The 103,123-nt window shown below is 44.8% G+C and overlaps 1 protein-coding gene and 1 pseudogene across 11 annotated transcripts; one reads left to right on the forward strand and one right to left on the reverse strand.

The window, feature by feature from the left end:
* Window positions 1-13,383: 13,383 nt before the first annotated feature.
* On the reverse strand, window positions 13,384-102,215 carry B3GALT5 (beta-1,3-galactosyltransferase 5). 11 transcript variants are annotated; one of them, XM_077995743.1, is made up of 8 exons: window positions 102,143-102,215; window positions 82,435-82,566; window positions 68,413-68,487; window positions 50,277-50,458; window positions 45,080-45,188; window positions 40,811-41,041; window positions 26,646-26,805; window positions 13,384-26,015 (listed from the first exon to the last, which is right to left on the reverse strand). In XM_077995743.1, exon 8 carries the CDS (start codon window positions 26,013-26,015, stop codon window positions 25,080-25,082), a length of 936 nt encoding a protein of 311 aa, XP_077851869.1. In that variant the 5' UTR covers window positions 26,646-26,805; window positions 40,811-41,041; window positions 45,080-45,188; window positions 50,277-50,458; window positions 68,413-68,487; window positions 82,435-82,566; window positions 102,143-102,215; the 3' UTR covers window positions 13,384-25,079. The 11 variants fall into 11 exon arrangements, with proteins under 11 accessions (XP_077851869.1, XP_077851870.1, XP_077851867.1 ...); XM_077995744.1 differs by lacking the exons at window positions 82,435-82,566; window positions 102,143-102,215 and adding exons at window positions 72,600-72,719; window positions 74,586-74,696; XM_077995741.1 differs by lacking the exons at window positions 82,435-82,566; window positions 102,143-102,215 and adding an exon at window positions 74,586-74,783.
* Window positions 75,159-90,490, forward strand: LOC144340170 (putative uncharacterized protein B3GALT5-AS1; annotated as a pseudogene).
* Window positions 102,216-103,123: the final 908 nt, after the last annotated feature.

Here is a 103,123-nt window from a genome sequence, read left to right on the forward strand (position 1 = left end):
GCCTACATCTCACCAATCTCGCTGCAACAAGCACAATGTGCTTTCTTTAGGCATAATTGCCCATGACTGGGCAAATCTCTAGCACACACTCTTATCTTTCTAGGCCAGTTATATTATTATTTTGTCCTGTCTTTATAATTCTCACAAGATACAAATATTGCTTAGCCTCTATTTATTTTCATCTTTGCCAAGCCATTTTTTTCTTTAATGGCAATAAGAATCCTTAATAAGCAAATAAGATATATTGATGTCAGACTGTAGAACAAAGAAATGTTAACTTGAATACACAGCCCTGCTCACTGCGAGAGTCTCAGATTTTGCAGTGGAAACACACACTGTTTCATAATTGGTTAACTCTTATTATGGTGTTAACATCTCTGATAGTGGCGTTAAATAGTACTTCAGTGGTTCACTGAGACCTAAGCCACTTCCAACCTGGGGCTCTACCATGTCAACAAGTGGCCTCAAAAATCACCACTAAGGGTGAAAAAAAAAGCATGGAGAATTCACACTTGCTCTTCCATATTTCAATCCGGAAGCCACGCCTGACACTCTGCTTGCAACCTATTGGTTAGAACCAGTCACATGGCCTCAGCTTAATTGCAGGCATCGCTGGGAAATGCCATCTTCTGCTGTATAAGGAAAAGGAAACTTATGGGATTTAGTGACACTGTTTCTATTTTAATTGGAAAATAAAAAGCTGCACTGGGAGTTCACAGAGTTCATAGGTTGATGTGAGAGCTGAGCAGGAAGGGCTGCTGGGGAGAAATCCCAACGTCAGTGACCATTAAACGGATACCTTAAATTTTATACCTGGTTGTATCTAGTGTTTATGGAAAATGTAATATGGATTTACACGCATCTTTTTCTTAATAAACAGAGTATTCTGAACATATCCCAGCGTTTCTCTGGTGGTTACCAAGGCAATTTGGTGCAGTGGAATCAAAAGAGCTTGGTCCCATTCATCATCTTGCCAGTTAACTGAGAAAAGTTAAAACTAGTCGTTACTTCCAGAGTCTCAATTAACTTCTTCAACTGCAAAAGGATAAAAGTATACATATCCTGCCCAACAGAAAGGTTGTTGTGAAGTTGAATGAGAATGAGTACAAGTGTTTTATAATGGTAAAGTGCTATTTTTAATGGATTTTTTCCTACCAATTAGCTTCTTTCTATATAACTCACCACCATATTACAGTTTTGCTTTGAAAACAAGAAAATAAATTAGGCAAACTAAATTTTACCTGTAGCATCATCCTATAATGGTTCCTCTTTCTGTTCAGTGCTTTAGATGCAATCTACATAGTGATGAGATTACAACATCTGCATTTTCCTCCTGGTGTCCTAAACAGGGCAAAGTTAATATCCTCATTACCGTGGACAATGTTCAACTTTTGCTCTAAGCTTAATTCGCTGTGCAGACAATTAATAAATACAGTCTATAGAAAAAAATGAAGGGTATGCTTTTCCTCAGGTAACTTTTGTTTATTGTTTTCTACATTCTGTTGTGGAAAATGTTTAACATATAATGTGGTAGGCAGAATAACTCTATCTGCCAAAGATATCTACATCCTAATTCCTGGACTTTGTGAATATGTTAGATTACATGGCAAAGAGGAATTAAGGTTGCTAATCACCTGACCTTGAGATGGGGAGATTATCCTGGATTAACCTTTGAGCCCAGTGTAACCACAGGAGGTTTTGAAAGCAGAGGATATTTCATGGCTGGTGAGAACCCAAAGAGATGGCAGCATGAGAAGGACTCAACCTGCCCTTGAGGCTTTGAAGGTGCAGGAAAGGGTCACAAGTTTAGGAATATTTAGCCTCTAAAAGCTGGAAAAGGCAGGGAAACATTCTCCCCAGAGCTTCCAGAAAGGAATGCAGCCCTGCCCACTGCTATGGCTAGACTATGTCCCCCAAAAGGCATGTGTTGGAAACTTAATCCCCAAAGCAACAGTGTTAAGAGGTAGGCCTTAAGTGTTTAGGTGATGAGGGCTCCACCCTCATGAATGGATTAATGTTGATTATAAAAGGGCTTGAGGCTTTGAGTTTGATCTCTTGCCCTCTCTTACCCTTTCTTGCTGTTCTAACTTCTGCTATGGGATAACTCAGCAAGAAGACCCTCACCAGATGCCAGCCCCTTGATCTGAGACTTTACAGTCTCTAAAACTATTAGTAACAAGTTTCTGTTCATTATACAGTACCCAGCCTCAGGTATTGTTATAGCAGCACAGAACAGACTAAGACACCAACTGACACCATGATTTTAGCCCCATGAGACTCATGTTGGACTTCTGATCTACGGAACTGTAAGATAAATTTAACCTTGTTTTAAGTCACTAAGTTTGTGATTATTTCTTACAACACCCACAGAAAACTAATACATATATAAAAGTAGAGAAAACAGTATGACAAGCCTACATGTAACTATTAGCCAACTTCAATATTATGAACTTATCTTGCTTCATTGACACACCCACCCACTTCCTTCCAATTATGTCAAATATTTGGAAGCAAATACCAGATATTTTACTGTTCATAAATATTCCAGTATGCATCTGTAAAAGACAAGAATGCTTTTAAACACAACCATAACTATCACATCTAAAATTTAACAATAATTCTGTGATATTATCAAATATCTAGAATGTGTTTAATTTCCCCACTTACAAATGTTTTATCAGAGTATTTGTGTTGTAATCAGAAGATAAGAAACAGCCATAAATTGCAATTACTCACAACGTTGCTTTCTTTCTATCTTAATCCATAAGATCTTCCCCCATCCCACCACTGCATTCTCTTTTCCTTACAATATATTTGTAGAAGAAACTGAGTTGTTTGTCCCATAGTTTCCCACCGTCCAAGACTTTGCTGATTGCCTGTGTTGCTAGTCAAGAGATTCTTCTGTCCCCTGTATTTCCTGTAGATTGGTAGCTAGATATAGAAGTCTGACCTGATTTAGGTTTGATTTTTCTTTTGTTGTTGTTGTTTTTGCAAGAATATTTCATAAGTGGTGACATTGTTTGGCTGTGTCCCTGCCCAAATCTCATCTTGAATTCCCATGTGCTGTGGGAAGGATCTGGTGGGAGGTCATTGAATCATGGGGGCATGTCTTTCTTGTGCTGTTCTCGTGATAGTGAGTAAGTCTCATGAGATTTGATGGTTCTATAAGGGGGAGTTTCCCTGCACAGGCCTCCTCTTTGCCTGCTGCCATCCATGTAAGACATGACTTGCTCCTCCTCGCCTTCCACCATGATTGTGAGGCTTCCCCAGTCATGTGGAACTGTAAGCCCAATTAAACCTCTTTCTTTTATAAATTGCCAGTTTCAGGTATGTCTTTATCAGCAGCATGAAAACGGACTAATACAGGTAGTATCATGCAATTCTATCAGAAAGCCCTTAGTATCTGGTTGTTTTTCTTCAATACTATTTGCAACCATTTATAATTATTAATTTGTTCCCCTATTTGTATTAAAAGTTGCAAGTTGGTGGTATTCTATCACTCCTTTTTTATTTATTATCTTCAATACAGCTATTAAAAGATAGTTCCCTTTATATCAAAATATCTCATGTGCCCCATAAATATATATGCCTACTATGTACCCACAAAAATTAAAAATAAAAATTATGTTTTAAAAAGGATAGCTCCCCTCATCAAATATATAGATACCCTAAGGCAGGGTTCAACCTATGTTAGGGCCCAATGGTAAATATATTTGGCTCTGTAGGCCATATAGTCTTTGTGGCAACTACTTAGCTCTACTGCCATAGGGTGAGAGAGGCCACAGACAAACCTACTGTGTTCTAATAAAACTTTATTCACAGAAACAGAGCAGCAGGCCCAATTTGACTCTCAAGCTCTGGTTCTCCAACCCCTGATATGCAGTTTATTTTTTATAGGAAAATCAGGGTACATGTTATACCCTTTCTCTTTGTTTACACTTCCAAAAAGAGTGAATTGGTCCCTTGATATTTCCTAAATATGACTGATGTGTGTGTGTTTTAGTATCATTAGACAACTAATGGGATTCCAATACAATGATGTTTGTTTGTTGGTTGGTTTATTTGTTTTTGAGACAGGGGTCTCACTCTGCTGCCCAGCATAGAGTGCAGTGGCCCGATCATGGCTTACTGCAACCTTGACCTCTCAGGCTCAAGTGAGCCTCCTGCCTCAGCCTTTCAAGTAGCTGGGAGCACAGGTGCATGCCACCATCCTGGGCTAATTTTTTTTTAATTTTTGTAGAATTGGGGGTCTCAGGACATTGCCCAGGCTAGTCTTGAACCCCAAGACTCAAGTGAACCTCCTGCCTTGGCCTCCCAAAGTGTTGGGATTACAGGCATGAGCCACTACACCTAGCCTAATTATTCTTATTACAACTAATTGTAATGAGACTACAGACTTGTTATATAGACTACAGGCTCCTGAGTCTTTTTGACATGATCCTGTGTGTTTCCTAGCTTGCCTGCTTTCTGGTAGGATAACATATTTCAAGCTTATCTTCTACAATTTCTACCTCAATTCTGAAATCAGCCACTTCTTCAAGGATCTCTAGATTGTGTGTTTTGTGTGTGTGTGTGTGTGTGTGTTTAGCACAATATGGACAGTGAGAGTCTTCATTGCTGAAGGATTATTCATTGTCTCTAGTCCTGTAGCCTAGACAAAAATAAGGAAACGTTTTTAAGACAGAAAGAAATTACATCATGAGTGTAGCTTGATATTGCCAAATCAAGTTCGGAGCAACAATGTGTTTACTTAACCTCATAGATCTTACATTCCCATCTCCTCTCAGCAACACTGAACATTCTAGTTCTCAACATAATTACTCACTTGCTTCATTTCACATTACAGATACAATAGTCTAGGAATGACCACATCAACTCTACCACCACAGACAAGATCCCTGAACAGAGTTTTAAATATTTTTTTGCCGTTCTTTTGATTTTTAGGGTTTATCCTACTAAGGGTAGGCAAGGTACCATGTGTTAAAGTCACTTGAAATACTGTGAAACCGTGTGTTACTATGCTGTAAAGTCAATACACAGCGAAATTCATTTGTTTTATTTTGCTTTTTCCAATACACTTTGAAAACTACTTTTTTATTTTGGTGTATAATCATAAAAATATTCACATTGTTACAAAGTCAAATTTACAAAACAAGATGTTCTCAGTGAGGTTTAGATCCTAACTCTTCTATCCAACTCGTTCCTTTGTACCATCTATGGGTAGTCATTTTTGACTTACACAATCACCACTATTATCTCACAGGCCATGTGCTACAAATTTAGAACAAATTCATTTCTCAAGGTACAGACAAAACATTTCTAAAGCACTGGCCTTGTGTTGCATTTTAAATACAGTCGTGTTGCATAATAATAGGGACATACTCTAAGAAATGTGTTCTTAAGCAATTTTGTTGTGAGAACATCATAGAGTGTACTTACACTTAGCCTACCCTAAACTTATAAAAATATTTTTCTTTCTTCAATAATAAATTCACCCCCTGCTTGCTATAACATTTTCACTACATAAGCTTTTTAATTTTTTAACTTTTTGAATCATCTGTAATAACACTTAGCTTAAAACATACACAGAAATGCAAAAATATATTCTTTATATATTTATTCTATAAGCCTGTTATATTTTTTAATTTTTTTTTTTCAGATGGAGTCTCACTCTGTCACCCAGGCTGGAGTGCAATGGCACAATCTCAGCTCACTGAAACCTCCGACTCCCGGGTTCAAGTGATTTTCCCACTTCAGTCTCCCGAGTAGCTGGGACTACAGGCGCCCGCCACCACACCCGGCTAATTTTTTGTATTTTTAGTAGAGACAGGGTTTCACCGTGTTACCCAGGATGGTCTTGATCTCCTGGTCTCGTGACCCACCTGCCTCAGCCTCCCATATTTTTTAAGTTTTAATTTTGCTTTTTCACTTTTTAAATTTTTTTGTTAAAAACTAAGACAGAAACATACACATTAGCCTAGGCCTACACAAGGTCAGAATCATCCATATCACTGTCTTCCACCTGCACATCTTGTCCCACTGGAAGGTCTTCAGAGTCAATAACACACGTGGAGCTGTTATCTCCGATGACAACAATGCCTTCTTCTGGACACCTCCTGAAGGACCTGCCTGAGGCTGTTTTATCGTTACCTTTCTTAATATAAGTAAAAGAGTATACTCTAAGAGATCAAAAGCATAGTGTAGAAAATATGCAAACAAGTAATATAGTTGTTTATTATCAAGTATTATATATTTTACATAATTATGTTTGCTAGACTTTTATACAACCAGCAGCCCAGTAGGTCACACCAGCATCACCACAAACTCAATGAGTTACAATGTTACAATGGCTATAGCATCACTAGGCCATGGGAATTTTTCAACTACATTATAATCTTATGGAACCACCATCATATAGGCAGTTCATCGTGATCAAAACATTGTTACGTGGTGCATGACTGTATGCTCAAATAAAGTGTAGCATCTGACCAGTACAAAATACATAATAGATTAATACATAGAAGATAAATGACAAGACAGATTAGATAGATAGATGACACATAGATGATGATGATGTAGATAGATAGATAAATAGAGAGACAATATATAGAAAGAAAAATCAGCCCAATGTAAACCTACTACAATCAGCAGCACCTCCTTCTCTCTTCCTGTCCCTCTCTCTCTCTCTCTTGCTCTTTCTCTCTCCCCTGTTTACCCCCAGGTTCTGTCTGTTTTAATTTTAATTGCCATTTAGCCAAGATTTCATTCTTGCCTGGTCCCCGCAAAAATTATAAAGTCATTTTAGGCCCCCTCAGTCCCCTATTTTACTATAATCATTTACAATAGGTGAGCCATTTTTGTAGGTGAAAAATAAATAATTTCCTGTGGTTCCAGCTAATATTTACATACAGGCTCACACAATTATTTCACACATATCATCTCAGATACTTTTCCCAGAAATGCTGAGTAGGGCCACTGTGATTGCAGACTTCTACTCATGGCCCTGAAGCAATCCTCTCCCCCTGAGTAGGGATGGGACCCAGAGATTTACTTCTAATGAATAGAATGCAACAAAAGAAACAAGATGTCATTGCATCTTACATGGTCAGGCTAAAGAAGATTGTGATGTGGGCCTTGCATGGACTCACCACCTGCCGTGTTGTGAGCTGAGTGTGGGGAGCTACCTGACAGGGAATCGAGGGTGGTCTCTGTTGACAGCCAGTAAGGAACTGAGACCCTCAGTCTCACACCCCCAAAGGAACAAACTTGTAATGATCAGGCTGGTGTGTCCTTATGGCCAGGCTACAGTCCCCATGATTTGATATGACCCTAGCCTAGGTGTTGCTGTGAAGCTATTTTGTAGATGTGGTTAACATCTACAATCAGTTGACTTTATACAAGACAGGTTATCCTGGATAATGTGGGTGGTCCTAAGCCAATCAACCAGAAGTTCTTAAAAAACAAAATTGCAGCCCCTTTGAGAAATAAGAAATTCTACCTGCAGACTGCAGCATCGAAAGGATTCCTGTCTGCCCTTCCTGATGGCCTGCCCTGTGGGTTTCAGACCTGTCAGGCCAATAACTATAATTGCACAAGTCAATTCCTTGCAATAAAGACATCGAGGTAGAGCTACAAATACAGATATGGATAGAAATACATCTCCTGCTGGTGCTGTCTCTCTCTGATAGAGTCCCAACTAATACAGAATTAAGTCCTGCCACCACCACCAAGTGTGCTGGGAAGAGGACCCATCCTCAGTCAAACCTTCAGATGAGACACCAGCCAACACTTTGTCTGCAGCCTTGTGAACAACCCTGTGCCAGAGACACCCAACTAACCATGCCTAGAGTCTCAAAGACATTCTGCAATGATAAATGTTGGTTTAAGTTGCTGGAGTGGTAATTCATTACATAGCATCAGCTAACTCATGCAGCCATCACTGAAGCTCGTGCAGGACGTCCCCTTCCCAAGGACACCCAGCTGAACAGCCAGAAGAAAAGGATGCTTTTCTTTTTTATGCACAGGTGGTCTTATGGGACAACAGTGGCCCTGGGTGGAAGGTAAGGAAAGGATAGTTATCTTTATTTTGCTGATAAAAAAAAAAATTGCAGAGGCCTAGTCTCAGAGAGATTAAGTCTCTTGGTTAAAGTTCAAGGTCCAGGGCTAAGACTAAAACCAATAGTCAGTTTGCAGCCCGGATTTCTGCCACCTGATTTTTTCGCCCTGTGTCCTTAGTATTCTCTATAGCACGCCATGGTCCCCACTTTTCCTGGTTTGCAGACGGTCACCTTCTTGGCCTTCTTGTCCTGTCCTCATATGGCAGGGAGAGAGGTCATTTCTCTTGTGTTTCTTCTTATAAGGGCACTTATTGCATTTATGAGGGCTCCACCTCCATAACTGAATTACCTCCCAAAGGCCCCATCTCATAATATCATTACACTGGGGATTAGGGCTTCAACATGTGAATCTGCAAGGGGCATATTCAGACCATAACAGGCCTCATCTCTGCGACCTACCACTTTGGACTCAGTGCTCCTGCTGTGTTGAACCTCATGCCCTTCCCCAGCCCCCTGCTTCAGCTCCTCACCCCCTTGCTTCTTTACACACGCTGGCCTCTCTCCATGGAGCCCCCTTCTCCTCCCATGTGACTAGATCTTACTTAGGTTTCAGGTTAGACTTCACTTTCTTTGGAAAGCTTTCCTGGCCTCTCAAGAATACTGTTGGAGGCCAGGTGTGGTGACTCATAACTTTAATCCCAGCACTTTGGGAGGCCAAGGCGGGTGGATCACCTGAGGTCAGTTTGAGACCAGCCTGACCAACATGGAGAAACCCCGTCTCCACTAAAAATACAAAAATTAGCCGGGCACAGTGGCACATGCCTGTAGTCCCAGCTATTCAGGAGGCTGAGGCAGGAGAATCGCTTGAACCCGGGAAGTGGAGGTTGAAGTGAGCCAAGATCGCACCACTGCACTCCAGCCTGGGGGACAGGGCAAGATTCTGTCTCAAAAAACAACAACAACAACAACAAAAACATTGTTGGTGCCTTCTCTGTGTACACCCACTTGCACCCGGCAATATCATGTGGCATTGTAAAGTCCTGTTTGCAAACAGAAAATAAGAAGTTCATGACACCAGGAACTGTAGTGCATGATAAGCATCCAACTAAAATATGCTGATGAATGCTTAGCAAGTGCCAGTCAGTACGCGACTGGAAGTCTGAGCATAGAATTACAGCATGCCTCCTTTAAGGTGTACACCTTTGGGTCTGTTTTTGAATTCTAGGCTTTAATGCAGTAAAGTTGAAGTTAAAACTCCAGGGTCAATTTCTAGCTGTATGACTTGGGCAAAAAAAGTAAACTTTCTGAGCCTCTGGATGGGATGGTTTTCTCTACTCTTATATAGTCTTAACTATAGTCTTCTCTGACATATGGCAGGATCAGCAAATAACACAAAAAGGATTTTTTGTTGTTGTTGTTTGTTTTTTTGAGACAGAGTCTCTCTCTGTTGCCCAGGCTGGAGGGCAGTGGTGCAATCTCAGCTCACTGTAACCTCCGCCTCCCAGGTTCAAGTGATTCTCCTGCCTCAGCCTCCTGAGTAGCCGGGATCACAGGCATGCACCACCATATCCAGCTAATTTTTGTATTTTTAGTAGAGATGAGGTTTCACCATGTTGGCCAGGCTGGTCTTGAACTCCTGACCTCAGGTGATCCACCCGCCTCAGCCTTCCAAGTGCTGGGATTACGGGCGTGAGCCACCGTGCCTGGCCAAGGTTTTGTTTTTCAATGTAACATCTTATGCACTATTATTTATTGTGGCATTCAATATCCAGAAACAGCTAAAATTACAGACATGAGTAGGAAGGCCTTGTTTCTGATGCCATTTCTTGTGGACAAGGCAGCTGTGAGTGCCTTTCATCCTCTGTACAATAGAAAGGTTGGGCCAGGGGATCTCCAGGGTCCCTCCCCTGTCTGACACTCTTCTTTCTTTCCTGAGATGAGCAAGCATTACCCAAAGCACCGCTGCTAAAAGCACTAATAGAAATATTCTCTTAAGTGAGGCACTGCCAGGTTCTCATCACTGAAAGGAATCTAATTGTTGCGTTCCAGTCTCCATCTGCACTGACAAAGAACAGAGCCCGAAAAAAGCCTGCAGGGCCACAGCACTGTTCAAACAACCATAGAATAAATACATTCAAACAACCAGAAAACAAACAGACACATCTGTGATCCGAGAGCTGGGAGAGGCCTGCCAGGGACAATGTTCCTGGCCACGGATGCCTGACGAAAAGAATGTTTCGTCATGGTTCAGAGGCGTAAGTCTGAACATATAAACCGCAATTACCTAGAATCCTAAAGACAGTCATAAGTGCATTGTTCTCGTGGTTTTCTGCCAAAGCAATTCCTTCCTGTATCTACCTGATGGTTCTCATAGGATAGCACAATCAAATAAGGACCTCATGACAATGAGAGAGCATTTCTTTGTTCAATCATTATGCTTGTGTGGCTAGAGAAAGTCATTAGGCCATGTAGAGGGAATGGTTGATGTCATGGTTTATTTCTCCTTTGGCTTTCTTAATAATCGAATGCCGGCCACTTGTGTCTGTTGTAAAGTGGGGATAATTCTAGTAGCTATTCAAATGGCATGAAATGAAACATGTCCCCACATTCATTCTTCCAAGACACTGTGTGACAGGAGGCAGGTACCGCTGCTGTCTTTCCTCACACCCTTCCTGGCTGGAGCCCACTCAGCAGCCCCTCCACCAGGTAGTCCTCGCCAGTGCAGTCACAGACCTACACTCCAGCTCCTAAAGTCAAACACTCTCAGACTCAAGTCCTTCAAACCACAAGCTCATCCACTTGTTCAGAAAAACGGATTGCTGGGTGGGAGGCACCGCTGTAAACGCTGTGTAGATGCCATGGAGTGTAGACAGGAAGGCAGTGTTTGCACTCATGGAGCTTACAGTCCACAGGGAGAGACAAGAGATGCGTAAGTGTCCAGTAAAACGTGGGCAGGGATGAGTGACATGAAGAAAATAGAGCACACTGAAGGAACAAACAAGGGGGGGTACAAGAAGTACTCACAGAGGAGGGGGGCTGTTAGGAGAGGAATTGCATTCCCCCAAGATCCATATGTTGAAGTCCTGACCCCAGCACCTCAGAATGTGACTGTATTTGGACACATGGCATTTAAAGTAGTAATCAAGGTAAAATGAGGTCGTCAGGTTGGGCCTTGACCCTATCAAGACGGGTAGGTGTCCTTGTAAGGAGAGGAGATGAGGACACAGACAAAGAAGGACGGCCCCATGAGGACACAGGGGGAAGATGCCATCTGCAAGCCCAGGAGAGGGGTCTCAGGAGGAACCACCCCTGTGACAGCTTGATCTGGGACTCCAGCCTCCAGGACCGGGAGAGAACTGAGGTCTGTTGTTGAAGCCGCCTCGTCTGTGGTGCCCTGTTATGGCATGAGAGGCACCCATGGGAAGGTCCTGGGGAAACACACAACAGTGACGGGGCTGGAGGGGTTGGGCTGGCTGGAGGAAAGCATAAGGGCCGCTGTGTGCTGGCCCAGGGGTGAAAGGCAGGGTATGGTGGGGAGTTACAGGGGCATTCAGGAGCCAGAGGTAATCTTGCGAGTCACGGTAAGGACCTCACGGTCACATTGAAGGTAAATAAAAACTTGTAGAATGATGAGCAGCAGTGGTCCGTGATCTGATTCATGCATTTCAGAGACCACTCCGTGCAGATCAGGCCACACACGAGTCAGAGAACGCTCAGGGAGGCTCACTGGGAGACTCCTGCGGAAGTGCAGGTGAGGGATGACGGCCACCTGGGTGGGGAGCTGGGGGCAGTGAAAATGGCCCGATTTAGGCTCTTCTCCCCCGGAGGCGGCTCGGGACCTGCTGCTGCAGGATGTGCAGGAAAGACAGGAGGCAAGGCGACCTCCTGAGCACGAGGCATTGGCAGCAGAAATACGGAGATAGCAGAGAGGCCGGTCTGAAGGGGAAAAGTGAGAGTTCAGCTTTGCCCATTTTACATCAAAGTGATGCTGCTGAACAGGAAGTGGGATATCTGGGTTTGGGGTTCAGTGAAAGGTCAGAGGTCATGGCTCATATTTGGGAGCCATCGACATAGAGATGGAATTGAAACTCATGATGTTACAGGTTGAATTGTGACCCCTGTCAAAAAAATTCATCTGCTGATGTACCAACCTCCAGTAGGGTCTCTAAAGAGATTGTAATCGAGTTAAAATGAGGTCAAGAGGATGGGCCCAGATCCAATGTGACTGGTGTCCTTATAAAATATAAAAGGAAACGGAGACAGAAACACACAAAGGAGAGGCCATGTACAGAGACAGGAGGAAGGCACCATCCACACCCCAAGGGGAGAGGCCTCAGGAGGAGCCAGCCCTGCTGACACCTTGATTTTGGACATTTGGCCTCCAGGACTACGGGAAGAGAAACTCCTGTTGTGTTTCTTTTCAGCTGGATGGCTTGTGTTCTGTTTCCCCAGCCCTTAGACAAACAAACACATGCAGAGACAGGTGCTCTGACTGGGAGGCAGTGCTATGGCAAGTGGGAGACCTGGGGTCTCAGCCGGGGGCCTCCACCATGGGAGGGCGGGACGAGGAGGTAGAGTGAGCCAAAAAGAGTGAAGGGAGCTGCTGGGAGGGGAGGAAAGGCTGCAGGTTGAGATGTCCTGGAGCCAGGAGGGTGCAGGAGGGAGCAGGGCAGGCTCCAGTGCCAGGTGCTGCCAAGGCCTGGCCAGGCAAGCACCCAGGGTGACATGGTGCTGACCCAGCCCAAGCGCTGTGGGGCCCCCAGAGCTATTTCAGGGCCATGGTGGGGGAAAGGAGAGGGGGACTGAAGTGGCAGTGGAGGGGAAGGCCACTCTTGGGAGGAGCTTTAGCCTTAAGGGAAAAAAGAGAAAGAGGCACTACTAGAAAAGAGGAAAGTCCAGCAAGTCATCTTTGAGAGAGCAGGCTTGTATGCTGAGGAAAGTTCTAGAAGGGAGGAGTGGCCATTGGGGGAAAGGAGATGATGGTGGGCATGGAGTCCCGGAGGAGGGAGCAGCCAGTGAGAAAGGACCCAGGGCCCAGGGCCAGGGGCAGCCCCCACCTTGCCACAGGTGGATGGCAAGGCCAGCTGGTGGGGAGGGAGCAGGAGGTACCCTCATCCTCTGAAGCTGCACCACCCCCCGCCCACCTTCAGGATCCACCACTTCCCCACACATAGTGCTGCACCACTCCCTCCCTGCCGCCTCCAACTCCAGATTCATTTCTGAGCAGGCCCTGGATGCAGCCTGCCAGAAGCGTCCGTGGGCAGATTTCCAGGCCTGCAGTACTACAGGAACGGTGACCCACGCATGATGAAGTCAGAAACATACATCGGTTTCAGACCTTTATTTCCATTTAAATGAAACTCTGAAAGATCGAGGAGCCAATCTGTACCGCAAAGACAAGTTATCATCAAAGACTCTAGAAGTACAATCGTATCAATTCACAAGACTTGATTTCTTCAAGTTAAATGATAGATTTAGTTAAAATATACCTGAGAGAAGAAAAACTCCAAAGGATGCCTGCCTCATAATCCGCCCTGGACTTGTCATTCCCAACAGGACACCTCAATGGACACTGCCCCACCCCATTAAGACTCTGAAGCATAGGGTCCCATTGCTTTGCTTCCGAAATCCAAGGGGAACAAGTACCCATCTCTTACAAAAATAAGCATCTCAACATTGTTCAGTGTATTTTTCTACACATATAAAATCAAAATAAATTTTTAAAAATATTTTTCCAGGTACAAAATAAATATAGAAAACATCAATGTAAAAACAAAAGGATTGTCCGATTCAAACCATACCTTGCCAAATTTTCAGTAAGAATGAATTATCACATCAATCGACAACCTAAAACTCACCCAGTTAAGTGCATTATTTTCATAATTTAATTTTTGTTAAAAATAAATGATTTTTAACCAATATTAAGTACATATACCCATTTCCAAAACATGATGACATAAGAGTCTAGCAGATCCCCCTAACATACAAGGAAATGACAGTTTCAGATATCATTCAGTGACATGTAAATTTAATTTCGTATTTTTTAGGAAAAGCAAAATTTGACCACAAAGTCTCCTCCGGTTGCATTAAGTAATTTCCAGTCACGGTAGATTTTACTGACGTCTTATTTGACCAGGTAAAACAAGTCACCTATTTCCCATCTGATACCTTCTGGAGCAGAAATCAACCTAGTATCACTATGTCTTTGGCTTACCTCTTCGGAGACCAAAGGACTGGACCCCTGAGCCAACAGACCTCACACTGGCTTCACTGGTGGGTGTGTCTGAGCCTGGCTGTGTCCATGCCACACTGGCCAACTCAACTCTGCGTTTCTTTGACCAGTGAATGGAGGTAGAAGAGATGATGTGAAACAGTGTGACACAAAACGTTGCATTTGGCTATGGAGTTCATTTTTCTGCTCGTATTTAAAAGTGATTGTGTCTGATAAGTAGGAAGATCATTTTTTAAATTAACTAAAAACTATTTTTTTGTTTGTCAGTCTTCCGATTGGCAGGTGCCACGATGCAATCCAACTTCCTCCTTTTGGCGTGGCTCTTTGCCCTGTGCGGAGGGTGGACAGGTTCCCTTCAGCTTCAAGACCAATCTGAGAGCAAGAGGTCCATTCCTAGCACTCAGATTTCAACAGCAGGAAAACAGACAGAAACTCATGCCTCTATGTCCCCAGGGGCCACACGCTGCAACTCCTTCTCTCTACATTCCCAACAGAGAATGTAAGCACCTTTCGTATCCCAGAGACATAGTTAAGAGTTTACTTCAAATACACCTCAGCCCATGATAATGTTTCCTAGTATTCACATACAGATTCTGGGGTTATGCAGAACGAAACAGAAATAAAAACAAGTCCCAACAATAATGAATAAAAGAGGCTTCAGGAATTGGTGTTCAAAGGAACCTTACAGCTCACTCCCAGGCCACCATTCTTTCTTGTGATGGGAGTTGCCTTGTGGGTACCTGAATACCACCTTTGAGAGATCCCCTTAGAACCCAATAGATAATTATCAAGTATCTACTCTCCAGCAGGCACCATGCCAGAGACCCAAACAGAGAGAGGAATCAGGCTGGAAGAACTTTAAAAATCTGCCAGGAGAGACACAGCTATGGAAATTGCTATCATGTCCGTTCTGATATAACAAATGCTGAAAATTATTTTTTAAAATGTTACGAGAAAGCAAATACTTCCTGCTATGGTTTGAAAGTGTCCCCCAAAGTGCTTGAGTAAGGAAACTTAATCCCCCATGCAACAGCGTTGAAAGGTGGAACCTTTTATGAGGTGGCTGGGTCAGGAGGGTTCTGCTGTCATGACTTATTAATGTTATCATCAGAGGAACGTCAGTTATTGCAAGAGTGATTTTATCAAAGCAAGTTTTGCTCTTTTGCCCTCCCACCCACCATGACACGGCACGAACGCCCTCACCAGAGGCCAGTGCCAAGCTCTTGGACTTCCTGGCATCTAGAACTATGAGCCAGATTAATTTCTATTGTCTATTAATTGCCCAGTCTGTGGTATTCTGCTACAGCGACACAAAGCAAACTAAGACATTTCCAAATGGAGAACATGGAGAAAATGTAAACACTGTCTCAACTGTTTTTAAAATGAGGGTGCATGGCAGCTGTTATATTAAATCAGGCTCGTTAATTATTTAATCTACCACAGAGTCACAGACTCTTGGCATGGAGGGCCCATGAGAGTCACCAAAGCCTGGCTTTTTTTTTTCTTTTGGAACTAAAAGAATTATCAAGTGTAATAATAGTGTATCAAGGATTCTAAATACTATTGCCTCCCCAGTTCTTGCTTGTAAAAAACACATAGACACTCAATGGGCTGGTTGATCTCTTTCACTTTCACTCTTTCTAAATGTTCTGCCTGAAAGTTGGTGTGACATCCTTCAGAGATGTCTGGAACTGTGGACCCCGCCTGCAGCTGGCTTCCACCTTACTGAACATGGGTGTGTGGCACATAGCTGTCATATAACAAACGTGTGACTGATTGTGCAAAGCTGAAAACGAGTGAGGCCCTCAACTCCACCCTGCTACCCCAAGAGCTGAGGAGGGCAGTGGGGGTGCCTGCTGTTTTACAGCCCAGGTAGAAATAAACTGCCCCTTGCTCTTTCACTGCCCTTCATGAACAAGGGCAGGGCAGTTAACATTGTTCAGAACCAGCTTCCACTGAGCATGGTATCTCTAATTAGAGCCATGGATCTGTCTGTCTCTCTCTCTCTCTCATAGACACACACACACACACACACACACACACACACACACACACAGTCTGAGTGTGGAGCCCCCAGGCTTGTTTTACAAGGGCATTAGATAGGGAGACAGGCAAAGTGGGCTGGACTGAAGAGTTTATTTTCTGAAGCCAGACATTTGTTTGGGCTGCCACCTGGAAACTTGAGTGACCTCAAGAGAGGGCTGGCCAGGACAGGACAGGTCAGGGGATCCAGCTAAACAGGAGGTTCTTGGGAAAGACACAGATAACTAAGCACCAAATCCCAGGAAATCAAACAGGCCCAGGAAGGGGCAGACTGAGACTCATGTCAACACTTGGAAAAAACGTGGCAGCAGACAGGAAAAGGGGCCAGATGGCACACTCCTTGGGCAGGGCTGGTCCCAAGCTTCCTGTGAAAGCAGATACATTGGAGGACTCGCCACTGTGCCAAGTGGAGAAAGGCAAGGCTGCTCGTGGGAGGCAGCATTTGGAGGCCAAGGGGCTGTGTCTCCACCATGTCTCAGCCCCCAGGAAAGTCGCTGAGTCACTCTGACCCTCAGTTTCCTCCTCTTAAATCCAGGGGCGTAATTTTAAGAATGGTGCCCTCCAGAGGCTTCTGTGGGGTTTCAGTGACACAGCAGGTATGGATGGACATGGCTTATGATGCTCACAGAGAAGGCACTGGAACGCTTCTTTATTCAGCTGTCAAGGGAGCAGGTGCCCCTGATAATCTTCTCAGCATTGTGTATTTACCCAGTGAAAGCTCTGTATGCGAAACCCACGGCCTCAAACCTCAGCTTGATCCTCATTCAGGATGTCCAGTCAAAGCACTGAGCACCCAACCAATGAATAAATAAAAGAATGAATGTCTGACATGGGATTTCTGATGCCAGCTTTTAATCCTGGATGTGCCACTCACTGAAGGACTTAGCAAAGTCACTCCATTTTTCTGAGCTTTGGTTTTCCTATCTGTAAAAGGAAGGTTTTATCTAAAAATTTAAAAAAATAAAAAAAAAACTGTACATAATTTCTAAGGCATCTTCCAGCTCCAACTTCTTGTACCTCGTTTGGATTTTCACATATTCTGATTTAAGAGAGTCAAGAACACAGTGCTCTGATTGTGAAGCATCTCATGAACAGAAGAACTTCTCCAAGAGTTCCAGGAAAGATTCAAATGAAGAAAAAGAACAAGAGCTGAAACAAAGCCCTACAGACACAATTGGAAGAGGTCTTGATTTGCACAGAGATCACCAGACACCAGCAGGTACACTGATAGAGAGTGCTGTACACACCACCACAGAATCCACCAAAATTCACAGCCCAAACATTGACTGTAATCATAGGCACCTGCACTGACTGAGCACCTACCATGGGATGTTGGGCAATTTATACTCATCCTCTCATTTAACCCACATGATCATACCACGAGGCGAGAACTACTATAGTCCCATTCTTCAGATAACAAAACTAAGGCAATTAGAAGGTAAGTAACTTGCCTCTCACGGGACTGTGCGAGGAAGGTAAAATTCAAACCCAGGCAGCCGGACTTCAGAGCGCAGGCCCTGCGCCAGCAAACAGAGCCCGGGGGTTAAGGGTATGCCCAGGGTCCCACTGGAGGGCTGAGGCTGAGCTCTAAACGCACCACAGCTGGGCGCCATGCACGCTTGTCCCTCCCGCGTGCATACCTCACTCACACTGATTCAGAGCAGGAGGGGAAAAATGTCTAACACTGAGCACGTGTCAGGATGATGTCACGGGGAGGAGGAGGCTACAACTTCCACTGAGACAACCACTTCACACCTGGGCACTCCACACCACGCCGTCTTAACAAGACCTTCTTCATATCGTTACTCTGCAAACCACATACAGACCTGTCCCCCAGATCAGGGATACGTGGAATATATATCCTGAGTTTGCAGAGGCTAGCTTAGAGCCTGGATCTGCAATGGTGGTGTTGGAATCTCAGGTCACAAAGGCTGGCTTGGTACCAAAGTTTACTAGGATAAGCCTAGACCCTGGGTCTACTTGAGCAAGTTGTAACCTGGGTCCTCTGCAGCCTGGGGCCGTGGAGGCTTCTCTGGTACCTGGGGTCAGCCCGGTGCTGGGGATAACATGGAACCTTGGTCTCTGGATCTATTTCCCCCAAATCAGGAAATAACCAAGCAAACCCGTTGCTGCTAAGCAACCACTGCAGGCCATGAGACACAACATCGCGATGGCAGCCCACACATTTCAGCTTGCACCCAGTGCTACGCACAGCCATGCCAAGAACTCAGTGTGAATTATCTTAACTTCCACACCTCTGACAACCTTCCGAGGTGAACACTATTATCATCCCATTTTACAGAGGTGCGGAGACTGAGGTGCAGAGAGAATGACCACCTGGGGTCCACAGCTAGCAAATTGCAGAGCCAGGGCTTGAACCCGGAGGTGGAGGCTTCAGTGGAGATGTAAATGGAATGGGGCCTCCCTAAGTGGGTCGCCCAGCACTGGAAGTGAGGTCTCCTCTTCCCCCATTAGTATCATCCCATGGGCCCTTTTCCCCAGCTTCCTCGCCAGGTAGGCAGTAACCTGGTGTCCCAGTTACCTCCTTACCCGGTGGGTCTCTATTTTCCATGGCTCCTGCCACCATGGAAGCTGGAGGTTCTGCAAGGCTGTATGTCAGTACGGTTTCTACAGGTGCAGAGGGCTAGCTGTAAAGACAGCGGACAGAATCCACATTCTGCACTTCCAGCTATTGTAGCTGCACAGCCTTGGGGTGTGCACACACACACAATGCTTCCTGATTCTTACCATTCCCAGGGGCCCTTCTCATATTTGTTAGCTGAAATTTAAAGCTTAGGAAGGAATTTTAATAAATTGCTTTTGAAACCAAAGTAAACATCGGGATAATTTTTTGCACAAAAATAACCACACTCAAGAGGATCAAAAACTCGCATGAAAATTAATTAATTTCGCTTTCCAAGGCCATCTGGGCCCTCCGTGCCAGTCTTTCGGGATAACCGGTGCAGCACCCGGTGCCCAGCGGGAGCTGGAAATCACCAGTCAGACCTCTCACGGACGGCATGGCCAAAGTTAACTTAGCAAATTGAGGGCACTGCGAAGCTCATTAAATAGGCAACGACAGTTGAAGCAACGAGAATTGCTGCTCTTGACCATGCTCATCCTCCTGCAGCCTGCAGGGAGGTGGCCTCGGTGCTCACTGACCCTATGCCAGGAAGCTCTACCCTCAGGACAGGGTGCCAGAGGGCAAGTCACTGGCTTCCCTGGGCCTCTGAGTTTCCTAATCAGATTTGCTGTTTTTAAAAATCACTCTAAATGTCAAGTGAAGGACAGACTGGAAAGTGGCAGGGCCAGGCCCGTGGGACTAGTTAGGAGGAGGCGGCTCAAGTCAGGCTGAATCCAGACAGGGGCCTGGCCGAGGTTAGCATGGTGGATGCGAGAGATGGGGCTCAAGGACAGAAGGCCTGGCAAGTTACTGTTGACTTGGATTTTTCTTTCCTCTCTTTTCACACAGTGTATTATGTGGTTACAATGGTGTGTTTGAAGAGGAGCACAAATTAACTACATTTAGGGTTTTGGTTTTTTTTTTAAGGCATGGAGGATGCTACCAGGCTGAAGAGTCAGGAGGTCTGGCCTTCCCACTGCCGCTAAATGCTGAGCTGTAGCACAAATTCTTGAAACAGGGTTGGGTGTGGTGGCACACACCTATAATCCCAGCACTCTGGGAGGCTGAGGCAGGTAGATCACCCGAGGTCAGGAGTTCAAGACCAGCCTGGCCAACATGGTGAAACCCCGTCTCTACTAACAATACAAAAATTAGGTGGGTTGGTGGCACATGCCTATAATCCTAGCTACTCAGGAGGCTGAGGCACAAGAACCCGGGAGGCAGAGGTTGCAGTGAGCCAAGATTGCACCGCTGCACTCCAGCCTGGGTGACAGAGTGAGACTCTGTCTCAAAAACAAACAAAACAAAACAAAAAATAAGAGTTTGCATGAGAGTATAGATGAGACAGGACCGGCCAGGTATCAGGCTGGAGGACAGGCACACAGACTGTGCCGTGTGATTCTGTCCACCCCACACTGTGTGAAGTATTCCATTTTGGAAGAAAAGGGGTGAAGAGCATGGCTGTGGAGCACTTCTTGGTTTTCAGGTCACAGAGTCGCACCCATTTCCTACTTACTGACTCACATGAAACCACAGTGTTGGCTGGCTTTGAAAAATATTTGATTTTTTTTCAGTCCTGGTTCACTCATTCCCTTCTAAAAACCACCTACCATACCGATACATTCAGTTCCACGCAACAAATGTTTATTGAGCATCTACTATGTGCTGGGACCATGCTAAGCATCCAAGGTGCGTCAGTGAAGAAAACACAGAAAGACCCGCGGCCCACACAAAGGTTACATTCAAGTTGGTTGAAACATAAACCATAAAATATAGATATGTTATAATAAATAGATATTATACGCTTTGTTAGAAATTGGTAAGTGCAAGGAAAACAATATAAGGTATGGGGCATGGGAGTGAGGTGAGTTGCATTTTCCTACAGGGAGGTCAGCGTAGGCCTCACTGAGAAGGTGACATTGACCAGATGTCAACCAGGCAAAGGAGCAAGGCATGAGAGCACCTGCGGAAAGGGCACTTCCGGCAGAAAGGACAGCCAGCACCAAGGCCGACGGGCATGGGCAGATAAGGGTAAGGGGGCCACTGTGGCTGGAACAGACTGCTGTTCAGAAACAACAGGCCAGAGTGAGCGAGCAAAGGGATGCGATTAGGGAATCACAGGCAGACAATGGTATGAAGCATGTGGCTTTTATCCTTAATATCCCTGACGATGGGAAACCACAGTTTTGAGCAGAGAAGTGAGATTTTGAAAGGATCACTCTGGATGCTGCTGGGAAGAGACTAAAGGATGCAGCGATGGAAGCCTGGGGAGGGTCTGGAGGTGGCTGCACGAATGCAGGTGAGAGGTGATGCAGGCTTGGACAAGGGTGGTCACAGTGGAGGGGCGGGAGGCAGCTGGCTCCTGGAGATAATTTGAAGGTAGTTCCCACAGTCTTTCCTGATGCACCAGATGGGAGAGGAGTCAGAATGGCTCCAGGGCTTCCCACTTGAGCTGCAGGAAGATGGAGTGGCCGTTACCTGAGACGGGAACGGCTGCAGATGGGGTGGATGTGGGGCAGTTAATCAGAAGGTCAGTGTTGGATTTGTTCACTATGGGAAATCAGGTAGGCAGTGGATTGAAGAGCAAGAAAGAGTTCTACACGGGAGATAAATGGAAACATCATCAACATATTTAAAGCCATGAGACAGGGTGGGCCCCTCAGGGGACTGGGTATAAGCAGGGAAGAAAGGGGGCCCCAGGCAGAGCCCAGGAACCTCCAGCACGGCACGGTCAGAGCAAAGAGAAGGAGCAAGCAGAGGAGATGGAAAAGGCGGGTAGCAAGGAGAAGGGAGACCAAGAGCACCCGGCGTCCTAGAAGCTGGTGATGAGGACTCCCCATGTCAAGCAGGATGAGGACGAGAACTGCCCACAGGACCCAGCCACAGGAGGTCGTAGGTGCCTGCGAAGGGCCATCTGGGTGGAGTGAGGGTGCAAAAGTCTGATGAGACAGCATTTGGGAAAGAAGAGAAGGATTAGGATGAGGCAACAGACAAGTAAAACTCTCGTGCGGGGTTCCACCAGAAACGCAACAGGATGGGGCAGTGGGAGGGGAAGAGGGTCAGGGAAGGGGTTGGGGAAGGTGATGGTCTTTTCTGGTTGGGTGGGAAATGGCAGTGTGTCTGTGCGCTTATGGGATGATCCAGCAGAGGGGACAGCAGGTGGCAGGACGAGAGTGAGCTGCATCAGGAGTTGTGGAAGAAGAGCTGGAGTCAGTCCAATAGCAGGGGTTCTGGCGCCACGGGGGCCAAGCGGCTCCTGCCACAGTCACAGGAGAAGGCAGAGTACAGGGGTCTGGGGGCTGGGGGATAGGTGTGTGTGGTTGGGGGAGTCTGAGGAGGCGCCCCAGAGAGGCAGTGGGAGCAGCCAATGCAATGAACTCCTGCAGTTCGTCAGCAGGTGGCTGGGGAGGCCACAGGGCAGCTTAGGGTCACCCCGTTTCTACCACTTTTCACCTATGTAACCTCGAATGAGTTTTTTGCCCTCTCTCTCTGCCTCAGTTTCCTAATCTGTAAACCTGAGCAACTGGGGGTCCCTGCCCTCGGAAAACTCATTGACAGCATGTAGATGAGGCAATACCTATGCAGCCCCTAGCTCAGCATCTGCCCATCAGAATCCCTCCTCTCTGGGTGCCTGCGGTGAAGCCCCGGCCCGGCCAACCTGGGCCTCTCCAGTCCCATTCTGGAGCTAGCACTGGGTGTTCCTGGGGAAGCACCGCTTGGCCTCCTCATTCACGCTTTCACGTCGTTCCTCACTCTCACATCCAGACAGACAGCACCATGAAATCCATGCTGAGCTGGAACCCGCCTTCTGCAACAAACTAGCTGGGAAGGTCCTGGCAAGTTGTTAGGTCTCTCTGGGCCTCGTTTGCATCTCACATAAAAGAGGAGGCAGGACTGAATGAGCTCTAAGGTTCCTTCAAGTTCTAGATTCATGTAATAATGTCTTCCTCAAGAAAAAGAATTAGTCATTGTGTAAAGAAATACACACCTGTAATCCCAACTACACACTGGCTGAGGCAGGAGGCTTGTTTGAGGCTCGTTGAGTTCAAGGCTGCAGCGAGATCAGGCCACTACACTCCAGCCTGGGTGACAGGGTAAGACCCTGTCAGAAAAAAAGAAAAGAAAAGAAGAGGGGAGGGGACAGGAGGGGAGGGGAAACAATGGGGAAAACAATGGGTCTCAGAGAAAATCCTTTAAGAACACACAGAAGCAGGAGACAGAGCCCACACCTGTCCTCATTTGTCCCTGGAGCTGTGAGCCGACGCTGTGAAGACCAGACCCAAAGCCAGTCACACAGAGGCAGCAGCTGGACGGGCCTCGCCGACTGAGACCAGTGGCCACACAGACACACACCTGACAAGACAGACCATGAAACACAGACCCAGGCCTACTGCCTGGTCTTCTTCGGCAGACGACTTCTCCCTCAAAGCACAGTCATCTTCACAATGAGAGGCAGCCCATCCTATGGAACCGAGGGGCGTGGCTCTTAAATTTGGGCTTCAAAAGACAAGCTCAGTCCCTGATTTTTTCCACCTGAGAAGGAGGCTTTTCTGAACATGACCCAGTGCGTTCAGAGCGGCCAGGATGAGGAAACACGTCTACAAAGCAGCAGCATAATCCAGACACAAGAAATGGTATGCAAAATAGGATATCAGACGGACTTTTGCAACTGAACATGGTCAAAACCATTTTGCAGCAAGTAACTTTTCCTGAGTTCAAGTAGGAGTTGAGTCCAACATTTATATGTGACACAGCCATGTGAGGCCTCTTCTCTGAGTACAAAGTAAAGTGTGGTAAAGTAAAAAAAAAAAAATCATTTCTATAATTAGGAGCAAGATTACTTTGCATGTCACATGACCGTGGCTGAATGGGCAAAGCCTCTTACAAAGAAGTGCCCTGGTTTCACACAACCCTGCAAAACAGGCTCGCACAAACCTCTGGGTGGGAGGTAGCGGAATAAACTGAAGGCTAAACACCAAACCACGAAGTTCAGTTGTTACTCGGCCAAATGAGAAATTCAGTGAAGATGAGCTTGGCTCAGGCTTGGGAAGTGGAGGCAGGACCACCCCTGCCTCACCAGGGTCCACTTTGGGGCTCTGTGTCCGAAAGGTCCTTGAGAGCATCTTGACTTGACTCCAGCTGAATTCCCAGAAAGCTCCCAGAATCCCGCATGAAACATATCCGAGTTCAACTGTCCTTTGGTTTGAACTGAGAGCCCTAAAGTGCTCCTGGGGCAGTGGCTGGTCCCCATTGATCGAAAACAAGGGACAGTTGGGGTGAAGAAACGAGAGAGCAGCAGATGGCTCAGAAGTGACATGCTGCTCACCAGCGAGGTCAGCAGTGTGGGCAGCCTGTACAGCAGGTCAGACTGCAGTGGTTTCTGAGCCTAATTTATACATTTATAAGAACTCTGTCCAGAGCTGGGCGTTCCTCAGCATGTGAACTGCATCCACTGCGAGGACATTTCCTGGGATGAAACTTGGGTTGTGTTGAGTACCGAGCCAGTAACATGGACTCGGTCCCAGCTACGTCCAGCCCCGTGAATGAAGGAGCTGCGGTGAATTTGGTCATCCCAGGCTTAGCTCTAAAAAGCACAAGGATTGGGAGCTGAGGTGGAGGGGACTCTGGATAGGGACGGAAGGATGCCGGCTCGGAGACCTCATCATCACTGTCCCCTCCTAAGGGAGGCAGCACACGGGAGTGATTCAAGTCAGGGGCTGCCCACCAGATTCTGAAAGTGCTCGATTTTCATTCCTGCTCCTATGTCTACTGGCTGTGAGCCTTGGGACAAGTTCCTGTACCTCTCGCAGCTGCTGTTTCCTTACCTGTAAAATTGGGATGGTAACACCCATCGTGTCATAGGATACTAACCCCTGAAATGCGAAAATCCAGGTGTACGTCAAACACTTAGTATAGAGACTGTGCGTGCCCAAGAGACAGGGTGCCTATTATTGCCTGGAGCACTAAGTGGGAACTAATCAGTGGCTTCATGAACACCGACATTCTGGCATGGATTTCAGCACTAAAGAACGGCATCCTCTGTCCCACCCCCTCTTCCAAAATCTTGTAAACACTATCCCCACAGGTTATCTGAAACTTGTCTGGATGTGCCTCTGGGCTCCTCTCAGACAGGCGGACAATCTTTCTTCTGGGAATTCTCTAGAGCCTGCCAGTAGTCCAGGAGAGCCTGGGGCTTGACGAAGTGGCAGGCCACGATCCTCCTGAAGCGGCACACAGAGAAGCGTAAGCCCTCTGGGAAAAAGGTCTGCTGGGAGTGGAGCTCCTCCAATCTGATGTTCAGCCTTTCGAGGCAGAGCCCCACAAACACGTCTTCCAGTTTAATGTATGGGACGCTGTTGGAGACATTGTACACCTGACTCGCCACGTCGCCAGAAAACGCATAGGCAGTGCCAGAGCAGAATGGTGGGTACCTGTCCCACGGATATTCAGATTTGCTGACAAACCACTTACTGAATGGTTGCCTGATGGGAAACTCATTGAGTTTCAAGAAGCCAGTGAAAAACCTGGTGGTTCTGTTTTTCTTCAGAAGCAGTTCGGTCAGATAGTCAACATTGATGAACATGTCTGAGTCTGTTTTCATCACAAATGCTGCCTGAGGACAAAAGCGATGGACCCATTCCATGCCCATCATGGTCTTCAGGGTCAAATTGTAATAGACGTCTAGGAAATCCTTCTGGATAATGTCGTTGTGTCGCTGGCTCTCCTGGTCCACCTCTTTTGTTTCTGCCGCGCTGCTGGTGGTCCCCAGGAGGAAGAACGTCTTCAGCTGCTTTCCCTTCACCATTCTCTCTTTCCCCCACGTCTGCCGGATGGCCATGCGCTCAGCCAACTGTTTGTGGGATGAGGTCACTAGCAGGACAAGGAAGGGGGGTGTCTGACTGCAGTTTGTATCTGGGAGCTTAAGGAAGTGCCTGTCCTCTTTCTTGTAAGTAAAGGACTGTTCTTTGAAAGGATTCAGATTGTACATGCTAAAATACCAACAAAGAGCCCCCAGAACCAGAAGGCAAATATACATCAATCTCATCTTCGGGCAAGCCATCTGAAAGGAACAAAATCCAATGATTAGACCTCAAAAGCATGAGGATGTGTCTAGTTTCATGCTAGAAGGCTGAGGTGGGAGAGGAGACCCGTGTTTTGGAAACTCTAGAACCTCGCTGAATACAGAAGTCGGGTGCTGCATGGTTAAACAGTAAAGCACAGAGGTCTGACATCTGCCAGCATCTGTCACTTCATGCTGTAAGATAAAAAGCTCAGAGATTCTGGGCATTGGTCCCAGCTCTGCAGCCCTTAACCTATGGGAGTCACCGATTGCCTGTCTGTAGGGATATGGGACCAGGTCCCTCACTCACTCCCCCAGCTCTGCCGTTCTCTGACTCCATGATGAAGCGCAGCAAAACAAGCTGCGGGTCTGGAAACCACGCTTGCATTCTTCTCTGATCTAATTAAGCAGCATTCCTGCTCCCCAAAAAAAGCAAGTCCAGGGTTCTGATGTGCACAAGTACCTTCAAATTCCGTCTCTGCCAGAATTATTATTATTATTTTTTTTTACATTACTTTTTACAGTCTCTGATCTGATTCTCTCCTCTTCTGCCCACCCGTCTCCGCTATCCTCGGCAAGTTCAGGATCATCCGTGGTAATGTTATAACATTAAGAAAGCGTATAACTCACTTTTTGCTGGGTAAGAGGACCCTCCGGTTTGAAAGCTAAAGCCACAGTGTAAATGCCAGGAGGAAATTTGTTTCAAAGAACTGTCAGTGTAGAATGCTTCACAATTATCAGGTTATGGGGTTGGTTTGTTTACCAAAAATGATGATTATGTCAGGAATCACTACAAAAAAAAAAAAGAGTGTCATTCAAATCAATCGTGCCTTACCAGCAGGCCTTCACAATTTGCCGTGTCTGTAGTGTCACTTTCCAACCTACTTATGTGACTCTGAGCACGCATGTAAGCCCCCATCCCAGCCTCACTTTTCTCATGGGTATGATCAAGGCAAACAACGTCCACAACAGTAACAATATGCCAATCCCCTAGAATCCTTCAAGCCTAGAAAGTTAAGATAGGACCTAGCAGCTTTTTAAAGAGACACGGTGAACTCATAAATTAGAGTCTCACTTCTCATCCTGATAACTTACCTTATTTACATAACAGAGTCTGTAGGTAATGCTGAGAGAATTTAACACAGAGAATAAATCCAATTCTTAACACAATAGCGGCACTTTAAAAATGTCATCCTGGGTGAGAGGACAGAAAGGACAGCAAGAAATGAAGATGAAAGAGTGAAAAGCGGAGTTGGTTTGGGCTTTTAAATTTTATTTCAGAGACCAGATGTCACTCTGTCTCCCAGGCTGGAGCACACTAGCACAATCATAGCTCACTACAGCCTTGAACTCCTGGGCTCAAGCAATCCTCCTGCCTCAGCCTCTCAAGTAGCTGTGATCACAGGTGCATGCCGCCACACTCTTCTAATTTTGTATTTTTTGTAGACATGGGGTCTCACTATGTTGCCCAGGCTAGTCTCAAACTCCTGGGCTCACGCAGTCCCCTGCCTCGGCCTCCCAAAGCACTGGGATTACAAGGGCACGCCACTGTGCCCAGCCAAGAGCTGGTGATTTTGATGGCCAAAAGAGCACCTCAAAATTTCACTGTTAAAATTCTGTTCTAAATATATTCACCAAAAGCAACATGAAATAACAATGGAGCTTTCTAGAACCAGCTCGCTCTCCAGAGACTTCTTTCCTGGAGGCAAACTACCGGCTCTGCTTGGCACCCCTGGGGAGTTCCTGGTCAGTTCCTGTCCCCAGAAACTTCAGAGAAATCACAGCAGAAGGCAAGGAGGAGACCAGAACTTGTCTGAACTGGTGCTCCAGGTGGCTGCAAAGTTTCTTTCTTTTCTTTCTTTCCTTCCTTCTTTCCTTCCTTTCTTTACTTTTCTTTCTCTTTCTTTCCTTCTCTTTCTCTCTCTTTCTCTCTGTCTTTCTTTCTTTCTTTCTCTCTTTCTTGCTTTCTGTCATTATTTATTTGCATGGCTAGGACGTGTAGCTGATCAAGGGGATTGGGGGCCTGCTTTCTCCCCGACAATACATTTTACAGAGAAGCATAAAAACCAAGTGCAAGGGAAAGAAGATATTTTTCTACTTTGTTTCCTTGCTTGAATAATTCTGCTCTTTTTCTATGGGTTGCTTTAACAGTAAACCTTAAATTCTCATTCTCTCTGATGTTTTTCTCAGGACCCTTCACAGGGATCTAAATTCCAGGGATGGGCGCTCACCTCATGCAGTGCATTGGCCAAACTGCTTCCCAGGAGGCAGAGCAGGTGCCAAACCCAACTGGCCAAAGCCCCTAGGGTCGCTTGTTTTCATGGGCAACTGAACATTTTTCCTGCCTAAAGTGGAGTTACCAAGAAACCACCACCAGAAGTCACAGCTCGGAATCCTCATACATGAGGCATCTGCATCTTTGGTTGAGTCTGTATTGTGCCTAAAGAGGACCGGGGGGCCAGGCTTCCACTGGAGGAGTCAGGGGTACCTGCAGCACCAGCAGACAGAGCCTGGAAAGGGCAGCCTGTGCTCCCAGATCCCAGCCACCGCAGGCCAGCTGGAAAGCAGAAGCTCTTTGCACAAACTAGCTCTGCCTTACCTGGGACAGAGCCATGAACAGGCACTATCTGTGCTACAGAAGCCCTACCTCCAAACACATCTAGACCCCCAGGCTGTGTGGCCTGACCAGCCAGTCAATAATGGAACGGCAGTTTCTCCAGCAGATTCTGCCCTCTAGCTGTATTAGTCAGGGTTCTCTAGAGAGATGGAACCAACAGGTTAGTAGATCAATCAAAGGATAGGTAGGTAGGTAAGTAGGTAGGTAGATAGATAGATAGATAGATAGATAGATAGATAGATAGATAGATAGATACATAGATAGATACATAGATAGATACATAGATAGATACATAGATAGATAGATAGATAGATAGATAGATAGATAGATAGATACGTAGATAGATACGTAGATAGATACGTAGATAGATAGATAGATAGATAGATAGATAGATAGATAGATACATAGATACATAGATACATAGATACATAGATAGATAGATAGATAGATAGATAGATAGATAGATAGATAGATAGATAGATAGATACATAGATACATAGATACATAGATAGATACATAGATAGATACATAGATAGATACATAGATAGATAGATACATAGATACATAGACAGACAGATAGATGAGAAGAAATTTCTTAGGAGAATTGGCTAGCATGATTATGGAGGTTGGGAAATACCGTGACGGCCATGCAAGCTGGAGACCCAGGGATGCCAAAAGTGTGGCTCAGTCCAAGTCCAAGAGCCTCAGAACCAGAGATGCCAATGGTGTAACTATCAGTCCAAGGCCAAAGGCCTGAGAACCCAGAAAGCTGCTTGGTATAAATCCTCGGGTCCAAAGGCCAGAGAGCCTGCAGCTCTGATGTCCAAGGGCAGGAGAAGAAGGATGTCCCAGCCCTAGCAAAGAGAGAGGAATTCACATTTCTTCTGCCTTCTTGTTCTATCTGGGCCCAGTCAATGGATGGTGCCTGCCCACATAGAGGGCAGATCCTCCCCAGTCAGCCCACTGACTCATAGCCAATCTCCTCTGGAAACACCTTCACAAACACACCCAGAAATAATGCTTTACCAGTTCTCTAGGTATTTATTAATCCAGCCAAGTTGATACCTAAAAGTAACCATCACACCAGGCTTTGCTCTGTAACTTGTGAGCAATATAGATGCCAGGAGAGAACCTTGGAACCGAAGGAGAGAAATACAGTTCAGAACGTGTAGACCTGCCGTCTCTGCCTCTACCTGCTGCAGGCTCCTCTGAGTACATCCCATCTGCTGGCTCCCGCCCCCTGCCTAGGTCACCGCCCCACTTCTGGCCATAGTGCCTGAAGGACGAAGGTTATGTCTTACACCCCTCCTGAAACCCCAGAGAGCTGTGCCTAAGCTGGTTGCTGGGTACATTTTGAATTAAAGCGGAACAAGTAAGTAACACACAAAGCTAGAGCCGTCAGGACAGGGAAAGGCTCTCTAAGGGGAAATCTGGGTAACCGCATCCTACCCGCGCAGGCACGCACAGCATCCTGGGACTCTCCCCAGGCCAGGTGAGGAGACCTTGCCTTAAGCCTGACCTGAGGCTACAGGGCACAGAGACAAAGGAATCAGGAGTCCACCTCTCTAAGGACTGGAACACTGAAGGGAGGGTCTGGAAAGTTAAGTTCAAGATGCACCTCCTGGATCTGAAAGGAGAGATCTGGAGTGAAGGGACAATGGCCGAGCCCCACTATGAGGCCAGAAAGAGTATGCGAGGACAAAGCACTCAACTCAAGGGGTCTCCAGGGGCTGCGGCCCTCGGTGGAGAGGGAGCTAGTGAGCATCCTGAACCCTGCGAAGGGCACAGCACTTGCACTGTTCCTTGAAGGGGAGGTGCGATGTAACCGGTAGAACCAAGGGATGGGTATTCCAGACCAAGGAAACCCAGGGAGGGTGTTGGCAGTCCTGAGTGCTAGGGTCCACTTTCAGGCCACTCGCTCCAGATCACGGTCTTGTATCCTTGGAGACTCTCACCACTGCACAGGCCTTGGGAGAACAGAACAGCATCACCAAGAATGCAGAAGCAATAACATCAATGTCCCTGCTGTCTGAACAACCCCACGGTTCTCAAATCCAGTGAGTGTCAGCCTGGGAGGCGTGTTTAAAACCCAGGCTGAAAGGTTCCGTCTCACAGAGATTCTGATAAAGCAGGTCTGGCGCCCAGGAATCTATATGTTAACATGTGGTCATTCCACTCTAGGCTGGCCTGGTGAATAATGCCAGTGGAAACTGCCTGTACAGAGCCGACCAGTAATAGGCACCATGTTATAAACAAGAAGACCCTAGACCACCGTGCCCACCTTAATGTGTCAGTGGATTCGCTGTAGAGACTGAAAATATCCCTTCCCCTGGGGAGGGTGCAAAAGAGCACGACAGGGGTGGACAAGAACGATGCTTCTCCATCGGAAACTGGGATAGGGTGAACTCCCGCGTCATACATGGCCTGCAGCCTCCCAGCAGCTGACCCCAGACTGACACCAGCCTGGCTGGGCCTTTGGAGGCCTGGGCTTTCTCAGAGGAAAGACATTTTAGGAGGCAAATTTTCCATGAGACTAGTGGAGCTAAGCTGCAGGATGACTTACCCCCACTGTTTTCTTTTTCTTAAAGAGGAATGCCCCCCACCCCAATTGTATAAGCTTCAGACCCCATAAGACCTCGGCCTACCCCAGCCTCAAGCAGAGAGAATCTCCCAAGTGAGCTGAAGTGAGCAACCAGGGTGACCCTCTAAGTAATTAAGAAGTCACAGGGCGGAGGGAGATTCTCAGAAACTGCCCAGGCCCACACGGTCCTCCCAGCATCCAGCTCCCTGCCCACTGGAGGACGGCTGAGCGTCAGCGTTAGAAGCAGAGAGGGGTTTGCAGCTCTTGCAACGTGATGGTGAATGTTATGTGCCAGCTTTTCTGGGTCACTCAGTTGACAGCCTGAACAGAACAAAATGCTGACCCTCTCGTGAGTAAATGGAAAGTTCCCCTGCCTGACTGCCTGGAGCTCGGCCTTCAGTCTTTTCCTGCCTTCAGACTTGAACTGAAACATCAGCTCTTTCTGGGTCCGGAGCTTGCCAGCTGTTGAACTAGAACTTAGACTACTGGCTCTCCTGGTTCTCAGGCCTTGAAACACAGGCTGGGGCTACACCATCGACTCTCCTGGGTCTCCAACTTGCTGACTGCAGATCTTGGTACTTTCCAGCCTCCATCATTGCATGAGCATTTCCTCATAATAAATTCCTTTCTGTATACAGGCGTACCCAAGAGATATTGTAGTTTCCATTCCAAACTACTGCAATAAAGCAAATATCATAATAGAGCAAATACTTTTATCTCCCAGTGCACATAAAAGTTATGTTCACCTAGAAATACCATTTGACCCAGCCATCCCATTACTGGGTATATACCCAAAGGATTATAAATCATGCTGCTATAAAGACACATGCACACGTATGTTTATTGCGGCACTATTCACAATAGCAAAGACTTGGAATCAGTGACAAATGTCCATCAATGACAGACTGGATTAAGAAAATGTGGCACATATACACCATGGAATACTATGCAGCCATAAAAAAGGATGAGTTCATGTCTTTTGTAGGGACATGGATGCAACTGGAAACCATCATTCTCAGCAAACTACCACGAGAACAGAAAACCAAACACCGCATGTTCTCACTCATAGGTGGGAATTGAACAATGAGATCACTTGGACACAGGAAGGGGAACATCACACACCAGGGCCTATTGTGGGGAGCGGGGAGGGGGGAGGGATGGCACTGGGAGTTATACCTGATGTAAATGATGAGTTGATGGGTGCTGACGAGTTGATGAGTGCAGCACACCAACATGGCACATGTATACATATGTAACAAACCTGCACGTTGTGCACATATACCCTAGAACTTAAAGTATAATAATAAAAAAAAAGTTATGTTCACAATATACTGGAGTCTATGAAATGTGTAATAGCATTATGCCTAAAAAATAGCATATATACCTTAATTTAAAATACTTTATTGCTAAAAAAAAATACTAATGTTCCTCTGATCCTTTAAAGAATCATAATCTTTGTGTTAGTGGAGGGCCTCACCTCAATGTGGATGGCTCCTGACTGATCAGGGTCATGGTTGTTGAAGGCTGGAGTGGTCGTGATAATTTCTCAAAATAAGACAACAATGAAGTTTGCCACATCAATGGACTCTTCCTTTCATGAAAGATTTCTGTGTGGCATGCAATGCCATTTGACAGCATCTTACCCACAGTAGAACTTCTTTTGAAATTGGAATCGATCCTCTCAAATCCTGCTACTGCTTCATCAACTCACTCTACGTAATACTGTAAATCCTTTCTTGTCATTTCAACAATGTTCACAGCATCTTCACCAGGAATAGATTCCATGTGAAGAAACCACCTACTTTGCTCATCATAAGAAGCAGCTCCTCATCCGTTGAAGTTTTATCATGAAGCCAAGCACAGTGGCTCACGCCCGTAATCCCAGCACTTTGGGAGGCCAAGGCAGGCAGATCACTTGAGGCCAGCAGTTCAAGACTAGCCTGGCCAACATGGCAAAACCCTGTCTCTACAAAAAAATTAACCTGGAGGGTGGCACACACCTGTAATCCCAGCTACTTGGGAAGCAACTGTATTTCTCCTACCTTGCTAGCACGCATGTAAATTAACACACTTTGGAAAGCTGTATATACCTTGGCAGTTTCTGCTGCGGCAAAACATATGTGCTATGATCTAGCAAATCACTCCTGCACACAGACCCAGCAGCAATTATTGCTTATGTCCACCAAGACACGGTCAAGAATGTTCACAGCAGCATTGCTGATAATTGCCAAAAATTATTGTATCGATCTAGATCCAAACAGGAAAAAAAAACCACATAGTACTTTGACCAGGTAAAGTCAAATACAAAGAATCATTTACTATAATAAGGAAATGGAGTAATGAGAGACTAACAGTAATAAAATCAAGACAGCTCCAAAGAATATACAAACAACCATATATAAGGAATGGCCACTGCCCCTAGGGCTGAGATTGAGCAACTGAGAAATCAGGGCTGAGATCTAGATCCCACTGAAAGGGCACAGCTATGCCCACTGAATGGCAGAGACATTATTGCAGATCCACATTGGAGAAACATGCTTGGAATCCACCTTCTGGAACTTGCCAGAAATCTGCCCTCTAGGTTGCCAGGAAAGCAGTTCACCAGATGCAGTCTGCTACAAAACACCTAGTCGGTGTACCCGGAGAAACTGCTGTCTTGCCAAGTATTCCTGTAACACCACAGGGGCTGCTAGCCAGTGTCTCTGAACCAGGAAGGAAAAACTTGTTCCCCTGCAATGCCCCTCCGGGTCCCTTTACTGATAAACTTCAAGAGCCAGATTGCAGAGGGAAACTATTTAGAGGGCCCAGACCCATTTCCAGAGACCAGGCAAAAAGGGTGAATTTGGAGCCAAGAGGCAATACATCGATAACACAACTCTAGTCAAGAAATTTCCCTCAACAGCAGAATGGATGAATGAAATGCTATACAGCCAGAAAAACTACAAACTATTGACACGTGATGTTATTAATCTGACAGACATTACATTGAGTGAAAAGACAGACATGAAATGATTCCATTTATACGAAGTTCAAAACCAGGCAAAATTGATCAATGATGAAGGAAGTCAGCAGAATGGTTACCTCTGGTGGAGAATCATTGGCTGCAAGGGAACAGAGGAACCTCAGGAGAGATGAATACATTCTATTCTAGATCTGGGTGGTGGTTACATGGGTGGAAGTATACATAAAAACTCATTGAGCCATGCAGCTAAGATCTGTGCACCTCACTATATGCACATTGTACCATGTTAATATTTTTATATAATTTTAATGAAAAATAAGTCTCTGAAAAAGACACATCTTCTGTAGAATTGCCCAGATTTCTTCGACCACAGATCCGACTATTTTGGGGAGAGCATTTCATGGGCCAGTGTCTCACAAAACAGATCCCAGGAAATAAAGTCTGGAGTTTGCTTTTGTCAGCTCTGAAGTTCTTGCAGCTGCTTTTGCACATCAGTTGGCCAGATATGGAAGGCAGGATCCTTGATCAAATTGTGAGATCTGCTATGATAATTCTTATAATATTTCATTATTTGCCACATCAGGATCTACTCTGTTTTCCATGATAAACCAGCTGAAGAAGCTGCAGAGCAGATACAGGAGTCCCCTTTTGTTAACTGCAGGCAGCCTGCTAGGATGGAAGGAATGAGGAATCAGAAGGCCCTGGTTCACATCTCAAACACAGCGGTGGTGTAGCACGGCCCAGGGCACTTACATGCTCTACACCTGTGTCCCTGTGTCAAACTGGTGATGACACTGCCGCCTCACAGGACGCTTGGGAAGCACTGCATGCCCAGCAGTAACTATTTCCATCCTAACTTCTAACAAACCTCAACTCAGTTTTGCCTTCAAGGTCTACCTTGCCAGAGGCGTTCTGCCCACCACCCGTCCAGTTATAAGACAAGCAGGGTGTACACTTTCCATGGCCTAACCTGAACCCCAGGGAGAGTGGGAAGTGTGGTCCAGAAGGTGTTGAGTGCCTCACTCCTGGCTCACCGCTCACATCCCAGGTCACACCTACTGAGAGCCCGCTGGCACCTGCAGGGAGAGCCCAGCCTGGGGGCCACCAGCTGCTACAAGGACAATGACCTTCTCTTGGAGCTCCAGGGGGAGGAACAGAATTGGGCCTCACAGGGTTCACTATGGAAGTAGGCTCACTCCAGAGCCAGTTAAGGAGCCACAAGCCCCCCCCCACAAACGTCCTTACATCACAGGTCCTTTCAACACAGTTGGGGGAAGCCTGTGAACTCATCTGAATAACGTTTTTACCCGCACAATACAAAACATACAGAGTTACAGGGGAGATCGATTACATTGAAGTAAATGAATCAAAATATTTTTAAAAGTGAGCCAGAATAATATACACACTTCACACCGCTGCATTTAATAATGATTTCCAGCTCTAGATCTGATAAAAACTACCTTAACTTTGCAGGCAGGACTAGCTTCGCCCATATTTGGAGATGTCCACTGCTGCTACAGTGTGATGTGAAAACAAGTGATTTCTTTCGGTGACAAAGTCACAAGTTCCACTACTGTAGATGAGGGCCCCCTCCCAAAAAACTCCCGTGTTAAAGTCCTCCCCACCAATACCTCAGAATGCAACCTTATTTGGAGACAGGCTCTACGCTAAGTTTCAGTGAAGTCATTAGGGGGATCCCTAACCCGTATGATGGGTATTCCTTAAGGGAAATTTGGATACAGACTCACAAATAGAGAAAACACAGCGTGAAGAGGAAGGCAGGGCTGGAGGCATCGTCTCCCAGCCAAGGAACGCCAAAGGCAGCCAGCCACCCCCAGAGCCCGCAAGAGGGCCTGGAGTAGATTCTCCCTGACAGCCTCAGAAGAACCAACCTCAGCGACACTTTGGTCTTGGATTTCCAGCCTCCAGATCCCCAAGACAGCAAATGTCTGCGTTTTAAGCCACCCAGTCTGAGGCACTTTGTTACCACAGCAGCACAGAACTAAGACAGTGCCTATACTCATAAAGAAAGGAAGAGCTCAATTTCAGTTAGAGGTTCCTGAAAATAAGGATGTCATGTTTTGGGGTGCTCAGGTCTTCTTCCACCAAGCGTGAACAGTGGTGGACAGGCTCACATAGCGGGGACCCCTGCGCTGAGTGACCGTCACACTTCAAAACCATGATGGCACCGATTCAGGGGAAGACGTCAAGGTGGCCTCATTCCCAGTCACTCTAGAAGGTTTTTCTTTTTTCTTTGCGGTTGTTTTATCTGACCTTGTCTTCTGGCTGGACCACAGCTGAGGGAGGGCATTGGCGCTGGGGTAGAAGAAGCGGGACATGGTGAGCTGCTCATTTTTACCTTTTTTTTTTTTTTTTGTAAAATACACTTTTTAATCTTATTAAAAAATGGTGATCGTAGCTGACAATTTTTAATTTTTTTTCTACTAAGCAAAATAAACTGTCAAGTCTATTTCAGCAGCTCCTCCATCTAAATGATGTTTGAACCATCTCTCCAGCATCCTGTGGCTGCCCCACCAGAGCCACCGGAGAGCGCCCCAGCTCAGCTGGGACCCTTGCGGGTCACCAACAAGCCAGGAGCCGCTGACATCTGCACTCAGGTATGAACAGGGTGCCTGTGGCCTCCCCTTGGTTGAAAGGGAATTTCAAGCGTCCCCACCCGGGGAGGAATGGTTTCTTTCTCAGTCTTTCCCATCTGCTTGTGGCGGCCCAACCAAGAACGGTGGACAAAAGTCTCACTCATCGTCCCCTTTCAAGCTCGCAGATGCTGCTGCTGCTGCTGCTGCTGTGGCCACAGGAAGTTCCGTGAGGTACTGCCCTGGCCACACAGCCTCAGGAGCAGCCTGTGCCCGCCTTTTGCAGCTGACCGGCGAAGGCAGGAGCACGCCCTGTTGGAAGGGCTCTCGTGTCACCTGCAGCTGTCACCCACAAATAAGGTCACATTCTGAGGTCGTGCAGGTTAGGACTTTAACACAGGAATTTTTGAGGAGGGGGCCCTGACCCACAGGAGTAGAACTTGTGACATGGCTACCAAGAGAAATCACCTGTATTTATTTTATTTCGTCTCTCAGTGGAGGAGCAGAGCCCCGCCCCTTCATCCCAGGCCCTTCCACTGCCTCGGGAGGCCTCTTCCGACCACCTCCCCTGGGGCAGGCAAGGGTCCAGGTGCTGGGGGTTCCACACCAAAGACGACAAATCTTTGCAGGGTTCAGGGCTCACAGGATGAGCCAAGCAGTAACTGGGATCTGACCCAGTAGGGTGATGCGTGATGTCTGGCAGAGACCCCAGTTGGGTGCCTCTGGATCCTCATCCCAACCAGGCCTCCACCTTTACATTTCCATGTCTGTCTCTGCACTGCCCGGTGTTAGCAAGAATCCTGCAAAGTTCGTTTGGCCAGGATCCCCCACCACCGCTATCTGATCAGTTCCTTGTCCCCCACCCTCAGTGTCTGGTCACCCTGGCCTCAGCCTCCAGATTCCCACCATCGCTATCTGATCAGTTCCTCGTCCCCCACCCTTGATGTCTGGTCACCCTGGTCTGCCTCCAACAAGGTGGGTTTAGCCAGGATCCCCCTCGCCCCTGGGGTCTCTTCTAAGTAACTTTCCACCCACTGAGCCTTCCACCCTGCTTCTGGGCTGCACCTCCCCACTTGTCCATGCTGTATTCAGAATTAAGCCCAGCTCTATACTGAGCTCTATACTTCCCCTACTTCAATAGTTCCTGAATAGAAACTGTCTTCACCTTCTACCTCCTGTCCAGCTCTGGCTTTTCTTTAACGGGGCAGGGGAAAGAACAGAGGTCCTGCCTGTGGATATTCAGGAAGACCTGCTCCAGGGAGGCTGGCCAGCAGAGGCAGGGAATCCGGAAGGGCCCCGTGGGTTCCAGAAACAGCATGGTGTGCAGAGGGAAAGCTGGGAAAGGAGGCTGGAGACAGGCAGAGTGGCTCAGAGTGGCCGAGAGGAGCAAATGCGCAGTGTGGACTCTGGCTGAGGACATCACGTGGCCCATGGCTCTTCTCAGGGCTTTATGGGCCCATGAGTCTCGAGTCCAACAGGGCCTCTCTGTCCCATTCATCAATACAACACAGAAGCCTCCAATCAAATTAAGTGACTGGGGAGAAAAGCGATAGGGATTTGGACACATGATCACTAGTCTCAGGACTGATGAATTTAGAGCTGGAAGGCATTTTAAGGATTGTCTTAGTCACCTTGGGCAGCCACCACAAAATACCACACACTGGGTGGCTTAAATATCAGAAATGTCTTTTCTCACGGTACTGGAGACTAGAGTCTAAGATCAGGGTGCCAGCACAGCCGGGTTCTGGCGAGGGCCTCCTCCTGGCTTGCAGATGGTCGGCTTCCTGTTGTGTCCCCACAACGGCAAAGAGACAGCCCTGGTGCCCCTTCCTACAAGGACGCTCATCCCATCATGAGCGCTCCACCCTCAGGACCTCGCTGAACCTACAGCTCCCAATGTCCTCATCTCCAATCACCATCCCTTTGGGGGTTAGGCCTTCAACATAGGAATTGTAAGGAGACACAATTCAGTCCACAGCAAAGATCGTCTCTCAGCATTTATTGAGCACCTGCTGCGTACAGTATGGCACTGGTCATGGGGAGTGGCCATGGGGGTCTACTCAGATTTCCCTCAACTGCATGGAGAGCCAAACTTGTCCCCCAGAACACACTACCAGAAGGAAGTGCTGCTCTCTTCCAACCTATCCACTGTGCTTCATGCTAGGAAGCATCACTTAACCCCCTAGACTCTTATTCTCTCCTAAACATGGAGAAGATGACCTCACCCGGTCTTGGGACTAGGACTCAAGACAGTGAGAAAGAGAAGGTACACATGCTAGGAGGTCTGGCCCCCATTCAGGCTCTGTCCCCTCCCCTCACTCTACAATCTACCCTCTGCTGAAGCTCTTTCTCTTTTTATTTTTTTTAACTTAAGTACCCCTACTAAGAGCTCCCAATCTCTAAGCAGCCAAAAGCACAGTCAATATTTTTATAACCCGATTCTTTTAAATCTCTGATGCATTCTTTTCTGATTAATAACCCAAATAACAGTGAATGATTTTATTTGAACAATTTTGTCCACTGTGTCAAATATGGTGTCTACAGATTCAGGAAGGCCAATCTACAATGGACTTTTTCTAAAAGTAAGCTTTTGATTACACAATAAGCTAAGAATCAAAGCACTGAGGTCTTTCTTCTGACCCAAAACTAAACTAAACAAATTAATACCACAGCAAAAGAAGATCACCAGAACATCATTAATAGGGCTGCCAATTATTCTGTGCAACCAACCACGTTAGAAATCTCTGAAAATTTTGTAAAACTTTTTAACTGTCTACATCTAGTGAGATAACGGGAGGATGGTATCTTTAACCGCATATAAAACACCTTGAAAACAAAGACAAGTGCTGTCTCCCGAAGAACATCTTCTCCCAGGTTATTCTGGAAACTTGTTGCCCTAATGGTAAAGCCACAGACTCTAGGCTGCTTAAGTAAGGTCTCCATGAAGAATTTGAGAGTGATAGGAATTCAGCGTGCAAACCACAGGCAAAGGGGTGCGGAAGAAAGAGGAAGATTTTAAACAAGGGGCCGAGCGTGGTGACTCATGCCCATAATCCCAGCGCTTGGGAGGCTGAGGTCAGTGGATCGCTTGAGCTCAGGAGACCAGCCTGGCCAATATGGCGAAACCCTGTCTCTACAAAAAATACAAAAATTACCTGAGCATGGTAGCGCACACCTGTAATCCCAGCCACTCGGGAGACTGAGGCCCGAGAACCAAAAATTTAATTAATTAAATAACTAATTAAAACAAGGGAGTATGATCATTCTAGAAACTGGCCTGCTGGATTTCAATTTATATGAGGCACCCTAAAACCAGAGGCAATGGAAGCAATTTCCAGCACTCAGATTTAATTGTGCTACATGAAGTCATCTTAACTCCACATGGTGTGAGATTTTGTTCTTGACAAACAAGTTTGGCAATCCTTAAGATGAGAACCAAAGATTCCTTCAGTTGGCTGGGAAGGTCCTGTTGTTCCAAGTGACTTCCTCTGCCTCTCAGCCATCAGGATACCCTTGTTCCCTTTCAGCTGTGTGGAGCTTTTGTTTTGTTTTGCTTTGCTTTTTGAGACAGGGTCTCACTCTGTCACCCAGGCCGGAGTGCGGAAGCACCGTCTTGATTCACTGCAACCTCCACCTCCCGGGGTTAAGTGGCCCTCCTGCTTCAGCCTCCCAAGTAGCTGGGACAACAGGCATGCACCACCACACCTAGTGAATTTTTGTATTTTTTGTAGAGATGAGGTTTTGCTATGTTACCCAGGCTGGTCTCGAACTTCTGAGTTCAAGGGATCTGCCTATCTCCATCTCCCAAAGTGCTGGAAATAGAGCCATGAGCCACTGCACTCAACCCCCTTTCAGTTCTTGACCCTCCTGCTCTTTCCCAGTTTTGCTTTCTTCTTTCTCTCTCTGCTCAGCTAACTCTTCCTTACCTTTAATCCTCATTTCCTTATCACTACTCACAGCACCCCATATTGTACTGTATCACTTTAATTATTGGGATTGTATTTTATTAATTCCTGATACAAACCTTGGAATACCACTCACCTTTCTCACTAGTCAGTAACTCCAGAAGGTCAGCAGGCACCATTTTCTGTATCTTTCATCATTCTGGACAGGATGTGGCACTTAGAAGCCTAGCGGAGAGTTCTGATTGAACAAATGAGAAATGAAGCTGCCCATGTCTCCAAAAGCCAAACGATGCTTCTTTGTGACTTGGATATACTTTCTTACTTGAACACAAACGCATGGTTTCAATGGCCTCTTTTCCAGATGAAACTGTTGTACGAAACATTTCAGAGTGTTAGGTAATTTTGCTTACATACACTGCAAAAGACTTCAATTATTCCTCAGAAGAAAGAGAATCTGGCTTATTCAATGGAGGAAGAAGTAACATCAAGAGTTTCACCCCTGCTGTTCATACAGAGGAGGCCAGTGGGTGATTACAGCCAAAGGGAGCTCCTCGGGAGTGTTGAGAAGCAGTAGTCCAGGGCACCAGCTTCTGGGCAAAGCTGCAGAGGCAGCCTGCTACCTTTCCACACCAGCAGGAGACCTTTGGTCACATCACACGTTCTCTGTTCTCACTCTTGAAAATGGAATTTTAAAAAGCACGCAGAATCAATAAAAGAGATGTTTTCATAAGCACTTTACTCCAACCGTGCAAGGGGCAAGAATAAATGCATCCAAGATCATCCCGCCCGTGCTGGGAGGCAGAGAGTGGCTGCGGGATCAGCGTCCGAGTCTAAGATTTCACTGAGAACATGTTTTAATGTGGGGACCTTTGCTTAACAGAGTAAAAAACTATTATACTAACCAAGTGATCGACCCCCGGGTCGGGACAGTTTGGCTAATAGGGATGCTGACAGTGAATCATTCTCCCCTTTTGACCACTGCCTGCCTTGGGGTGTGGGTGTTTCTCAAAGCTTGTCCCAACTGGAACAGGGACAACAGGTCTCCATTCCAAGTCTAGCACGACTCCCCCAGTTTGCCTCTTAGCCAGCAGAGACTCTGGAAGGAGCTAGTCCAGGAGGTGCTGCTGGTCTCCAGCACCTCAATATGTCCAAGCCACCTCACACAGATGTGAAATGGGGAGACACCGCGTGGTGGCAGCCACAGAGAGGCTCCACACACACCAAACCACGGCTGGGGCAGTCCCCACTGGTTGTCTTCCAGATGTGAGGAAACCAACGCATCCATCATGAACCACTACCTCCTGCTGGGAAAATTCTGATAAGGAAGAACTTAAGAAAAAGAAGCCATCTCTGGCTGAATCCATCAGGATAGGAGAATGTCCCGCTTCCCTCCAAAGGAAAAGAAAAGCTTGCACACGCAGGGCGAGACCTGAAGGTGATTCCCAGAAGAGGAGAAAAGAAAACAAAAACATCAGTTAAGAAAGTTGTCTCTGTTCCTGGACCAAACTGCATAGTAGGAAGAGGGCAACTGTGCCTTTATATGCCCGCTGCCTGTGGTTACCAAAAACGACTCCGGGAATGGTCAGGAAAGTGCGATTTTGGACACAATAGAGTTGTCAGCAGCAGGGTGAGGAGACACAGGCCAGCAGAGAAATACGTGGTGTCTTCCAGCCATGACTTAGGGAGCACGTTGCTAACCAGGCCATGCCTGACGCCTCTATTCCTTGTGGCTCATGCTCTTGACTATGACTGCATCATAATTTGGGCCAATCATCTGACACCACAACCCACTCCCGGCAGTATAAGAAGAGTGAGAAGATAGGGGGGTGAGCCAGTCAACACACATTCGCCCCCCCAAGACAGTCAGTGCAGCATGGTGGGGAGGTAGAAGCCTGTGACCCTGAGGAGACCAGGGCTGGGGTCTTCCAGTCACTCCTGCATAATCTTAGCAAATCATTTTTTCTCTCCCAACCCAAGCTCTCATTTTTAAAAGGTCACAATGCCCAATCTGAAGGTCACTGTGAGAATTAAACGAAAGCGTTCACGGCACACGGTAGGAGTTTAATAAATGCTAGCTCCCTTTCCCTCCTTGCGCATCACAAGAACACAAGACATTCCTTCACCCCCTCTAGGAATATACGCCATCGTTTCAAATGTCAGACAGTGGTTCCGTAAGCCGCTGAAGCTGTACCTTCTCTATGTTTCCCATCACTGTGAACTTTGCACTTTTTGCAATGGAACTGTGAGAGGAAAATAAATCTTGGGACCCCAGACTCACTAAGCCAAAGGGAAGAGTCAAGCTGGCAGCTGGCTCACACAAGCCTGCCTCCCATTTGGGTTCCTAAATAAGATGGCAACAAAGATGAAAAGCTGCATACCTCCCTCATATTTTGCCCACAAGGAAACTCCTGTGAGCCCCAATCTCTTTACCCTACAGCATTTCTATTAAAGTTCAACATGGTAATGTAAATTAATAGCTTATCTTCCCAGGTGCGGGGGACATAGGACGGAACTCAGAGTCGTCTCTTTGCCCGCCTGAAACAAATGCATATCTGATTGTTTCCTCTGCCCTGCTGTCTACATTACCTAATGTAAAAATGCAGATCCACCGAGCCAGACAAAGGCATGAATGACTATTTACCCACCTCTCACATGAAAACTGCCTATTTCTTAATATCCTGACCTTTCCCCTGTAAATACTGAAGACCTCAAAATCATCTTAGGAGAAAGGCATAGGCCTGTCTCCCGGCGCCCATCCTTAACTTTCGCAAATAAATGTCCTGAAATGATTGAGACTTGCCTTGGTCATTTTCCTTGATTGACAGAACTGTCAGTGTCAGTCACTTCCACAAGAATGCATGATTTTTCTACAAAATAAGCCACAGAGAGGAGCAGGGAAAACTCATACTCCCCCTGCATACCAGCCTCGAGGAGCTGCGGGAAGGTCAGGCGAGCAGGCATGATCTCCTCTTGCCAAACGCCAAAGCACCTTTCCCTCATCAAGGAGCATCTCTACCCCATCTTTAAGCACACATAATAAAAAGCTTTAAAAATTTCAGCTGTCTCCTAGCAATCTGTGGCACGCTTCAAAACTTGGGAAGGAAGATGCTGACAGAGCAGAGAATGTGGGTACACTTCTTTTCAAACAATAACCCACAAATGAAAGAGGAAACTCAAATTCAACCAGAAGAAAAGCTCAATTGTTCTCCCATCCGCCTGTCACCTACATAAAACAGCTGCGAAAGCAGAGGCAGGCAAGGCAGCTGTTGCTGCCAGGAGTGTTAATGCTAAGGCTTTTCACACAGGCTTTTCTTTTCTTTCTTTCTTTTTTTTTTTTTTTTTTTTTTTTTTTGAGATAGAGTCTCGTTCTGTCAACCAGGCTGGAGTGCAGTGGTGCAATCTCGGCTCACTGAGCCTCCGCCTCCCGAGTCCAAGCGATTCTCCTGCCTCCCAAGTAGCTGGGATTACAGGCGTGCACCACCATGCCCAGTTAATTTTTGTATTTTTAGTAGAGATGGGGGTTTCGTCATGTTGGCCAGGCTGGTCTCAAATTCCTGACTGCAGGTGATCTGCCTGCCTCGGCCTCGCAAAGTGCTGGGATTATAGGCATGAACTGTGCCTGGCCCAGGCTTTTATTTTCATCAACATGAAACTGCATTGACAGGCTTTGTCAATCCTGCGACGCTGCCCATCTCCATCAGCGTCTCCACAAGGCCCTCGCCAATGGCCCCATTGAGTCCAGTTTAATATCCATTTTGTTGCATTCATGTAATGGACACAAGCTACCCCTCCCTACTGTGTCTATTCCATTAGTAAAGAACATTTACAAAATCTTTTTTTTTTTTTTTTTTTTGAGACAAGTTCTCACTCTTTCGCCCAGGCTGGAGTGCAGTGGCACGATCTTGGCTCACTGCAGCCTTGACGTCTCGGGCTCAAGCAATCCTCCTGCCTCAGTCTCCCAAGTACCTGGGACCAAAGGCGCACACCACCATGCCCAGCTTTTATTTTCTGGTGGAGATGGGAGTCTCATTATGTTGCCTGGTCTATTCTGCAACTCCTGGCTTCAAGCCATGATCCTGCCTCAGCCTCCCAATGTGCTGGGATTACAAGCGTAAGCCACCATGCCCAGCCAACAAAATATTTAAAATAGGCTATTTTGACTAAGACAAAATCAAAATTATCCCACTTCCTCCATATGTTAATCCATTTTAAAAAATGAGGAAAATGTTCTCGTCTGTATTTTCTAACGTCTTCAAGAACAGCTGATCCTGCAAGTACTTTCCAAAGAAAGAGACACAGCAAACAGAAATATCCAAAAACAAACAAAAAAAGAAAGGTAAAAATTCAAATAGGAGGTATATAAGAAGAGGAACCTCAATGCGTGTAACTCCTCAAGTTACCGTACCTCAATTGCTTTGTCTGTGCAGGTCCCTAGGCCTGGAATGCCCTTCCATGCCTTCTCAGGTCGGCCATTCCTACATTCTTCACATGAAATGTCCCACCCTCTCGATTTCCTCAAAGCAGAGATAAAGAATTTATTACCATTTATTACTAACTTTATATACGCTTCTTTATAACAATCATTACATTGTAATATAAAGGACACTATTTTATGAATGCCTCTGAAGCTGACCTTTGCTTTCTTCATTTGATAATTCTCGTGCCTAGCTCAGAGCCCGTGAACCCAAGTGCAACGCACACTTGATGAATGAGTGGATGTGATGAGAAACCAGCCAAAGGAGAAATTAATTATTTAAACTGGAAGCATGTAACTTGGTATAGGGAAGATTTTCCTATGGAAAGTAACACTTACGGTGAAAGCTACTACAGAACACAGACAAGTCAAATGGGTATTCTACTGTGAAGAACCGGTGCCTCTTTACTTTTCATATGTAAAATGGGGATCATTAATTCCACTTGAAGTTGTGGGATTTGCTACCAAAACAGCGAAAGTCCTCTTAGTCCGGCTATCAAAGCATAGTGTTTAGAACACGAATCAAAAAAACTCCTGGACAGTCAGTTCTATACATCTCACTTTTACCAGGGATTTATAAAAGCCTGAATTACGATTTATAAAGCCTGAATTATGTTCAGAAGCGAGAGGCCAGGAGAAAGAGCGCATATATTATATGATAGAATATATGAAGAATTATATGATGGAATATGAAGAATTTTCAATGTCACTTATAATGCTTAATATTTAGAAACCATGTCTCAGAGAAAGAAAAGACTAGAACAAGAACCAGTGGGTAGAAAATACTGAGATCAAATTCAATCGAAGACTTAACAATGGTTATGCAAATAATTAGTAAAATCTAAAGGTGGCATGAGCTATTCCAGAAAATAGTTAATTAATGTTTTATCATGAAGATGTTAAAAAACTTGGAATTCAAGCATTAAATGGACTGTAAAAGACTAGCTTAATTTTAAGAACTTTTTTAAATCTAAATTCCATAATGCTAATATTCTAGTTCACAAAGTTAGAGTAAGACTTTAGGGCATCAATTTTATATCACATTTCAGCTTTTTAAATTTTTTTATTTATTTTAATGCTTTAAAGAGACATCATTGACAGTTATTTTCATAAAATCAGTTTAACCGTGGAAATCCCAGGCATAAACACGGTTCTGTAGTGTTGGAAGCTAAAATACAATTGCTGTGGATTTTAACTTCATGTTTTTAATAATGTGAGATTTATCATGTTTGTAGTAGTGCATAACTCTAGCTAATATCCCAAACTTTCTTTACAAATGGCGAACTACTTTTTGGCATCTTCCAACCTTGAAATACCTGTTCTCACCACTATATTATACTAGAAGTCTTCACCATTCAACACAGCAAGAAAAGGAAACAAAAATGCAGCTGGGTACAATGGTTCACACCTGTAATCCCAGCACTCTCGGAGCCTGAGGCAGTTAGATCGCTTAAGCCCAGGAGTTCGAGACAAGATCAGCCTGGGCAACATAGTGGGACTCCATCTCTACAAAACATAGAAAAAATAGCCAGGCATGGTGGCATGCGCCCATTGTTCCAGCTACTCAGGGGGCTGAGGCAGGAGGATCGCTTGATCCCAGGAGATAAAGGCTACAGTGAGCCATGATCACACCACTGTACTCCAACCTGAGTGACAGAGCAAGACTCTGTCTTGAAAAACAAACAAAAAAAGCATCCAGATTGGAAAGGCAATATTAAAACTGTCTTCAGTCTCAAAAAAAAAATAGAATGGATTTCATCTTTCTTGATAGAATCCACTTTGTCATCAAATAATTCATCTTTGCAAGGCCTCATAGTTCAGTACAAGCTGGGCAAATAATTGTTTAATTCCTTCAAAACGTGTTTGAGAATTTTTAAGGACAGGCCCAAATACTGACAGCCTTACAAGTACTCTTAAGGCGTTTTCCTGTATTGAGACACATAGATCCCGAAAAGAGCTGGACTTCTCACCCACGGTGCGAGAGCAACTGTTGACCCAGGGAAGAGGGTCTGAGCCAGGGAGCATGAGGGAGAAAGGGGCCTCAGGAGCAGGGATGGGTGCAACTAGGCTCCTAGGCAGCCACTCTCTAGGGTGACAAGCCAACCAAGACAGGAGGAGCAGGGCTGGTGGGACCCCCTGCTTATCAACCACAAGACACTGCCCACCACCTACAGTTATGATCAGTGGTTTAAACCACGTGCTCCACAGAGGGTCTGAACCAAACACAGGCAGCCTGGTTGCAAGGCTGTTTCTGCCTGTCACTAACAGTGAGAGCTCAGGTGAGTTATTTACCTTCTCAGACCTCCGCTTTCCTCAGCTGTCAAATGGGAATAACACCGTAAAGCCCACCCCCACCCTCTACCATGGCAGCAACTAGAGGAGCTTCAGGTATCCTTCTCCATGCCAGAGGCTTGCTAAAGAGCCCTCCAGGTACATTTTACAGTTATTTATTTACATTTTACAGTTACATCATTTACATTTTATAGTTACTGATTGACAGCTTGTTATTCAGCCCTTTACAGACCTTCTGTTCATGTGCATGAAGAGAGGAGACTCTAACAAGCCCTGCATCCCATAGTTTCAGGTTAGCCGCTAGGAGAGCTACAGGATGCAGGGGCCACTGACTTAGAAAATGCCACATGCGGGCTGGGCTGGGCGCGGTGGCTCACGCCTGTAATCTCAGCACTTTGGGAGGCCGAGACAGGTGGATCATGAGGTCAAGCGTTCAAGACCAGCTTGACCAATATGGTGAAACCCCATCTCTACTAAAAATACAAAAATTAGCCAGGCGTGGTGGCACCTGCCTGTAATCCCAGCTACTCGGGAGACTGAGGCAGGAGAATTGCTTGAACCCGGGAGGCAGAGGTTGCAGTGAGCCAAGATCATGCCACTGCATTCCATCCTGGGTGACAGAGTGAGACTCCATCAACAAAGAAGAAAGAAAAAGGAAGGAAGGAAAGAAGGAAGGAAGGAAAGAAGGAAGGAAGGAAGAAAGAAAGGAAGGAAGGAAGGAAAGAAGGAAGAAGAGAAGAGAAGGAGGGAGAGAGACAGAAAGGAAAGAAAGGAAGGGAAGGGAAGGGAAGGGGAGAGAGGGAGAGAGGGAGAGAGGGAGAGAGATGAAGGGAAGGGAAGGGAAGGGAAGGAAAGGGAGGGGAGGGGAGGGGAGGGGAGGGGAGGGGAGGGGAGGGGAGGGGAGGGGAGGGGAGGGGAGGGGAGGGGAGGGAAGGAAAGGGAAGGAAAGGGAAGGGAAGGGAAGGCCAGATGCCTGAAGCTGCTTGCAAAGGAAACAGAATCACACTTCTGGAATGTTACAACTTGCCTTTCATGCTAGGCAAAGTCCGGCGACCTAAAGGAAGAGAGGTGGCACCTCACCTACAAACTCCATGGAGTATGACCTGTTTTGTTAGTTAGTTTAATGGGTGGCTTCCATCTACACGGCAGAAATTTACGTGGACCTTCCTTTCATGGTAATGTGGGAGTGAGGCTGTGGGAAAGGGGTCCACCCAGCCCAATGTCTCAGCAGTTTTGTTATCTACTACCAAGACTGAAGAGCTGTACACGGGAAACTGGCTTCGGTCAGCACGCAATCCACCCATCGCTCACTTCTCGCCAACAAAATCCCTCTGTTAGTCACACACCCCATCTGTGTGTCAACATGAAACGGGAGAAATTCCCTTGTCCCCCTCTCAGGGAGTGTGATGCGGGAGTGGCTCGCTTCTTCCGTGTCCCGCTGCTCAAACCTCTAGGGGAGCACGCAGACGGGCAGGCAGTGTCCAGGGGTGAATGTTTACTGCTGCGGCCCCAGTGGGCATGTGTTCCAGGGTGTTCCTTTAGTTTAGCCGTCTGTAGGAGGCTTCCGTTAGCTCAATCAGACCCCTGCCTTATCGCAAGGACAGAGGGCTTTCTGTATCTCTGGGTTCTTGCCTTGGTGTATCCGAAGAATCGGATCACATGTGGGCTTGGAGAATGAGTGCAAGGTTTTATTGAATGGAAGAAGCTCTCAGCAGATGGGGGAGCCAGGAGGGAGATGGATTTCCCCTGGAGTTAGGCCGCTGAACGGCCTGGACTCTCCCCTGACTGCCCTCACCCAACTCCACATCCTTCTGCCGGTCGGTGGCCTGCAGCCTGCTGGTGCCTGTCGGTGCTTGTCTGTGCGCCCCTCTTGACGTCCAGCCACCCATGTGTTCCTCCGCTGACGTGCTCCTCTCCACATCCAGCTACCTATGTGTCTGCCTGCTAGGGTCCTGGGGATTTTACAGGCACAGCGTGGAGATGTGGCAGGCCAGGGTGGTCTTGGGAAACGCAACATTTGGGCAGGAAAACAAAAATGCCTGTCCTCACCTAGGTCCGTAGGCACAGGCCTGGGGATGGAGCCCTAACCAGGGACCATGCCCTTCCTCCTTCAGTATTATTTAAAGGGACCGCACCCTTCCCTTCCCTTCCCAGCACTTCTCATCCCCTCTTTCGTATCAGACATAAAAGTGAGAAATGACCCAGTGAGGCAAGGACATGATGACAGGTGGACCCAAAAGGCAACACCCTGACCCTAACTTGCTCCAGGAAACATCCAACCACAGAAAGTTTCCTGCTCCCCTCCCCTAATAGTAAATAATCCTTCCTCTTTCGAAATGTCCCCAAAGGGCTCACCTGCTCCCTTGCAGCCAAACCATGGTCTGCTCAATGTACCCTAAGACCAATTAAGTCTTCCTGCTTCTAAAACTGACACCTTAAGAGAAGCTTGTCAAGTATTCCCTTTTGACTCTAGAAAACCCATTGTCCCCTCTAGCACCTCTGCTTCCTGCTGCAAGAAAAGCCAGGCAGGTGGGTTCCCTGGTGGCAAGTTAATGAATCAATGACTTTTGTTCCTTTTGTCTTTGCAACCACAGCTGGGAGCAGTGCTGCTAGGTGTTCCCAGGAAATAAGCCCTGGGCAGGGCAGTCATCAGGGAGCCTGGGACACACAGAACACGGCAGGACTGACAAACACCCAGGCAACTGTTTCCTGCATACAACGGGGAAGCAGTGAAGATTTTTCAGTTGAAACCATCGTAAGCCTCAGCTGGCTGACGTGACAAGAGTCTACACAGTGGTTTCATGCCAGCAAGGGTTGGACCAGGGATACTTCGTACCTGATGGGCTTTTGCATGCAATGCCTGGTCTCTGCCCTCCAAAGAGGGAATGCACACAGACCCTCCATCTTTAGGATTCCCTGTAACGCCCATCAGCGAGGCAATGGCCCTGCTGGGAGGAAGGAGGCTTTTCTCCTCTCGTGGAGCCGCAAGTGCAGGAACAGACATCTGCCACAATGACCCTAGAAAGGAAAAGGGAGGAACCAACAGTGCTCCTCGGTTTTAGGACTCGGAAAAAGTTACAGCTTTCCAGGTAATCCTTGTGAAATTTAATTCAGAAAGTATGTGCTGGCCCCGTGTGCTCGGCCCTGATAGTAAATGTCCAAGGGGATCAAGAGGAGCACGGCACAGGTCCCCTGTTCTCGAGGGCAGGGTCGCTCCAAAAACACAGACACTAAGAGGAAGACACTTGCAAGCAACAGTCCCATGAATGAGAAAGACAACACGTGGCTCACTGTAAAAATGTGGTGCCGCTGTAAAGGCTAAAAATCATGAGAAACAGCGGGTCCCTTCCACCACCACGTTCTGAGCACGCTCTGTGTGCTCTGCTCCCCAGCAGACTCTGGCAACACCAATAAAAAGAACGCCATTTGAACGCCACCAAGACCACACTGGAGACAACCTCGATCTTTCCTCTGTATGAAGGGACTGGCTGAGGAGAGTGATCACAGGGTCCTTTCCAGTCCCAGGATCCTGCGATCCTATACAGAAGGAAGGACTGGTCAGGCCAAGGACTCTGGTGGAAAACAGGGAATTCGTGGGCAACAATAAGGTGTATGCACAGCCCCTCGAGAAGATGTGCCAGTCCTTATCTAAGCCACAGGAGCCTGCCTCCTGTGAATGCCATCATCTGGGGCTGCCTTGCTGGCCAGTGTCCTCTGGATTTGGTCATGGGGAAGCAACAACAGGGGGTTTGGATTTGGTCATTGGGAAGCAACAACAAGGAAAGCGGTTGGCGTTTCTCTTCCCAGGATGCCTCCCCCTGGCTTCTCCTGGCTACAGCCACATTTCTCTGCTCAGCTCCTTCTTCACAGCCCCTCCCAGTACAGCTGCAGTTCCATGCCCTCTCTCCAGACCACAGCATGGTCTCACTCTTGTTATCCTGGTTCATTCTGTTAAATTCTTGAGGAAGTTAGTATATCAACAATGGAGTGATGTCTTTTATATGTCAAGCACTGCATTAAATTCTTTACATGCATTTTCTCAATTAACTTCACAATGATTCCATGTGCTATTATCATCCCTGCTCTAAAGATAAGAAACTGAGGCTTAGAGATATTGAGCAAATTGCCCAATAGTAAACATTCCAGTACTTAACTTCTGTGGTTTATGGTGGATCGTGTCCATGGATGGAAATTTCAGAAACTTGTCAGTTCCACAACATAAAATGTCCTATCCTAGTTGTGGGGACAAGAGAACGCAAAAGATACAGTCCCGGCCCTAGAAAAGATTGTAATCTTGGAGTATCGAAGGGAATAAAAAAGCTATGCAGAGGAGGAGGACAAGGAAACAGCACATGCACAGAACTGACAGTTGGAGGTGAATAAACACAGATCCCAGCATTGAGCCCGTTGGTCTCAGGAGATAGGTATGTGAGGATTAAGAGCATGGAAGCGGCCAGGTGCGGTGGCTCACACCTGTAATCCCAACACTTTGGGAGGCCGAGATGGGTGGATCACTTGAGGTCAGGAGTTCAAGACCAGCCTGACCAACATAGTGAAACCCTGCCTCTACTAAAAAAATACAAAATTAGCTGGGCGTGGTGGCGCATGCTTGTAATCCCAGCTACTTGGGAGGCTGAGGCAGGAGGATTGCTTGAACCCAGGAGGCAGAAGTTGCAGTGAGCAGAGATCGTACCATTGCACTCCAGCCTAGACAACAAAAGCAAAACTCCATCTCAAAAAAAAAAAAACAAAAAAAGAGCATGGAAGATGATCTCTATTCAGAAAGTCGTACAGACACAATAACAAACCATGGATGTCCACACAGGAAACTCAAATGCATCCGTGATTTGTTAATATGGCAGAAGAGATTCTCAGAAGCAGCCATCCCTCCACAAGATCATCTCTTGACTCACACACCTTCACTCTCCGTGGCACCTCTTGCCCTCAACCTGCTATTTCCTCTAGTTGTGGGAAAAAATCCATGGATTTCACCACACACAGCTACCTCCCAACCCTAACAAAAGATGACCCCCAAAATCTACAAACAAGCAAAAATCCAAATCCAAATATCAACACAGGTCCCGCAGGCAGGCCCACTCTTGACAGACTGCCATTGTTAATTGCAATCATTGCCATTTATCTTACACTATCATGTCTTTTGGACTGTGGGCTTTGGGGGGCCTTCAATTTCGTTGCAGATGGCATGGTAGAACATTCTGATTTCACAGTGGGACATTCTTATAAAAAGTGGGTGATTTCTACCTTGAGGTGATTAATGCTTTCTTACGCCTGCCGTTTTCCTCTCTAGGGTGATTACAGAGCTTCCTCTGGCCTGCCATAACGCATTGTCTCTGGGAAAATGGGAAGATTTTACGGCCCCGACATGAATAAGGAATGTGCTTTGAGTTGTTTTTCTGATAGATATAGAGCAAACGTCATGACTTCTGTTTTTCGGGTTCAAGATCACCTGGCCTGGCCTGAAGCAGATTTCCAAGTCTAGACTTCGGGCAACACTTTGAGACCCAGATGCTCGGCCAGGATCAGAGAACCAGGCACTGACGGGGGAGGGTTAAGGCCCCCTGCAGCCCCTGCAGGGATGCAAACGCTGGCCTGCACAGCTGCCAAAAGACTCCACTTGAACCTCCAAGACTGTACAACCTAGAGCGTCATTTACAGATGTGAGCAGCCCCCGGTAAAACAGTAGACATATGAAGAGAGTTAGCAACCAGAAGGAAGAATTGGGCAGAGCCAACCAGCACAACAACAATGGCCGCAAAAGTGGACTGAATGCAAGAAACGAGAGGTGCAGCAGACAGTGATGTTCCCCACCCACCTCACCAGCTCCCAACGTTTTCCCACCTCTGAAGTCGGATCGGAACATGGGAGCAGTTCTCACAAGTGGACTGCGAGAGGCCATTTCCCTCCCACACCACACTGGAAAAACACACACCCCATTCCTTTCCCACCATCCTCCGTTTCTGACCTTCCTCTACTTCTTAGGGAAGGAATTGAGTGTAATTTTTTTCAAATTCTGCATCATGACCCATTACTGCATCACCAAGTCAATTTAATAAGACCAGACATTGAAAAGAAAACAGAATTGGGCAGAATAAAATATTAGAAGGCCTGGGGAATGGTCAAGGCAAGTACTGTTTGGTGGGTCATATGTGTGTACTGAGTCATCAGGTAAAAGGAATTTACTGTGGTTCCAAAGAGCTTAAAAGTCACTGACTCAGAAGGAGAGCTGTGTAGTCAGTCATGCACAAATATTACAGAGGCCGACACCCAGTGCTTAGAGCTCCATCACATATCCCATCCTTGCCATTTGACTTTAATCAGCTTTCTTAAACTGCTAAGCCTCCATTTCTTCAAACAGAAAACAAGTTACACAATAATGAAGCCAAGGACCGTCCGGAGGGCAAAATATACCAGATATATGTGAAAGCAATTTGCACAATAGAAAGAACCTTGCCAATGTTAATAGCTGTTACCTTAAATCCATGCCTTTGTACAATCTGAACACTGGTTCTAGAATTAAAAGCTTCATTCTCTGTGGAAGGAATTTCAAGCACCGTTAGAAGGAGAAACCTGAGCCACTGAAAAGCTCTGGCTTCATCCACGGGTATGCAAGGGTTTCTGGTAAGTTGACAAAGAGTTTAGGAGATGCCTTTGTAGTCAATGCACTTAAGAAAGCAAATCATAACATCGCCCCTTCAAAACCAATTTCACAGTGGCCATTCATGTATAAGTATTGTGCCGGTAACAAATACTCTCACCCAGATGGTAGTTCAGAACTTGTCAAAAAGTGCCTCCATAGCAATATTCTGTTAACCATCTTGTACATCCGGGTGTCACATAAGCAAAGAACCAAGGAAAATGAATGTCATTACAAAAAATAACCTGTCTACATCCTCTTCCCCTTCTAGAGGAACCACAGCCACTATTTCCTTGCTCCTAGATCTAAATCGCTTAGCCTTCTATTGAAGAGTGCAATCATCATTTTCCAGTGGAAATGTTCAGGTCAGGAAAAACTTAGCATGAGAATGATGAGATATTGCAACTGCCTGACTACAGCCCCGGGACTCATAGGAACCCCAGGACCTACCTAGCTCAGTGGGAAAGAAGTAGGCAGAGATATACAAAGGTTTGTTGAATCAGTCATCTGAAATGTATAAGCTGGATAGACTGCATAACCATAAAACAAAGGCCACTTTCTCCCTGCATCCCCGGGCTCCATCCCTCTTGGCTCATTCCTTCCTCTCAAGGAGCACCCACTTTCACACCCCCATCCCTACCACCAGAATGGTCGAAGGGGACTTTCAAGCCACTCTAGTAGGAAATGTCCACATTCCAACATCCAGGCTTCCAGCCTGGTGAGACGGTGACTGCCTTCTTCACCAGGTCCAATGGATGAAGTTCCAATGCATATTAATAATGAGGGATGCAAATGGTATTGATTTTTCTGTTAAAATGAGGGCCATTTCCTTTGTAAATTTCTACTCTATTAACACAAAACAAAATTTCACCCCCAAAAAACATTCAACAGACCTTACCTCAATTACCCGGCATCTCCTAGTCAGCCTCTTATTTTCTTTCCCTTCCAAATCAAGCTTCTGCCACAAAGAGCCTGTACTCACCACTCGTACCGCCTCGTCCACCAAGTAATTAATCCTCAACCCACTGTACTCTGGCCTCCACTCCCACTGCTTATCTGAACATACCAAAGGTCACCAAGAGCCTACTTGGGGCCAGAAAATAGTTAGCATAGGAATATTCATATTCCTTTCCCCAGTCTCCCAAAAGTGCTTTTACCAGCTTGTTCTTTTTGCAGATTTACTGTGAAGGGTAAGGGAAGACTTGGGAAATGCTGGAAAAGACAGACAGTTACTAGTAGAATAGAACAGGATGGACATGGAAAATAAGAGGTACCTGACAGCCCAGCTCCATGCCAGCCACCAGGCTGTCAGGTAGAACTTCTCAAAACCACAAGTCCAGTAGCTTCACTCCAACACTTGAAACTTCACAGTGACAATCCATCACCTCCCAGTAGACACCACTCTCCCGTATAAGATGGCTTAAAGTCCTGCGAACACACCCTTTCATGTCAGATCTCCACGCCGTGCTTTCTGTCCAGACTGCCCTGGAGCTCCTCTTAATGCTTTGATATGCAGCCCAAATGTAGCCCCTCAGTGACATTTCCCTGACATCTCCCCTAAAAAGTAGGCTTCACCAGCATCCCCTTTCTCGGCACCAACCCTATTCCTCGTAAATGCCTTCATATAGCTCCGTCGTATTCTAGTTATTAAGTTATGTCTCTCTACTTCTTTACTGAAAGTGACTTGGATACGGGAAAATATTTAAGCCTATCTGTTTAAATCTCAATACCTCATGCATGTCACATCATGGATGCTCAATAAACATTTACTTCCTAAATAAATATCAGCTTCCTAAAGTGAGTTAATAAATCTTCACTGTTATGGGTTGATTTACGTTCCCCTAAAATTCATGTGCTGAAGTCCTAACCCCAATTACCTCAGAATGTGACCTTATTTGGAAACAGGATCTTCACAGAGATAATTCATTAAGAGAAGGTCATACTGAAGTAGGGTGGGCCGCTAATACAATATCCCTGCTGTCCTTACAATTAGGGGAAATTTGGACACAGACAGTCATACACAGAGAACACCAAGTAAAGAGGAAGGTGGAGATGAGGGAGATGCTTCCACAAGCCACAGAACATCAAATATTGCCATTAACCAGCAGAAACCAGGAGAGACGCACCTAACAGATTCTCCTTCGGCGCCCTCAGAAGAACTCGCCCTGCTGAGACCTTCATTTCCGACTTCAGCCTCCAGAACTGTGAGACCATAAATTTTTGTTATTTAAGGCTTTCAGTTTGTGCTACTTTGCTATGCCAGCCCCGGCAAACTAATACATTTACTAAATGAAAACAATTTCTCAACACAGCTAATACCTGAATATTTGCAATGTGCCTTCTATGTACTTTGCTAAGCAGCAAATGCAGTAATAGCAACATTAGATGGCATTATGTCCGTGCGTGCTTCCTCTCTTCTCTAGGAATATTTTGAAAGGAAAATGGTTTTTTGCATATAATTTTCCCCCAATCGATTTTTATTTCTGTCTGGCAAACACTCTTAAAGCAGAGACACTTATCAGAGGAGAGAAATGATGGGATGACAGGCCTGAAGGCTGCTGGGGAAACATCGCCACTGAGCTGAGCCCTGCCCCACCCTCTAGTATTCCTGCCTCACCTTACCTCCCCATGGCCTTCTCTCTTCTGGTCACCACTCTCGGCAATCCCGGCTCGAACTGAATGCACGGAAAACTACCTTCACTGAAACCAAATGAGTTTAGCCCCACTCAATTTAACATGAAAGAAAACGCAGACACGCAAACACCATCCTGGAGTCAAGTGCAAGCCATCCCCTCGTGTATTTCACTGTTTCTCACTTGAAAGCATAAACGCAGCACAGATGCTATATGGGTTGATGGAGGAAGCCAGCAATATGTGAAAGAGAGACTGCACTCACCCAAGTCACTGATTCCCAAGCAGTTCCGAGTGAGTCGCTGTAATGGGCGTGGTGGAACAGTGTGGCCAGCAGTGTCAAAGGAAGTATTGAGAGACCTAAGACTCCGACGCTCAGAAAACCCCCTCCAACATTTGGGTTTCCTGCAGAATCTGCTTCCAGCTTCACTCACATTCACTTCACTCCAAATCTGGCTGCCAATACATAGTGTTTACTAAAGATAACTCTGGCAGGAAAATCACAGAGTTTAATGTGAAGTGATTCACAGCTAAAATATGACACTTTTTTAAAGCTCATTAAGATTGTTAATTAAGATTGCTAAACATTGATGGGTTTGTCAGAGAGGTCTCCTGTTCCATTTAAAACACGTCAGGTTTTTCACAGGTATCTAGCTTTGAGTGTTGGTTATTACAGAATACGCTGGGACCGTTTTCCCACAAAAACCAAAACTAGTCATTTGCTCTATAATTTTTATTGAGAATATATATTCTATTTAAATTTTCAAAATCAGTTGGAAAAAATTCAAGCTGATACTAAAATAAGTGACTTATAAGTACCACTTTCAAATACTAAACATTTTCATTTTAAACCAGCATTACTGGTATTATATGTGCTTCTGTACATCAGTGTAACTGCACACAGACTTAAGAGAAAAATGATAGCCCACTTATACTAGTCACAAAACAATAAAACCAGGAATTAACAGTAAGTTTTATAAAGATCATTTTAAAATTCCAACCACTTAAAAATAAAGAAAATTAACTATGAGGTCAAAGGAGAAATGACATGTGCAATAACAGATTATTTAGAAAACAAAACTAATGAGAACACTAGACATGATTCCTTTAATGCATTCAAAGTTGCTTTCAGAGGCAGCTTTAGACTTAAGCATGTTCATTATGAAAGAAAGAAAAAGACTAAGCTCTCAAAGAATTTAGAAAACAAATTCTAAAAAGTTACAGAAAGTTATAAAAAGTTTTAAGAAACTAGCAGGAATAATAAAATTAAAAAGCAGGATTGAATTAATTCAAATATTAAAACATAATATTACTAATAAATATGCACTCACACTCTAAAATGGATTAAGCTCCAGTGTATCTAATCAGTATAGAAAAGAAAAAAGAACAAGAAAAATGAGAAATAGACAATGTGAAATGGCACGTATAGAATATAATCAAGATGTTAAGGCTGGGCGCGGTGGCTCACACCTGTAATTCCAGCACTTTGGAAGGCCGAGGCGGCCGGATCACTTGAGGTCAGGAGTTCGAGACCAGTCTGACCAACATGCTAAAACTTCGTCTCTACAAAAATACGAAAATTAGCCGGGTGGGGTGGCGGGGGCCTGTAGACCCAGCTACTTGGGAGGCTGAAGCAGGAGAATCGCTTGAACCCAGGAGGCGGAGGTTGCAGTGAGCCAAGATCACATACCACTGTGCTCCAACCTGAGCAGCAGAGTAAGTCTCCGTCTCAAAAAAAAAAAAAAAAGAAAAAAGGATGTTAAGAGTTCTACATGTGGAATCCAAGGGAACTGGGTGGAATCTCAAGTCAACCACTTTTTAGTTACAAGACTTTGGCCATAGTTAACCTCTTAAGACTTGATTTTCTCTAAAAATAAGAATGAAAAAATAAAATGAAAGAATACTACTAACTACTTCCTGAAGATTTTGTGAAAATCAGACAAGTACTTCATAGAATCCAGGGACTAGTAAGCACTCAGGTCATAATTTAGACCATTCTAAAGACTTACATCTGCTCAAGATGTAATCCCTTGACTTGGTCCCATTAGGTCCCCTGTAGAGGGTGACATTTGTGATTTCATCTTCAAAGCAATGTATTTCACAGAAACTGGTGAAAGGTGAAATTCTTCCATCTCTGACATGGTTGTGTATGAGCCAGTGGCAGCTGATGTGGAGTGATGTGACAAGGGTGGAAACGTCCTCCAGGAAATACATCCTTAGGCACCGTTTTGTGCTACAAGAATCCTCCCACTAAAATGTTGAGACAGCATCCCTAGGTGGGTGCTAAAACATGTGCACATGGATGTAGAGAGTGAAACGAGAGACAACAAAGACTCGGACGGGTGAGGGGGTGGATGAGAAATTAACGGGTAAGATACGTGTTATTCGGGCGATGGATACCCACCCTAAGAGCCCTGACCAGACCACTACACAATCTATGCATGTAACCAAATTGCACGTGTAACCCATAAGTTTATATGAACTTTAAAAAGAGATTACATGTTTATGTTCATTTCTCCATCTTTTCACCCACTTGGTTCATCATTTCCCCTAATTTACTTAACGTATTTTATAATAACAATTTTAAAGTCTTTGTCTGCTTAACGTATTTATAATAAGGATTTTAAAGTCTTCATCTATCATGTCTAGTGTTCTCATTAGTTTTGTTTTATAAATAATCTGTTATTGCACATGAATTTCTCCTTTGACCTCATAGTTAATTTTCTTATTTCTAAGTGGTTAGAATTATAAATTATCTTTATTAAACTTAGTGTTAATTCCTGGTTTTATTGTTTTGTAACTAGTATAAATGGCCTATCACTTCCTCTTAAATCTGTGTACAATTACACTGATGTGCAGAAGCACATATAATACCAGTAATGTTGGTTTAAAATGAAAATGTTTAGTATTTCAAAGTGATGCTTGTAAGTCACTTATTTTACAGTCCATTTAAAGTCCAAGAGACCACCTGCAAGTCGCTAGGAAGATGTATCATCTTCTAGCATTTAGACATCCTAGCACCTCTGTACCCTATGCTTTCTTACATCTTAAATAAACAAACATACATAAGTAATAAATGAATAAATAAAAGGTAGAGAGTTGGTTGGAATCTCCTGTGTAAAGAGGAACATTAAAATGGCAAGACTGGGATATTGTCCAGGAACAGAACAATGAAGAGCAAAGAACAGAATTTAGAAAACAAAAGGTTGAGGGGAAATGGAGGTGAAAAGGGATCGACTGAACACACGGGCAAAACCAGCTTAATGCCCCAACAGTGGCTAACCTTGTTAACACTTCCTCTCTGCCAGTCACTGTTCTAAGTACTTTTCATGTGATTTCCCAACGAATCCTCACCACCAGCTGCAAGGTAGGTGCTAATGTCCTCTTTCACTAAGGAGAAATCCCACAGGTGATTTTACCAGCCTGGGACCAAGAGTGAGTTCATGGGCAAAGACAGCATCTGAAGCCAGGTGATGCACCCCAAAGTCTGCACCATAAACCCTCCTGCTTGTTCCCCTTTATGGCATCACAGGGAAGTGTCCCAGAGACCAAAGGAGCCTCAAGAACGAAGGGCAGTCACCAGTGTCAATTCTACAGGAAATCTGGGAGCCAGAAGCCTTGAACTTCCAAAATGCAACTTCAGCCAAGCTACTGTGGCTAAAATCAGAAAGCAGATGACACTCCTTTAGGAAGGAAAAGGAAGGTGATCATGGCAGTTGACTTCAATAAAATCCCCCCCTCCACAGTACCAACAGCTGAAAAGAAGAAAGTCCATGATATGGAATGTGGGAAGAGATGGGAGGGAATGAACTCTTAGGTCCAGCCTGAGAACAGGACAAGCTAGGAATGTAAGAAATGATGACTGCTGGAGAATCATGATGGGCCTAGGAAAGCAGAAGAGAAATGAATGCAGCCAGTATCTTCTCAGAAGTCAAGTTCATCACAGTGAGAGCATCATATCTGTTAAGAATTAGGAGTCTGTCAACAACAAAAAACAAAAATGCCAGTTTAAAAAGGGGCAAAGGACTTGAATAGACATCTCTACAAAGACATACAGATGTCCAATAAGCACATGAAAAGATGCTCAACATCACCAACCACCGTGAAATGCAAATCTTAGTCACAATGAGACAGCACTTCACACCTACCAGGATAGCAATCAAAAATAATAATAATAACAAATGTTGGCAAGGAAATCTGGAAAATCTGGAACCCCTGTGCACTGCAGGCAGGAATATAAAATGGTGCAGCCAGTGTGGAAAATTATATCACAGTTCTTAAAAAAATAAATAAAACAGAATTACTTTATAATCCAGCAATTCCACTCCCATGCATATGCCAAAAGGAAGTGAAAGCAGAGACTCAAATATTTGTACACCCACGTTCATAGTGGCATTATTCACAATAGTCAAAAGGTGAAAGCAAGCCAAGTGTTCACTGGTAGATGAATAGACAAACAAAACGTCGTATATACACGTGGTGAAATACTATTCTGACCTAAAAAGCAAGGAAATTCTGTCACATGCTCCAACATGGATGAACCTTGAAGGCATGCTACATGAAATACATCAGACACAATAGGACAAATACTGTATGGTTTCACTTACATGAGCTACCTAGACTAGCAAAATCCATAGAAGTAGGAAATAGAATGGGGGTTCCCAGGGGCTGGGGGTAGGGAGGAGAAATGACTGATAACGGGTACAAGGTTTCCTCTGGGGTAATGAAATACCCTGGGGCTAGACAGTGGTGAAGGTCACACAATACTGTGTATGGACAAAATGCCACAAAACTGTCATTAAAATGGTACATTTAAATTATGTCTATTTTACCACAATTTTAAAAGAGTTAGGGGTTCACTGAATTGTAAACTTCACAAATGACATGTATAATATTGATTATACCCCAAAAAAAACTATGAATAAAAGAAAGAAAAAATTCAAAGGCTTGAAGGGAAGCCAAGATGAGGGCTAGAGGGAACATGGCGTTCTCTCCGTAGGTGGAGGCAGAGTTTCCCTAACCGTGCTCCTTCAGACATCAGGCGTCCCTATGTGTGTCCCTGCCGGGGTGAGAGGAAGGTAGGACTGCAAACTGGGAAACCACTGGGTTAAACCAAATGAAAACAGATTTCTTTACTGAGGACTTTTTGGAAATCTTCCAAAATTAATATGCAGAATGAAATCTCAAAAAGGAGACTCACAGGCAAGATTACCCAAATTTATTTGAAACAAATAAGTTGCTGCAAATGCCTGCACGTAGTTGGGAGGGGGCAAAGGCAAAGCAAAGTGAGCAAGCCTAGTGCAGCTCGGTTAGGCGAAAAGAAGTCAAGCTTGTGAGGAACACACCCCATGGACTCATAAGGAAATCAGATAAATAAAAGGACCGACTGGGGTTGCAGCCGGGTCAACCGAGGTGGTCAGCAGGCGGGGTAGAGCCATCAGGCTCTGTGAATCAGAACAACTGATCGCACACGAAAACTGCTTTCTAACTCCATCACTCTTCACTAACCATTTGGCATCATCATGTTTCATTAGCCTGGAAAACCTCCTCCCTCTACCTGATGTATGAATAGCATGCACAAGCTACCCGGCTTTTTGTGCCGTAGGTGGCTACAGACATCAATGAAAGAGCTTCCTTTAGACATGTGTAAGTGGCATGTATTAAAAGTCACCAAAACAGGAAACTGAAAAGGTGTGCGTGTAATACTGGACATAAGTGTTACACCATAGTCTGCAATGTGGAGTGGAGAGCCAGCCGTCAAAGAAGAACGCATTTTCCATGTAGTTTACTTATCCTTCATGCAAATGATTTTCTGCCTGGGAGGGTGTCAGTTAGTAAACTGAGTCTCAGAGTAGAAGCACAAATGGGATTTCAAGAGAGTGAGGATGGAGAGAAAAAAAAAAAAAAAACTATGGCTTTGAAGGAGGTCATTTTCTTCGCACATTTTTTTTTAGGTAAACTGATTAGCTAACAACTAGCAAAGAGGTAATTTGCACATTTTTAGCCTTGAAGAAGCCAAGTTCTGAAAAATCGAAATTCAGTTATTTATGGATTCTCCAGCAAACCTTTGAGAGTTCGCTGTTGCAGCGTTCACGGCAGGCTGTGTCTGTGGAATGTCCACCATCCTTCCACCAGCATCTCCACCTCGGTGAAACCAGCACGCCACCATCTGCCTCATTCAAATTCCTCAATTCCTTCATTTATGTCCAATTATAATAGGCACCTGTTTCTCTTCAAAGCTTCCAGACACCTGGGCATTGTGCCAGACTCCCTACAAAACCGAGTCATTGAACACCCACTCTGAGCAACTGCTGATGAGTTGAACAATATTCACAACTATTACTGCTCAAATGTGTAGTAGGGCCTAGAGGCATTTGTTTCTCTACTTTGCCCACACTGACATGAAAAAAGTAAGTTCAAATTGGCCAAAAATATAAAGCAGCACCCAAACAAAGGGACACAACTTTTGGAATAGTCCTTGAAAGTGGTGGCCAGGGAAAAACACTGAAAACGCCAGAATTTTACATGTATCTTTTATGGGGGAGCGAATGCAGAAAAGGGGTGAGGAACTGAAATTCATGAAAGTTTCACTAATAGTTTCCCTTCCCAGATTGGAGAAAGGTAAACAGAGGTGGTGAAGAGGAGACTTAAGAGAAATGATCCTCTGGAGATAAACGAGAAAAAAACCTTCAGACTTGCCATTCCACTTTTCACAGAGAGAAGGAAGGCTGTGACTGACAGAATCACTCTCCTTCCCCAGAGATGACTGTCTCCAGTAACAACCAGGACTTACTGGACAGACAAAGGAGATGTGGCAGATACAGGAAGAGGGTTGGCTTCCTCTGATAAGGGTTCCTGAAGAAAGGAATGGAGGAAAAGCAGAGGAAAAAACATGTGAAGACATATCAGCTGAGAATTTTCCAGAATTGAAACTATGAGACCTCACATCAAAACTGGACTCTAGGTACTCACCATGATAAATAAAGATAAACTCATATCTTCCACATCATAGTGGTCTACAGAACGTCGAAAATGAGAAAGTCCTAAAAGCTAATGTGGAGAAAGGCAAATTATCAACAAAACAGTCACAATTAAGCTGATAGCCATTTTCCATGACCAATAATATATGTAAGCCAGAAGATATCAAAATGCTGGAAGTAACTGCCCATCTAAAATTTTATACCCAGTTAAACTAATACACAAAAGTAAAGCCATAACTAAAATGTTTTCAAACACAGAAATAGTAAGAAAGCTTATCACTAATGTAGCCTCAATAATAGGATCATTCATGAATGTAGTTCAGCAAGAAGTTGCATAAACTCAGGCGTATGTCAAGGGACACAGGACACAAAAATGACCACTGAAATTGATCAAACATATCATTAAATTTAACTAATTTATGCCCATAAAAATAACTACATTTTCATGTTTTAAAAATCCAAAAATATAGGAAATTACCCAAGAAAAGAGAAAGAGAGAAAGGAAGGGAGGAAAGGAGGAAGGGGGGAGGGATGGATGGAAAAGACAGAGAGAGAGAGAGAAAGAAAGAAAAGAAAAGAAAGGAAAGGAAAAGAAAATAAAAGGAAATTTACAAGTTCGAACTAAGGAATAGTTACAAAATAAGGGAACAAGGTGGTTAGTTAAATTGTGCTTAAGTCCTTGTCATGATAGAGAAAATAACAGGAATATACCAAAAATGTTTATATATGGTTAAAATACATGATTCAAGATTAAATATAATCATTAAAAATATATATACAGTCTACAGTCTGCAAACCAGCAAAAGAAGTAAAATGGGAATATAGAAAACTGTATCAATCCAACAGGAGATTAAAAAAATGAAGAAAAGAGAACTAAACAAAAAAGGTATTAAAGATAAAATACATATGAGATAAAAGAAAGCCAAAGGCCTCAGAAATTATGTATATTATAAATGGATTAAGTTCACTTGTTTAGAAACACAATAATCAGGTTGGAAAAAATCTAGCTATATGTGAGTTCAAATGACACACCCAAAGTAAAGGTACAACGATAGGCAGGAAAGATACTTGCAGTTAGTTAGAGGAAGAAAAAGCAACCAACCCTAGTAGAGCTATGTAAGGCAAAAAGAATTCAAGCCAAAAGTATCAACACTACATAGCAATTTACCACATATTATTATAATATAGACAGCACAATATGGATCTTTAGAAACTTGTAAGCTTCAACAATATGGTCTCAAAACATATAACAAAAAACTGACAGTATTCTAAGAATAAATTGTATTTTTATGGATTTCTTTGAGAAATGTGTAACCAAAAGAACAAAAATTAGTAATAATGATTTGACAATGAAAATTAATAAACTTCATTTATTAAACACATACAGAAACAGAAAGTAAACATTCTTTTCAATTGCACACATACCACTTAGGGGAATTAAAAATCAACAATAAAAACATACTGGAGAAAAATATATGTTTTGAAACTTTCAAAGGTAGGCCTCAAAAAAACTTATGGCTTAAAGAAGAAATCATAATAGATATTTTAAACCATATAACAATGAAAGACTAATATATGTCCTGTGGACAGCAACTAAAAAGTATTTAGGAATAAAGTTATAGGTCAAAAAAAATAAATATGTAGAATACATTAAGCACATACTTCAAGAAGCTGGGAAAAAATAACAATAAACATTTGAAAGGTAAGAAAAAGAAAAAGACGAGGATATAACTATCAAGTCATTGATACACAGAATAAAACAACCAAAGAAATTATCTACATACTCAAAAACTGTTTCTTTCAGAAAAACTAATAAAGTAAATAAAACTTTACCAGGATTTAACAAGAAAAAAAGGGACAGAAATAAATCATATTTAAAGTCAAAAAGGTCTGCAACAGATAAATTTTTAAAATTTTAAATCATAAGAAAATACTATGAAAAATTTTATGCCAATAAGTTTCAAAACTTTGAAATAATTTTTCAGCAAATAATGAATTAACATAGTTCACTGAAAAGGCAATAGAACCTGAATAAGCAAAAGGAAACAGAACCTAAATAAACAATGAATGTGTCATCAAAAGTCCACTGCCTCCACTCTAAAATGCAACAACCCAGAAAGATTTAGAGGTAAGCTTTACCAAATTTTAAAGAAACAACAACAAAAAAAATCCCTTTTTGTACAAGCCATTTCCAAGAGACACAAAAAAATACACAACTTCAGATAAGGAGAGTAAACGAAAAGAAAATTATGAACAATATCTCTTTTGAATACAAATGGAAAGTTCCTAAATAAAGCACAAGAAATGTATTAATAAACTACACCAGTAAATTAAAGAAAAAGTACATGATTATTTCAAAAGCTACATCAAAAAAGAATCAATAAAATTCAGCACCAATTCATAATAAAAAAAGAGACCTTTCTTAATCTGGCAAAGGGCATCCATCAAATACCTAAAATAAACACACTTGATAGTGAAACTTACAAGCATTCCCAATTAAGGTGAAGGTCAAGACAAGGATGTCCATTATCACTTTTTTTTCTTAGAGAAGGGGTCTCACTATGTTGCCCAGGCTAGTCTTGAACTCCTGGCCTCAAGCAATCCTCCTGCTTTGGTCTCCCAAAATGTTGGGACTACAGGCATGAGCCATTGTACCTAACCTGTCACTGCTTTCTTAAACTTTGCCCTTGAGGTCCCAGCAATTGGAATAAGACCAGAAAAGATGTATATAAGAAATGAAAGAGAAGAAACTAAGCTATTCTTGTTTATAGACAATCTGATTATTATGTCAGACCACACAGGCTAGGTTATGCCACCACAAACAACCCCAAAATCTCGGGGTCTTAACACTGCAAGTTTATTTTCACATAAGCAAAATCCATTGCTGATTCAGGCTACTCTTGAAGGCAAGAATACAAAGGTCGGTTTATTATTGTATGCTATTTTGATCTAATGGCATGCTCATATCAATATGTGCTTACACAAGCAGAGCAAAGAGAGCTGGGAAATCATGCACCTGCAATCCAATGTCTCAGCACACATCCCTTTAGCTCCCTTTTCATTGGCCAGGAAAAGTCACATGTTGTGCCTAACTCCAAGAGGTGGAAGAACCAACATCCTCCCATGTGCTAGAAAGACACAAATAACCAAAATATCTAATACAATTATCTACAGAAAACATTCAAGAGAATCTACATGTAAACTATCAGAACCAATAGAGAACGTATCACATTTATCAAATTTCCGTGGTATTACTACTAAAAATGCGTAACTTCAATCTGCATATAATATTGGCCGGGCGCGGTGGCTCACGCCTGTAATCCCAGCACTTTGGGAGGCCGAGGCGGGCGGATCACAAGGTCAGGAGATCGAGACCACGGTGAAACCCCGTCTCTACTAAAAATACAAAAAATTAGCCGGGCGCGGTGGCGGGCGCCTGTAGTCCCAGCTACTCAGGAGGCTGAGGCAGGAGAATGGCGTAAACCCAGGAGGCGGAGCTTGCAGTGAGCCGAGATCGCGCCACTGCACTCCAGCCTGGGCGACAAAGCGAGACTCCGTCTCAAAAAACAAAAACAAAAACAAAAAAAAAAAAAAAAAGAAAATATCAGGCAACTCCAAATTGAGGAGTACTCTACAAATAACCACCCTGAACTCTTCTGAAATGTCAAGTTTACAAAAGAGAAGACTGAGGAACTATTACAGATTGAACGTGAATAAAGCGACATGAAAACCCAATGCAATACGGGATTCTGGCTGGGATCCTGGACCGGAAAAAGGACATTACAGGAAAACTGGAAAAATTCGAACAAGGTCTGAAGATTAAGAATATTATGGCCAGGCACGGTGGCTCACGCCTGTAATCCCAGTACTCTGGAGGGCTGAAGCAGGAGGATCACTTGAAGTCAGGAGTTCAAGACCGGCCCGGCCAACATAGTGAAATCCCATCTCTACCAAAAAATACAAAAATTAGCTGGGCATGGTGGCACACACCTGTAATCCCAGCTACTTGGAAGGCTGAGGCACAAGAACTGCTTGAACCTGGCAGGTGGAGGTTGCAGAGAGCTGAAATCACACCACTGCACTCCAGCCTGGGCGACAGAGCAAGACTCTGTCTTTAAAAAAAAAAAGAAAGAAAGAAAGAAAGAAAAAGAAAAAAGAAAGAAAAAAAAAAGAAAAAGAATGGCTGAAAAGAACAAAGTGGTAACTTACCTTCCCAGAGCAAGACATAAAGTCAGAGCAATTAAAACATGTGGTGTTTTGGCAGAAACAAACAAAATACATCATTACAAAACAGAACAGAGATCTCAACAATAAACCTACAAATTTTGGGACCGCACTTGACAACTGAACCTAAGATTCGTACGTAGACTAAAAGGCCAAAAATAGCTAAATACATTAAAAAGTAAAACAAGATGGGAAAACTTGACCTAACTTGATCTAGTATATATAAAAACTTATTACATCAATAAGATACTTGTGATGTATAGACCAATGCTATGGACTGAACTGTGTCCACCCGAAGTTCATGTCTGTTCAAGCTCTAACCCCAATGTGACTGTATTTGGAGACAAAGCTTTTGGGAATTAATTAAGGTTAAATGAGGTCACAGGGTGGGATCCTAATTCAATAGGGTCAGTGGCCTCATAAGAAAAAGAAAGGAATCTCATTCCGCATGTAAGGACACAGACAGAATTTTTAGGATGTACCTGCATTCTTGAAGAGGGTCTTCATCAGAACCTGGTCAGGTTGGCACTTTGATCTCAGAATTCCAGCCTCCAGAACTGTGAGAAAATAATTTTACACTGTTTAGCCATCCAGTCTATGGTATCTCATTATGGCAGCCCAAGCAGATCATAAAATAGAATAAATAGCCTCAAAATAGATCTACAAAAGTATGACAGAAATGGTATTACAGATCATCAGAAAAAGGAGTATTGAGTTAACAACCTAGGACTACTGACTATTCATTTGAAAAAATCAAATTTGAATCCCTAACTCACAACATATCAAAAATAAATCCAAGGAGGATTAAAAACCTAAGTGTGAAAAGCAAAACTTGAAGACTTTTAGGAAAAAATACAGTATATGAGACAATCTTTAAAGGCTTAGAGTGGGCAAGAATTTCATAAGATGAAAAACTTCCTCTTAAGAGAAAGCACAAACCATAAAAAAAAAAACTTGGTAAATTTCACCAAATTAAAAATGAAAACCTATTGTTCAATAAAATGTAAAAGTACAAGCCACAGACTAGGAGTAGATATTTGCAATGTATATTACTAAAATGAAGGATCTAGAATTTCTAAATGAACTTCTATAGATCTATAAGAAAAAGTCATTCCAGATGAAAAATGATAAAAAGACATGAACAGGCCATTCACAGAAGAAGAACTCCAAATGGCTGAGATACATAATATATGAAAAGATGATTAGTTTTACTAGAATCAGGAAAATGCGCCTTAAAACACTGAGATTCTATTTCATACTCATGACAACAACAAAAATTTTTAAATCCAGTAATTCCAAGGGTTGGGGAAGGTGTGGAGAAACAGGAACTGAGTTAGAGTTACAGTATGCAGGAGCATAAATTGGTACAAATCCCTTGGAAAACATTCTTCAGTATCCAGGAAAGATGCTTTATCACCTGATGTGTCTTTTCTAGGTATGTACTCTAAAGTACACTCTAACATGTATGAAAAGGAGATACATACAAGAATGTTTATTATAGCATTTTTATATGAAAAATGAAAATCATCTAAACATACATTAACAAAACAATAGCTGAGCCAATTGTATACAATCCTACAACATAATTTTTTTTAAGAGACAAGGTCTTGCTCTGTTGCCCATGCTGGAGTGCAGTGGAGTGATCATGGCTCACTGCATCCCCAAACTCCTGGGCCCAAACAACCCTCCCATCTCAGCCTCCCAAGTAGCTAGGACTACAGGTGCATGCCACCACGTTTGGCTAATTTTTTATTTTTCATTTTTTTTATAGAGATGAGGATTCGCTATGTTGCCCAGGCTGGTATCAAACTCTTGGGCTCAAGAAATTCTCCCACCTCAGCCTAACATTTTATATAGCAATGAAAATGAATGAACTATACCTGCAGAGGTGCCCAATCTTCTGGCTTCTCTGGGCCACATTAGAAGAAGAATTGTCTTGGGCCACACATAAACTACACTAACACTAACGATAGCTGATGAGCTTTAAAAGAAATCTCACGATGTTTTTTAAAACTTTATGAATTTGTGTTGGGCCACATTCAAAGCCGTCTGGGCTGCAGGTTGGACAAGCTTGAACTACAGCTACGATTTGGTTTAGCTCTGTCACCCCACCCAAATTCATCTCCAATTGTAATCCTCGAGTATCAAGGGAGGGAAGTGATTGGATTAAAGGGAAGTTCCCCCATGCTGTTCTCCTGACAGTGAGTGAATTCTCACAAGATCTGATGGTTTTATAAATGGTAGTTTTTCCCACACTCTCACATGCTCTCTCACTTGCTCTCTCAGGCCATGTAAGATGTGCCTGCCTCCCCTTCCGCCATGATTGTAAGTTTCCTGAGGCCTCCCCAGCCATGTAGAACTGTGAATCAATTAAACCTCTTTCCTTTATAAATTACCCAGTCTCTGGAAGTTCTTTATAGCAGTGTGAAAATGAACTAATACAAGTTATGTCTCAACATGGATAAATGTTGAAAACAATGAATCAAAAAGAGCTGCAGTAGGACCATATGAAACCATTTTAGAGAGCTTGAAATATTGAACTCAATACCATAATTAATCACAGATTTATACATAGAAGTGATATGGAAACACACATGGAAAAGACAGTAATAATTCAAGATAGTGTGAAGGAATGAAAGGAGATGGAGAGAACTAGGGAAGGGACAGAGGGAGCTTCAATGATGCTTTCATATTGTCTTCTAAATCTAAGCAAGTATGGCCAAGTGTTAGGACTCAATAGAGCTGGGATGTGGACTCACACATGCTTTTTCTATTATTATTTCACTTCTGTATGTTTGAAATACTTCAAAATTTGAAAAATAAAAAATGTAATGCCTCCAAGTTACACCCTGAATTTGGGGGCAATCCAAAACCTGAGTGTATCCTGAGAGCAACTTTTAATAAAAGTATCAATTTTAATAAATTTAATCAAAATGAATAGAGACTAAATCCACCAATCATGATTATCCATCATTCCCACTGCTTCTACGACTTCATATCCTCAGGCCACAGAAAAGCTGATAAACCACATCTCCAGGACACCAAAGGAAGCTCTGGGAAGGAAACAATGTTCGCATAGGAGAGAAGCAATCTAGGACAATCAAAAAATGTTATCTAAAGGTTCAGCTCAACCTGCCCTTGTTAAATATGCTTGACAAATAAAGAGATGTCAGAGCAAACAGGCATAAATACTACAGAAAGGAAGGAGGAAATGAAACAAAAGCAAATGTGCAAAAGACAAGTGAAGAAGCCAGAATCTGGAAGAAAGTATACTCCCAGCAGTGGATTACAAGTTTTCATAGTAAATGATTTGTTGCTACAAGAAACTAAGAACAGGAAATCAACAAAACAGGGCCACAAGCGATGACAAAGAGATGGAATGAGATTAAAAAGGGAACTTGCAGAGTTTAGGAAGCACAGTGATCACCAAAACACCTCTATGGAAAAATGAATAAATTAGAAACAGTAAGAAAAAAAGAGCATTGCAAATGTGAATAGGAACACTGAGGAATGGTTTCCAATAATTATAAAGAATCAGAGCTCTTTTATTTTCAGAGACAGGGTCTTGCTACATTGTCCAGACTGGTCTCGAACTTTTGGGCTCAAGCAATGCTCCCGCCTGTATCTACAGCTTAAACAAAAAAAGACAGGGACCAAAATTTAAATAACAAACTAAATATTGTTCCCCTGATGTTTGTTAGTCATCTTATTAAAATAATTCTGCTGTTGCTCATAATATTTTTTTCACAACTTTTTGGGAATAACTTTTCAAATCATATTATTTTTAAAAATTCAATAAGAAACAACTAGTTTTGTTTCCTTCTTTCCATACCTCATTCTTGATCCAAAACAATTATTACTCAGCATGGTAAAGTGCGTGGCACACAATAGGAAGTCATAATAACAACAATAGCTATAACTTACATAGCATGTATATATCTGGCACTGTTCTATTGTTCTTTATTACATACAGAACCATGTACTCCTCACAACCACTCCTATGAAATAAGTACTATTATTCTCTTCAATTTTAATTAACGATACTGAGACATAAGGAAATTAAGTAATCTGCCCAACGTCATATAACAAGTACCTGTCAAAGCTGGAATTTGAACCCAGGCATCTGGCTGCAGAGCCTGAGCTATTTATCTCTGCAAGAATATTTATTCAAAGCGTGAATGAGTGATTAGCCACTTTATTTACCCAACTTGGTCCCAAACGACTTCTGGCTCTGATGTCTTCTATTGAGGGTGTGGGGATGATGTTCAAAATTAGACATAAAAATTCCAGTTGATTTGTTTTTCAAATGAATCTCACTACACCTGCACAATACTCAGAGCTCCTAATTCCGGTTTTCAACTGAAGGCCATGTTAGTTCTCAAAATCTCTATAAATCTTCTTACGCACCCCTTCACCTGACACAGGGTCAGTTAACTCCCTCCTTCCACAGGCAAAGCAGTGTTGTCAAAACTCAGAAAAGGTCAGCCACAAAGCTTGACGGAACCCTATCCTCAGGACAAGGCAAAAGAGAAGAAACTGGAATTAACAAGGAATAGGGGAGCCCTCACCAAGTCCAAGGACTTACCTGGGAGCAGGAAGGGGCGGCAGAGGAAAGTAAGGAGTAGAAGGAGAAGGGTCAACAGAAGAAAAATGAACACAGGCTGCAAACCTGGGTTTACCCAGGGCCACGAAGCTTGGGTGGGGCCCAGGAACAAGGATGTTATAGTCAAGGAGGTAGACGTCTCTCAGGTCCAAGGAGGGACTCCATCCTCATCAGCATCCAGGTCACCTGGGGAGAGAGGTTGATAAAGCCCAGGCAGCTTTTCAACCAGGATTCAGGATCAGGCTCTAGGCCTGGCAGAAAACCAAGCAGAAATCTGATCAGACACCCAGTTCAATGGACAAGTATGTATGGGGGAGCATCCCCTCGGACGCCAGTACTGGGCTCAGTTCCATGCCCAGGAAGGAGAAGATGGAGACTCTGAAACTCTTCTGGGAGCCGGCTGAACTGGCCTCAATCTGTAGCTGTCCAGGGACAGAGGAGGGAGGGCTACACCCTGGTATCCTCTGCTGAATGGATGAAGGTTACCATCCATGTGGAGAAGTTTGGCCATGGTGAAGTACGCAGATTTTCATAAAACCGACTATCAAAGGTGGCCCTTGTTCATTCAAGGTACCTACTTAGAAATCCTACAAAAGAAGGGATGCCCCTGTCTGGAAGAACCTTTGCAAAGACCACCTTGTCCTTGTCAGTCCTCTGAGGTAACAGCATAGTGAAACATCTCTTTCCGATTTGCATTTCCGGGAGGTAACGTCCATGGGCCTCACACTGAGCTCCTTCCTGAACACGTCAGATTTTTATTATTATTAAATTTACCTAACAAAGAAATTATTTAAGACGAACTGACTTTAAAAGAGAAGAAAAAAATGAAAGGAGATAGAAAACAAGACTTAACACATATGCAATCATTCCTTAAAAGATACACAATTCTCTCTTTGAAACCAAATTTGCATATTACACGCACCTGTTTTAAAGAGGAAACACCACAAAAGGTACATGTAAAGATGGGCAGAATCAGCATGCATTTACCCACAAATGCCCCTCTAAGGACTTCCCACATCTGTAAAATACTCTCAACAGCAGCCACTGCCCACCCCAGGCACCCAACGAAACATGACACTTCCCCAGATCTGTATCTTCATTAAATTCTACTCCTCCTCCATCTCCATCGCTTTGAAAAAGACAAAAATAGTAAATGAGGAAGATGCGGAGATGAGAAGTAATGTTAACATTTACAATAGGTGGCCACTCATAACAAAGACTTAAGTTTGTTACGCTAACATAAAGGACGAGTGAAAAATAATTTTCCAACATCTGATTACTGCAGATTCAGTTGCTATCATTTGGAAGCTGTATTTATCCCTCAAAAGTCAGAAACCTAAACAAAAAATGAAACAAAACCATGAAGGAAAACTACAGTGCGGTGTGTGTGAGAGCACACTTGCACATGCACACACATAGGCGCGCACACGCACACGCACACACACTCACACACACACACCTGGTACAGATATTGTTTTTAAAATAATGTTCATTACTGAATCTTAAGGTACCTCACTGTATTTAGCAATGACCTACAGAATCCCTTCTGGTCCTCCCAAAGTCAAAACCCCTGGTGTCATCCCTTAATGCAAAGCTTTCTCACCATTCTGCTTAGCAGCCCCCTCCACAACCCCCACGATGCAGAAGCTGCGTGCCGCAGGGTGCTTCAGAGTTTGTTTTGTTGTTGTTGTTTAAGATTACGCTATTCTTTCTAATTGCGTGATGTTTCCATCCAGTACTGATTCCCTAAGTCTCGCGTCCGCACCGTGCCCACCCAGGAACACAACTTCCTGGGTGCGTGGCGTGAGTAGCGATAAGACTTGATAAATGAATGTTTTCACACCAAGTTTGATGACATTTGGTCTGTAACAATTTTCTTTCCCTTCATTTAAAAGGAACGAAGGAAAACAGAAGAACACGCCTGCAGTGCACGGCCGCGCCGCGGTCCCCGGCGCCCGGCGCCCGGCACCCACGCCCCCGCGCGCCGCAGGACCCGGCCCCGCGCTCCCGGCCAGCGCTCCCCGCGCCCCGCGCCCCAGCCCCGGGCCTTACCGTGCGCGGGGCAGCCCCGGCAGGCCCAGTCGGACTGGAAGCCGCCGCGGGCTCAGAGCCGCACCCCGGCCCGCGAACGCAGGGGGCGCGCGGCCGGTCCCCGGAGGCGCTGGGTCCAGGCCGAGGATGGTTTTCCGCCCCGCTCCGCTCCGCATTTAGGAGGTGGGAGGAGCGCGCGGCGATGCGCACAGGAAATCTGATAGGTGAGGAGGCCAGCCGGCCGCGCAGGGCGGCGCGGGCTGGGGGACGCAGGGGGCGGCTCCGGGAGGCGGCTGGACCCCCGCGCGGGCAGCCGGGGGAAGAGGCAGGAACTGTCTACAAATGCTCCAGCTCCGAAGCCCCGAGGGAAAGAGCATCTTTCACAGAGCACCAGGAATTGACGAAGGTGGAATTTACTCAGATCCCCTGAGGCCGGTTCTTTGAGTTTCTGTCCGGCCCTCCGGGAGAACCGTCCCAAAGTTAACTTTGAAAACACTCACAGGAGAGGGAAGCCTGCAGGGTCCTGCGCTTCTCAAGCCCCAGATGCCCCGGAGAGAACACCGCCCCCCCGCCCCACCACCACCGCCAGATCTTTTTAAAAAGAGATGCTACCTTCACAGCAAAAGGCCTGATTGTGAGGAATGAGCCAAAGTCATGCAAGGCGTGGGGCGCTATGGGGCTGCGCAGTGACGACCCAATGAAGTAGGTGCCTTGACGATTCCCATTTCATGGATGAGACGACTCCGGCACAGAGAAGTCAGAGGGCCTGTCCTGGGTCACACAGCCACAGGCGGCCTCCAGGTGACTGAATACTGATGTGTCACAGCCACAGTGCGGGGCGGGGGGGGGGGGGCTGCAGGAGCTGAAGCCAGTGGGACCCCACCTTTCTCTGGCAGGAAAAATAGACATATATTTACGTAAACAAATACACATTTTTAAAGAGTTGAGAACATATTCAATTCAGTGATCTTCAACCCTGGCAGCAGTAAAATCTCCTGGGAAGCTCTTAAAATTACCAGTGCTCAGGCGCCTACCCCAGGCCCAATGAAGCCGGCTTATTTTCCCTAATGTCATAACTTAAGCAGCTTCAGAGCAGTGCCAGCCCTTTCTTCCCCACGGCTGACAAGTGATCCTTTTTGCACAAAGATGACGTGAGCTAATGGGGAAGTGGGGAGAGACCCCCCACACACAAAAATTAGGAACATGGAGTCCAGAGCCTAAAAGGTGTAGAATCGCTTCAGAGAACGGACAGACCTCAGAAGCTGGAGCGTCGGGTTGGAGGGAAGCCTGTGAGGGGTCTGATGGGGAGGAACGCAGCAGCGGGGCAGCAATCACCAGCTGGGATTATTAAACTCCCACGCGATTCTGCACGTGGCTTTGTGCAGCTCCCATTTCCTGGGGTAACCGTACGGGCCTGGCACACTCACAGCCAAGCAGGGCCAGACAGGATGCCGCCTCAGGCAGCATCAAGTGGGGCGGGTACCACCCCAGAGGGGGCAGGAGGTGAGCCTGCCTGCCCTCCAGGGTGTCCCCTGCCCTCTCCCTCCCAGTCACCGGTTGCTGTTCGCCCGACTCCCTTCCCACCCTTTCCTCCCTTCCCACCCAGCACCTCCTGCACCAAGCAGCACATCAGACCTCTGTCCAGCCACGGACACCTCAGTTGAGCCAGCACCTGAGGGGCTATGACATGGGGCAGGTGTTGTTTTAACAAAGGTGGCAGGGGGGCGGGGGTAGGAAGGTGCAGGATCCAGAGAAAGGGCTCTGGGAGACTGATACTTAGGGCTGTGCTCTGAGGGGCAGGGGGCCAGTCTCAGCGGGGGCCACAGAAGCCCAGCCTGGGTATATGTAAATACCGACAGAACAGTTAAAATACATTTATTGCATTCCAAGTATAAAAATCAGGGAATCGTTTAAGTAGAATTTCAGCTTTGGGTGCTGGTGGTAGAGCCGGAAGCTTCTTCCCTGAAATTGCCCTGGGGAGGAGGGTCCTCCATTTTTTGTTTCCAAGACTAGAGTAATTGAATTATACTACAATGACTTCTTCATTTGAGTAGCTTGTTTTCAATTAGGCTAGTAAGTGGTATGAAAACAAGGATGAAGGAAACGAACTGGAGGGGTAAGGGCCTCTGCATGGGGGCAGTTTTCCAGCTGAGACCCGGATACTGAAAGGGCAGGAGAAGTGAAGAGGGAGCATTCCAGGCAGATCAGATCACAGCAAAGGCAAACACCCTGCACCAGGAATGTACCTGCTCACTGTTCAGCACTACCATGTAGAAAATAGGCTATAGCAAAGGGCAGATCATAGGTCAATGTGTGTAAATTGCTTAGCCCAGTGAGCACCACTGTGAGATGAGCTAGCCATGGCCTTGGGTCTTGGAGATACCTGTCAAGAAAGTGAAAGCATCCATCCATCCATCCATCCATCCATCCATCCTAGGCCAGAGCTCATGGTCTCAGGCTCTGACATTGGTCTTTGCTAAACTATACGAGAGGCCGAGGCAGTGGCCCAGGCAGTGGTCTGCTCTGTCCTGGTCACTGTGGGGATGGGTCACCTGTAAGCCATGCAGACTTCTCTCCCATGGGAGAAGGATTTGCAGAAGCCAAGCACCGCTTCCCCATATGCCTTCCACCACCCACAAGGCCCTCCAGAGCCTGGTACCAGTGACTGTCAGTCAAAACGTGCATCCTTCCCCATGCTCACTGACGCTCCTGTTTGGTCTCAGGGTTCTTAACCTCAGCACACTTGACAGTTTGGGTTGGATAATTCCTTGTTGTGAGATTGTCCTGTGCACTGTGGGATGCTTAGCAGGACCCTTGGCCTCTACCCACTGGATGTGCGCCCCTGCACACACACACAAGCTGTGACAACGTCTCCAGACTTGCCAGGTGTCCCGTGGGGAGCAAAGTCACACCCAGTTGGGAACGGCTGCTCTCGTAGAAAGGAACAGGACCCAGTGCTCCACAATAGCTAGAGAAAACATTTATCCATGACAGCTCCATGGAAAGGGCCACTTAGAGGTCAGAAGATGGTGCCCCATGATGGAGCTGCCGGTCAAAGTCCCCTGCTGCCAGTCCTGCACCGCATGAAGCAGTCACTGGTCAAATTTCCCTGCGGCCAGTCCCTCCCTCCGTGCCAGCCTTCAGGTGCTCCTTCCACAGGCAGCCCATGTCATTTCAGGACCCGCTCCTTCCCTGCCCTGTGCCTGGACCAAGGCTCTCCTGGATACACATGGGACTCTCCTGGACTCCACCAGATCTCTGCTCAGAGACCACTTCCCCTTCCCTGAGGCCCTGTTTAGTGCACACGTCCTCCCACACCTCAGTCCCCCACTTCTGATCCTTCTGGCTCAGCATTGCTACCTGACATTTCGGGGTCCACTTACTCATTTGTCCATGCTCTGTCTCCCCTGCCAGAACGGGACTTCAGGGTGCACCACTGCACCCCAGCAGAGGCCTCCACCTGGCACACAGGGGATGCTGGAGCAATACTTGAATAAATAAGTGGAGGGATCAGCCGATGGCATCCATGGGCAGTGGCTGGGGAAATGGAGCAAGTGAGGGCTCTTTTTTTTTTTTTTTCCTTTCATCTATCTTAAGACCCACTATGAGGGCCCTTTTCTACCATGGGGTTTGGTTGCAAAATGTGCAAGCAAGTTCCTTCTCCCCTCCTGATCCAGGCTGGTGATGGTGGGAGGCAGGAGAGCTCACCTGCTCTTCACTCATCTCAAGGAAGCTCCAGCCACTACCAGCAGAAAATTCCTGCGTTTCTGATTCAAAAACCTAAGTGGAATGAGCTTCATGGTTGAGATGTCCCAGGGACCCTCATGAAAAGTTAGAGAATCATCAGAGGTTCTTTGAAGCCTGGAAAATGATTTTCCCAGGGAAGTCACAATACTAATTAGAATGCCTCTGCCTGAAAGGCTTTCCAGGCCCACAGCAGTTTTCTGAAGCATGAAACAAAGCTTTCTCTTGGAGCAAGGTGAAGCGTGGGAGAACAGAGTGGGCCGGGGAACTGGGAGCTGAACCCTGGAGGTAGCGGCTGCTGCCTGGAGTCTGAGGTGTGTGCCGGCAGTGTGGCTCCTGTCCTGGGGCCCCTGGGAGCCGCATCACTGCCTCACTTGAGGGATACCCTGCCCACGTGGGCTGATCTTGCTGCAACAAACAGGCTGACTTTTCCTCAACTGGGTGGGAGCCTTCATTGGGACTGCAGAACATGATTATAACCACCACCACTCCCAGGGAGCTGAGGAAACATGGCCCAAGCCAGGGTGGCCCACGGAGTTATTACATGACAATTGTGCGTTATACGGATAGGTAAGGCTGTGGCCAGTTGCACCCTATGGGGTAGGATGAAGGTAGCCCCTCATTCCGTAAGTAGGTGGGACCATGCCTTCCCAGCTAATGAAGGAATTCACTCTCTGAATGGGACCAGAAGAGTCTATGCTGGTTAACAGAAGGTCACATTAATGGAAGGAGGCTGTGTTTGGATGGTCCCTGGTCACCTCTGAAAAAACACAGCCCTCCAGCCCTGAGGCCACAGAGAAAGTACTGTAACCAGTTTATAAGCATGCATCAGTAAGCTTCTCTTTTTATATTTTCATAGAAGTTTTTAATTTGATTGTGGGGATTTTTCCTGAATAATACAATTTTATGACACATGAAAAACCGAGGACACTTGAAAAATGATCACCACCTTTCACTGTTGAGCTGGCTTCTTATACAAAATTCTCAGCACAATGCACCCCCTTCCCCACAGCTGTCCCTTCCCTGACATTTCTAGTGAGTTCTGGAGCATATAAACCTAAACTCATTCTAAGGTCTCTAAAATTAAGGTCCATCTGGACTCTTCAGCATGGAAGTTCCAAGCCAGGGAGGAGATGGAGTGGTAAGAACATGTAGAGTTTCGTCAACTTGGTTTTGCAAACTCTTGCTCCATAAGTAAGCACCACCCCTCAGTTCCCCATCCGCATAGTGGGCATAACAGCGTTGTTGTAAAGCTTAGGGAAAGATGGGGCAGCCAAACACTGGAGGACTCCTGTGGCACTCTGTGCTTTCTTTTTGGTAACACAACAATTCTCAGGCTTTTTTTTTTTTTTTTTTTTTTTTGAGACTGAGTCTCGCTCTGTCACCCAAGCTGGAGTGCAGCGGCGCGATCTCGGCTCACTGCAACTTCCGCCTCCCAGGTTCAAGCAATTCTCCTGCCTCAGCCTCTGGAGTAGCTGGGATTACAGGCATCTGCCACCACGCTCAGCTAATTTTTGTATTTTTAGTAGAGTTGGGGTTTTATCATGTTGGCCAGGCTGGTCTCAAACTCCTGACCTCAAATGATCCACTCGCCTTGGCCTCCCAAAGTGCTGGGATTACAAGTATGAGCCACCGGGCCTGGCCACTTCTCAGGCATTTTTGTGTTTGTTTGTCTTAATTTCTATCTTTACTACAGGCCTCCTTCATGTGTCTCACTGACTTCTGTTTCCACCAGTGCCTACCACAGTTCGTGAGATATAGCAGGTATTCAAGACAGGTGCTAAGTGAATAAACGAAGTGATGCATTAATAAATAAATTTTTTAAATGAGTGACTGAGTAAAACTCAACACAGAGCCTAAACATAGTGAGCATTCACATAGTAACAATGGCACCATTCATCCTTAAAACATATGATCTTTTGCTTTTAGACCACAAGGGCCTTTAGATAGTGCAGTAAGCTTGGGAGGAAAGTTCATCGCTTTAAAGTTAGTTTAATTTATAGTAATATTGGGAAAGAGGATCTAAAGGCAATCTCACTTCCAACATGCAAACAAACAAGTGAAAACCACTTTGCTTTGGTCCTTTTCATATTTCTTTCAGGAATACAAATTTCTATTTAAAAATTTGGGATAAACTAGGCTAGGTGGTGTGCGCCTGTAATTCTAGCTACTTGGGAGGCTGAGGCAGGAGAATCGCTTGAGACCAAGAGTTCCAGAGCAGCCTGGGCAACATATTGAGACACAGACCCTTAAAAAAAAAAACAAAAAAAAAAAACAGGCCAGGTTTGGTGGCTAGCCCCTGTAATCCCAGCACTTTGGGAGGCTGAGACGGGTGGATCACTTGAGGCCAGGAGTTCAAGACCAGCCTGACCAACATGGTGAAACCTCGCCTCTACTAAAAATACAAAAATTAGCCGGGTGTGGTGGTGCATGCCTGTAATCCCAGCTACTTGGGAGGCTGAAGCAGGAGAATCACTTGAATCTGGGAGGCGGAAGTTGCAGTAAGCCAAGATCATGCCACTGCACTCCAGCCTGGGTGACAATGAGACTGTGTCTCAAAAAAAAAAGGGGGGGGGGATCTCTTTTGTAGAAACAGAGTCTCAGTATGTTTCCCAGCATGGTCTTTTTTAATTTTTTTTTTTTTTTTTATAGACAGGGGTCTTTCTGTGTTGTCCAAGCTGGTCTTGAACTCTTGGACGCGGGCAATCCCTCCCAAAGTACTGGAATTACAGGCATGAGCCATCACGCCCAGGGTCTCTTTCTATCTGTTGCTGGTGATCCTGACTTCTTCAGAATGCAGCATCTGTGGACGTGCCACGTCGCATGCAGCTAACCAGTGCTTGGAGAGACTGGACTTAAGCTCTTGTTTTCAACCCAGACCCAAGGACCGCCTGTCCCTTTGCAGAACTGCCTAGCACACAGAATTCAATGTCATGTAGCTTGTATGATTGGGAAGGAAGCAGAAAGTAGAATTCTGAAATAACAGAACTGATTTTTTTTTTTCAACCAGCATAGCAGCATTTCATGTTAAGAAGCCTTCAGAATCATTTCCTACCCTCTCAAGGAACCCATTCTTTAGAGGCACACACCGTTCCCATCAGAGAGACGATCTTCCTAGTGCTAAATGATTTTTGGATGCACTGAAAATTAAATTCACACTCAAAGACTTTTCTGCATTTGAGATTTTCCTGTACCTTGAGCTCTGTCAAAAGAGGCATATTGAAGAGAGGGTAGTTCTGGGACCATTGGCAAGACAGCGCATTGATCAGAAGCCTATACGTTCTGGAGTGTCGGCTTAATATGTTGATCATCCTTTGAGGTGGGGCACAAGGAAAAATAAACTATTTCTCCTTCGGGAACATGCAGTGGCATAAGAGACACCAACTTGGTGATAACTGACCATGCTAGGATTGGACCAAGGTGCAGAAGCAAACAGAACCTCCACAAAACGTAAAGATGTCTTGTGCCTGCAATCCTAGCGCTTTCAGAGGCCAAGGCGGGAAGATTCCTTGATCTCAGGAGTTCGAGACTAGCCTGAACAACACAAGACCTTATATCTATTAAAAAATAAAAATAGTAAAATTAGCTGCACACCTAATTGGTGGCACACACCTGTGGTCCCAGCTACTCAGGAGGCTGAGATGAGATCACTTGAGCCCAGGAGATCAAGGCTGCAGTCAGCTATGATCATGCCACTGCCCTCCAGCCTGGACAACTGAGCAAGACCCTGTCTCCAAAAAAAAAAGTTAAAAAAAATTAAAATGTGATGGAGTGCAGAGGAAAGGTCAGTTGATTCTCACTAAGGGTTGGACTTCATTGGTGATTTTCTATCTTAAGAGTTAGAAACTCCTTTTTCAAATGAAATGTGTGTGGACCTCCAATGTCTTAAACCAGGTCAGAGATGTTTTGTTGGGGACGGGGGCTTCCAACCCACTAAACACCCCTGTCCTGCCGTAGCCCCAGAGGTACCACCCTGGGCTTTGCCCAGTGCTACTTCAACACCTCCAGATGGGAGGAGAGGGACCTTTCCTTCCAGTTCTAACCCCCACATCGGTCAGTGGGAGCCCCGTACAAAATGCTGAGGAAGCTAAAGAAAGTCAGAGTGCAGGCAGTTCTTGTGACTTACTGCGGGGGCTCTTGGTGTCTCCCCTCCTCCTGCCTGGTAGACTTCTCCTTGCTGGCTGGGCCCACGTGTGGATGCACGGGCATGGAGGATGGAAACCCAAGATCACTCAGCAACATGCTTCTTGTCGGCTTCCTGCAAAGGGGAGAAATCACGCATCAACCAGAAGCTTTTCAGTGAAAACTTGAGGACCTCCTACATTCATCCACCAGAACACTGCAGCTTTCAAAGTACTTTCTAGACACTCAATGTCATTCAAGCTTCTGATAATCCCACCGGGAGGGATGAGTGGGAGGTGTTATTATTTCACAGATGAAATTGAGGTTCGCTGGTGACTGAGCGCCTCTTGTCACCTCACTGTCCCGTGTCCACAATGGAGATGCAGGAAAGGTGTTTGAACTTTGCTCGGCACCTGGTAAGCCCTCAGTGCATGTCAGCACTGGTCATTCGGTAGCGACCCAAGAGCCCATCACTAGGAAGTGGGGGACTGGGAATCAGAACTCAGACCTCCAAATTCCCCCCAGGACCTCTCGCTCACTCTGCTATTCGAGTGTCCAGACCAGAAGCATTTTTGGATCTCCAGAATAAAGTAAAAAGTGCCAGCAATGCTTGATGAATTAATAACACTGTGATGTTAAGGCTCTGTTTTCCAGGATTTATCATTATTGATTTTATTGAGTAAAGCCTGGGAAAAAGAATTAGATGTAAATTTAGAAAAACTCATTTAAGTATCTCTTTAGAGTAATATTATGTATTATTATTGTTTTGTTTTGGTTTTTTGTTTTTGTTTTTTTTTTGTTGTTGTTGTTGTTTTTGAGACAGAGTCTTGCTTTTTCGCCCAGGCTGGAGTGCAGTGGCGCAATCTCGGCTCACTGCCAAGCTCTGCCTCCCGGGTTCACGCCATTATCCTGCCTCAGTCTCCCAAGTAGGCGCCTGCCACCACGCCCGGCTAATTTTTTTTTTTTTTTTTAAGTAGAGACGGGGTTTCACCGTATTAGCCAGGATAGTCTCGATCTCCTGACCTCGTGATCCACCTGCCTCGGCCTTCCAAAGTGCTGGGATCACAGGCATGAGCCACTGCACCTGGCCTTGTTGTTGTTATTATTATTAAAGCTCTGTGCCAATCATTATTCTAAATGTTTGACATTTCTTTCTGGCTACAATTTTGTGAGTTACATGCTGTTATTCTTCCATTTTACTGATGAGAAAACTGAGCCACAGAGGAACCAAATAATTGACCCAGGTAAAGCAATCTCCTGACAAACAGAAATAGCCTGAAGTTATAACATGTACATATTACTTTGTTAGTCCACCTAATTCCTCTCCCACTTTTTGGACTGACTTAGGACTTTGCTGGTTTTTGTTTTTGTTTTAGTTTTTGTTTTGAGACAGAGTCTCACTCCATCACCCAAGCTGGAGTGCGGTGGCACAATCTCAGCAGACTACAGCCTCCACCTCCTGGGCTCAAGCAATCCTCCCACCTCAGCCTCCAGAGTAGCTGGATTACTGGTGTGTGCCACCACACCTGGCTAATTTTTGCCTATTTTCTGTAGAAATGGGGTTTTGCCACATTGACCAGGCTGGTCTTGAACTCCTGGCCTCAAGTGATTTGCCCACCTTGGCCTCCCGAAGTGCTGGGATTACAGGCATGAGCCACCACACCCAGCCTCCTCTCCCCCTTTTTATCATTAACAGTATGAATCTAAAGTGAAGGGAGAGATTTAGGCCTACAGAGCTTCCCACTTTAGCTTGAAGTGAATGAGAAGCTGGCAGTATTTAGCATAGATGTATTTCAAAGAAGGAAATCCATAAAGCCATAATTAGCCACTGAGCTGGAAGCCAGATGAAATTCTTTAAAACAGAGATAAGGAACTAATTACCCTACTTTCATCTGAGGCAAAACACCAAGAAATGGGGTGAAGAGCAATAAGAAAATTTAATCAGAGGCAAAGTAAAAATGGAAAAGGGAGATCAATGCAAAAAGGAGTGAGATCCTCTCTTGAGGGCCAGGAAAAGCCTGCTGCCCATTTCCCAAATTTCCTCCTCTTTTACAGACTCAACAACATGACTTAGAAAGGCTTTCATGGTTTGTGTATCCTAGGGTGGTCTTCACGGTAGTCTGTACCCTGGCTGTTCAAAATGCATTTAGAAAAAAAACGAAAACCACTAAGCAGAGTCCAGGATCTCATGTGTGACAACTTGGGGAGACCCTGTCTGCACAGTTTTACAATGCAGGCCTTCTCAGAGCCTTTACTGTGAGTTGAGAATTGATGTGCAACAGCAGCACAGGGAACGCAATATTTCCCAAGCATCTGAAAATGAAACCCATTCTTCAAAGATGATGTTGTAGGACTAGCATTTCCGGAGTTCTGCTTTGGGTAATGGTGTTCTAAAGTAAAATAAATCCAAGGGAAATAAATCAATAAATGTGTGATACATGCATTATTTCTGCCACTACCTGACACTCATTCGACAACATGAAATTCAAGTCCATGAACACAGATGAGGGGAGCTTGTGGAGGCCTTTGGAGCCTGAGAAGTGAAAGTCTTTGCATAAACTTGAGTTTTTGACATCTGTGGAACCAGACAACACTGTCACCAAAGCCCGGGGGCAGAAAATAACTGCTATGCTAGGAAAGAATGATGAGTGTTTTCAGAAAAGCCAAGTGTTCTTGTCACGTTTTTCAGGCACTAGATCCCTCTCTCCCTGAACCAGGAGATCTCAACACTTTGTGCTTTGCCACACCCCCCAGAAGCAGCTGGGGAAGGACTGAGTTCACCATATACCTTGTCTAAAGAAAAGCAAGAGGAAAGCGGGAAGCTCCAAATTTCCTTGCTGGGATGAGACCCAGCCGCTGGCCTGTGGACTAGCACAGGCTAATAGAATGCACAAGCGTGGGAGCACCAGCCCAAGCCACCGCTGGCCCCCACAGAAGGAGGCGTGGGCAGGCTTCTCCAGGCCACACTCCTCCTGTGCACCCCCTCCAAGCTGGGCACAGCTTGTGCCATGGCTCTGCCTCTCCCGGTGAAGTTCCCCGACGCTCACCAAGGCTCACAAGACTGACAAGGGCAGGACAAGGGGTGAAAAGCAGAGAAGGCAGGCAGATGCCTCGAGGGCCTTTCCACCAGCTTCCCCACCAACCTGCTGGACCTTCTATGACTGCCTTTCTGGGTGCATGGTGCCACCGTCCACTCGACACTCCCGTCAGAAGCTGCGGGTCTCCCATCTCACTCCCTCACAAATCGCAGTCGCTTCTCCCTAAGCATGTCTTTTGGGTCCAGCTTCTCCATCCTCCCCAGCCCAGGCCTCACCATTTCTGGCAGGCGCTTGGTAGCCACCCTATGCCTGGTCTCCCTCCTGAGCTCCATGTTAGAAGAATCTGATCTATTTAAATCAAGTCCTTGCTTGAAAACCATGACTGTGCCTGGCCAGAGCCATACACACTAGAAAGCTCATTCATAGTCTGGCCCTGAGCTGCCCACCCAGCCCTACTGCTGACTGGGTGCTGCACGGCCCCTCCCACCAGCCGTACTGACAGTCCACCGTTTGTGACACAGAACTCTGGCATTATTTATTTCTGTCCTGTCCACTCTTCCCTTCCCCAGGTCCCTAGGAAACTCCTGTTCAGCCATCAAAACCCACAGCCCATGCCCCCTTCTCTGTCTCCCCCACTCCCAGTTAGTGGCTTCATCCTCAAGCACGTCCGTCCCTCCTTCTGCAGCAGTACACGGCACGCTGCACTGCGGGGACTGCTGTCCTTTGGTCTGCATGCTACTCATCTCATCTGGGGAAGAGGACCCGATGTCATTTGTTTTTATGTTCGCGAACTTCGCATGGTGTTACCATGTGAGTGTTAAGTTGCGCACAAGTGGATGCTGAAGCAGGCCTGGCCTGCTTGCTCCTCCTCTAAGAGCTGACCTTCTGCATCGTGCTTGGCTGAGGAGGGAGAAAAGAGGAAGCAGCAGCAGCTCTTCTTTTTGTTCTCTAGTTTCTGTCTCCCATCACTGAATACAACCAGCGTCAGCCATTCGGGCTGAAATATGGAAGAGCTATGCTGAGACTAGAGTGATAGTTGCAGAAGGAGTAGCACATTAGGCTGTGTGCTGAGACACAAGACAGGTCTGTCCCGTGAGCAGGCAGTGTCTACGGCTGCAGCACTGCCGGGGACAGCAGCCTCCAGCCACAGTGAAGCTCCAAGAGTCAGGGTGGGGAGAGTTTGGCGGGGGAGGGTTGCTCCATATTTGGGGGGTAGCATTTTTGTTTACTTTGCCACTTACTTTAAACCCTGGTCACAATGAAAGGACTCTGGGGAACGATGCTCTGAACTATTATTTCTTGCTTACCCACTGAATTACAATTAAAATTTCAACAATACATCCTCATTGGGAGCCTCATGCAAACAAGTCACGATCCCTCATATTACCCAAGTTCTACCTGCAGAACTATAAACAGGACATGCTCATGTATTCCTATTGATGACTGACAATAATTCCACTGTCAACCATAGAAGAACTCCCTTGTGTAAGAAAGTGCAGTGCCATGCAGTTAGTGAATAAATTTCTGGAATAAATTGAACCACTAGAGTTAAATCAATAAATTTAGAAAACCTGGGAAACCCAATAAATGGGAAGGTAGAACTTTGCAGTGGGCACAGGGGTCTGTCACAGTCAGAGAAGGTAAGGTAATTCACCCAGGCCTCGAAATAGGAACAGCAATGAACATTTTCCACATCAAAGATTTTAATCTTAGAAAAGGGATCATTAAAAAGGATACATCATTAATCTTATTTTATAGCATTAGAAAATGGCTTAAGTGTTTAATGCCTAGATCTTCCAATCTCTAAATGGAGCGCTATAAATTTTATGACATCTATGTTTTTGGTGATAATAATAGATGTTCTGAGATGCTCAGCTTCCCACTGGTTAAAAAAGAAAGGAAAGAAAAAGTTGCTATTCAATAATTTACTCAGCCCCATTCTTCCTTATAGAGTTCTACAGGACAAGCCATCATTTTCACATTTTCATGCCTGACCTGCCTCCAGAGCTCTTGAAAACTTTGGAACCAAGAATGTTTTTATCGGCCATCCTCCAGAATCCCCCTCAGGTTACCTGACCCCACCAAATCCAAAATGAGGGTAAAAATCTCTGCTGCAAATTCCTCCTGGCTTTGCCATCTTGGCCAGTCATTCCACCAAGCCTATCGTGCCTTGCAGATAAAAAAAGCTGTAAAACTGAAAGGAAAGTGGCAGTTGCAAACTGATTTCCTAATTGATCCTTTTGTTCAACCTGCGTCTACAGGGGAGTTACTGTGTCCGGCACAGTGGTGGACGCTGGGACACAAACAAAGGGTGGATCTTGGAGGTCCTTAAGGAAGCAGCATTCCCCGCCTGTAGAAGGCTCCCAGCAGAAGAAGGGGGAGAAGTGTGTGAATCGTGACTCTGAAGAGCACGAGGAAAGATGTCCCTGAGGCTGGGGGTGGCCTCCCAGCTTTCCCAGCCCAGCTGCCTCCCCTCTGGCCAGCAAGGTCAACTGCACACAGAGATAACCATCGGGACAAGCAGCTGGAAACCTCAGCTTCTTTCCCTGCAGGCTCCAGGAGCTTCCAATTCATGTCTGTTGTCCACATGCTAAGGCTTCTATCCATCCCTTGACCCCTGCCACACAGGAGACCCTTCCTGCCTCTTCTCGGGCACTGAGCCCCTGACTCTCCCATCCAGCTTCCAGCTCAGCCCGACATGTGTCTCTCTTCTCTCTGTGTCTCTGTTTATCACTGGTGAATCTTCAGCCTTGGGGTTACCCCAGGCCAGCTCAAGGCCCTGCTGAGCCAGCCTGGCCCCCAACTTGCATGGTGGAGATGGGGACGTGGTCACAGAGATTAAAGTAGACAGTGCGGGTCAGGGAGGCCACGGATGGGAGGGAACTTAAATAAGGCCACAGGTAAGTGGATTCATGTGCTTGGGCTGCCATAAGACCCACAGACTGGGCAGCTTAAGTAACAGGCATTTATCCGCCCACAGTTCTGGAGGCTGGAAGTCTGTGATCGAGGGGTCGGCAGAGTGGATTTCTTCTGTGGCCTCTGTTAAATGGTAAACTGAGGCACCATAAAAGTGTAGAGTTTATTTGTGAAAACACCGATCCAAACAGCTCCAAGCCAGAAGTGGTCGGGTACGCTACTGAGCTAACACAGACTAAACCAGTTAAGCCTCGTAAGAGATGCAGATCTTGCTTGATTTCCCAACATAAGCAAAACTTAGCTTCAGCTATTTCTTGTAAATGCCTATATGAAAGAAAAAGGCTAAACCATTAGCAGCCCCTGATTAACCTGTAGTTATATTACTGGGACTTTTCAGCAGGAAAGACTAAATAAAACAGCTATACAATTGTAATCAATCAAATGTGTTCTTTGCTTTACTTCTGTGTGTACCCTAGGTTTGTCCTAAGAATTAAATGTCATTGAGAATGTGAAAAAAGCCTTTTGGAAACTATGTGTGTAAATATTATTGCAGTCACCTTATAAAAAGGAAGTTTGAGGAGAAGAAGGAAAGTGGCACTCTATTGTGCCCCAGGCAAATCATGGCTGAAGCGAATACCACCTGCGATGAGCATTCCTGGTGCCCCACACCTTCCTGCAGATGGCAGATGGTCTATGCTGTGGGAGGAAGACTCCTGTGTGCATATACATGAGGCTGCCCTGACAGAGAGACCAGGCCAGTCCTGCTTCCTGGTGATTGTGGCTTGTCTCTAGGAGGCCTTGGTTCAATTAACTTAGCAGATGTTTATGAGGCCCTGAATATGTGTAGCCTAGAAGGTCTATGAGAGAATGAAGGGCTCTGGGTCTGACTTAGGCATCCCTGTATACCTAGTACCTATGACACACCTGTGTGGCACAACATAGAATAAATAAATATTTGATTGACAGGCAGACTATCAGGCACTGGGCTAGGGACAAGGGTCAGACTGCAGCAAAAGGCAACCATCGCGTAGATGCTAACCACTCACCGCATGCACTATGTTGAGATAGAAGCAAAATTCTCCAAGCACAAAGAAGGTGATTCATTCTGCTCTGTCATTAAGGGCAGGGCAGTGCTGCTCAGGGTGGCTGTGGAAGCTGGGCCTTCCAGGACAGGTGAGATTTTAACTTAGTGGCGAGCTGAAGCACAGGTGTTCCCAGCAGCAGCACGCAAGAAAGCATGCAAATGAGGACATGTGCAGGGGCAATGTTTCCTGTGGCTTCTGGAATAAACTGCGACTAACATAGTTTAAAACGATACAAGTGTATTATCTTACACTTCCCAAGGGAGGTCAGAAATCTCACGGGCTCTGCTGGCTTCTGTGCTTCGTCTCTCAAAGCCAAAACCAAGGTATCATCGGGGCTGAGTTCTGGAGGAGGATCCACATCCAGGCTCACTGGGGCTGCTGACAGAATTCAGCTGTGTGAGGTTGTAGGCATGAAGTCTTTGTTTCCTTGCTGGCTGTTGGACAGGGGTTGCCCTCAGCATCTGGAGGCCGCCTGCCCTCCCTGGCTCATGGCTCATCTTATCCTTATCCTCATCTCAGCCAGCACCCGCGGAAAGAGTCCCTCTTGCACTGTGACTCTCTCCCGCCTCTTCCACTCTCTATGGCTTGTCTGCCTCCCTCTTTCATCTTTAAGAGTGCATGTGAGTATATTGGACCCACCTGAATCAGCCAGGATAACCTCCCCATTCTAAGGTCTGTGACCTTAATTCTACCTGCAAAGTCCCTTTTGCCATGTAATGTGCCATATTCACAGGTATTAGGGATCAGAGGGCAGGTATCTTGGGGGATCATTATTCTGCCAGCTACACAGGGCCTTATATGGTCTGGCTCTGTGTCCCCACCCAAATCTCATCTTGAATTGTAATCCGAATTGTTAACTCACACGTGTTGCGGGAGGGACCCTGTGGGAGGTAATTAAATCATGGGGGCGGTTACCCTCATGCTGTTCTTGTGATAAGTGAGTTCTCACCAGATCTCAACGTTTACAAGGAGCTTTTCCAAAACCCTTTTGCTCAGGACTCTCCTTCCTGCAGCCAAGTGAAGAAGGACAAGTTTGCTTCCCCTTCCACAATGATTGTTAGTTTCTTGAGGCCTCCCCAGCCCTGTGGAACTTTGAGTCAATTAAACCTCTTTCCTTTATAAATTACATAGCCTCGAGTATTTCTTCATAGCAGCATGAAAATGGATTAATACAGGGCCCATGTACTAGAAGACAGAGGACATAGAGTGGAAAGTGATGTGGGAAGAGAAGGAGCTTGGGGCTTTAATGTGAAGGCCTTTTTTTTTTTTTTTAATTGAGACAGAGTCTTACTCTGCCACCCAGGCTGGAGTGCAGTGCTGAGATCTTGGCTCACCACAACCTCCGTGTCCCAGGTTCAAGCAATTCTTATGCCTCAACCTCCCAAATAGCTTGGACTACAGGCGTGCACCACCACACTGGCTAATTTTTGTATTTTTAGTAGAGACAGGGTTTCATCATGTTGGCCAGACTAGTCTTGAACTCCAAGCCTCAAGGGATACTGCCACCTTAGCCTCCCAAAGTGCTGGGATTACAGGTGTGAGCCACCACGCCTGGCCACACAATGTGAAGATTTGTGAATGACTTTCTGAAGAATTAGAATGTGATCATGCAGCCACTGAGAAAACCCCAAAAGACTTAAACCAGGGCATGGCAGATTCTACATTTTACAAGAAAACACAAGTAAAGGATGGAGTCAATGTGTCTTTGGCCTGGTGTCACCTTCCACTGAGCAAAACTATTAGATCAGAGAAGGCAAGCTGACTCCCCCCCATCAGTGGTCCAAAGGAGAGACTATCTCAGCATCTTAGTCTGCATGGGCTGCCATAGCAAAATTCCACATGCTGGGTGACTTAAACAACAGGCATTTATTTTCTCACAGTTCTGAAGACTAAAGTCCAAGATCAAAGTGCTGGCAAATTTGGTTCCCAGCAAGGGCTCTCTTCCTGACTTTCAGACGGCCACCTTCTTGCTGAGTCTTCACATGACACAGCAGAAAGAGATAGAGGTCTCTGATGCCTTTTCCTCTTCTTATAGGGACACCCATCCTATTAGATTAGAGTCTCATCTTTCTGATCTCATTTATCTTTTATTACCCCCCTGATAAGCCCTACCTCCAAATACAGTCACATTGGGGGTTAGGGATTCAACATAAGAATTTGGGACAGAGGGCACAAGTCAGTCCCTAACACTCAGGTTTCTCAATGGAGGATTCAGGAAGTATGAACAAGACTCATATTCTAACCCTTCATGCCTCAACGGTCTCTGGCCATGGTTGACATTAAAATACCTCAGTGCACTGATGGAAAAGAGGGAAAAATCTTATTTCATCTCTTTAATGTTTACTTCTTGCCTTCCTTTTGCTCTAGCCATATTTCCTCGGTGTGGCAATTTATGGCTATTGAATCTTAAAGGAAAAAAGAAAACACAATTTTTATTGAGAACTCATGTATGCTGAGTATACATTAGTCAGAAGAAAATCTTGGTAGGAAATTAGAGGAAAGAAAATCTTCCCACTTACAGCAGCACTTGCCAAGTCATTATCAAAATGAATGCTGTGCTTTATCTCGGCTGGCTCCAACCAGCTGCAGTATGAGCATCTGGGACCTGGGATGTCAGAACACATTGGACTTCACGGAAGACAATTTCCGGATCAATGAGCAGTGGGAATTATTTTGACTGACTGCATATAGACCCATGGAATAATTTCATCCTGTCTAGAAGACAAAAGTCAATGCTTAATTAGCATAATCACTGTGAACTTCCCCATTCTAGCAGTTAAAATCCCCAGAGTTTTCTGTTCAGCACACTAGTTGTATTATCCAAGGTCCTCCAGAGAAACAGAAACAATAGGATATGAAGAGAATGAGAGAGACAGATTTTAAGGACTGAGTCACACTATTTTAGGGGCTGGCAAGTCCAAAATCTGCTGGGCTGGCCATCAAGAGTAGAGACCCAGGGAAGAGTTGCATTGAAAGGCAGTCTGGGCTGGGCATGGTGGCTCATGCCTGTAATTCCAGCACTTTGGAAGGCTAAGTTGGGAAGAACACTTGAGCTCAGGAATTTGACACCAGCCTGGGCAACACAGCAAGACCCCATCTCTACAAAAAAAAATTAAAAATTAGCTGGACATGGTGGCACATGCCTGTAGTCCCAGCTGCTCAGGGGGCTGAGGTTGGAGGATCGCTTTAGCCCAGAAGGTTGAGGCTCCAGTGAGCCATGATCACACCACTGCACTCCAGCCTAGGTGACAGAGCAAGACCCTGTCTCAAAAAATAAATAAATAAATAAATAAATAAATAAATAAAAGCAAAGCAATCTGGCAGCAGAATTTCTTCTTGCTCAGGGGAGGTCAGTCTTTTTCTCTTAAGGCCTTCAGCTGATTAGAGGAGGCCCACCCACATTATGGATTCTGCTTAACTCAAAATCTGTTGACTTAAATGTTAATGACGTCTAAAAAAAAATCTTTATATTGTTGAAACAAAGAACAGGGCACCGTGGCCTAGGCAAGTAGACACATAAAATTAATCATTACACCACTCAGTAAATTTCTTCACTGGCATATGTTCCTTTCCCTGTCAAAATAATAAAGATGGTTTTGTATTATTTAGCACTGGCGGTCTTTGTTTTATTCTTGGACGGTCTGGTGAGTCCACTGACATTGTCCAGCCGGAACTTATAAAGCAGAAAAGCACAGCTCTGGAGCCCTCAAGTGCTGAGGCTTGGTCTTCCAACTCTCCTGCAGCCTGGGTGCCTTGCAGAGGCAACCGAGCTCAGAGTGCTCCTGGACTTCTCACTGAAACTACAATTTGCTGTGTTGAAGCTAAGCTGTCCAAGTACCATAGCTCAGGCCTTGTGTTGTAACTGATCAGTAGTCTCCTGTGAGACTTTATTTTTTTTCAATTTTGTATTTCCATTGATTATTGGGGAACAGGTGGTGTTCGGTTACATGAGTACATTCTTTAGTAGTGATTTGTGAGATTTTGGTGCACCCATCACCCGAGCAGTATATACTATACCCACTCTAGAGTTTTGTCCTCTGAGGTTCCAGTCTCAGTTTCTTTTTGGTGTGTCTGTAATATGTCAGAAGATGAAAAATTGCCACATTTCCCAGGACTCAGGCTGTAGAGGGAAACGCTTCTATGTCCCTGATGTGCTCAGCCTAGGACAGCTGAGTTTGAAATGGTTAACGCCACCCCCACCACTCCTTAAGAAACTATTTCAATTCTGCAATGGCCATTATCTGCAAACTCTAGAATTATCTAGTTCAGACAGTTAACACTAAATAGAAGAAAATTAACACATCAGATTACAAAGTTTCCTGTAATAAATGCTTAATACAAACTTGTAAGCACTTAAATAAATTTTAAATAGAATAAATCCAAAAGGAAAAAAATTAACTCCTAATGCTTCAAATGTTTTGGTTCTTTTAAGCAAAACATTCTTATTGAGACTGCAGTTCTGAAAGCAAAAAGAAAGGTTTAGCTAGAGTTGATTTAATAGCCTTGGCTAATCATATTTGGCTCATAAGAAGGGACACAGCTGAATCACCACTGTTAACAATTTAAAGAGAGAGAGTTATACACTCATATCCATATAGACAGAAATTTCTCAAACAAGTAAACAATGTTTAATCAAAACAAATCATTCAAAATTAGATCATTTTGAGGCCAGATATGGTGGCTTACACCTGTGATCCCAGAACTTTGGGAGGCCAAGAAGGAAGGATCACTTGAGGCCACAAGTTCAAGGCCAGATTGGGCAATATAGTGAGACCTTGTCTCTGCAAAAAGTTAGCCAGGCAAGGTGCATGTGCCTGTAGTCCCAGTTACACGGGATGCTGAGACAGGAGGATCCATAGAGCACAGGAGTGCAAGGCTGCAGTGAGGAATGATCACACCACTGTACTCCAGCCTGGGCAATACAGTAAGACTCTGTCTCAAAAAAAAAAAAAAAACAAACCATTTTGATAATCTGCCTTCTCTTTGGTTTAATAATAGTATAAAAACAATAGTAGTATAATATTCTAATTTATGTACATTTACTTTATTTACTTCCTCATAGAAAGCTTAGTTAATCTGAACTTCTTAAATTTCCTGTATTAATTTCCCCTGGTCTTAAACTAACGTTGCTTTTATACATTTTTAGACTACAAAAATGTGTTCAACTAAATTGAATTTGGGCCAGGTATGGCGACTCATGACTGTAATCCTAATACTTCGGGAGGCCAAAGCAGGAGCATCACTTGAGCCCAGGAGTTTGAGACTAGCCTAGGCAATATAGTAAGACCCCATCTCTACAGGCGAAAAAAATTTTTAAAAAGCCTAAGAGTGGAGGATGAATCTCTATATGGTTTCCCCTTTCAATTTTTCTCTGTTGACCATGTCCCAAGGTGTGGCTGTAGTGTGGAACAATCTGGAAACAATATTGACAGCTTTGTCTTTCTGGCAGGGAGGAGAAACTGGAGAAAGAGACCTCTGTGTTCCAAAGAGTGATTTTTTCTTTCTCCTTTCTCTTACTGCTTTACCCTAAATAGAGCTCCATTTGCATGGAACTGTATGGCAGCAATGGCAGCAGCTAGAACTCTGATAGAAATTTATTTTTCAGGAGAGAAGAATAGACAAGGGGCCTCTTGGGAGCTGGGAATGTATAGATAATTCTGATGTTGAAAACTGAACTGACCTTGAAACTAGAGCCAGAGAAGGTGAGAAAAAACTTGTGGTCTGAATGTAACCAGGTTGACTGAGTGCTTAAATAACAATGATAAGAATAAAAAAAAAAATCAACATTCTTCAGAAGATTTTAATGTGACCCAGAGTCATATTATAACATAATATTCAAGCTATCCAGGATACCAGAAAAATGTAGCCAATTCTCAAGGGAAAACACAATCAACAGATGCCAACCCTGAGATTACCCAAATGTTGGAATTATCAGACAAATACATTAAAGCAGCTATTATAATTATACTCCATAAAGTAAAGGTAAACACTACTGAAATGAGTAGAAAGTTAGACATTATCAGCAAATAGAAAGTTTAGGACTGAAAAATACCCTCATCTGAAATTGAAAGAGAAATTACTGGATGGGCTCAATAGCAGACAGTGACGAGAAAAATGGGGTTTTTCATCAGATTCTTGTTGTCCACAGCTAAAGCATAGTTCCATGACTAGGACCACCCACAGGTCAAAGATAAAAGGTGAAAGAGGGCAGGCGCGGTGGCTCACGCCTGTAATCCCAGCACTTTGGGAAGCCAAGGCAGGCGGATCACGAGGTCAGGAGTTCAAGACCAGCCTGACCAATATGGTGAAACCCCGTCTCTACTAAAAATACAAAAATTAGCTGGGCATGGTGGCAGGTGCCTGTAATCCCACCTACTCAGTAGGCTGAGGCAGAAGAATCGCTTGAACCCGGGAGGCTGAGGTTGCAGTGAGCCGAGCGTGCCACTGCACTCCAGCCTGGGGGACAGAGTGAGACTCTGTCTCAAAAAAAAAAAAAAAAAAAAAGGTGAAAAGAAGAAAGACAATAGAGAGCTTACCTCATATGGGTCACTTCTTCGGGCTTTGATTCCTCTCCTGAATTTGCCTTTTATTTTTACTTTTCAGAGTCATCAGGTAATTGCTTTTTTTTTTCTTTTTCTTTGTAGTTGACATGTAGTAATTGTACATATTTATAGGATATAGAGTGATATTTTGATACATGTATGCAATGTGTAATGATCAAATCAGCATCATTTACATATCAATCACCTCAAACATTTACCATGTATTTGTGTTGTGAACATTCAAAACCCTCGCTTCTAGCTTTTTGGACAAAACTTACTGTTAACCATGTTCATCCTACAGTGCTGCAAAAAACTAGAACTTATTCTTCCCACGTAGCTGTAACTTTATATCATTAGCCAGCCTCTCCCTATCATCCCTTCCCTCCTACCCTTCTTATCCTCTAATAACTAAAATTCTACTCTCTGCTTTTATGAGCTCAATTTTTTCTAGTTCCCACAAATGAGTGAGAACATGCAAAGTTTGTCTTTCTGTGCCTGGCTTATTTCACTTCATATAATGACCTCCAGTTCCATCCATGTTGCTGCAAATGATGTGATTTCATTCTTTTTAGTTGAGGAATAGTGTGTGTGTGTATATGTATATATATACACTATATATATTTTTATATATACCATATACCATATATATATACCAAATTTCCTTTATCCATTCTTCCATTGGTGGAGCCTTGGGTTGATTTCATATCTTTGCTATTGTAAAGAGTATTGCAATAAATGGAAGTGCAGGTATCCCTTTGATATACTGATACCTTTTCCTTTGGGTAAATATCCAGTAGTAGGATTGCTGGATCATACGGCAGTTCTGTTTCTAGTTTTTTGGGGTATCTTTATACTGTTTTCCATAGTGACTATACTAATTTGCATCCCACCAGTAGTATATGAGTTCCCTTTTCTCCTAACCCTTACCAACATCTATTATTTTTTGTCTTTTTGATGACAGCTATTCTAACTGGGGTGAGATGATAGCTCATTATGATTTTTATTTGCTTTTCCCTAATGATTGCTAATGTTGAGCATGTTTTCATATCTTGTTGGCATTTCTACATCTTCTTTTGAGAAATGCTTATTCAGATCTTTTGCCCATTCTTTAATCAGATTATTTGTTTTTCTGCTGTTGAGTTGTTTGAGTTTCTTGTATATTCTGGAAATTAGTTCCTTGCCAGATGAATAGTTTACAAATATTTTCCCCCATTCAACAGGTCATCTTGTCGCTCTGTTGATTGTTTTCTTTGCTGTGCAGAAGCTTTTTGGTTTCATATAGTCCCATTTGTCTATTTTTGGTTTTGTTGCCTGTGCTTTTGAAGTCTTACCCATAAAATCATTACCTATGCTAATGTCCTGAAGTATTTCTGCTGTTTTCTTCTAGTAGTTTTATCATTTCTGGTTTTATGTTTAAATCTTTAATCTATTTTGAGTTGGTTTTTTATATGGTGAGAGATAGGGGTCTAGTTTCATTCTTTTTCATATGGTTATTCAGCTTTCCTAGCACCATTTATTGAAGAATACGTCCTTTCCCCAACGTATGTTCTTGATGTCTTCGTCAAAAATCAGTTGGCTATAGACACATGGATTTATTTCTGGGTCCTCTATTCTGTTCCATTGGTCAATGTGTCTGTTTTTATACCAATACCATGCTGTTTTTATTACTACTGCTTTGTAGTATATTATGAAGTCAGGTAGTGTGATGCCTCCAGCTTTATTCCTTTGGCTCAATGTTACTTTAGCTATTTGGGGTCTTTTGTGGTCCCAGACAAATTTTAGGGTTGTTTTTTCTATTTCTGTGAAGAATGTCATTAGTATATTGACAGTGATTGAATTGAATCTGTAGATTGCTTTGGCTAGCATTAGGTATTTGCTTTCTGTGTCTGACTGGAGTTTTTAGTTGTAACCTGTGGTAAAAATAAGCTATACTGGGCTTAATTCACATTGGCCAGCACCAGAAGTAGGTGTCTTAGGTTATATTAGATGAGGCAATACAGATTCATCTTTAGAAAGAATTATAATTCTTAATTATTATTATGTTAACTTTCATCATGCTCATTTTTAAATGTGTATTTTCACTCTTGCTAATGTGGATACCAATATAACAACTATTTCTTATTCTGTAATCGATCTATCCTGAATAATCATTTTAATATTGTTTTGCCCAAACTTAGTCTCCAAATTTAGAATCATAAACTAAGATGCCTTTTACACCTAAAATGTCTTTGGGGTTTCCTGAGTAGCTACTAATACACGTGAATATTGGCTACTTCACTGTATAAAAGGGAAAATAACAAAAATAATTGAGTTTGTTCGGCATTCTCCAGATTTTGATTAAGCAAAACTATCTTGAGCACTCTTCTGCTTATCAAACTCAGGATATAAGAATATCCTGGATGAGCACGGTGGCTCACGCCTGTAATCTCAGCACTTTGGGAGGCCGAGGTGGGTGGATCACAAGGTCAAGAGATCAAGACTATCCTGGCCAACATGGTGAAACCCCATCTCTACTAAAAATACAAAAAATTAGCTGGGAGTGGTGGCGCGTGTCTGTAGTCCCAGGTACTCAGGAGGCTGAAGCAGGAGAATGGCTTGAACCTGGGAGGTGGAGGTTGCGGTGAGCCAAGATCTCGCCATTGTACTCCAGCCTGGTGACAGAGCAAGACTCCGTCTCCAAAAAAAAGAAAAAGAAAGAAAATCCTAACTAATTAAAAAGGAAATTTAATCTTCCTAGCTTATTTATTTAGAAGCAATATATTGTTAACATAGCTATGTCTTTGTGAATACACACTTTTCAGGTTAAGAAGAAGGATACGTATGCTCATGCACAAAAACTGGTATGTTAATAGTCTACCAATTCATTTGTTGTAAGAGATATTTTGTTCTACATTTAAGTATCCTTCTTTTTTGAGGATAATTATAATTCACTTTATGTTTTAAAATAGAGCACTGGAGGTCTGTCAATGCTCTTTCTATAATAAGTTCCTACTCCAAAGTGATTATTTATGATATTCCTATACATTTGCATATATTATACCTTAAAGGAGGATATTTCCTTTATTCTGATACTATTTATTATTACAATAACTCTAAATAGTAATATGGTTTACATTTAATTTGCTTACCATTGGTTAGTCATGAGGCTTCTATTTCTTACTGATTATTCTAATTCCATGATAAACTGAAACCAAGATGATAGTGCCAACCTGAAAATGTGAAAATTTGCCTTCCCAAAAGGAGGGATTGGAAAAGAGTTGAATTTCCATTTATAGCATCATTTGAATTCTCAAAACTGCTGTCGTTTCCTGACCGCAAACAACTAGTCTTCTTTTGACAGAATGGGTACATTTATGGACTCATCCCATCCTGTCTAGAGGGCAGTTTTTAAGGCTTAACTATCGTAATCACCATGAACTCCTCATTTCTAGCAGTTAAAAAACCCTGACGTTTCCCACTAGCAAATACAGTCATGCGTCGCTTACCAAAGGGGGTACATTCTGAGAAATGCATCCTTAGGCAATTTCATCATTGTGTGAACATCATAAGCGACATAGCCTACTGCACAGGGTACTACACACCTGGAATAGATGGTACAGCCTATGGCTATTGAGAGGTGAAGCTGGCTGAGCTTCTGGATGAGGTAGGGGACTTGGAGAACTTTTCTGTCTAGCTAAAGGATTGTAAATACACCAATCAGCACTCTGTATCTAGCCAAAGGTTTGTAAACACACCAATCAGCACTCTGTCAAAACAGACCAATCAGCATTCTGTAAAACGGACCAATCAGCACTCTGTAAGATGGACCAATCAGCTCTCTGTAAAATGGACCAATCAACAGGATATGGGTGGGGCCAAATAAGCGAATAAAAGCAGGCCACCCCCTGGTAACCCGCTGGGGTCCCATTTCAGAGTGTGGAGGTTTTGTTCTTTCACTTTTTGCAATAAATCTTGTTGCTGGTCACTCTTTGGGTCTGCACTATTTTTAAGAGCTGTAACTAACGCCGCAAAGGTCCACAGCTTCACTCGTGAAGTCAGGGAGACCACCAACCCACTGGGAGGAAGAAACAACTCTGGACACGCCATCTTTAAGAGCTGTAACACTCACTGAGAAGGTCTGTGGCTTCACTCTTGAAGTCAAGTGAGACCACACACCCACCGTAAGGAAGAAACGCCTTACACGTCTGAACATCTGAAGGAACAAATTCTGGACACACCATCTTTAAGAACTGTAACACTCACCGCTAGAGTCCACGGCTTCATTCTTGAAGTCAGCAAGACCAAGAACCCACCAGAAGGAGCCAATTGCGGACACAGGACAGGCTACCCGATGACACAACTGACTACACAGCTGGGCCGCAAACATGTGCAGCATGTTACACTACTGAATGTAAGGCAGTTGTAATGCAATGGTATTTATCTAAACGTGTCATCATTCACAAAAGGCACATACAAATATAATTTGATGGGTCCACTATTGTACGTACATTCATTGACAGAAATGTTACGTGGCACATGATGGTAACTGTTTCGTAATTATTTGTTCTCTGACATGTACGTTTTCCCATTTAACTGTTACAAAAGTAGTAAAATAGAGAAAATATTACGTTCATTGGAACTTGAGAGAGGTTCTTTTTTTTTCACCCAAGAATAAGCAGTGGTTAAGACAAAACCAAGATGTAAACCCAGGCTTGTCTGATTTCTGCGCTCATGCTCTTGTCTACTGTATTAATGTATTAGTGTCCTGTGGCTGTGGTAACAAATGACCACAAACTCAGTGGCTTAAAACAACACAAATTTATTATCTTAATAGTTCTGGAGGGCAGAAGTCTCTCATGATCTCATGGGGCTAAAATCAAGACAGCAGCTGGGCTACCTTCCTTTTTGGACGCATTAGGGGAGAATTCATTTTCTTGCCATGTCTGACTTCTGGAGACCACCCTCATGCCTTGGTTTTTGACCCTCTCCTCCATCCTCAAAGCCAGAAACAGCCAGTTGAGTCCTCCCTACACTGTCATCCTTCAGGTCCTTCTGCCTCCCTCCTCCACTTTTAAGAACCCTCATGATTCTAATTGGCCTACCTGGGTAATCCAAGGTAACGTCTCTAATTTCACGTTAGTTGATTACCAAACCTAATTTCATCTGCAATTTCAATCTGCCTTTCCATGTGACTGAACATAGTCACAGGTTCTGGGGATGAAGACGTGGATCTCTTTGCAGGGCCATTATTTTGCTAGCACACCTATGTGATAGACCATCTCATTTCAGAACACCTTTAGCTGAGCTGCCCTGTGATTAGTTAGAAAGTTACCTACAGATGGAGAATTTGCCATTTCTTTGAAGTTTGGCTTTACTAAGTGACTGTATCAAAGGTTACCACCTGCGTTGCCAATGTCATATAATAAATGACAAAACGAGAGTAGCCAGGGCATCCTAACTGCTCTCTACAAGCCCCTCGGCAGGACGGCCTCATATCTACCCAAACACATTTCTCATAGACTTAACTCACAATATCCCCATTTCCAGGGACTCCCACCTGTTAGTGGTGTAGGGATCTGTTCACCGCTCTTGGCCTAGACCTTGCCCCACTGGCCAGGACAGTAAGTGGCCAGCAGGGGCAGTAGCATCAAATACCTCTGCCACCTCCTCCCAAGAGGTAGGTGACTGTCCCTAGCCCACCTACCCACCTTGCATTTATGTTGTCATTTAAAAATCACCAGAAAAAGAAAGGAACAGCTTATTGCTAAGTCGTTTTTCAAAATCAACTCCGTGTTAAAGAAAGCACAGACACTCAGTGAGGCAGGACACAGAGGCAGCAGGCAGCAGCTAGGCCTGGACTGGCAAAACCAGGCCAAGTAGAGCCTATTTCTGCTCAGATTGCCTCGCTCCCTGGACAGTCTTCAAGTCTAAAGATGACATGGCTCTGTTCTGACTCAAATCCATTCATCCAACCTGCTTCCCTAGGACACGGGCCTTCAGGCTGCACTCAGCTGAGCCTGCTGTCCTTCCAGATCCCCCAAGAGCGAGTTCCAGAGTCTGTACCCTCACCAATGTCCCCACAGCTATGGCCCTGACAAGGCAAGAAACCAGCCTGAGCTGTCCTTCCCCTCAGCAATGTCTGAGAATCCTACCTGCTTGGTCCCAGGACTGACTTAATCCATGGCAGTGCTCGGCCAGACACACCGCAGGTCAAACGCCTCAAGGGAAAAAAAAAATAAAGTGTTACAGCAAAGCAAACTGCACCCCTCCCTTGATAAAATGCAGGAAGTATTGCACCATATCAATTTAGAGAACATGTAGATTTGTCAAGGACAGAGAGGCGATAATAAAAGTGAATACTAGTAAAGTGGCAGGAGCTCTACACAATGAATCTAAAGGTAAGGCCCTTCTGTTTACAAGCTCATAACCTTGGGCAAGCCTCTCTGACGGCCTTGGACCAAAGGGTTGTGTGCGGGTTCACTGAGAAACAGGCCTGACACACAGTGGCCCTCAACAAGTGATGGCTGAATGAATGCGTGCAGGGTAGGCTGAAATCCAGAGCGGAAGAAGGGAAGCTGTACGTAGAGATTTATTTGAATCCTACCTAATTGGTAACTAAAATCTTAAGGTCAGTCACGGCATATAGGGTTAAACCAAAAAGGGCAGTGTATTAGTCCCTTCTCATGTTGCTATAAAGAAATCCTGAGACTGGGTAATTTATAAAGAAAAGAGGTTTAATTGGCTCACAGCTCCCTGTCCGTACAGGAAGCTTGACAGGCTTCTGGGGAGGCCTCAGGAAACTTTCGGTCATGGCGAAGGAGAGTGAGAAGCAGGCACACGTTTTACATGAGCAGAGCAGGTGGAAGAGAGAGAAGGGAGAGCGACTGCACACTTTTAAATAACCAGACCTTACAATAACTCACTCATTGTCACAACCAAGGGCGATGGCACTAAACCATTCATGAGAAAACTGTTAACCACCCAATAGGTTCACCTTGCCCGCTGCCTAGACAAGAGCCAATTTATCAAGACAGGGGAATTGCAGTGGCAAAGAGTAATTCACTCAGAGCCAGCTGTGTGGGAGACCAGAGTTTTATTATTACTTAAATCTGTCTCCCTGAGCGTTGGGGGTT

This window comes from Macaca mulatta, chromosome 3 (genome assembly GCF_049350105.2).
Source record: "Macaca mulatta isolate MMU2019108-1 chromosome 3, T2T-MMU8v2.0, whole genome shotgun sequence".
In the NCBI taxonomy this organism is placed as follows: Eukaryota; Metazoa; Chordata; class Mammalia; order Primates; family Cercopithecidae; genus Macaca; species Macaca mulatta.

What these genes read in the sequence shown, in the direction of transcription:
- B3GALT5 (XM_077995740.1), bottom strand. Translation starts at nt 26,015, where the DNA reads ATGGCTTGCCCGAAGATGAGATTGATGTATATTTGCCTTCTGGTTCTG.